The 144179-nt window shown below is 35.2% G+C and overlaps 8 protein-coding genes across 15 annotated transcripts in view; 6 read left to right on the forward strand and 2 right to left on the reverse strand.

Moving 5' to 3' along the window:
- The first annotated feature begins 802 nt into the window (after nt 1-802).
- Nucleotides 803-55870, forward strand: LOC117427195 (potassium voltage-gated channel subfamily H member 7-like). 5 transcript variants are annotated; one of them, XM_034045656.3, is made up of 17 exons: nt 803-1314; nt 2360-2590; nt 20908-21063; nt 27503-27937; nt 29157-29177; nt 29849-29872; nt 30551-30765; nt 36250-36675; nt 39363-39762; nt 40115-40314; nt 43341-43593; nt 47371-47576; nt 48900-48987; nt 50922-51152; nt 52107-52272; nt 53824-54004; nt 54696-55870. In XM_034045656.3, exons 1-17 carry the CDS (start codon nt 1239-1241, stop codon nt 54960-54962), a joined length of 3576 nt encoding a protein of 1191 aa, XP_033901547.1. In that variant the 5' UTR covers nt 803-1238; the 3' UTR covers nt 54963-55870. The 5 variants fall into 5 exon arrangements, with proteins under 5 accessions (XP_033901547.1, XP_033901548.1, XP_058889722.1 ...); XM_034045657.3 differs by having other exon boundaries at nt 43350-43593; XM_059033739.1 differs by lacking the exon at nt 29157-29177.
- Nucleotides 55871-59039: 3169 nt separating this feature from the next.
- On the reverse strand, nt 59040-66833 carry LOC117426968 (grancalcin-like). The gene is made up of 8 exons (XM_034045248.3): nt 66634-66833; nt 65294-65455; nt 64868-64937; nt 64215-64258; nt 63595-63742; nt 62377-62490; nt 61755-61813; nt 59040-59737 (listed from the first exon to the last, which is right to left on the reverse strand). The coding sequence occupies exons 1-8, from the start codon at nt 66655-66657 to the stop codon at nt 59711-59713; spliced, it is 648 nt and encodes a 215-aa protein (XP_033901139.1). The 5' UTR covers nt 66658-66833; the 3' UTR covers nt 59040-59710.
- Nucleotides 66834-71060: 4227 nt separating this feature from the next.
- Nucleotides 71061-95952, forward strand: ifih1 (interferon induced with helicase C domain 1). 3 transcript variants are annotated; one of them, XM_034044415.3, is made up of 16 exons: nt 71061-71748; nt 77034-77208; nt 77843-78028; nt 80392-80484; nt 87459-87688; nt 88003-88213; nt 90352-90569; nt 91196-91312; nt 91440-91563; nt 91878-92099; nt 92625-92881; nt 93074-93223; nt 93376-93537; nt 93667-93857; nt 94690-94783; nt 95320-95952. In XM_034044415.3, exons 1-16 carry the CDS (start codon nt 71308-71310, stop codon nt 95506-95508), a joined length of 3060 nt encoding a protein of 1019 aa, XP_033900306.3. In that variant the 5' UTR covers nt 71061-71307; the 3' UTR covers nt 95509-95952. The 3 variants fall into 3 exon arrangements, with proteins under 3 accessions (XP_033900306.3, XP_033900308.3, XP_033900309.3); XM_034044417.3 differs by lacking the exon at nt 71061-71748 and adding an exon at nt 73200-73913; XM_034044418.3 differs by lacking the exons at nt 71061-71748; nt 80392-80484 and adding an exon at nt 73201-73913.
- A 2636-nt stretch (nt 95953-98588) lies between these two features.
- Nucleotides 98589-117009, forward strand: LOC117426631 (dipeptidyl peptidase 4-like). 2 transcript variants are annotated; one of them, XM_059033741.1, is made up of 26 exons: nt 98589-98672; nt 100290-100374; nt 102439-102534; nt 103777-103871; nt 103962-104036; nt 104176-104228; nt 105017-105086; nt 105246-105366; nt 106456-106610; nt 107664-107761; nt 108636-108771; nt 108912-108956; nt 109414-109518; nt 109897-109967; nt 110455-110508; nt 110910-111034; nt 111465-111509; nt 111861-111959; nt 112245-112314; nt 112739-112933; nt 113408-113462; nt 113629-113728; nt 114197-114261; nt 114722-114794; nt 115373-115446; nt 116330-117009. In XM_059033741.1, exons 2-26 carry the CDS (start codon nt 100362-100364, stop codon nt 116426-116428), a joined length of 2187 nt encoding a protein of 728 aa, XP_058889724.1. In that variant the 5' UTR covers nt 98589-98672; nt 100290-100361; the 3' UTR covers nt 116429-117009. The 2 variants fall into 2 exon arrangements, with proteins under 2 accessions (XP_058889724.1, XP_033900310.3); XM_034044419.3 differs by lacking the exon at nt 98589-98672 and adding an exon at nt 99460-99924.
- Nucleotides 117010-118507: 1498 nt separating this feature from the next.
- LOC117426963 (glucagon-2-like) lies at nt 118508-121369 on the forward strand. Its single transcript, XM_034045238.3, has 6 exons — nt 118508-118690; nt 118902-119005; nt 119391-119552; nt 119973-120089; nt 120610-120756; nt 121115-121369. The coding sequence occupies exons 1-6, from the start codon at nt 118613-118615 to the stop codon at nt 121125-121127; spliced, it is 621 nt and encodes a 206-aa protein (XP_033901129.3). The 5' UTR covers nt 118508-118612; the 3' UTR covers nt 121128-121369.
- Nucleotides 121370-122797: 1428 nt separating this feature from the next.
- Nucleotides 122798-126366, reverse strand: LOC117426962 (pro-glucagon-like). Its single transcript, XM_034045237.2, has 6 exons — nt 126300-126366; nt 125964-126067; nt 125348-125515; nt 124332-124448; nt 123529-123675; nt 122798-123182 (listed from the first exon to the last, which is right to left on the reverse strand). Exons 2-6 carry the CDS (start codon nt 126056-126058, stop codon nt 123176-123178), a joined length of 534 nt encoding a protein of 177 aa, XP_033901128.1. The 5' UTR covers nt 126059-126067; nt 126300-126366; the 3' UTR covers nt 122798-123175.
- Nucleotides 126367-132230: 5864 nt separating this feature from the next.
- Nucleotides 132231-134136, forward strand: LOC117426686 (glucagon-1-like). The gene is made up of 3 exons (XM_059033428.1): nt 132231-132388; nt 133289-133444; nt 133869-134136. The coding sequence occupies exons 1-3, from the start codon at nt 132231-132233 to the stop codon at nt 133876-133878; spliced, it is 324 nt and encodes a 107-aa protein (XP_058889411.1). The 3' UTR covers nt 133879-134136.
- Nucleotides 134137-138719: 4583 nt separating this feature from the next.
- LOC117426684 (adenylate cyclase type 10-like) overlaps nt 138720-144179 on the forward strand; it is a 19368-nt gene continuing 13908 nt past the window's right edge. Inside the window, 12 exon segments of the mRNA XM_059033429.1 lie at nt 138720-138870; nt 139487-139591; nt 139839-139877; nt 140193-140336; nt 140885-141090; nt 141376-141466; nt 141554-141642; nt 142272-142463; nt 142856-142974; nt 143229-143305; nt 143532-143721; nt 144025-144080. Coding sequence (XP_058889412.1) covers nt 138720-138870; nt 139487-139591; nt 139839-139877; nt 140193-140336; nt 140885-141090; nt 141376-141466; nt 141554-141642; nt 142272-142463; nt 142856-142974; nt 143229-143305; nt 143532-143721; nt 144025-144080 — 1459 coding nt within the window.

Genomic DNA, 144179 nt, shown 5'->3' on the forward strand with positions numbered 1-144179 from the left:
GTATTTTGTCAAATAGCATTTTCCATATTTGCCCTTCTCGGCTTTGGCAATGATGCCCTCTTTGTCTTTGTCACGTTTGTCGTTTAAAATGCGGTGTAGTGTAATCTGCAGTAAAGCAAGTCTGCGTTTGTTTTGTTCTGTGCTTTGTGTGGAGCAGATGGGTATCAGAACTGTTGTTTTCATGTGGTCAAAATGTCGTCTGTCTATTCTGTGCATTCCGTCCTCGTTCAACTTTTTTTTTTAAGTGGCCATGACGTGAGCTAAACGTTATTAATAACCGTGCCACTGTTGTGCAAAAAGTAATTTAAGTTTTAGCCACTTGCCCCAAGAATGTATGGTGAATGAATTGTGACTTGTTTTCAGTACCTTGGACAAGTCTCTTAGCAGCACCAAAATGAAATCTCAGGACAATAAAATCAGTTTAAATATCGTACACCGTGCTAAATACCTGGAAGAATACCCTGCAGCAGTTTGCATGAATACCTTATTTTTTTCCAGGCTGATTTTGACTTGGTATTGTTTTTTGTTAATAATAATAATAATAATAATAATAATAATAATAATAATAATAATAATAATAATAATAGTTGAACACGCAGAATAATTGATCCTATAATGGTATCTCCTCTCCTGTGGTAATGGTATGGACTTTTGGAAGTTCGTCCATACAAAATGCTTGAAAACACGGGCAATTAATATAGATAATTTAAATTGCTACTCAACACGGGGACACAGCACCGGGGCTATCCAAGCATATTGTACAATATTACCTTTCTTGTTTCATTTTTCACAAGGTCTAGCTGACACACGCTTGAGTACCCGGAGATGCGCGTTGTGCAGTAAACCCTGAGGTGTGTAACGTCACTCCCCCTTGCAGATCAGCTTCAGTCTTCCATTCCCAATCATCATATTGCTTTAGAGAACAGCAAGATCGCATCCATTTTCAGTTCAATTTGCAATGTTTAGCATAAGAAAGCCAGATCCTACCATGTTCTATTTTTATTATTCAGTGTCGACGATGTTCCTGAAGGACTTGGGATATGCACTCAGCAAAAAGCTTTTGTAAATAAGAAAGAAAAAAAAGGAGTCATCAAAAGTGGGAAGATTTCTTTCACACGAATGAGGATGGTTTGTGACAAAATCAGACATCACCAAGCTACGACTGTAACTTAAGAACGAATATCTATCAAAAAGCTCGTTTACAGTAGAAGTTACGCGATTTCAAGATCTGCTCAATCATGCCGGTTCGAAGAGGTCATGTTGCTCCACAAAACACATTTCTCGGCATTATAATACGAAAATTTGAAGGGCAAAGTAAGTAATTTGAATCAAATGTATTTAATAAATTTCACTTTTATTACTGATCAGCTGTTCACTGTTTTTGATATCCCACAGAAGACTCAACTGATAAGTATCACCACTGTGAGTCTAATTTAAATAGTACAATGGACAAATGTAATTTAATCAATACCAAATAATAATGTACGTATATATGTTAGTTGCTTAAGAGAGATTAATGATTTCAAAACATACATATATTCTGCCTTTCCAAACAAAATGTTAATGACGACGAGTTTTTGAATACATTGTACATTATTTTCAGTGTTTTGTTTTCTGCAACTTGACAGATGCAGCAATGCATCTAAATAAGATATGTCGTAAATGTTATGTTGCCTTGTTTATAATCGGTGGTCAGTTGAACTCAGTTTACAATGTGGATATCAATGGAAATTGCGATTGCGTTGTGTGTTACATACAGTGAAGACAATGTGCAGTCTGGGAAAACTGTAAAAATGCTGAATCTTGTAGGCTATCATTTGCATGTGACCTTTACATTTTAGATCAGCTGGTGTCATATGCTTTCTATAGTATGAAACAAACTCATTTTAATTCACACATAGGGCCACATCTTAGAAATGTAAATAACTATTTTTGAGAGGTTGAAATTAGTGGAAATGTAATACAATTAACATCTACGTTCATGTACATATTTCTATGTTTACTTACAATACAATAGTTTAATTTGAGTGCATTTGTTCAATTAATATTCATATAATGCCATCTTTTAAGCAGTGTTGGGATACTGTACTAGTCTACCTGTTATTTAATGTATAATGTATTAGCAGTGTCATTTCAAACAAATGTAACCCAATATAACATCAATTTAATGTATCCATGCCATATATAGTCCTTAATTAAATCAATAAACACTATAAACATTGAAGTGATATTAAACATTTCTCTATTTAAACAATTGAAATTGTGCATTAAAAACCTATTTTTTTCTTTTTGTATGTTTACAGATGTAGTCTTCATCTGTAGCTTTATGATATTTATAAAATGTCGACTTTACTTACAGATAAAAAATTCATAATTGCCAATGCCAGAGTGCAGAACTGTGCGATCATCTACTGCAATGATGGATTTTGTGAAATGACTGGCTTTTCAAGACCTGATGTCATGCAGAAGCCATGTACCTGTGACTTTCTTCATGGTCCACACACCAAAAGACATGACATTGCCCAAGTTGCCCAGGCACTACTTGGCTCGGATGAAAGAAAAGTGGAAATAACATATCACCGCAAAGATGGTAAGACTTTCTGTTAATGTCTGTACAGTACTACCTTTGGTAGCACTTTAAAACAATGGCTAAAATTCATAATGAATTCCACAGGAATAACACCTGCATATTTGATGCACTTCCTCTGAGTAATTAATTTTGAAGTCAACCCTGTTAATTCATGTGGATTTAATGACCTGTATTCATTCCATGTTTCTTTGTTGATCATACATATAAGGCATGCATTCGGGGATTGTGAGAAATGTTAACTCATGCATGATGCATGCCTTATACAGGTACATATGATCAACATCATTTGTTTTAAAGAAACATGGAATTAATACAAGTAATTAAATCCACATGATAACAAGGCTGAATTCAAAATGAATTACTTTAGAACTTAGGAAGGACATACAATACGCAGGTGTTATTCCTGTGGTATTCAGCTGGAATTCATTATGAATTTGCAATCATTATTTTAAAGTGTTACCAGGTCACTTAACCCATTCCAGTTCAGATGCACACATAGAGCAGCAACTGTGAATACATGCATACTGTGGTTTTATAGAAGTGGAAAGCCTTCCTGAGGAACCTCTCTAAGGATTCCAGTAAGCGTTTACCGCAACTGTCTTTTTTTATTTAAAAAAAAACATCCTTCAAGGTAGACAAGTGAAAAAAAAGGTGTTTTAGTAAGCTGAACCTTCCTCTAAAAATAAAAATAAAATGCTTTACAGAGCTTAATAGTGCAACCTTATTTATATTCAGGAGTCTGGCATTTTGACTGAGAGGAAGCTAATGATTTATAATAACTTGCATATATCAGACTGATTTAAACAGACTGAGAAAAAGGTTATACATATACTCACTTATACTGTAGAGTAGGTGGGGCCCGCAGAGGGGAAAGGCCACAGTACTGAGGAAGTAAAGACAATGCACAAGCAATGACGAGTCTCCTAGGAAATACAATTCTAGGTAAAATAATTAAATGCAGTATTGGAACATCAGAACTCCTGCATTATATAAACAGAAGAACAACAAATCAGAGACAACAAATACACATTGAATTAAATGGCAATGACGTAGTTCTCTGTATGTAAGGCAAGGTGTTCCACCTGTCTAATTGACCTGGGCAAACAAACAGATTGGAGCCAAAGCTATTCACCAACGACCATTCAGAACTCGCCAGCTGTCCTTGTGTGCTGCATCAAAGATGACTCATAGCAATCCTAGAATTGTTAAACACTGTCTAAAACATTTGTGCCATAATAAAAGCTATAACTAACTTAAATACAACCATCTCCCTTGTTTGAATAAGCACCTCAAGTTAGTCCCAGCATTGTCCATCTCATTGCACAGTATCCTCTATAGGTATAGATTACTGAGTACTAGCATTATGCAATAATAATAAAGGCACAATACAAATGATTGTATTACTTTATTAAAGGAGTGCTTAACTTATTTGTACAAGCAATTTCAAAACGGGTCCTCCTGTTCGTTGTTGCAAATTTTTTGGTTCTTCGTGTGTATTTTATAATTCAATTTGATATATCTAGGTGGTTTAAATCGCCAGCTAGATATATCAAATTTTCAAATCGGGATACTGATAATCAGAATTGCTCCTTAAATGGGATACAACTCTGGGAGACGGTTCTTCCCAATGTTATTTATGTCGTTTAATTGGGACGCCACTTTGTTTAATTGGGATACAGTATTTTCAAATGATGAATGGAGATTGCTTTTCAGAGCAAAAGAAGTCACGTAGCACAGTGCAGTGAGTGCAGTGAGTACGTGATCACGCTGTGACTTAAACCACGTTGAACTCTTAAAGAAGGAGGAGGCCCCTGTGGTTTCTCAGACTGCTGTTGCAAAAAAGTTGATTTTGTTTAGGAATAAAAAAGCATTGACTCATATTTTAAATTATGTTTATTTAACATTTAGTCATAATGTGATTTAATTATTTTTCTTTTCATTAAGAATAAAAAAAAAAGTGACCTAAGGTCGTCTCAACTGCCTCCCATTTAATTGGGATAGACGCTTATTCGGGATATTTTTCCTTCTCCCGAGGTGTCCCGATAAAGCGACGCTGACTGTATTCTTAAAATATTTTTGTTAAACATATTGTATTTTTTTTCTTCAGTACATACAAAAGGTTGATCTTATTAGATACATTTTGTGAATTGGAACTATTAAAAAAAACCCTGCAAGATGCCCATTGTTATGAAGGATTTATTATAACAAAAATAGTAGTTTAATATGGTGTCCAGTTCTCCATTAGGCATCCAATTACAACTCCTTTATATTAAGAAAGAATATTTATTGGTATGGTTTAAATAAACAGACACAGAATAATGTGTTAATTTATGAGATTACAACATTGGTATCTATTACGTATTCGTTCATTGCTGGTGTTACATGGGGAAAGTTTTCAACGGCAAGTATCAAATAACCAGCATGCCTGTAAAAAAGAAGCCTCATCAAACAATGGCCTTCTCTGACAGAACATTTAAATGAGAGTTGCATAACAGTGGAGAGAGAGAGAGAGAGAGAGAGAGAGAGAGAGAGAGAGAGAGAGAGAGAGAGAGAGAGAGAGAGAGAGAGAGAGAGAGAGAGAGAGAGAGAGAGAGAGAGAGATTGGTAGACGAGCCAAGACAAATCAGATTCTAACTCTTAGCACCCAGAAATGTTTTTGTATTATTTATTTTTTTCATAAGAGACTTTTCATGTAGAGCACTAGAAAAGCAGGTCTAAGTTCCTGCACTTGAATTATGAATTAGAATTTGATTACATTACATTTTAGTTACATTACACACACAGTTTCAGCAGTGGCATATGAGGGTTTCAATTGCTTAGTCTTATATACTTTGTAAACTAATTGAGCAATTTAGCTAAAAGAGTGTAAGTCATAATCCAAATATAACGGGTCTGAAAGGTTCATGCAATTATTTATTTGTAAACCTTTTAAATATTAATATTTCCATTTTCCCTATCCAGTAAGTACTGAGTAGGATTGTTTCCAAGATTTTTTTTTTCAATTAAACGTTAGATGATATTCAATGAGAAAATTCCATTAAGCTTAACATGAATTAATGCAAAGGGGTGAAAACAAGATGAATATAAATACAGAACTTACCACTTGCAGCAGATAGCACTGAGTGTGTGAGCTAGAATGATGGTATTCATTTCACTTTTTTCAATGTTCATTAAGTTAAGCCCCATAACAGTCAGTTCCGAAAAAATCCATTATTGTGTACATCTTCTCACTTACTCGTATGCATTTTGAAATCTCAGTAAATTCAATTTATTCTCCAAATTCGATTACCTTTGATCTTACACATTTTAGTATCAATACAATGGTGTCAAATAATATTACAACATTTGATACACTTAGTTTGCTTTAAACAACAGCTTCTTTTTGACAGATTAACCTCACCTGGGTAATAAATGTGTTAGGCACCCTGAATTTCACATGCATATTGCACATTACTAATGTGTCTGTCCACAAATTTAAGGTATATATTTACTGTTGCGTCTAGAAGGGGTAATGAAGTAGCCTAATGTGTAGCTATGTATGATTCATTTGAATTTACTTCAGACCTCTACATTTGTATGATTGCATAATTTTATAAACACTTAACATAACTTTAACATGTGTTTGCAAAGGTTACCATTCAACAGTGCTAGTGTCTTTCAAAATGCAAGGTGTAAAAAGGCATCGTGATACCTCAAATAAGTGCATAACCATGAGAATGATGTAAATGTAGCAGTAAATAGTTGGCATGTGTCATGATTGAGTGAAACTCCTAAGAATTGGTATGTTTGCCCATGTTTACAATGCATTATTTATTAATCTATATACATTTAAAATAAGGAATGCACTTTTCATCCATGTGTATTATTGATTTGTTGTAAGTGAGCACCACTGTGACCTGTACCTGATTTCTTCAATCATAATAGTTAGCATTGTTGTTTGGTCATGTTATCATAGTGAGATCCATTAAAGTTGGAGAAAACAGTGTGCTTAATGGGCTTTTCCTTTGCTATGGGCAGCAGTGTGGAGTAGTGGTTAGGGCTCTGGACTCTTGACCGGAGGGTCGTGGGTTCAATACCAGGTGGGGGACACTGCTGCTGTACCCTTGAGCAAGGTACATTACCTAGATTGCTCCAGTAAAAAAACAAAAAAAAAACAACTGTATAAATGGGTAATTGTATGTAAAAATAACGTGATATCTTGTAACAATTGTAAGTCACCCTGGATAAGGGTGTCTGCTAAGAAATAAATAGTAATATGAGTTTTAACAATACATCTGTATAAAATATGTATGCATGTACAGTATGTGTATTTTTTGTTAAACACCTGGCTTTTTGTAAATCCTTAGGAATAAGAAAGATATTTGCTGCATCTTTTTTTATTAGTTTTTAAGCACGTGTGCCTGTCGTAACACTGCTCATTATGGTGTAGTGTAGAAGAATTAAGTGCCTCCCACATATAGAAATGGAAATGCAGAATTCTTCTTTAATGCTAGATTGGTACAGCTCTTTTCACAATACCTTAGAACACCCTGTACTGTGTTAGATTGATATTATCCTCATCTACAGCTCCACTGGCTATCACAGTCTCGCTTAGCTGAATTAGGTTAGCAGGCGGTATTGGCTTTGTGAGAACTCAAAGCTTCTCACAGCTTATTGTAGAGTGAGTTGACATATGATTCATGGAAGTTTCCCAGTCAAATACATTACTTGTGATGTTTTGTGTCCTTGGCTAGAAATGTAATTTATAGATTCATCACAACCACAACCAGTTAGGATTTTAATGTATAATGTATGCTGAGGTTTGTAAAGACAGAATACTTAAACCACATAGGTTGCAATGTGGCTGAAATATAGCCTGTATCTCTAAAATTGATACAAATGAAAAAATGTAATTCCTGATAGTTGCAATACTCATTTATCACCCCTACCACCACCACCACCTGCACCACCATCTTTATTCTTAGAAAGCTGATACCATGTTTGTAACCTATACGTGATTCAGTATAACTTTGAATAATTAGTTAATAAAAGGCTTCAATGCAGCAGGATAAAAGGGCAGAAATATGGCGTTTCTCATGCAAAGTTTCAAACACCACTTCCTTCTATTGATCTGAAAGACAGCTAGCTTCCCAACTGTGCATGGAGTGTTTGTAGGTAGGTGTTTCCTATGAGGGCTGGATGATTGATCTTAAAAGGAGTGTATGCATTTTTTATGATTCCTTCCCTGTTTTCCTTTTATTTTAGAGCTTTAAATCTTTAAAGATTACATTATTTTTAATTGCATATTATTATTATTATTATTATTATTATTATTATTATTTTTTTTTTTTTAATTTAGTCGTTGCCAATTATTATTTTTATTATTTTCTCCCAATTTGGAATGGCCAATTATTTTTAGGCTCAGCTGACCGCTACCACCTCGCGCTGACTCAGGAGGGCGAAGACGAACACACGCTCTCCTCTGAAGCGTGTGCGGTCAGCCGACCACTTTTTTTCACACTGCGGACTCACCATGCAGCCACCCAAGAGCTACAGCGTCTGAGGACAATGCAGCTCTCTGGCAGCTTATAGGCAAGCCCACAGGCGCCCGGCCAGACTACAGGGGTCGCTGGTGCGCGGTGAGCCGAGGACACCCTGGCCGACCTAACCCTCCCTCCCCCCTCAATTGGCCGAGCGCCGCCCCCTGGAAGCTCCCGTCCTCAGTCGGCAAAGGAATAGCCTGGACTCAAACCTGCGACGTCCAGACTATAGGGCACATGCTGCACTCTGCGTGGAGCGCCTTTACTGGATGTGCCACTTGGAAGCCCCGTTTCCATATTATTTTAAAGCAATCTCAGGCATTGTACCACAGGAAAAGCAATATAGTTTGTTTCTGGGGTATTTTAACGACGTGTCCAGTAATGTAATAGCTGTTAACAGCACGCTTGCAGTACCTTCTCGTAAACTGTCAGACCTGATTTATTAACACTTACGGTACCTTATCATTTAGTAAAATGATACCCTCTTGAAACTAAAATACATGCAATAGGATATTATGCATATTACAAATATTCTAAATACTGTCACTGATTAGATCATTAAAATAGGGCCCTTTGTGTACCAATCATCTAAGAGCATGTATCAGTCGATTCATTGAATTTACAGTATGTCTGTAGTATTAGATTAGAATAGACCCCACATGACTTGAATATGTATTGTAGTATCTGAAGTGTTAACAATAAAAACAACAGGCAAAATGTCAGACTCCAGTTATAGATTACTTTTAAAGTGGTTTGCTATAATGTGTAGCCTTAACATTTTCCTTGTAATTGCCTATTATCTAACATAATCAATCAGTTAGAAGTGGGTGCATTTCTTCTAAATAGCCATATTGATTTTGGTCGTGTAACGGACATTGTTACTGTGCTTGCTAAATATAGAACATAACCATTAGCCACTCAGCTGCACCGTAGATGTACAAGCATGTATCGCAAGACAATGGAAACCCCAGTCCTAGTTCTCCAGAAAAAAGAGTTTATCGCTGTCTTTTTCAGGCATCTTTCTTTTGATATTGTTCTTGACCTCCGTAACCTAATAGTTGGTATGTGCAACAGTGGTAAAACTCAAGAATATAATAATGGAAAGTGTATGAACTCTTTTGAATTGTGCACTCCTTCTCTTTTAATATGGATAATCTTACCAGTAGTGCTGTTTTTACATTTCTCTTGAAATAAACCTGGTATCTTCTTATTGAAATAAAGGACCACATGGATAAATGGCATACAATACATACAATGCATATTATTAAATGACAATGACCTACAGTAGAAGTGTTCAGGGACCAGATTTCACTTTTTTTTTCTTTTTTTAATAAAAATCAAGCATACAAGATTTACCCATATTACAATGCTGTATAGTGATTATTGACCAAACTTGTATTTGTTGTATAGATAATATTATTTCAAGCATCTTGCAGGCATAACCAAGTGCAAATTAGCATACAAACTACTTAGGAGTGGTTGCCGTTTTTCTAAATCAGGACTTGTACACCTGGCAGTAAATGTGTCTCTATTGATAAGACACAACATAGATGCTGATTTTTCAATGAAAAAAAATAAAAAAAACCCTGCTCTGGTAAATCTTTCCCTTATTGTCACAAAACAGTATTGATGTACTGAGATTCTTTATTAACATGCTCTTCAGAGCAGTATGTTCCTTGCAGTGAACTTTCCTTATCCACAACTCGTACTGCCTGGTGGTGTGCAGATTTCTACAGTATAGCATAACGTCGCCATAGCAACAGAAACCCAGCAGCAAATATAGAATCATATTCTGCTGTGGTCTAATTCATCAGCACACAGCATGCTTTCCTTTTTTTTGGATTGCAGGTCAGGGCCTGCAGGAATGATGCATTATTTGTTTTTCTTCTCCAAATAAAAGGGGAATTTAACCTACACAAAGTGCTCCAAGCAAAATCGATCTTTTTCATTAAACATTATATACCCTATATTCAATTTTAAATCCCAAAAGGATCAAACATTTGAGGCAACGTTTTAAAAAAACTGCTTCCCTGTGATTTAATTGACTCAAGAAATTGTAATAGTATACGGTTATATTTTAATTATATTTTAATGACATTGAGGGATAATGTGCAGCCTACTCAAACCAAGAAAGCATAAAGAAATGTAACATTGTAAATGTGTACTTGAGAAAATGGAAGCTTGCTGTGCAGGATTTACTGTATGACCCTCTGTAAAAGCCTGCTGTTGTGTATAACATCAGTCTACTCAGCATCTAAGAATGGTTTCATTCAATTTCTCATTCAGTAGAGGAGAGAAGAAATGAAAGGTGATATTAACTTCTGAGGCTGGTGCAGCTTTCTGTTCTAATTTTACCCTGCTGTTTGATACATCCTAATACACAGCTGAATGCATTTCTGCTGCGTAGAATCTGTACTCAAATGCATTCTAGGTCCCATCACCTAAAAATAAATAAATAAATAAAACTGCATAATAGAAATCCCCATATTCTTATAAACATATCGAGACTGAGCATTTAGACTAGATTTACAGTAGTTTAGTTATATATCAGCACAGTGCAAGTCAATCTCAGGTCAGATGTAAATGGAGAGTGGACCCAATACTGATTAGAAATTAAAGCTGCATTAGTGAAGAGAAAGTAGCACAGCCTAGAGAGGATAAAGAAAGAGTGAGGGAGACCACATTATCTCCCTCAAAGGCGACAGTGGGTGTTACATTCACGGGTTTGTGACCTTGTCAGTGCTGTCAGTACCCCTCAGTGTGACACATCTGATTGCCTTGAAAGATGGGACAACAGTCATACACAAGATGGTCAGGCTTTATATTAACCAGGCACCCGTTACACGTAATTAAAGATGTAATCCATGAGGTGATTCTCTCTGTTACACAGTAATACATCTATTAGGTTAGAATTAGGGCTTTGGGCAATGCAATGAAATAGAATGCAACATGGCTGGATCAAAGATCTGTGGCCAGATGCATAAAGACTAGGTTTGAAGTCTGCATGGCTACTTTATTTTTCTGTCATTTCTCCTGCTTTTAACCAGTGCTTTGCCACAGCTCAGCACAACAGCCATTCGTGCAACACCCACACCCACACGGGTGTCCAGAGCTTGTAACTGCGCTGTCCTTTAGTAAGAAAACCCTGGGAGAACATATGAACATGCCTCGCCCTTTATTGCTGGCTTTCACTTCCTTTACATCATCTTGTTCCCCTGGTCTATTTCCAAGTCTTGAACTGGATGACAAATGTTGATGTTTAAAAACATGATTCCTTTGGTCATAATTATCTCAACATATTTTCTTCAGTTTTTATAAACAGTTTGTATTTTTAGATTAAAAGATGATGTTTCCGGAGGAAAGCATGTTTTTTTTTTTTTTTTGGTACTGTAACTGAATGTTTGTTTTATTACATTGCACCAGAAATTAATGTTTATGTTAATTATTATTTATCGACAAGAGGATATAGCATTAGGGTACTAAAAAAGAAAGCTGTATTTCCTCGGTCAGGTACAGCATTTTTGCCCAATAATTACCATGTGACAATATTTGCGTCTGTAAAGACGATCTCCAGGGTGGTACTGTGTTACCAGTGGCATCACCTGGGCTAAGAAGAGCAATTACGCTTCTGCGGTTTAGGAAATATCCTTTGGAAATCTTAAATTAATTCCACAGGGCTTTAGCAGTCAACTTGTGCAGTTTTAGAAAACGCTTTTGATACGCAAACACAATCCAACTGAAACGCCAAAAGCTCGTAGATAAAACTAAATCTATGTTGCTTTCTTCTGATACACAGATGACTCAATGAACCACTGCACAAAATGATTGCTTCAACCTCTCTCTGTGTGCATTATGCCCTTTCTGTGGTCCTCTCTTATATTTAGCTCTCCTTAAATATTCAACTGTAGGTTTCTCATAGAAAAGGGCCTAAGAGATGCTGACCTTGAATACCTACTGTAAGTATCCTTGCTCATCTTAATAAATATTGGCTGGTTTCACAGACCCAGATTAGCACTACTCTTGGTTTACTTTACCTAAATTAACACTGGGTAGTGCAGGCTTAGTACTAATCAGGGTCTGTGAAACCAGCCAAAAGTGTCCCAGAGGTATTATACAGGAGCTGCATTATACTGTATAAACAAGCATTTTCACATCATTCCTGGTATTGCACTGTATTGTAAATGCCCCCATCTTACCCTTTGGAAAACTGATTTGTGATTTATGTTGAAAAATGAACCATACAAAATGTAATACACTCAAAAATACAGTTACATTTATTTATTCATTGGTCTGTATACAGATATTTAAAAGCACATATATACAGTTACAGATTTGATAAAGTTAAAAAAATACACTTTTTTGTGTTTAAGTAGCAGTTCTCACAGTTTGAACTTCACAGTTTTACCTTGCAGTTCTACCATCAAAACGGCCTGTCAAATACAATAAGAGACATCCTACACACAGCAGCTAAGTTACAATATAAGACATTCAAAAATGTGAGCGCATGACCTTTGCAACAATTGTTTAACATTTGCATTATCGGGATCTGAGGATGACTTGCTTAGTTACATTGTTTTAATTATTAATAGTGGAAATAGAATCTAATGAAATTTACATCACCTTGAAACATGAACTGATCTCTATGCAAATATGTACAGCTATTTCTATGTACGGCTATGGCCAAATGTTTTGAATCACCTAGAATTTTAGGATTGAGTATTTCATGTTAGATTTTGAAATGTCACATTTTTCAATATTTGTCAGTTTTTTTGTTAAGTATATGGAAAACTGCAAAGCGGTATGTCATTCAATATGTTAATGTAACATTCAGCAGGTTTCATTCGACTTCATGAAGCTTTTTTTTTTTTATTCTATAGGATGATGTAAAACTTTTGGCCATAGCTGTACACAAGGCCAGCTGTTTTATTTTGTTATCAGGATTACTACTGAAACCACCTGTTACTTGTATTATACAAGAATCTGTCCTTTCTTTTACTACAATGCTGTTACGCCAAGTTTTGAATTTTTAACACCTGTACCCGTACCAAAGGGACAGAAAGTAATGTCCTCCTGTTCAGTTAAAAATGTACTATTATTACAAAACTAGAACCAAACAAACATAAATGCCATTTTAAACAAACTCTAGTTATGTGTTTCTCATTTTATTACACTAACCTGGAATTTTCACCTTTAGTGACAGCTGGAGTAGACCAAATGTTGACGGATTAAACAATTCAGAGCTTTACGAAGCTGTTTTGTGACCACTACTAAGCCTTCTTTTTTATACTGTACAAAAAAAAATAGCTTTGGAACACCCACACTCACTGTCAAAGAGTCGTACTAAAAATGTAGTAATACAAATAATAAACAGATTCATTTGTGATGTCACAAGAACATTTTATTGCTGGGTTATGTGTCACCAAGCACTGTCTCATTTTCAGTAAATGTCAATTTGGACCAAGGTAATCTCAGCCCAGGCTGTAATGTTTGTAGAGAAATTTGCAAACATTTACACACAATTAAATCACAGTGGTGTCTGAAAAATTGACTGATGCCTATAAAAAAGAGAACATGTGAATGTTAGCACTTTTGACACTAATTCTCCAAGGGATAATTTGACATACACGAAAGACCAAGGTAAAGCAGTGTGATTGCTTCTTCTACTTTAAACGATCAAGTCTGATGCTGTTAGCAGGAGATATTTTATCACTACAGCTTACAGACTAAAGTGGTGAATAATTTGCTGAAAGTGAGATAAAGCTGATGTGTGAATCTCAATTGACATTCTAATTATATAATACAAGAAGAGAGCCAATATAACAAACTTCTCACTGCCGTATTTATACTTTTTAGATGACACAGAGGAGAAGGATGTTTAATTATTAATGACACTGTGATTAAGAGCAAAATAAATCAACAACAATTCCAGTCAGTATTTAAAATATGCAAAATCCCAGTGCTTCTTTTGCAGCCTTGCATTGTTCACAATGAAGTCACCGTTTTGCTCTGTTAACTTCTCAACATTTTTCATTGAACAGCGATTTGTCGTTTAAGAAGAAAAACAAAAATGTTTTTTGCCTTTTTGGTTTGTACTGCTGGCTTTAATAGGCCTTTCTGCAATAGGGCTTCTCATTAGCACTGGCACATTTTATTTTTTTCATGTCCTTAATGAGCCACTATACTTTAAATCATGGATGAATCACAAATCCCTTGACACTACAAGAGTTGCCACTAGAGGCCACAAAGACGTAGACTTCCTGGTAGCCCTTGGAACTTCAAATCACAAGCTTGTTAAATAAACTGGATATTCAATTGATATAAACATCTGCAAAATACTGCCACTGTTAACAGAATATTCAGTAATTCAAATCAGACCCTTTGTGTACAAAGGTTTGAAACAAACACCTAAGAGTACAAGGGAGTCTTTTTTCTGTTTATTTGATGTATTTATGTCTATAAGTTGCCAGAAAATTGGCTTATTGTAAGGATTTTGACAATAGCGATATTTAAAACCATCAGCATTTAGCCAAACCAAACCAATCAGACATCATGCAAAAATAGGTCAGCATATGAGCTATATGCAGATACTGTCAGTTTAGGGTGGGTGCCCTTCCACATTTCATTATAGTTACAGCTAAAATATATTGTGGTGAATTGTGTACAAACATTGTGTGACATATGTAAGAACATCCTCTGCTACACCTCACTGCAGGAGATTTTCATCTCTCACTGGGAATAACACATGATCTGAACTGTGCTGAAATCCGAGACCAATCTTGAAACCGCTGCAAGTATTATTGATTAGTTCCTTTCAAACAGACTAGAAATGTTATTTTGTGAGGGACCTCAGGGATTTTACAATGGGCGATTTATTAAATGTGGATTAACAAAAAAAAAAAAAAATTATCTGCTAAAATTGCTTTTTCTTGACTTGAATCTGCTTCCTTCAGTGTGCTTTAATAATAGTTTCTTATTAAGGCTTCACATATTCCCAGGCTTATTACTAAATCTTTAGAACGAACACAGAACCAAATGAGTGCAGATGACAAAAGATCTAATTTAAATGAAAAACTAAAATGTAATCTGATTGAATGCTTTATTAATAATACATTTTGGAAAGAAGCAATTAATTAGCATTATAAATCCTACACACTTTTTATTGACTTTGTTTTATTACTGCGTGTTAATTGGAATCCGAAGTGACATGTAGTCAGACAACAAACAGTGAAGAAGTACAGTACTGACCCTGACCATTGTTATGAACAGAAACATATCATTTCAAATCTACCTTTTCTTACATTTTCATGGAACGTGATCAGAAGTATCAGAGAAACCAAAATCAAAATGAGATCAAACTGTTGACTAAAACATCATACAGAAAAACCTAAAACCCTGTCAGTCACAACATTGATAAAGACGTGAACTTAATGGCCCATTTTTTACAGCATACCGAAGACAAGATACTTAAAGCCTTTTGGTAACAAATCATATAGACTTGAGACACAGCCAGGGTGGAGCACCATTGCCTTTTGTCACTGGATTCCTTGGCTTAGTTCAGGGAGTACCCAAGGAGCAATCATGTCACCTACATGGAAATATGAAACAGCTATTCAGTAATAAAAAACAAACACATGAGGGCATATTCACAAAGAACCGGAAATGTTAAAATTGTGGCATTATTTATTACCACCACCAAAAAAAAAATAAAAAAAATCCATCATTTTAAAAGACACTGTTTTCTTGTTGAATTTTAGGTACAGGTATATGAGAAAAATACTGTAGAGTAGCACTCAACTTGAGCATGACAATGTACAACATATACACTGTTATAAACTGTTAAATATATGTTTTCAGAATAATGGTGTTTAAAATGTAATATTGCATAATTTAACAAAAGCCAAAGAGAACCATGACTGATTAGACCTGGTTAAATTTGAGAAGCTCCTTTAATTATTGATTGCTGAAAGGCATGCCGTAGGGAACAAAGCTAGCTTCATGAGTGTGATTCCTGTGAAACTAATGGTGCCAATGGTCATTTATTTGTAATGAATAGGTGTAACTTGTGTGAGTTTAACTGAGGTTACTGTAATGTAATCACCTAGATGCGTTGAATAAGCAGGCTAGAATTCCTTACAAAAAGGAATCCCCTCAGTTGAGAATGAGTCATTCTAGATGAAGAGCTGTCACACCGAAGGAGTATTAATCAAGGTTTATTGGTAAAATCTATTTTACAGCTTACTGAATAAGCGCGATTAATAGTATATCTCATTTCCTTTGTTGGAGAAATCTCGGCTCTTTGCTTGTATCGCATACATCAGTTTAGAATATGCAGATAATTCAAAGGTAATGATACAGAGGGAAACGTTACTGCTGCTTGCTGGTAAAAAAAAACAAAACAAAGAAAAAAAAAAACATTGTGTGCTGTAGCTCAGTTTGAATCTAATGATCTACAGTCCTTCAAATCCGCCTGACCTGACAATCCACATGCTTTCTCTATTGTATCTACACCTAAAAGAATAAACTGTTCATAAACTTTGAACATAAAGGGATCAATTAATGCTCTGAAGCAATAGCAATATTTGATTGTTTCATTAAAATGTCATATTTCCTTTATTTAAGGACATTTAAATGAAAAGAATCTGTGAAATGTCATGCAGTGTGTATCATTGTGCATTTCAGCTGCATCTGAAATTTAATTAGAACAGTTGGAAGGCTTTGGTAAACCTCAACCAGCCTTTTAAAACCATGCCTTTTAGGAATGCTGTAGGTTAACGTTCATCTCTTATATTTTACCATATGTAAGCAAAGTAATTATTCTGATGAAATCTGACTGCTGCTGTCATGCTCTTGCAGTTTTGCTGCTCATTCCTAGATGCCTGAGAATACATATTCAAAGATGCATTGCAATGTTCTTTATTTTTATGATTTCCATTACACGAGAGTAGATGTTAAAACTTCATGCTGATTTGAACTCGGCTCTCGCCAAGATAAGCACCAACTAAGACGTAGCTTTACAGTAAACTAATGTGATCCATATGTGTCTCCATCCATTTACGTTTCCTTCCATATGATGATGTAGATATCCTTCTGTCTGGTGTTAATGGCTGAAGTGTAATGCTGGCTCCAGGGATCAGCTTATTTTGCCTCCCTGGCGCATCAGCACACACAACGGCTGCGATGCTGGCTCCGGGGATCAACCACAGTGCGGCCTCCCCAGCGCATCAGCATGAAACTAATTAAGATGGTACATGGCTGAGTTTATCAATCAATCAATCTTTATTTTATATAGCGCCTTTCATCGTGGACCACCATCATAAAGCGCTTTACAAGATGCAGTAACAACAAGAAAATGCATGATACTTTAAATACAGAGAAATGCATAATGCATGCTATAAGGTTAAAAAAAAAAAAAAAAGCATAATACATTAAATACAGTGGAAAGTGCATAATACATGATAGCAGCATAATACATGAAATAGTGCATTAAATACAGTGGAACGTGCATAATACATGAAATAGTAGCAGCAACACAACAGCTAATAGCAGATATCAGTCTTAAAGAGCATGGAAAGCAAGAGAGAATAGGTGGGTCTTGAGAGCTGATTTAAAGCGAGCGATGGTGGGAGCATCACGCACCAAAGCTGGGAGAGAGTTCCAAAGAATCAGAGCCATGAAGCTAAATTACCATTCTTCAAGCGTGGTGCTACTACGTCTGTGTCAAATATTTCCAGTAAAGAACTCAGTGTTGATGCGTTTTAATAAAAAGGCCTAGATAAGACTCTTTGACAGATGCTCATTGAGAGGAAATACAATATTGTATCTAACAGGTGTTGGATTGTGTTGAAGGAAATGCAATATGTAGAACTATAAAAGATATATTAATAGAAAGAAACAGACAAAACAACAAATCCTTATTTAATTTTAGAAGTGGTTAAACACATTAACAAGAAGTGAAGCAGCCGTGAAATGCACAGTACATAGCAGATGATAATAAGGTGCAGGGTGAAGCTTATTTGAATGCCATTATCTACAAAAAAAGACCTTACCTATAACATTTTTAAACTGTACCACCCACATTATTTCCCAGAATGCATTGATTTGCAGGTATCATTACGTACTTGCCAGATGTTTTCCATATTAAGGGGCATAACTCTGTTGGAAACACTTATTTATACTGCTTGGTACTGTACATTAATGGCACATCATGACAAACTTAAAAGTGTATCCTACTGAACCTAATACTACAGGATTGAAGTACTGCTGTGCGTAGCAAGATACCAGAACTTTAAATAGATTTATTGCCACTGGGGTGGCAGTAAATAGCCTCTTCCTCTTTTTTTTTTTAAACATTGATAAATCCAACAGTAATGCATTTCAGAGAGGCAGGGAGCCTTGTTGCCTTTTGGGGATTGTGTCTATCCATGTCCTATAAATAGCTCTGCTGTCACACAAGACTTCTAAACATATCTAGTGAGGATAGTTATGCAATCTTTATTATTTTTGGGGGTTTCTACTGTAACTTAGCTTGCAGTCAATTGATAGTTATTGATTCTTGCATATTTTTTTAATTGGTAACCCATGTTAAATGTGTTTTTCTAGTATTGATGAATACCCTGTGATGTATTGCACATCTTTGGAGCATTTCTTTTGCTTTGGCAGCTTGCTCTACTGACTTGCAGAGGTTTAAGCTACCACACTGACTAACTGAAATTTCATTGTAGCGAATATCAGGTTCACAATTGGTTTCTTGAAAAGAAAATCTATTTTCAGTGCTGTAAGTTCTCAGAATGTTAAGAAATTATTTGGGTTAAGATCACTTCACTTTGTGGTGCAGTTCCTCGGTTTGAGATTTGATTATCTATTGAGATTATATATTGATTATATTATTATAATTTGTGCCTGATCGCACTGGATCCCAAATCTGGTGCCTTCTGATGCCTGATTTTTTTGCAAAAAATAATTCTATATAAATAACATCACTTTCCTCGTCCAGAAATTGAATGACAAAACAGTACTGTAACAATATATTTTAGGATGTGATGTCTATGAATGAGAAAATAACTTGTTTTTCACACCCCAAATACCAAAACGCCCCAAGACTAGAACAGTGTTGTCGCTCCTGTTCATCAGATCAGTCAGTCTGCCACTGGTATTGTTCAAACCTTGAAGATTATGTTAAAACATGGTTAGGCAATGGTCGGCATGCTACCGACATATATGGGAGCTGCTGTAAATCAAGGTCAGTACATTAGGTCTATAAACAAAAATGCTATCCCTAATTAATTATAAGTTACAGTACCTTTTTTTTTTTTTTTTTTTTTTTTACAAATTAACCTCTGATTATAATAGATATTTGAAAGTCAAAAATATATATTGATGTTCATGACCTTCCCTTTTATGGCACTGCTATCATTAGTGTGGCTTTTAAAAAGTTCCAAATAGCAAAAAACGATGATGGCTGTGTGCTATTGTTCAATGATAAAGATGCATAAAATGTCAAATACCATATCTTTATCACAGTTGTTTATTTATTTCTTTTTTTATCTGGTACTTTTCAAAAGCTGCTAGCATTTCAAAAGGATAGCGTCACCATAATGAAAAACTAATCCTAGGGTTAATCCCCCAAACAGTTATATTGCTACAGAAGCCAATGAATGTTTACTCTAATAAAATATAACAATGGGTCACTCTTACGTCAATGACTTATGTTAGTTATTATATGTTTTTTTTTTTTTTGTTGGAAAGCCCAGGATAATACTGTTATGGGTCTCGGTCATCCCCATATGAAATAGGTTATAATGTCTCAAAACAGAGATGTTTTTCTTCACTTTCTCACCATGTGGGTCATGCCATGCAGGGTCAGCTCTTCCTTTCCATGCACACAACACTTAGTCTGGAAACTCAATATATGTGTTATCAACTAAGAAAGAAAGAAAGAAAGAAAGAAAGAAAGAAAGAAAGAAAGAAAGAAAGAAAGAAGCATTGATAGCATTATGTTTAACCAAAAAGTTACCACTACCACCCCTGTGCTGACTCGGGAGGGCGAAGACGAACACACACTGTCCTCCGAAGCGTGTGCCGTCAGCCGACCGCTTTTTTTTTCACACTGCAGACTCACCATGCAGCCACCTCAGAGCTACAGCGTCGGAGGACAACGCAGCTCTCGGGCAGCTTACAGGCAAGCCCGCAGGCACCCGGTCAGACTACAGGGGTCGCTGGTGCGCGGAGAGCCGAGGACACCCTGGCCGACCTAACCCTCCCTCCCCCCGGGTGACGCTCGGCCAATTGTGCGCCACCCCCTGGGAGCTCCTGTCCACGGTCGGCTGTGGAATAGCCTGGACTCGAACCGGCGACGTCCAGGCTATAGCGCGCATCCTGCACTCCACGTGGAGCGCCTTTTTAGCCCTGTAAAAAGTTATTTACTTTTTATAGCTTGGGATCATCTATGATGAATCAATGTTTATACTGTATATAGAGTCTATAAGATAATTTGAATATATTGTATTTAATTAATTATCTCCTATTTTGTTTATGCTCTAAAGATGTGTAATACATCCCAGGGTATTCATCAATGAAATCCAATACTAGAAAAACACATTTATCAGGGATTACAAATTAAAACCAGTCAAATGACTGATTATTACATTGTCTGCTCTTTGTCCTATATAGGTCAGTTATTGTGACTGTAAAAATATTTACCTTTAACTAGTTTTCTAAGTTCCTTGCTAGAACAACAGTAAACCAACATGATGTATCCAGGTAAGACCTTTTATTAACCCAGTATTTCTTTCCTTCTAGAATCCATTTTCCTGTGCAACACTCACATAATCCCAGTGAAGAATCAGGAAGGGGTGGTGATGATGTTCATTTTGAATTTCGATTACGTGCTGGATGAGGAAACCGGTGGCTCCTCAGAGAGACTGAACCACACCTCACCTGCCAAACCTGAACACCGTGAGTATGATATCCTCAGCATTTATTCCCTTGCATTGCTCTGCGGATTTTGTAAATACACATCTGCGTGCGCAAAAATGTTTTGCACATGTGCAAAATTGCGACACATGTACGAAAGGGAAATGCCGAGTGCATCTCAAAAGATGTGCATGCACAAATTCCTAAGGGCAACTGTACGCTTCCACAGCAAGATGCTTCAGGGATTATGCAGATAGGTCATTAGCATCTCATTGACCCCTGAGATGCTCCTGATTACATATGCAGAGCAGATGCGCCTGTGCAGAATGATATGTACTAAAGTGAGCATCTAATCGCTCCATTAGTTAACTTTGCAACACTTAGGAATTGGCGTAAATTATGTGACAGGGTTATAAAAAGATGTGCTTGTGTGAGTGTGTTCTCCAGACAGAGAAAGTAGGGCCATGGAAAATTCACGGTATCGCGAATTTCACGGAAAACGTGTATTCGACTGGCTACCGTGAAAAATATGCATTTTATTTTCCTTACAGTATTTTCCATTACTCTTCACCTCCCCTGTTCATTTTATATTTTTATCAGGTAGAAGCAGTGCTACAGTAGCTGTACACGGACCGGCGTCAATGCCGTGCATTTAGTTACTAAGGCAACGGGGTCAAACAAATACCGGCTTCATGATTGGTGAATTCCTCATACTGTACAATGACATTTCTACATACTACTAAAAATGTACAGTGTGTATGAAGAAAAACACAAAAGTTTCAGTTTTGTCATTTCAGGTTTGCAGTTAACGTTCCCGCCATGTTTAATATTTTGGGATTAGAGGCAGCAAAATAGGCTATGGGAAGTACACAATCATTTTAATTAATGTGTCAACATAAATTTTAAAGATTTACAAAACTCGAAACTGTTGCTGAATTTGTTTTTAAAAAATCTATTTTTTCTTCTTGTTACTTTTTTTTGCAGCCAACACAGACAACTTGTTTCCAGGAGAAGTTTGTTACATTTTTAAAGATTGTTGCAATTGCGAATCGAGTTACAATGTTCATTTTTAAAGAGTTGACTCAGTAGCTAGGCTAAATGTTAAAATGTTTCAGCCTTGGTTTTCGGTTGATGTTCCTGATGAACTATAAATGATAACACATTTTAGACAACTTACATCACTAGAATATAATGTAAATAGAAAATGTGAATTCTCTGGTGAGTGTTTTTTTGTGTGTGTGTGTGTGTTTTTTTTAATAAAATGGCGGTTTCGTAACAGTGAAATTATTATTATTTTACTGATATTATCATTCGTGAATTTCTTTAAAAAAATAGCATGAATTTTCTGGGTCCCTTGAGATAAGTATTTCTGTCCTGAGCAATGTGGCAATAACATAAAAATACCTTGTGATCATGGCCTTTAATGAGATATCTTGTTTATACCAAAAATGCATATATCAATAATATAGGAGGCTGTGTGGTCCAGTGGTTAAAGAAAAGGGCTTGTAACCAGGAGGTCCCCGGTTCAAATCCCACCTCAGCTACTGACTCATTGTGTGACCCTGAGCAAGTCACTTAACCTCCTTGTGCTCCGTCTTTCGGGTGAGACGTAGTTGTAAGTGACTCTGCAGCTGATGCATTGTTCACACACCCTAGTCTCTGTAAGTCGCCTTGGATAAAGGTGTTTGCTAAATAAACAAATAATAATACATACATATGTAATTTTGTTTTAAACAAATCAGCCCAGTTATCACTAGTGCTTCTGTTTTGTACAGTTTGTTTAATTTTTCAATAATTGTTTAATAGGATGTTAGTAGTTAAAACACAACCGCACAATATTATAGAGAGACAGATAAAGCAGAAGATCATACTACTATAATCTCTATGGTACAAACAGTTTTATTCAAGGGATGTATAGCTAGAATTTTTATTTTTTTTGCATGTTTTATCATCGTCTGATCTTCATGATATACAGTAATTAAGATGGTTTAACAATGGTAATGAAAATTAATGCATAGTTATAAATTAAATAAGGGTGTTTAAAATATTAAAGGTGCTCCTATCAAAACCTTCATACTTGTTTTAAATGATACGCAGTATGCAATATAATGCATTTGCATTGCAGGGTGTTGAAAGAAAAAAAAAAGATTTTGTTGAAGTGAAGTTACTGTAGCCATGAAAACAATCTGTAGACTGTCATGATCCCATTGCCTGTGTGAAAGGGTTATGACAGCTTTATACTGGCACAGGTTGCGCAATTTTGTGCTGTGTGAATGGGTATTTTAAATGATTTTTTTAACGTCTCTGAGACGGCTCAATAGTGGCATTTGTGTGTGAAAGGGGTATTGGACTTGGTGCTAAAATTTCAAGCCACAGCCACACAATTCCTCCTTCAGCCAAATCCAGAGCCTACACTATTATGATGTGCGACACATTCACGTCATTTGAATACTCCTGCCCATATTCAGATGCACAGGTACAGTTTCCAACATTTCACAGTTAATACATAGCTCGCAACTTTTGAGATAAATTAAATACGCATCTGCATCTACTTGCTCTTGCCTGCTCTTAGTACATAGGCCCCCAAGTGATTATGTTATCAGTAATAGTAAGTTGTGGATCCTCACAGCTGCTTTAAAAAAAGACCTAATTGTTTAGGTTGTTCATCTGGTTTAGAACACTGCTAATGTTACAACAGTTGTTTATTTACTTTCTTAGCTATTTATCAAGGGCGTCAATATCAACAGAAGGTCATCCCAGTTCCCTATTTCAGTTTTAAGGTGCCTTCACATTGACATTTGTTTGATAAAGAGCTAGTGTAGAGTAAAATTTCACTGCCAGATGGAGAGAAGCTTCCATGAGCTTCCCTGTGTAATAGTCACTTTGACTGCATTTCAAAGTGGTATGATCAAAACTGATTGCTTGCCTTTACAACTGAGGTCTTCACAAATATGAGGGGAGCAGCTGAGGACTGCAAAATTATGAAAGGATGTTTAAATGATCACACTATATATCACATGATATCAGCTTTGTAAAAGAATTACCCATTTAGTAACAGAAATGTGGCATTTCCTAGAAAAGCTTTTAGGTGCAACTTAGATTTTTGCTCATAGGGAATATCAAGTTAGTAATTTAATTGAAAAGATTACCGGATGTCTTTCAGAATGGATTTATTTATTTATTTATTTTTCTTGTAAAGCGCCCTGGGATGCTTCGCATGAAGATGTCTGTCTTCGGTCTTTGGCCATCCATTATACAGTAGCTAAAGTAACAAAAGCTATGCTGGATAGCAAAGCATTCACAATTTATGGACATAAGGGGAAAAAAAGATCTAATTATTGTTATATGCAAATTTGATCAGCTGGTATCCTAGCGACAGACAAAAATAGGCATACAGCAGACTCAGAGATCAATCCCCGTGATTATATTCAGTACAACAAACCATGATTTTCCTGGAACAAGACAAGAAACAAAACTACCTACTGTATATCACAGGGGTTCTTTCCCCAATGCATAATAATAAATTCAAAGGTAATTCATTTGTCTCTTTTTACTGAATTTGGTTCCATAGTTAACCCGTCCGTACACTGCAGTCCAAGCATGTTGACAGTACAGTTTGTTATATTAGTATAAGAGTCCTAACCATATAGGGGTTAGAATAACAACACTGTGGTGTTTCAGCACCTAGGGTGCCCCAAAGCAGTACATCAAACAGACCCAAGCTGTTCCACAGAACTAACATCCAAACACTTCAGCCAAATGAAATTGTCACATAATCACGTCTGTCATTAATTTTTTTTTTTGTTTGTTTACTTCACAGATTCTGGTATTTTTTAGATACTGCAGTTGCTCCAAAATGGCAGAAGGACTTTCTTTTACATTTTATTGAGCGATGTCTGTTCATATAAACGTGAGCTGATTAGATTCCGGGGATGATCTGCTCAAAGATGTCTCCATTTTGAACTTTTTGTTTGGCATGTGGAAATGGGATCATAATTCTGTGCCCTGCTGTTGTATCAGCTATGATGTTCTGTAGTTTGGTTTCATGCTAGCTGGTCTTGATAAGGAATTAGCAGGAGTGATGCAGCTGGACAGAAGATTGTAGCATCTGCTGCTACATTTTATTACTGTGGATTTATGCATTTAAGCATATGTGTAGCAGTACCTAGAATAATTTAATTCCAGCATGATGCAAGCTTTAAACCTGAAATCTTGTTAGAAATGTTTATTTGTTTTGAGTTCCTAATTACATATATAGCTTCAGGTGGCCTAGAATTACCTTAAAATGGCATCTTTCAGATATTCTGGTCCGTGTAAAATATGTTGTCCTTCATAAAATAAAGATGCAGTGCATCGATTCTATATCATTCTCGATAGAATGGCTGTCAATGGTTGCTTCAATATTTATTTTTTTGTTCATTGAAGGTAGGAGAGGTTAACAGAGAATAAAAATAATAATGTCATTATTACATTTGCTGATAGCAGACCTTGATTGATGTGAATGATTTTTTATACTTCAGCGTACAATCCCTTTGTTGAAGTTTTCTGTTAAACTGATCATGAAGATTTGTTTTCCTTGGTTTAAAGTGTCAGCTACAGCTATGGCCAAACGTTTTGCATCACCTAGAATATTGAGACATGATCATGTAATAAAAAAAAATGATATCTCAAATGTCTACGGGAAGCCATAATAGTAGTACAGCATGTTACATTTTTCAATTTTATTCAGTTTTTGGTTAAGTATATGGAAAACTACAAAGTGGTAGTTCTATATGTTAACGTAACATTATTTAGCAGGATTTATTAGACTTTATGAAGCAAAATGAGTTAGGGTGATGCAAAACTTTTGGCCAAAGCTGTACATAACTACAGAAATTGCAGACACTCTTCCAGCTGAACTACTACAAGACATCAAAATCAGTAATGCAATATAACACAGTTATATTAGGCCATTGATGCAGAAGGATCTCTGTGTATCTGCCAAAACTGTGACTTAAAGAATGTTTTACTTTATAAAAAGAAAACTACCTCATATTTTTAAAGAAAATTACACACATAAAGCAGTATAATACATACTATAAGACAATTAGGAAAACATTTAAATGTAAGTAAATTAAATATTAATTTGCTGAAATAGTGATAACTTTTTTCAATTTTTTTTTTTTAAATATGAGCTCTTAATGAATATACTGGGGGCTGTTGTCCCCAACCCCATATGAGATCTGCAACTGGCATTTATTATTATTTTTTGTTTACCCAATTTCTTTTTGTGAATTCTGGAACTCAAATTTTCCTATACTATCCATTATGATTTCATCGTTTGAAACAAAAGCATAACAGTATGCAGAAGAAATGACTGCTTGTTACATGAATTCTAAAAACAGAGCAAGAACATGCTGTCATTATGTATTATTAGGTTTCATTTAGTTTGCTGCTGAACTGTGTGTCAGGCCCTGTTTGGAAGATGTGTTGTAACAACTCAGCTAACACACTTTCTCAGTGTGTAGGCTGCAGTTTTAAAATATAAATTGCATTATCCTTGGAAAAAAAATCTGTTACTCTTCAATAACAGTTTTCAGCTGTTTTAAGCTGGTCTAGTTTAACATAATATTTATAAATCCTCTCTAAAAATATGCCTTAAATCCCTTAAAACAGTCCTTATAGGTTTTTTTTTATTTTTTTTTTAATATGACGTTTGCTTTTTAAAAGAAAAAGAAAATGTATTTGGCCTAACAATCTTAAGAAATATATTTTGAAAAGCAAGTCAATGGCATTTATTTAATTTTATTCTATTCAGTTGTGAGTCACAGGTATGAAGAGCCTCTATATACAGTTGTGTTGTGCACCTAATGCATATGGCTTTAGGAGACCAATTATATTCACAATATAGCATTCAATTTCAAAATGATGAAGCAAAACTGGAAAATAGTTCCAAGGATTTTGTGCTTCTCTTGTATTAATCATATATTTAACAATAGAATTTGCTTGTCCTTGACACTTTGTAATGCATAATACTCCTTGGTGATTGATTTAAAAAAGCTGTAGAAACTTAAAGTAGACACACACTTCAGTGGTATTTAATCTGTGTTTAACGGTGATGCACATGTGTTGGCAAGTGATTGTTGTGACATTTGTTTCTACGTGATATGGGAAAGAAACCACTCGGTAGAGGATTTGTATGGATTTGTTGAATGAAGGCTGTTTTATATTTCCTGCGGAGGTCTCATTTACATTCTTCATTATTAATAAAGGACTCAAACGTAATAGAGTTTCAATAGCCAGAATGTATAAATATAAAGTAGTAGGTGTGTTATAAACCAACAGCATTTTAATAGACACATTCACTTATTTCATACAATACTGTTTTGAATTAAAGATTGTATTTACTGTATATGAAATGTATGTTTTGCAAACCAAAATGAAGCTTTCTGGAAGCGTTTTTTTTTTTTACTTTTTTATATGTGTATTCCTTTATTTTCAGGTAAGGGGAGATTCTTCAGATTAAGACTGGCTGGTTTGAGACTCTTGGGTACAAGCAAGGAAAGCCTTCCACAGGAGGACCCAGATGCCGTTTTAGTCGATTCTCCCAAACAAAGTGTTGACTCTGTTGCCATGAAGCACTTTAAATCACCTGCAAAAGAGAGTTGCAGCCCTTCAGATGCTGATGACACAAAAGCACTGATTGGATCTAGTCACTGCCCAGGACTGATTAATGAATCAGGACCTCTTGATCACTCTTCACCCAAACACCAGTGGGACAGGCTCTACCCTGATATGCTGCAATCGAGCAGATGTCTGACCCATGCCAGGTCAGAGGAGAGTATTTGCAGCATGAGACGAGCGTCATCAGTCCATGATGTTGAGGGGTTTAGCACCAACTCAAAGAATGTTTTCAGGGACCGACATGCAAGTGAAGGTATTACCATGAATGACAAATCCGATGCATATTTTTTTAAAGAGTGATCTTCAACCTAGGACCCACACTGAGGTCACGTTCATTTTCCATGTGTAATATTAATATGCACTGCTATAATAGGGTTGTAGGTGGGGATACTATAAGGTGGGAAAGGCAATGTTAATTAACGCAACTACGCCATGCATTATATTGTATAGAGTTAGAATTAACGTTTTCTTTTAGAATGAGTAACACATTTATTGCATAATGGATTGTTGGTTGGTACATTGTATTGTAAATGGCAATACAAAAATAATAATGTCAGAATCTACCAACAATCACATTGGTATAAAATGGTTTGTTTGATTTTTTTTTTTTACAGTAAATGTATTAGTTCTTTTTTAGCTTTGAAAGTCTTGCAAGAAGTGTCTTAAATGCTAGATGACAGAGCTGAAGTTTCATGGGTCAGAGTATCAAACCCTTTCAGCAATGTTTATAGTGCCTAGTGAGAGCAAGACCCTCGTTTTACAATTCTTCAGAACCAGTAAAATAATTACTTAGCAAGTCCTGTATATACACTAATTACATCAATAATATGTCAATGACCATACTGTTCAGTACATCAGAACTCCACCTTTACCAGGAGCTAAAAGAAATATCGTTAGAAAAGTAAGGAAAAACAGTGGTTAAAGTCCAGGGCTTGTAATCAGAAGGTCCCTGGTTCAAATCCCACCTCTGCCACTGACTGACTCCCTGTGATCCTTGTGCTCCATCCTGCAGATGAGATGTTAAATGAGTGTCCTATTATAAGTGACTCTGCATATAGTTCACAGCCTACCTCTGGAAAGCTGCTATATAAAAATTAAGATATTATTATAGAATAAGTAGCTTCAAATGTAAATTCCTTATATTATCGTTATAATATTTGATGTTGAGTGATTCAGGGTTATATTGCTATAATATTGAGTTATTATCAATTGTCTTCCAAATCTGCTTTAAAATAGTGAGGGAAATGTTAAAAACATACAAACATTTTGAAAAAAAAGTCCATGCTACTGTCTTTTAAAAAGGGAAATGAAACAGTGGTCCAGTGGTATTAACAACTATGTATTTATTTTCTTCTGAAACTTTTTTGTATTTATTTATTTATTGTTTAACATGTTCTTGCTTTCGTGATGAAGCCTGTTGTAGTTCTTTATTTTTTTCTTTCTTCTTTTCAACACTTCTGTGGTGCTTTCAGACAATGGTCGCAATATCAAAGGTAACACAATTCATGGTACAAAATCCATGTGTCCAGTTGAAATACTAAAATACTTGTTGCATGAATTTTACTAAGGAAATACTAACATAGGAAAATGTAGATTACAGCAAAAGGGGTAGTTTGTGGAGTAAAGATTATTTATCACAGGTGTTTTTGACAAGCTGGGCATTTAATATTCTGAATAGAGAGCTTGTCTAAAACACGTGTGAATACAATTTAAGTGACACAAAAAACCACAGCTTTTGTTGTCATCTACAGCTTTCCTGTTGAAGTTAAATTGGGATGGCAAATGAATGACTGTAAGCTTGCAGCTGTGATTGTTCTGTGCTAACCATATGAACTGTATTCAAGCTGTATGATAAAACCAGCCTGCTTTTGGGAGATTTGATTTCTGACAAGAAAGCAAATAGAAAGTGGAGAGCTGCCCCCAAAGAATCTATTCATAAAGAATTCAAAACAAAATGATTTAAAGAACAGTATTTAATCAGAAAAAAAAATGCTGACCATGATTTTGTTTCATGAGGAAAGATTTAGCCTAACTTCTTACTAAATCTCAAATCATTAAGATCCAACTATTCCTTCGTTCTGATTGATATTTTATGCACCTCCAAATATCAAATCTTGATCCTTTCTCTTTACGCTTTCCCCTTTCTGTCTCCTGAAAAACATAGTTTCTCGTTCCTGGATGGCAGGGGGTATGGTTTGAATTTTTTTCTATATGTTTTTAAACTTAGCATGCAATTGATTTGAACCATATTTTTAAATGTATTTATTTATTTATTTATTTATTTATTTATTTATTCATTCATTCATTCATTCAATTATAAAACACTATTATTTGTAAAACAAAATCAGACCCAGAATAACAACATGTTTATATTTTAGTTAAAGCACAAATAATCAGGGATTATTGCCACATACATTTTTTTTTAATAATCTTTTTTTTATATATATACTATTATACCTTGCAAAACATATTATAGGTGAGTATCAATATATAAGACGTAATTAATACTGAATTCAAAGCAGTGTTTTTTTCACTTTTGATTTAAACATTTGTATGTGCCGTAACAGACTAGCCACTGACTAAGTATGGAAATTCACAGGGGTATTTAACACAAAAGTTAGAATGAGCTAAATCTGTACATAACAAAACATTCGGTACTGATATACAGTTACAATGGTTAAGTTATTATTGCATTTCCATCTTTCTAATCCCAAAAAGAAAGGACTGCTCAAAGAGCAAAGGAATAGATATTCACAGTAAGGGAGGTCTTTTTTGGTACCCTCACTTAAATGCTGTTAAGAAAAACCAAATGCAGAATAACATTTCAGTTAGAGTCTCTGTGATTTGTATGTGTTTTGAATTTCAGGGCCATTCAACCACATCAAATCAAGTCTGCTGGGTTCCACATCTGATTCAAACCTCACCAAATACAGCACAATCAACAGAATCCCTCAAATTACGTTGAACTTTTCTGATATTAAAAATGAAAAGAAGACTTCTCCTCCTCCGTCTTCTGAGCAAACCATCATCGCACCAAAGGTTAAAGACCGAACGCACAATGTTACAGAAAAAGTTACTCAGGTAAGACATATGTAAGACATTTGTTAAACATTCCCAGTGGTCCCCTAAAGGAATCATAATGGTGTCATTACGGTCTGATAGTAATATTTTGAAAGACTGGTAAGACGTAGTTGTGATTCAATCTGAAGCCTTATTCTCAGAACTTAATGAAAAAAAGCATTCTTCTACCAGAAACTATGGAAACATTTTTAATAATGCGACAGTGGTTTGAAAGAAGACTGTTGTACTGGAGCATTTGTTGGCACAGCAAATTTACAAAATGTCATCTCAAGATGTAGATATTGCAAATCCTTGCATGCTAATTGATAAATCTTAAATAGACTTTCTCTAGGTTGTCTTGTGAGGATTGCATTGTGGTCCATTTCTGTTTTTTTTTTATTACATTTCTGCTATCTAGCTATTTTTTTGGGGCGATAGGGTCTTTTGTTAACATAGAAAGCTAATTAAAAGTGTTCCTCCTTGTGGTACGTTCTGTCATCCATTACTTTTATTTAAACTAAACATGTACAACTAGGGTGAACGTTTAGTCTATATACTGGCGTCCCATTTTATTCAAAGTCATATAAGACAAAAAGTATAAAATGGATAACCTTTGGGTTGGTAATAATTTTCTAATTAACCAGGAGAAATGGAAGATGAACACTTGTCGGAGAAGCAATTTGCCAGATTTCCGCACAAGCATGGCTAGAATACTTTGTGTCTTGGAACATTCGTTATTTCCAATGGAGACGTCAAACATGACATCATATGTCCGTCCTCTGCCCATACAGGCACCTAGGTGTAATGTTCCTTGTCATTTCTTGAGTGAGCCAGGTAGTGACAACACAGGACTACGATGTCCTCAAGCACAGTAATGCATCTCTAACAAAGACATGACTGTGTTCTAATAACATTAGCTTCATCAGACTTCATCGTAAAGAAATAGTTTTGGCTCTTCAAAAGGTCAGAAACATAAATAGCCAACATTAAAGTATCAACACTCTCCACTAATGAATCCAGTGTTTATATTGACTTCACATTTAAAGCAACCACATCTCTTTATTGCCATATTGCAGGAACTCTGACATGCTTAATACAAAATGCAAATGGAACAATGTGAGCACAGAATGCAAATAGTAAAGCCACCTGTCTTTATTTTATTGGATTTTTATTTGAATAACATTTGCAAGAAATCTTTTTTTTTCACAAAGAAGAAACTCTTTGATAAAAAGATTAATTATCAAAGCTCAATGTGGGGGAGAAATACAGTATTGCAGTTCAAATAGTACATTTATTTATTATATAAACATAATACATAAGATATATTATTTAATGTGACATATCTGCTGGTTGTTAATTATTCTGCACTGATTAGAGACCATTCCTACCAATACTAAAGCATGAGTTGCAGTTTGTCCAGAATGTGAGGGAAAGAACATTTACTTTTTTACTCCTTGAAGTATATAGAAAAGGTAAAAACAGAGGATTGAGATTTAAAATAAAAATTCTCAGACTAATGTCTCATATGTAGCTGGTATTATAGTATATTCATGCTGGAATAACTTATCATAGCTAAGTGAAACCTATACCCATAGAAGGTTATTATTACAAGAACTGAACAGTAATGCAGCTTGTTAACTGTGGAAGATGACAACCAATTAAGGTTTTTAGCCATAAAAAATTATGGCAGACAAGGAAACAATATGCCCAATGTATTATTTTAATGAGCTTTCTAAAATAAGAACATTAAGAGCTAAACATAGTACTGTATCAATCGTTAATTTGGTATATTGTGTATAACATTATTTACTTAAAACTAGATTATAGGAGTTTTAAATAGAATTTGATTTTTTAAATCCCATGAAACTAACTCCTATTACAACTGCTCACATATTTATTTCAGATACATTCTATAATTTATTTTATTATTTTTAATTCCTCTGTCACGCAGAGTACCATCAAATAGTAGTATATGCAGATTTATAACTATGATTCGACAGAAGGGTTATGTACAATCAGGACTAAGAACTTTCCCTTTTGATGCATTTGATGCTCTATTGTAATCAAATATGCCACTGCTGATATATAACAGGAAGGTGGACATTGGGGTGGGGGATGAGTCATTACATCATTTTATAATCGAATCAGAACTGATGCACTTTAATGGAAGACTTTGCAGTCACACTTGACAGATTTGTAAACCATTATCTTGCCTCTCTCCAGCCTCATGTAATTATGGACTATAATTTTTGATCGAAGCCAAAGTACAGTACAGTACGAGACGTGTGAGAGGCATAATACTCATGAGAACTGGCGGTGTATCTTAATTGTGTATCTTAATTGTAAATCTTAACTGTAAGGAGATGCATAAAGAATGTAGTCTAGCTAGCCCATCAGCCAGTGATGCAATTGCATGGGAACACATGTTTCCTGCTTTTAACTCTGGTTGCGTGTTGACAGCTATTCAATATTTAGAAATGTTTGAAGCCAAAAAAATTATCAAGAATTTTCTAAATCAGATTTCCTCATAATAAAAGTAAAAGTACAATTAAGCATATCGCTGATAATGTTGAACTCACAAGGCTTTCAATACGTTGAAAAATGTGAATACCGATAATAACCCATTAATGTTTATTCATCATGACATTTTAACATTCAGATTCAAAACTAATAAATATTGAATACACCTATGTCAAAGCCTCCATTGTTGTCATAACCACCTCCGTTTTCACCTTATATTTATGGACTTAGGAACAAGACTCCCAATTGGATAATCATCTTGGTGCTTTATAAATGCCAGGTTCTATAGTTACCTTATAAATCTATATGACACATGAATGAATGTGGAAATGCACAATGATTTTTCACATACTTTTCTTATATCTCTTTTAGTATAATCCTGATAACCAGCAAATCTTTATGAAAGGACAAGATAAACCTTATCTGAGGACCTTTTAAGTAGGGCTTCTTGTGCTATGTTGCCAACATACCATTGAAAATCTCTTGTTCCAAGCTATTCTTCAAACAAGACTTGCGAGGCAGCTGTGATAATCCAATTCTCCATTCCGTGTATATGCCTGACACACTTAGTGGCATAGTGTTAGCAATATAGGGGTAACTCCTAATCCTTGGAATTTAACCATTACAATAGTAAACGCAGATTCAAGTACAGTTGAAGTCCTTAGCAGAAATCCAGAAAAAAATGTGTTGTTTTTAATATTTATTCAAATAGATTGTGCTTGAGTAAAGTAGGGAACTGCATACTGTAAGTCAGCTCATTTTGTCTTTGTAGTAGGCTTGAGGTGGCTGGAAAATTCAGTTGTAAACATCTGTTGTGATGACAGGTGGTGTTTGGCTTGACAAGCTTTGTCCACAGAGACTATCTTGCTGCTTCAGAAACAGATGCCTGGCTTGGTGAGATGAAGGTTATAAGATGCATGAGTTGAACCTTAATGCATAGGTTACTTTTGATTTGCAAGCATTGTAGCTGCCAACATATGCTAGCCTCCTAAATGTACAAGTGATCATGAACTATGGTATAAACATGTGCAGTCTTAGCAATATCCCACAAAGTAACACATATATCCTCTGAAATTAGGAATGATATAGACAGTACAAAGCAGTATCAGCAACACATTTGAGGATATAAAGTAAACAGGTTTCAACTGAAAATGAAAAGGGCATGGCGTTTATTCAAGTCTTTTATTATTTTTAGAATATTCAAGGCCTCTTAAGCACTATCTTGTTTGGTTTTATAACATTAGCATGGAATTAATCAAAGGCTGGAGCCATTAGTGTTTGTTCAGATACAGTGTTCTCTTGTGCCACACTGCTAATGCAAACTGCAGTACAAAGTGCTACTATAGCTGATCACAACGCAGCAAAAGAAGATAGCAACCGTCAGAAATACTATTTGCATATTCCACACTTGTTTTGCATAAAAGTTAATGCATGCAAAAAATTTGCATGTAAAATGGACAGCAAAAGAACATGAATACAATATGAGGCACGCCTTTACTGAACGTTGGTGAAACCATTTCAATTTTGCTTGAAAATGTATAGAAATAAATTATGGTCAATGCCAATTATTCCATGTAATCTAGTTTTTAATGTCACTCAAATATTTTCCGAGTTGAACTAATGCATGATTTCAAATACAAATAAATGATGCCATCCATGTACAGTATTTGATTAATTAGGTTTGGGTTTAATATGAATCAGAGTGGCATCATGAATGAATGTTTACTTCCTATAAATTCAATAGTAAATTAGAAGTATTAGTATTACTGTTATTCATGGAACTTAAAATTAAATGCTTCTGTGACTTCATAACGTAGATATATGTATTTGCTATCCAATGGCAAAATAGATGTTATTTGTGTAGGCCTTAATCTGAGACAGAACAACATGTGTTTACTATTGTGGCTATAAAACATTCTTTACAGAAACCTAATGCAATTAATACAGTACAAATGTTTTCAGCCCTGACCCCAACATTTCCTGAAAGCGGTCACTTTCTTCATATCTTTTTAGACCAAATAGTATTTGAACTGCAGTACCTTGACTGCATTGGGCATTAGATGACCATGTCTACATCATGTATCTTCTCAGTACCTTATAGTACTTTGATATTATCAGAGCAATCTTAACTGAAAATTAAAAATTCTGACCAGCTTTCTGTAGGAGCTATATGTAGCAGTCATGTTTTACATTCCAGCTTCTTTCAACTCTTAAATCAAATTTGTTTTCAGCTTACTAATTCTTAAAACCCAGAACTGTTTCCAGTTTAAGGTAAATCTGCATAAAGTGGAAGGGAAGCGTGGTTGCTCCACACAAACTTCAAGCAAACGGGGTGGGATTGAAAACAGAAAAAAAAAAAAATTAGTTCAGATAGCTTTTCTGTCTTTAAAAATAATGGTTAGGAAGATGGAACATTAACAATTCTATTATTGCTGTGTTATGGAGAGACACTGGCGCCTTGCCGCAATCCAGTATTATCAAACTTCAGGTGTTGTTTGGATGTCCTGATTTTGCAGTTACTGAAGCTGAATATCTGCAAATAGTAAGAGCATGTGTTGGACTGCATTTGATTTATGCTTAACAGAATTTTAAAACTAATTTGTATACAGTGGTATAGGTGGTCTTTTGATTTAAATCAAATAAACAACTTGTCGAAAGAGGTTCCATTTAACAAAACCACAAAGTGACAAATATACAGGAACGTCTTCTGTATTTTCTTTTGAAGTTTATGACTCATCACAATCATAGCTAACAAAGTAATTTCATAAATTATACCTGTCATGCACTTCCAGTCACTATGTAGGTCTCACAGGTTTTGAAAGAAGGAGATAAAAACTGTGTTTTTATTTCTCAATTTGAAAATAACAGGTTCTAATTTATTTCATTATTTTCCTTTGGCTTATATATAAATATTGCGCTTCTTAAACCATAAAAACTGAATTAGTTGATTGTTCTTGTAACAGTTCTTTGTGTTTCTGGTTTTAGGTCCTTTCTTTGGGAGCTGATGTTTTACCGGAGTACAAACTTCAGACACCACGTATCAACAAGTTCACTATACTTCACTATAGTCCCTTTAAGGCAGTCTGGGACTGGCTGATTTTGCTGTTAGTAATATACACTGCCATATTCACACCATACTCTGCAGCCTTTCTTTTAAATGACCGGGAGGAGCAAAAGAGACGAGAGTGTGGCTATTCCTGCAGTCCCTTGAATGTTGTAGACTTGATGGTGGATATTATGTTTATCATTGATATTCTCATCAACTTCCGAACAACGTATGTTAACCTAAATGAAGAGGTGGTGAGTGATCCAGCAAAAATAGCTATTCACTACTTCAAGGGCTGGTTCCTAATTGACATGGTCGCTGCAGTACCCTTTGACCTGCTCATTTTTGGTTCTGGGTCGGACGAGGTAAGCCATTAGGAGTCCAGTGAATTTGTTATTTGAATAATCAATTTCTCTTTTAAAAGAACTATAGGTTCACAATTGAGTGTTTGAGTGTGATTTGTTTTGTTTCATGGTTGGGTCTGATTATAACCACAATTTGGTAACTGTTAGATTTTATTGTGAAGCCAACATGTGTGTCCTAGCATTAAGAGCGCTATATAAGAGTCATTTGTATTTTATTGTATTTGTCCTTCCTGCAGCAAGTAAGAATATCAGCACCTTGGTGATTAAGCCTTAGACAGGATTACAGGGGTTTGACTAACATTGTAATCTGATATCTTGTTGCTGTTTACTCAGTCTAGATATTATTTTTAAACATGGTTTGAACATATAAATATGGCTAGTAAAATTAGTTGTTAGGTAGTTAAAAATCACACAGCATCAAATCAATTATAAACCAAACAGATATTTTTCAATCAAGCTTCCAAAAATATATAGCACCTGTCACAATGTATGTAATCATAAATTGTACTCAAACTTGTGTTATTCACCAGTTATAAGAGAAATAGCCATGTTGAAAGTAGACATTTCCTTCACTGGGGCTACTGCACATAAAGTTATTTTCAATAAATCCATTAGGCAATTAGCCACTAGTAATTTCCTGCAAGCTATACTGCACTTGTGTTAATTATACATACCATTAAGTTACTGCAAATTATAAGGTACCAATATCATAAATAGACTTTGTTCAGTAACAGATGATGATTTGTAAAATATAAAACATTGTGTCTGGAAGTATGCATCAGAAAAGATAAATAGCATTGGTCGTAAAGCAACACTGATATTTGAATCCACTCCCTATATAAATTCACTGCAGCATACCACAGTAAACCTAGTAGTTGAGTAAAGCATATTAAAAGCACTGTTAACCCTGCTAAAGTTCATGTAAGGTAAATCACAGAGACGTGTGGCATAGCCTTGTAAATGCTGAATGGCAAATGCATAGTATAGTCATGGGAAAATATACTCAACAGGAATTCCTAACAGTCTTATTTTATGATGAATATTTGATTTGCAGTGGTACTGAATAATCTATAAACCTGTCTGGTTTCTTATGGTGTGAGACTCATTATAATACTGTAAGACATTTTTGCTTAGTTGAGAATTCACATTAGTTTTGAATTAATAATATATAGTTTTGAGCGATTTTGAATAGGAAGCATTAAGTACTGCTTTTGAGACACATAATAGAAATAATGGGTTCTGACAGACTTGGATAGAGGAAGGCTGATGGTAGGTTCAGTTGTCATGTGCTTCCATAACTAAGACTGCATAAATGACTGATGTTTCATGAGGAGCAGTCATCAAAATTGATGACTACAGCCCATTTGGGAAAATAGACTTTGATTAAGATTTCCAGTCCCAACATCCCTGCAGGTATTAGAGGTGAATACTCTATTAGAAATGGTTACAAATCCATCAAATATCAGGCACAGAAAATCATTGCTGAACTGGCTGCCAGTGATACCTCTGCAGTTTATTAACAGTTTAAAGGCAGATGTTTCTATTTTTTTATCCATGTATTATATAGCTTTAGGAAGAACAAGATGAAAACAAATATAAAGTATATTACAACAAACAGTAAATAATGCAGTGTATTTGTTTTGTAAGACCTTTACTTGGACTAAGCCATTGATGTTAAATGCTCACTTTCCTACACTTTAGACTATGTTGGTACCTTATTGATGCTACTCTAAAGGCCTTAGTTTCTTGCCTGGTGAAGAACCTGAGGTTATCAAGCACCATACTGGCAGCTGTGAAAGAATCCACTCTTGCCAAAGACAAGCAGAGTCATGCGTCTGGCTTGGTGTTCATGCATCCTGCTCAGATGCCAGCTGTGTACGGAAAGGGCAAGGATATGAATGCAATACCACATGCTGGGACACAGAAATAGCTCCTACTATCTGGCAGTGGTTTAAGCTATAAAGTAAACAGATACAAACTTTTGCCAATTACCCTTTAAGAGCAACCAAAGCACTTTCCCCATAGAGCTTGAACTAAACCATTAGTCTGCTGTGTGACAGTTGATGTTAATATTGATCGCTTGAGATCTGCTTTTTCATAATGAAAAAAAAGGTCATTATTACCTTTATATTAAAATTAAAACCACTAGTGCTAAACCATTGATTGAAGCAGGCCCGGCTCTTCCTGGTGTATTTTTGCTTTGCTGTCTAATTTAATAGTATTTAATCTATTTTTTTTTTTAGGTGACGTTTATCTGCTCATTTAAAATGGTCAGAGAAAGTTTTCCATATTTTAAATGATGTTACAGTAATGACAAGGCAATTTAATGTTTGATGTCGTGATTGCGCAACTAGTTCTGACTACCCTATTTGTCTCTTTCAGTTACTGTGATGGGTAGGAGACTAAACAAAAATGTATAGTGTTCTACTTGCAACCTTTACAAGCAACAAACGCTAACTGCGTGGAAACACCTAATTTTCTATACACTTAAGAGAAGTATCACTAAAGTCATAACTGACTTTTTTTTTTAAACATACCTAACATTATCTAATAAATGTTCACATTTCCTGTACCTGCCTGGGAGTCTCAAAATAATAATCAGTTATTAGTTATTATGAGGCTTCTGCTAGACTTCCCAGTGCATTATACAGCAACAGTAATGATCTCATTATATTTCTTCTCCTCAGACAACCACTTTGATCGGACTGTTGAAGACAGCTAGACTGTTACGATTGGTGAGAGTCGCTCGTAAGCTGGACCGATACTCTGAATATGGGGCTGCTGTACTGATGCTGCTAATGTGCATTTTTGCTTTGATTGCACACTGGCTTGCTTGCATTTGGTATGCCATTGGGAATGTGGAAAGGCCGTACCTGATCCATAAAATCGGCTGGCTAGATTCGCTGGGGCAGCAGATTGGGAAGCGATACAATTACAGTGATGCCAGTTCAGGACCCTCTATTAAGGATAAATATGTGACGGCACTTTACTTTACCTTCAGCAGTCTGACAAGTGTTGGATTCGGCAATGTGTCTCCAAATACCAACTCAGAAAAAATCTTCTCCATATGTGTCATGCTGATTGGCTGTGAGTCCAAACTCATTTTACAATTGCTTTGGGGTGGTGTTGTGTTTTTAGAAGTGCAGAAATTCAGTATAGAGTAAACACATACATGCACTAATATGCATTTTAAAGCTAACTAACTGCCTAGTGAGGAACCACTCCTTATCTAAAATGTAACTCTTTATTTCTCGACTGTTGCTCATTTTGTATTTATTTATTATTAAGAGTATAACTTTGTATTTGAATGTATACACTTGTTCTGAAAACTTCTAGTTAAGGACTATAAAGACATAACCTCAAACAGATGGTAGAAAGTGATACAACGAGTATCTGTAAGATGCATGTGTTTAATTGGTGCAATACTTACTTTCCTCAGCACTAATGTATGCCAGTATCTTTGGGAATGTCTCTGCAATTATCCAGCGTCTGTATTCGGGGACAGCAAGGTACCACATGCAGATGCTTCGGGTAAAAGAATTTATCCGATTCCACCAGATTCCCAATCCCCTGCGTCAGCGACTTGAAGAATACTTCCAGCATGCTTGGACCTACACCAATGGCATTGACATGAACATGGTATGTATAATAGTATACCGGTATCTGAGTAAAACAATACAAGTAAAAGAATCACAAGTAATTCTGGTAACGATGCAGTACCAGTAATGCCAGTAAAGTGCATTTGTGTTATGTTCTCTGTTGCTGAATGTAATTATCAGACTATATTTATTTTATGAAATCAGGGCATCAATTGAGAATACTTGTACTGTAATTCCAGTAACACTGATAACAGTAATTGACTGCTTTCTGGAATGACTGTTTGTGAATAACATGTTCAATGAAGATAATAATCATTGAATTGTGAAAAGATTTATGCCTATCTCAAATCTGTGTTCCACATGTCTATATTCACTATGCTTATCGAAGACTTGTCTTTTTCATGTCTGCTTCACAACTTATTTAATGGGATAACTACACCCTCTGGTAAGAGCAGGAGGTATTTGTATACAGATCTGTATGATACATTTGTAAAATAATTCATTATTTGTGGGATTTAGTTGGCTCTTGTAACTATGGTACATGTATTTTAACTACAGTATAAAGATATTTGGGGTATACAGACAGCATGTATACCTAAAAAGTTTGTAAAATACAGTGCTTGAAATCAACTGTTTTCATGGTAGAATAGTCGCCTATTTTATCTCACAATGCATATTATTTCTTACTGCATAATAAATGAGTTCATATGCATATCATTTGAAAAATTATGTTTTTATTCTTTAAAAAGTAGCATTAATAGTGTACAAGCTGTTGTGCTACTGTAATTCTTAAACTTGAATCATGCACACACCTGAAACTTATTAATACAGCTCAGTGGAATTCAAATCATGTGCATATGTCAAAATGTTGCATGTAGTTTTGAATGCTTGCTTACGCATGAAATCTGTCTATTGAAACATGCTACCATTATTTTCATATCATATCTAAAACATAACTACTTATGCTAAAATCTTAGTGATACTCTGTTTGGGAGCTTGAAATAGCTTTTCAGTTGTGACACTTTATAACTGACTGCCCTTGCCAAATGTTGCCAACCTTTCTCCAAATTCACGGAAGCATTGAGATTCGTTTTTTAAACTTTTGCTTCTGTATATGTTTTTTTTTTTTTTTTTTTTTAAAGAAATGAACCTGTTAATGTTTTTTTTTTTTTTTTTAATGTTTAAAAATCACTTTTGTTATTAAACAAACTAATATAGACAGGAATATTTTGAAACATTAACATGTTTTTTCTTTTCTTATCGAAAAGAGCATATGTTATGTGTTGCATTATATGTACATGTATTCATAAAATGACTTCTGTTTATGTATATAACCCTATACTTTACATTATAAGTTATTTTCATACCTGTGATGTATTGTATACCAATAAAAGTCCCCCTTAGTCAAATCACCATTAGTAAATAAACACCCTTAAAATTATGAAATAGAAGAGAACACTTTGAAAATGTAAATAGTTTTCATAGTTTATGACAGTAAAATTAGGAACCTAGATGGCCGGTATTTTCCTTACTTTACCACTTTCCTACAGTATCATTAAAATGAGCTAAACCATTTTTATTTTAAAAAGGAGTGATAGTTCACTTCAAGATTACTCTGATCCCCAGAAGGTAAGTTTTATCAAGTACTTGATCTAGCAAAGGGTTTAATTAACTGTAAATTAATAATAGTTAAGTGGCCAGTGCGCACCTTTAATGTTATATATTGAGAAGGGGGGGTATAGAAAGTGTCTGCAATGTGTATGAATTATGAATAATAATAATAATAATAATAATAATAATAATAATAATAATAATAATAATAATAATAGTTCATATAAAGAAAAAAACTATACAATATAAAACTTTACATTCCAGATATTGAGCACTGTACAGTACCTACCTTGTGAATCACATCACTTATCAGTCCAGACCTTCTCTCAACTTATTTACAAACACAGAATTCACTGTACTTTATATGAAGTGAAGAGAAATGCATTACTGTGAGTGCTGATCCTGTGTAATGGGCAGTGCTGTGTGGTGCACTGCAGTTACCGATTCTGCACCCTATTGATGAGATGAGTTTAAAAAACACACTTCAAACCCACAGAACCCTTGCATAGTAAGGCAGTCACTTGGGTAGTCGTAGGTTTACGTACAGCCTCCTCCTTGGTAAATATAAGGATAAATGTATTAGAGACCAGCTGTACAGCTGCCACTACTTATAATAATATCTAAGACATAGTTTCTAGGTGCTAGTGCCCACTTTTTTTATGTTGTTCAGTTGCTATAAACTGTAAGATGGATATGTTTTTGGAAACCTCTGTCAAATGCTTTGGCTTCATCAGTTAAATTTGTCACTTTTACTTTTAATCAAGAAAGTGTTTATGTCAAGTTCAGTTAAACCATGATGCTCAAAAAGCACACCTCTTTGGCTTGCTGAAATATACTGCTTCTTATCCAGTATATATTAGGCTTTGGTTGGTAAGGAAAAAGTTTTGATTTAAAAAGTAAATAAATAAATAAATAAAATAATGTTAATATTTGAGTGTCCACGACATATAAAAAAGTATTTTTGTCTTTTAAAATAAATTGCTGTCTTAAATCATAATGGGTATAAACATCCCCATGAAACAGTCAATGTCTTTGTTAATTGTACCATATGGAGTGCGTCATCATAACTGGGGTTTCTGTTTTTGCAGTAATTAATTATTTGTTATATCATAGCATGTACAGTCTTAGCATTTTATTTTATCAAGGCAGTGTTTTGTTTTAAGAGTCCCAATTTATTCTGGTGTGTTGTTAATTAGTAAGGAACCCCAAGGAAGGTACAACATGAATGGCAAACAATTACAAAAACAAAGTAATAAATAAATAAATAAATAAATAAATACATTAAGACTCTATCAGCAAATATAATAATTACATTATTCAAATGAGTGAAAGTGTATGGTAGTATTTATCGTATGTTATCTGTATGTCTACCTTACATGTATGTTTTTTTTTCTTTCTGAAATGAATTAAATATAAATTACAAACAACCCTATTTGTAAAATCCTTTCTTGTTAGGTCTTAAAGGGATTTCCGGAGTGTCTGCAGGCTGATATTTGCCTTCACCTCAATCAGAATTTGCTTCAGAGCTGCAAGGCTTTTAGAGGTGCCACCAAAGGCTGTTTGAGAGCTTTGGCCATGAAGTTTAAAACAACCCATTCACCCCCTGGCGACACGCTGGTCCACGGTGGGGATGTTCTGACTGCACTCTATTTCCTGTCTCGAGGCTCAATTGAAATCCTGAAGGATGACATTGTCGTTGCAATACTAGGTTAGTATTTAATGTGTCCCGTACTGTTAAGCTGATTGTCAGTTAAATAGAGAAATACTGTATTTATTTACAATAGTGACTGGTGATTCCTCATTAAGTTCATATTAATGTGACTGAATCAATTAAGCTCTAGTGTCCCTCGATGAAGGCTCTACCATGTGGTAGTTAACCATGAGGGGAGTTATGCATACCGAGCTGAAAGGGGAGAGCGCTAATGAAAGTCATGGTCAGCTACCACACGGTAGAGCCTTCATCGAAACAGCACTATTAAAAAATTATTAGAAAAACATTTTTTCTCATTATTGTCTTTAAACAACACTTTAACCTAGATTTACCTTGAACTTGTAATGATTCCTCGGGTACCCTTTAGCTGAGAAAAGTTTTAGGAAAATAGTCCCGAAAATTTTCATAAATGATTCCATACATAATGAGAGAAAAAAAAGTGTATTAAACAAATAACTTTATACTTAGGAGTTGCTTGTAGTTTATCTGGTCAGTGACAGATATCTGAATGGAGCAATATTACTGACCTGTCAGTCTCGAAATGAAAAGGCCGATACTTGCACAGATTGGTTTTAAATTTGATTTACAGTTGATGCCATGATGTAGCAGCGGTTATAAACTGTCTGATAGAAACCGACTAGAGCTGGAAGCAGATGGTACTGAATCAGGATAAGGTTTGGTGTTTCATTAAAAAAAAAAAAAAAAACTGGATGATTCTTGAAGGATGCAAATTTTATAATTATATTTATAGTTCATGCATGATTATATCTGAATTCTGTCACTTATTGTAAGGGTTGTTTATTGTGTGATATTTAGCCTTTGGCAGGAACATGCACTAAATATAACAACACGTGCTGTAACTAAAATAACATAAACGGGTCATACAATAGAATTGAAAAGCATGGTTCAATGAAAGATGGATTTGGCCCTGAAAGCCCCAAGAAAACAAAGATTAGAAGCATGCTCAATTAAATACAGTTCTTTTCAGTTAAACCACATTGATTTCAATGTTCAAGTGTGAGAAAAGCATTGAATGTGGTCCAGAGCTGCTCCAGCTATTCTCTAAGTGATTCCCGGTTTATTTATTTTTCAATTCTGGCTTTCATGAAAACGCAAGAATAAGTTGTTTGAACCTCAGATAATTTTGATATTTTTCTTTTCCAAAAGTGTCCTTGTTATGTAGAATAAACCAGAAATTGCATACAGCTTATAATGAGCTCTGTGTCATTAATGGGCACAGGTGAAATGCTTCCAGTTGAGCCTGCTGATAATTGCCTTTTCAAATGTAATATTTGCTAATTTGCAAAGTCTGACATTCCCTCAGGTACCCAACATGATACAAGACCGTATTAATGAATTTTTTAGAAAAGTTGTAGCTAAATAATAATATATTCAAATTGCTGTCGAGATACTGAACTGTTTTGTTTTTTTTTCATTGCCTGCATACATCACTTTGTATATTTTCTTTTCATTGCCTGCATACATCACTTTGTCCATGCGACACTGCTAGCTCTATCTTCATATCACACTCCTCATGGACCTGGAGGATGACATTTCCATTTTGCACTTCCACATTGTGTAGAGCCTGGAACCTGCTGAGTTCCACGTAAGAGCTACTGAGCACACTGCTTTGCAACAGCAGAGCCAAGAGAGAGAGAGAGAGAGAGAGAGAGAGAGATTTATTGAATCGCTTTTTCTGTTATTTAACCTAAAGGTCCTGGTGACACACTGTAAATCTGAAGTCAATGGTCATTTCCATCCCTGAGTTATTGACAGTTCCTTAGTATAATTAGGTTATTTTTCAGTGCTGGTGTCTCTCAATGCTGCTAGCATCTAGCAGATGTTCAAGGCTAAGCCTTACTTAAACTGTTCATTTTTTACAGTGTAAACGGTCTTCAGAGAAACTCCTGACATAATAAGGCCACACTGCAGCAACTCTTCAGCAAATCTTCACAACCTTATGTATTCATTCCTAAAACAAACCACACAGAGTTAATTAAAACCTAAAGTAATAAGCCCAAAGTTAATTAAGAAACCAGCATGTTAATTGTGTATGTGAAATAAGGCTTGTGATGCTTTATTTTTTTATTTCGTTGTGCTGTTATTATTAAGTATGAGGGAAGTAAAAAATAAAATAGGTTATATGATGTTAGCTGGCATAGGCCAGCAACCCTGTGTGCCTGCGTACTGCTTTATATGAAGTAGGTATGGCAGGAGGAAGCCTGGGGGGTTTCGCTCTCTTGGACTGCTAATGTTGCACTATTGCAGGGGGTGACGGCTCTGTTTATTTGAACAGCCCATGCTGAAATTGGCAGGCTTGGTTACATTCAAACAAGAATTTTCAGAGAAGGTAATTAACACATGACAGCCATGACATTGTCATTGAAGCCAGGTCACTGTGAGTCAGCAACAGTACTGCATATGAGCTAAAGGAATTTTGTACAAAAGAAAGTTCAAAGAAAAAAGAAGGTATCACTGTTGTAGCACACCTCCTACCAATATATATATATACCATATTACTTCGAATTAACACCACCCTCGATTTTAACGCTGCCCTCGAATTAACGCCTCACTCAGATATCAGCTTTTTAATAGACACCGCCCTCGAATAAACGCAGCTCTCAGTAAAGAAACGTAAAGGTATTTTTTTCTACCCCTGCTCAAAAAATAAAGAAACGCGCAACTCTGCCTATGTACATGACACCCCCGAAGAGACTGCAACCTCAATCCAGCATGTAATACAAACTGATGTACACCCACCTTAGTAAGCAAATGTCATTTTATAGTACAGTCCCGACAGACAACCCAAGATGAACTACTTACAGCACAGCAGTCCTTCACGTCCCTTTTTTCCAGCAGAGTTCAGTGCCAACACAGCAGGGGATAAAACAAGGGCTGCCTGTTTACCTCGTCATCAGCTTGGATGGTGAAAACTTAAACTCAGAGGAACTTAAGCTTTGCCGTCACTCCAAGCGCTGTCCGAAAGCTGGCTGAAGATATCTTGTTGTAGGGGGTTTGGTTGTTTAGTTTTTTATTCAATTGGAATTTTACTCAGTCCTGTACAATTATATAAAAAAAAAACTTGCTTACTATCTATGAAAATATTTAGTTTTGGTTTCTCTTACAGAGAAATTACAAACAAGCAGCTAAATTACAGTGAGAAAAAAAAATAAACAAGTAGGATATATTTTAGTTTTAACAGAAATCAAATCGATATTCACCTAATAGGCTCTCGTTAACTGTCAGTAAATGTACTGTATTCAAGCCCCAAAAACACACAACAGCATAGTGTTGCAGGTCGGAGCCTCTCATGGCGTTGTTTCTAAAATGCCTTAAATCATTTAATAAAATACTGCAGCATTTGTAAAGCATAGTATTATTAATAAAGGCCACCCTCGTATAATCGCTGTCCTCGTTTAAGGGCCGCAGTCATTTTGATCAATTTAAAATAAACGCTGTGGCGGCAAATTGAAGTAATACGGTATATTATTATTATTATTATTTATTTCTTAGCAGACGCCCTTATCCAGGGCGACTTACAATCGTATATATATATATTTAATTACAGAATTATTGTTAACCATTGTCATGGTTACAGAGCAAAAGCTAATACACCAGCTCCTTTTGTGCTTGACCAATAACTTTTTCCTGATCAGTTTAAAATTAACTTTTTGCTTACAATAAACAGAGCATATATCAAATCAATCAAAATAAAGATGGATGCACCACGTGTTTGTGGCATTAATAATTAACCATGAATGTGTTTGTCCTTAGGGAAGAATGACATATTTGGAGAAATGATCCATCTGTATGCAAAACCTGGAAAGTCCAATGCAGATGTCAGAGCTTTAACGTATTGTGATCTGCATAAAATTCAAAGAGAAGATCTCCTGGAGGTCCTGGATATGTATCCAGAGTTTGCGGATTACTTTTTGACTAATTTGGAGCTAACATTTAACCTAAGAGATGATAATTCCAAGGTATGTCTTCCAGAATTTGTTTAAGCTATTGAATGCCTACGGTAAAACACTGATACCTGTAACACTGCAGCAGTGTAATCATAACATACTGTTTTTATATTTTTACCAAGAAACCATTCTGATCTTGAAAGCTTAGCAGGGGCTGACATGCTTAATGCTTGACAGTTTTGCATCACTTAGAATTTTAGGATTGAGACGTAATAAAAATAAAAGATATGAACATAATTTAGATATTTTGTTTGACATCATATAATCAAAGAAACTACAAAATTGATATCGCAAAAGTCTACCGGAAGCCATAATAGTAGGACAGTATTTCATGTTAGATTTTGAAATGTCACATTTTTCAATTGTAAAAGTATAGCTATGCTATGTATGGTTGTGTGGTTTCATAACTATTTCTAAAATACAGCATTTTCTAAGTGCTTTTAAGTATAAAACAAAGCATGAGCAAATTATAAAACTGGTGTGAAATGGTAAGAATAAAGTTATGCCCTATAAAGTATATGTTCATGTACTATAAAACGAAGAACAAAACACAGTTAAAACAGGCATATGAGCTTTCTGGAAACAAAAGGACAACTGTCTCAACCCATTTATTACTACGGCATATGGCTTGTGTGATGTCGGGTAGGGGAATCAGTTAGTGCAGATGGTTTTGCAGAACCTTATACTGTTACAATATAAATATATATTTGTATACTGTGATTATGTGGTAAAAATACATTTCCAGAGTTGCCACAAAAAAGGCTTGCTAGATCTAAATAATACATGGCAGTTATAATGGTGTCCATTTTCCCAAAAAGTGTACATCTACACAGAACATTAACATGTAAATGCCATTTTGTTTAAATTTAGAATCTCCAATTATTTTACCCCCAATTATTATTATTATTTCTCCCTCACCACGGCGATTCCCCACACAGCTCAGGGACCCGAGGCTCAGTGCGCGTCCTCTGATCCCACGGGCCAATCGTCCTCTTTTTACAACCAGGAACTCCAGAGTGGATATCAGCAGGCTACCGGCCTCTGGAGGACAAAGACCAGCAAAGCAAATGTCCGCCACTGGCCTGTAGGGGTCGCCGCAGAGCGGTGAAGAGAAACAGTCTAAACCAGATGCCACTTCCCCAAACCCGGGAGCGCCAAAGCCAATGCAGCGCCCCCACGGAATCCCCAGTGAGGACTGGCTGCCTCGCACAACCAGGATTCGAACTTGAGATCTCTGGTTGTACGACTCACCCTGCACGCCGTGTGGCAGTGCTTTTACAAGGGGAGCCATTTGGGGACCCCCATTTGCATTTTTTTCCTTTTTATTTTATACAGACTGACTATTCACAAAGTAATGATTCAGATGAGGATGACGGTACAGTTCGTAAAAGAAAAAATTCCTTTAAACGCAAAACAGAGAGAGGTAAGTATTTTTTTTTCACTGAATAGCTAATAAAAAGGGTCTATTTTGCATTTGCTATTTTATTGATTTATGTTTGTATTATTAGATATTGTTACTTAATTAAACCTGCTTGCTGATGATAAGTAGCAATGGAAATAGCACCTTTTGGCAGCCTGAGAAATCCCTTAGACAGTATTTCAAAGACAACTTCTGAAGGCTGCATGCTGTTTTTCTAGCTGTAAACAGCTGTTGTTCAATGGAAGGGGTGACTCATTTAGGCATAGTGAAGGGAAAGATAGAAGCCAGGTTATTCTGATACAATGCTGACAAAGAATATAATAAGCACACATAGAGTGCATGGCAGTCATACTACAAGCAGTACTATTAAAGAGTAATACAGAGTAATTTTTTTCAAATGCAGTATTTTACACTCAATAAGAAAAAGTTAGGAGCGCATTCATCAAGCATTAGCATACAAATAAATGCATTGAAGTCATATGTATTCCCTGAATTTAGATAAAGACTTGAATTTCTGCTATGGCACAACATTAGTTAACAAAAGATTGTAGCTACCCTTGAGTCAATTCAGAACCCTGGACAGATCATGTAGGGGATTCCCCAACCACCAAACTCTTGGTTAGGAAGCTGAGATTAAAAGCTAGCTATATGCTAATGTACTACAGAAGGAAAGACAGTAATTTGATAGACTGCTACTGATAATTGTCAGCACGAAGACTCTGTTCACTAAATTTATTAAAATAAATAAAAGGAACAAAGGACTGTAGTCGTATAGCATTACAGGGAGGTTATATTTGGCTTAGCATGTGGCCTTACCTAACACCAGATTTATTACAAGCCATTCAAACTAAGGGTATTCCTTGCCCTTCTCAACTTTCATTATTGCTTAAGCCTTTTGTTCTGGTAACAGTAGTAAGCAGAGCACCGACCAATCGACCAATATATATATATAACATTTTAAAAAGGTAATGTAGGTACACAAAAATGTGAATAATTGATATACTGGCACTGCTTAAAACAGGAGAATAAGGCCTTCTTTTGTGTTGTAAACTCTCTCAAATAAAATTACATTAGAGACACCCCCTTTTTGGAGATGATGGTTTTACCTTGAGATTATTACACTGGTCAGCACATATGTGTGTGCAGGTATAATGCTCTGACGTTCTGGATTCTAACCACTCTGTGAGAAGAGATGAGTTTGAAAAGCTCTCTAACCATGAATGCAGATGAGCCTGCATTGAGGTTAAGCCGCTACTTGTGGTGTGCTTGGTTGCCGGTTCGACCCAGCCTCTGCCCTATTACACATGTATGACATTTCTGTCTTTTGCACAGACCTTTTGTTAAAGAAACAGCATTTTAGTGATGGAAAATGTTTACCTTTGGGGGTGAATTAAACTGAAACTCCCAAATCACAAAAGCTCAGATGATGTAAGCAGCAAGATAAGATTCCCTCTCTACAGCAGACATAAACAAAGAACAAAATGCAACCCAGATTAACATTCACTCATGTATGATTCAGTCTGGCACACACACACACACACACACACACACACAAGCTAAACAGATATGCGTGTAAAGGAGAGTTTGTGTTTTAATTACTGTACCAAAAGCTTTTAGTAATATTAACGAGACACTGCTTTATCAAAATCTTGCTTATGGCATTCTTTAAATGGAAATTGTTTTCCAAACATAATCAGAAACCTAATTTATTTAGCTTTTTTGCTTGAAGCGCTGAAAGATATTACATTCTGACTGAAATGTACAAATTATTCTTGAGTAGTCATGCACAATATGTACTGCAGTGTAATTTTGTGTAGGTAGTCACATCCTGTTTATTTTACAATAAAATGCATGCATACTGATTAGTAAATAAAGTACTGAGATTGAAATCCAATCTGAAGTTTCCCTACACCCTGATGATTATTTCCTTTCTGCAGTGGTGAGCAGTGAAGATAAGGATGGTGACACAACAAAAGAGAACCTGACATATTTCCAATGTTCAAATAAAGATTCAGAAGAGAGGAAAGACAGCTCATTATCTTTTTCAACCACTGTGGAAGAAGAAACAAAGCCATTATGTTCTGGTATCATTGGCTATCCTGCATTCGTTCATCCAGTTGAGATCCAGACCAAAAGCAGACTTGAAAAACTGAGTCATTCTTACAAAGGTAACATCCTGTACCTACATTTATAAAGTTGGTGGAAGAACTGTAGCTTGTAGTTTTGAAGCCAGGCAAATAACAATGATACCCAAATGTTGCTCACTTTGAATATATTATTCAGTTGAATGCTTTTTAAAAGCATGCCTTAATTAATAAACACATAGGGGCGTTTGTGGAGAGTGTTGAAGTCTTAACTAGTGTGTTTTTTATTTTAGTTTTTTCCCAAAAACTGGAGTAAAAAACTGTTGTAAGTGGGTCTGATTCCTGGTAATTGCATCTCCAGTTCCCTCCCTAAAAGTAAAATATCCTGCTTTATACTATATCTCCCCTCTCATATTGCAGCGACTTAATTTTCAGGAATTGTTTGATGCTACGTAAGAGAAACTGCAAACTGGAAAGCTGCACGAGTCTCATAGCTTTTTGGATGCACATACTGCATTCGTTCTAGATTTATTTTACCCCTTATATTTAATTGTACCAAATAAACCTCCAAAGCAGGTATCTACCGGAGTAGAGAGTGATAAACTGTATGTATCTCCCTTTCATCTCATTATTAGTGGGCTATGCAATGTATGCGTGGATGATTCTTGTAACCAAGTGTTTTTATCTGATGACATTTTCCAGGAATGCCCTGGCAATTGATTTAAATTGCACAGTAACCTTAAAATCAATCAGTTGATATTTAACCTGTCCTGTAACAGACTGGGCTTGCTCGTTTTGGTCATTTGACCTTTTATATAAGTGCTGAGATTGTGACCCTTATTGTTGGAGGCTGAAATTGAAAAAATAGCAATATACTGTGTTATACCAGCATACCAGTGAATGATTTATCTTGCTCCGATCTTGTCTTTTGTAACTGTGTTGATTAATAACAATGCCCTCTATACAAATGGTTCTGGGTGTACAAAAAGAAAAGTCTCGGGTTACATGTTCCATTTGGTGTAATCTCCTTTGTTACAGATCCCACAGCTGGAGAATGGGAGAGAAAAAAACCAAAGGAATATCCCGATGAGTCAGCACAATCTGCATTATCTCAAGCTGCAAGAGGTCTCTCAGAAACTGAAAGTGATATTATGTATGGGGAAGTGGAGCACAGATTAGACTTGCTTCAGGAACAGCTACATAGGTAATGGAAAACTCAGTAATAATACAAGCTTCCTGTTAGATTAAGGGGTCATACTGATTTGACTGTATCTTATTTTTGCTTGTCTGGATTCTCTGATCATACTTTTGTAGTTTGGATATTGGGCTAACTGTCAACCACCATTTACAAGTTACAGTAAATGAAATCAGTCATAAGAGAACAAAGCCAATGGCCGAATGTGGAATGTGGAAAAGCAGATTTTAAACAACAAAAAAATGCAATAATACTAAATATGCAAGAAACAAAAAAAAATAAACACTGTTTTATTTGGTTCACGGTAGATTGGTAAAATATTATGGTATTCAAAAAGGTGTTTACAGTATGTCTGGTACTATACAAGAAATGCCTATGAATAACTGTTTCTCAGGTCAAGGATAATTTCCAAAAACAATACCCACACCTACACAAATTAAAGAAAGTGTTCCCTAGCCTGCTTGAATGTCTTCTAACAAAAAATAAAATACACATTTTAAAGCTTTTCAATATGATACATTTAACGGTAGGGTTTCGTTATTGCAAATGCAGTTCAATTGTTGTTCTAAAACCATTGCCATTATTTTAGTCCTACATTTATTTTAGCTCTTTAATCTAGGTTTATTTTATTTAAAAGAAAATGTGAACTAGTCTTGAGGCTGCAGTAACAGTTAAGAATATCTGGATAATGTGCAGTTTAATAATCCAGTTTCAGCCATGTTTACATACTGGAATAATTAGATTTTAAGAACACACGTTTGTTATTTAGGGATTTAGAAACAGTCCCAGCAGTGAGGGACACACAGGCCATCTGTTCTGTTCTTTGTGAGCAGACCGCACAATCTGTTAAATAATGAGAGCAACAGCGCCACCTGCTGTTTTTTTTTTTTTTACTAAATCACAGACATTTAAAAAAAGCATGTGGAATTTGAGTCTGGTACTATACTATATGTTAAAGAAATGTCTCCATTTGCTTGTGTAACACAGGCAGTGTTGTGTGTCACTGCCATTATGGGTTCTGTCCTGTCCCCTGTCGGTGAGATGAGGAGGATGTTAAAAGCTCTATTTTTATTTTATTTCATTTTTTTACTTTGAAATTTTGAGGAGGCACTGAGGAGCCTCCACTGGTGGGCACATATTCACTCTCCAGGTGAAATCACCAGGAAAGTGCAAGACTACCTGAAAGTATGGTTTGCAAACCGAGACATATCTAACTTAATATAATGCATACTTTGAGCAACATAAAAAAAATCAACATAAACTAATGTACCTTTGCTGGGAAAATGTATGGAATTTTTCTCCAGCTCCCTGTATTTCTGTAGAAGTCGGCTAGTTTGGGATCTTTACGGCATTGTAGCACTTGATGCAATTCCCCAAGGAAGGCTTTATCCTGCCAATGCATTTAGTAAAAGCACATAACCCCTGCTGCTTTTTTTAAAGTATTTACTTTTTCTTCTACCTAGTTGCAGGTATCATTTTGTTAGCTACAGTACAACCAATTTGCTGATGAATTTGTGAATCGATCATAACTTTTTTAAATTTATTTTTTTACTTTACCAGGCTGGAATCACAGATGACGACTGACATGCAAACAATTCTTCAGATACTGCAGCGGCAATCCACATTAGGGCCCCCTGCTTACAGCACAGTCACTGCCAGTTCAGAGTATCAGAGACCAGCCATTCGAGTTCAGCCTATTGCAGCAATAAAAACAGACAGGAGCTTCAGCACTTCATCACAGGTAACATAATGTAATATAATAAACCCTGAAAAAATATTCAACATAGCCCACTAAAATCATACAAGTAGACATTTATTTACCAAGCCTAAACCTTCACATGCCAAGCAGAATTTAACTATGAATGTGTATCTCTGTAGCATGCTCAGCTTGTTTTGATTTTGACTCAAGATTCCAATGGTTTTATGAAGCTGTGAAAGTCAACGCTTAGATGTTTGCCAGTATAACCTGTATTATATGACAAGTGGAAACTTTCACAGGGATTCAAAATACTGTCATCCAGCGATAAAGCAATATGGTGCAGACACTGGCAATGACTGATTTAGTTTAGGAACTTAAAACTCTAAAGCAGATGTCATATTCTCAGAAGATAATTTAGCTTCCTTAGTGCAACAGGAACATGACCAAACAACTCAATATCATCAACTAGAGGACAGATGTGCACTTGGATAGAACAGTATCCCTTGCTAGTATTACATCCTCAACTTCAATTTGACTTGTATCCACTAGGAAGATTGTTATAACCTTGTACATTCAATGCACCCGGTAGTTATCTGTTAATTAGCACACTGGGTCCCCTGTTGCCATGCCTGAATATATTATCACTTCAATTATTTAAGCCAAAAAATAACAAATTAATCAAACAACAAAAAACATATTTTGATTCCCTAGTTTCCTTTGTTTGTTTTTTCAGAGTCCCGAATTTTTAGACTTGGAAAAGCCCGCTCTAAAATCCAAAGAATCCCTATCCAGCGGGGTGCACCTGAACACAGCATCAGAAGATAATTTAGCTTCCTTTTTGGAACAGGAACGTGACCGAACAAGTCCATTTCATCAACAGCAGTCCAAATCTTTTCTTCTTCCAAGTAGACATCCTTCCCTGCCAGATTCTTCTCCAAGTACCATAGGAATGTTGGGCCTGCATAGGCAGGTTTCAGATCCTGGTCTTCCTGGGAAATAGTCTCAACCCAAATGACCTGTTCTGCCATTATTGTGGCTGTTCGTATTCTTTACAAATCAAAATCCTCTTATGTTTGACTCAGGGGTCTACAAGGATACTGTCATATGCAAGAATGCTGTAGAGATTCCTAACCATAACCTATAAAGTTGTTGTTCATTTTATATTTTTTATGGAACACTGCCAGCTAAACAAGGCACCTTACATGCTTGTTTCAAAACAGAAATGCATGCAGGGAACTGTTTTATGTTGCATGATGATTTGAATCCAATTACTTGTTTAAAGGAGAATCTGTTTTGATGTTGCATGTTTTCTAGGCAAAGTGCACTGCTTTTTTTTTAAAGTTGTACAGAATATAAATTACTTGAACCAAACTTTGATAAAAGCACACGTCGAAATCAGAGATACTCCAAGTATTTTGCAGTGTGCTTTTTTTTAATCCAGTTCATGTTTTTAACATGGCTGAATAAGAAAAAAACTTACAATTTCGTATCATAAATATTTTAAATATACAGCCACTGATAAGGTTCGCAAGTCACTGATGCAATAACGTTCCTAAAACTCGATTCAAAGGCATCATTCCCATGAAGTTACATTTTATCTGAAACCACTAAAGTGAAAATAATTTTACTTAGAATGACATTGCACTAATGACGACCAGTATACCGCACAATTGATTCCATGACCATTGAAGGTCAATAATATATATTATATAGTATTTAGTTCTGAAATTAGTAACCTGGGTCTGTTAACAGGGAAGGAAGAACATTTTTTTTTTTTTTATGGTATTAATTTTGACCCATGGTTATATACAATTTTTGTCTCCATTTTTTCAGCGATTGATAGTGATAAATGCACATCACGTAGTGGTCTTATGACTTCTGTATTGCTAAGCCAGATGTGCCACTGGGGTCAATCATATATATATATATATATAAAAATATATATATATATATATATATATATATATATATATATATATATATATATATATATATACAGTACTGTGCAAAAGTTTTAGGCAGGTGTGAAAAAATACTGTAAAGTAAGAATGCTTTCAAAAATAGACATGTTATTAGTTTATATTTATCAATTAACAAAATGCAAAGTGAGTGAACAGAAGAAAAATCTACATCAAATCAATATTTGGTGTGACCACCCTTTGCCTTCAAAACAGCATCAATTCTTCTAGGTACACTTGCACACAATTTTTGAAGGAACTCGGCAGGTAGGTTGGCCCAAACATTTTGGAGAACTAACCACAGTTCTTCTGTGGATTTAGGCAGCCTCAGTTGCTTCTCTCTCTTCATGTAATCCCAGACAGACTCGATGATGTTGAGATCAGGGCTCTGTGGGGGCCATACCATCACTTCCAGGACTCCTTGTTCTTCTTTACGCTGAAGATAGTTCTTAATGACTTTCGCTGTATGTTTGGGGTCGTTGTCATGCTGCAGAATAAATTTGGGGCCAATCAGATGCCTCCCTGATGGTATTGCATGATGGATAAGTATCTGCCTGTACTTCTCAGCATTGAGGAGACCATTAATTCTGACCAAATCCCCAACTCCATTTGCAGAAATGCAGCCCCGAACTTGCAAGGAACCTCCACCATGCTTCACTGTTGCCTGCAGACACTCATTCGTGTCTGCAGCCCTTCGGCGAACAAACTGCCTTCTGCTACAGCCAAATATTTCAAATTTTGACTCATCAGTCCAGAGCACCTGCTGCCATTTTTCTGCACCCTAGTTCCTGTGTTTTCGTGCATAGTTGAGTCGCTTGGCCTTGTTTCCACGTCGGAGGTATGGCTTTTTGGCCGCAAGTCTTCCATGAAGGCCACTTCTGACCAGACTTCTCCGGACAGTAGATGGGTGTACCAGGGTCCCACTGTTTTCTGCCAATTCTGAGCTGATGGCACTGCTGGACATCTTCCGATTGCGAAGGGAACTAAGCATGATGTGTCTTTCATCTGCTGCAGTAAGTTTCTTTGGCCGACCACTGCGTCTACGGTCCTCAACGTTGCCCGTTTCTTTGTGCTTCTTCAAAAGAGCTTGGATAGCACATCTGGAAACCCCTGTCTGCCTTGAAATTTCTGCCTGGGAGAGACCTTGCTGATGCAGTATAACTACCTTGTGTCTTGTTGCTGTGCTCAGTCTTGCCATGGTGTATGACTTTTGACAGTAAACTGTCTTCAGCAACCTCACCTTGTTAGCTGAGTTTGGCTGTTCCTCACCCAGTTTTATTCCTCCTACACAGCTGTTTCTGTTTCAGTTAATGAATGTGTTTCAACCTACATATTGAATTGATGATCATTAGCACCTGTTTGGTATAATTGTTTAATCATACACCTGACTATATGCCTACAAAATCTCTGACTTTGTGCAAGTGTACCTAGAAGAATTGATGCTGTTTTGAAGGCAAAGGGTGGTCACACCAAATATGGATTTGATTTAGATTTTTCTTCTGTTCACTCACTTTGCATTTAGTTAATTGATAAATATAATCTATTAACATGTCTATTTTTGAAAGCATTCTTACTTTACAGCATTTTTTCACACCTGCCTAAAACATTTGCACAGTACTGTATATATGTATCTTTTTTTTTAATATCCTTGCAATAAATATTTCTGAAATAACGTTGAGTAAAAATGTGTGTTTTGGGGGGGGGGTTACATTAAGAGGTGGCAGTTTGATAGGAGTGTGTTCAGTATCTCCATATTTCAACATTATTATAAGGACCGATTGTTCCAGTTCACATTTTTAAAACAATCAACTGCTCTTCATAACAAGTGCTTATAAAAACAAACAAAAAAATTCACATCACTCTAACTTAAACCCATCAATCTCAGTTAATGCATGTTTGTGCAGTATTATCCAGCAGGCAAAATGTATAACTAAAATGGGGATTATGAACTAAAGAAACTAAACAACAAAAGAAAACATTATAACAGAAGTAGCATGTTAAAAGTTTAGATTGGTGTGATTTGTACCAGTAAAAAAAAAAAAATGTGTATGTTTAAGAAATCTAGACAAATAATAATAATAATAATAATAAAAATAAATAATCTTACTTCAATTTCCAAAGAAATTCAGATTGTTTCGTTCCTTAGCTTTCCCTTTGGAACACAACTTGAAGTGTATAGTAGAACTGGTAAGTTTGTTTTCATGAAGTTGCATAGGGTATTGTAATATCAAACAACTTCTGTACATCTAGTAATCCCTTTTACAGTATATTTCACTTTGCATGCACTTGTTTTAGGGCTTCCTGTGTGAAAGAATATGCTCTATTTATTCATAGCATTGTTTCTGTGTAACAATTCAACATTTCAGCTTGCATATTTTTCACAAACTGCAAATATTGTGTAAATATAATGTGATAAAATACCTTTTGGAAAAGAAAATGGTTAACAGATTTGATTTAAAAAAAAGCAAAGTATTGGGTTGTTGATTTTAATAGATGTGATTTTTCTAATGTTATATTTGAGACATTAAACAATTGTCATATAACAAAATGTATGGCTGTCTTTGAAGCTGTACATGTAACATGCTGAATTATTTATTTCAAAACATATGTACCGTTTTTAAGCCCTGGCTTATTATATAAAAACAATACAAAGATTACAAAAAAAGAAAAAATAAATAAAATAAAATGGTACAGGTCTGGTACCAGTACCACCACTTTAATAAGTTAGTCTTAATTCCATAAAAAATACATACCATGCTCTAAAAAAGTTAAATAAAAATAGAACACATTACAAATTCATCACGATCAAGAGAGCAGTAATCATTTAGATTTGCCTGTTTTTGCACAAATAGTATTGGGAAAATTTCACTTTTTAATCTCCTAGTGCATTAGACAGTTGTTTCTAAGCATTTATAAAGTCTACCACTATATAATACATTTTATACAATACAACACTTTGCAGTCGATTATTTTAATGTTTATGTTCCTAAAAACATGTGTATATGAACATTTTTGATCAGTTGTAGAAATAAAAAAATACTGTATATAAAAATCAAGGTTTTTTTTTTGTCTAACACCAAAAAAAATACTCTAACACAGACAAGTCAATACACTCAGTAAACAGTGTAATTAGCATTTTATTAAACATTTGTCACTGTTGCACATACGTATTAGCTAGAAATACAGCCAAAATAAGCAACATTAACAGTGTAGCTATTTTATTACATTTGTAGATGGTTCACATACATACATTATATATATATATATATATATATATATATATATATATATATATATATATATATATATATATATATATATATATATATAAATTAACTGTTTGCCACATAAGAAGTTTGCTTTTTAACACTAGTGGTATGGCATCTTCCTCTAACTATCCCAAAAGGATGAATTACACATGATTATTATATCTGTAATCACAAAGGAATCTTAACACAAAACAGTTTTTTTTTCATACTCTGTTTAAACAGGTGTCACATTACAAATTAGCCAGCCTCTTACACGAATCTCAATAAAACATGCCTGATACATTCTGAATTGTGGGTTATGTATAAAATACAAAACAAGAAAATGGTACAAATGCCCTTTACAGTTTTTAGATTTTAAAGAAAAAAAGTATAATTTTCCCTTGCTGATATTTTAAAACACAAACACAGTGTTCAAACTGCACCATGTTCAGGTAGTCCAATGCCCTGGGGTAGCTGGTACACTGAGATTTAAAAATCCTGCTTCAACGGCATGGTCATCAATGATCTGCTTTAACTGGCATTCAGATTGCCATTGTACACATTATAAACTGCATAGAAAAACAAATATGTTAGCAACATTATTAAACTTCATCAAGATACAAATCATAGAATACAGCTGTGTACCATATGTGAAGTCAAGCATTTGGTCTCCTTCATGGATATTGACAGAGGTTCATAAAATGCGATAGGGCTGCTACGATTAAATCGAAAATCTTTTTTTTTTTTTTTTATTGATTCCATTTCTCATTATATACATAAATAACGATTAAATAATTACATTTTTGTAACCAGCATAGTTAATTGCATTATTTAAGTTTATCAACGAAACTACACCGAACGCCCTTCCCTTGCTATTTACAGTATTTCTGACAGACAAGCAGTGGGCGTGCTCTTCTTTTCCTGCTCGTGTTAACTAGCATCTGATTTGCTGGTCCCCATTCTACCAGTGAATCACTTTTAAAAATGCATTGTAAGTAAGCGTGCGCCCTCTGTGTATTCGATGTAAACAAAAAGCGAGCCGCCATGGATCCAGAGGGCAAACAGCTTGTAAATAAATTGTGCACATTGAAGAAAATTGACTGTTTGCACTTCTTTGGAGTTTCAAAATGAACTGTTAAACCTAAGAATAATATTGTTTTTGATGCGTTTTTTACGATGTATTTTTCAAACTGGGATGCATGCTCCGTCTGTGTTTCCTGATTGATGACCACATCTGGTCTTAAGTACAAATCAGTGCCGCCCAAAGCTGATAAAACTAATGTGTATTTGAGGAGATTTTTGGAATCGGGTCCGAACCGGGTATTTGGAGTCTGATTCCTGTTCTCAAACTATTTAGAAAAACGTGTGTGTGTGTGTCAATGTGTGAGCAGGAGGGAGGAGGGGAGGGGGGTTGGCACTAGTGCTACAGTTCTACATCAGCATAAAAAACATTAGAAAGGCCACAACAATCATACAGCAAAAAATAAGTAAAACTAAACTCATCGCAGCTGCGATCAGACAGTAGTCCAAAAAAAAGGACAACAAAACGCAAATATATAGTCTAGCTAAGTGCATGTTTTTTCAGGGTTTTTTTTATTTATGAGTAAGAGCGTGTCCATTATAGTTATCAAATGTATTTGACAGAAATATTAAAAGTCTTTGATAATTAAATGTATGTTTTTTAATAATCAGTTTTATTAAAAACATAATAGTACTCACTATACAGTAACAATGTATGTGGGAGGTACAATCATCAACATTGATTCGAACAATTTAGTTAAATAAATTGACTGCTATTTGGAGGCTTAACTAACAGCCTTACAATGTGAGTTTGACATTTAGGTGGATGGACAGATGGCCAGGTTCCTCTGGATTATAACAGTCTAAATAACTAGAGCTAAAGAATGTTCTAACCAAGTTTAATTACAATTGGCTATGTATAAAACCATTAAATAAACCAAGTTATTTAATGGTTTTTCAAAGTCAGTTTTTATGAAAAAAAAGTGTGACATCTCTGAAACTGTTCTGGACTATTCTGGATGGTTTCATTAACAGTAAGGAACCATAGCTCTTAATTTATTAAAAAAACAAACTTTGAAAAAACATTAACAACTTATGAGTTAAAGCTTTGTAAATAAAGCCCAGTATCCCAGAGTGTATGGTCTGTATCACTGATACCAGAGTTTGAAATCGTAGTGCAGTAGAACAGTTAATTTTTACTAGAAAAATCTTAAGTCACATGACGGCATACATAATGGGTCAGCTGTCAAGTTCATTGACTTTGTAGACATTCTGTCTTTCTTAAATGCAAATATCAAGCAACTTTTTCAAATGATTGATGAGATTCTTCAACAAGTAAAATATTAACTGTTTATGAAATAGAGCCTTTTAATTACCTTGTAAAGTTCATTCAATTAGTAAATGATCTATGGAGTACTGGAAATAACAGAATGTCTACATTTATGGACTCACTGTACTTGAATACAAGCATCTCTATAGCTACAGATTATCTCAGTGATGTGCTAAACATGTCCTAACTAACTGGATTACATTTCTTCCAAATGTAAATTAAAACACATTACTTACATCATCGTAGGGAAAGTTTACAACTCCTTGTTGCATATTATCTCTCCTCTTAAAAGTTTCTGAAGAAAACCAACACACATTTTTTTTTTTTTTAAATGCAAAATGGATTTAACAGGTACAATAAGGTTAGTACTACTTAGATATGGATCCAATAGCCCACTGCACTGCCAAAATGTAACTGATGTTGAAATACTGTATATTGTCAAAACCACTTAGGAATTATAATATTTCAGAACAGATGAAGTACCAAATGCACTGGTTGTGTTTGGTATAAAAGTGGGACAATTCATTTCTCAAAATATGGTTGTCAAAATATGGCCACCTTTCAAATTCAAAGTTTAATCAGACAGAAATGTATGGCAGTTGAGGTTTTACCTTTGACTTAATAGCAAGGGTGTCTTCAAAAGTCATTTACTTAAAAGAACATATATGTATTTCAAATCTGCCTCAAACCAAATGCCAATCTTTCATGGAACGAATAACAGCAATTAGTAAAAAATTCCTTTTGAAAATTAGATTTGTCATCTTTTTTTTTGCATTTTTGGTAGTTTTATTGCATGCATCTTCATTTCATTAAAATAAGTTATTATACAAATTATCTTCTGGAATAGATCAACCATACCTGTAAGAGCTCGTAGCTTTACACAGCAGGCTACATAATCATCAAAAAAAATCCTGCCATTCTTACTGTAGCGCTTTAGAATGCCATTCAGTGTCTGAGCACTAATTCGGTATCCTAGGAAACCAAGAAAAAATGGAATTCTTACAGTAGTGAAGGATCCTAAAAATACATGTGTTGTCTCACAAAAGGTACTAAATTACCAATTCTCAGAATGTGAAATAAAAATACGTTTGTATCGCTACACCGTTGGGATTGCAATTTAATTATTGTTATTTATTTATTTTTAGAAAAAGCAATATACACAAATCTAAAGCAAGCCTGGTAAAATACTAAAAGGTGTTTTTTTCTTTTTTCTTTTTTCCAAAATGTAATTTACTGTATGTTAATGGTTTGCAACTGCACTTCCTTTATGTTTTGCTTCTGTGGTACAATATAGATTTTGCTCTGTGACCATGACTTATTTTTTTATCATACAAATCTTACATATGGTAATGTATCATTATAAATGCATGCATCACACTATGTGAAATGTGTGTATACAGTATAAAACCTCAAATTTAAGAAACCCCACACTAAAATAAGCTACAAAAATAATTTGTACTGGATTTGATTTTCTATTGAAATAGTAGTTTCATATGTATCTATAAATTATCAATATGTGCGTTTAACACATTAGCAATATAAACAGTTCAGAGATTGAAAGGGCAAGTACCTATAGACCCAAAGTAATGTATGACCAATGCAACTATGTTTATTTGCTTGATGAAGGTATGTTTGTGCTGCAAGGGAGGAGTGGCAGCTAGATCAACAGAAACAGTCTAATATGTAACATAAACCTGTCAGAAAATTGGGATAAACTATAGCAAGTTTTATAGAAAATGAAAAATTGTGTATATATGCTGCATCATTCAGTAGGCAACTCATCACTGAATTCATCAATCAAGATGAGGAAGGGCAACCGACTTATGTATGGTAGGACATTCTGGTGTCACTTTTTAAGCAATTACACAACTAGTTGCACGGAGTATCTGTGTTGACAATAGCAGCTTGGTTGCGCAAAGCAGCCGTTTTGGTGTGGAAATAGTTCATCTAAAAAATATTATTATTTAAATTAATCATTAATCCAATTTCTGAACAGATCTAAAGTTCTTTCTTCCTACACTTTATACAGTTTTTTCGGGAACAATTAAAATGTATTAAATGTAAAATTTCACTTACCCATTGATAAAACAGCCTGACTCATTTCATGTGGTTCCACAGTCCCACTTCTGTCCTGGTCAAACATCATGAAGTTCTGCTTCCAGACATTCAAAACCCCAAAAAGCTCTTTAAACTCATTAAATCCCATCTTCGAGGTCATATCTCTCTGAAGGAATTATGTTAAGTGCAGATATGGTACAAAAGATAATTCTGATAAAATCATTTTAAATATAGGTCTCAATAATAAATTCCAAGATATGGAGTTAGCTATGTAAAATTAACATCTACATTATTTTCTTGTAGCTATCTTTATTTTACTTTAACAAATAGCACATGTTCTAAGGTGGATAACTGTGTAATATATTTTTGTTATATTCATTTATTCAATGTACACTGAGGGAGATGTTTAGTATCTTTGGCCATACATTTTTTTTTTTTTTTAAAAGACTGCGTGCAAAGTTGCCCAGAGCCAATTGTGCGGCCCACCTGATATATCACTGTATAATTTTTCTGATCACAAGCATGAGTTTCATTTAAGCAGTACAGTTGTGCACTAATGGTTTACACTTTGCTTTTTCAATAAAATACCTCAGCATTTGGGATTTTTGATGCTTCTTACTCCAGAATTCAAAGGATACATCCAGCATGGCAATCATGATTCTGCAGGTCTCGATACTGAATGCTGCGGGGGAATGCAATGCAAAGGTCAACACTGAAGTGGCTTATTTCTAGTGATACCACTAAATAGGATCAGCTACAATATGAATGGGAAGAAACTCTTGGTTAAAGCATTTATATTATTATTATTATTATTATTATTATTATTATTATTATTATTATTATTATTAGATGCCCTTATCCAGGGTGACTTACAGTTGTTATCAAATATCACAATACAAAGTATCACATTACAGATAAGAGCAGTTAAAAGTACAATAAAATCAGTAGAAAATAAGATCAAATTCAAATAAAAGCAAAAAAGAATACAGTAAATAATTACATTTAAGTGAATTTGACTAACAGCAATTAAACTTAAAGTAAACATATCTGCTTATAAAAGGAGTAAATTCCATTAAGAGCATAGTAAATACAATTAATGGATAAGACAAATAAGAGCAATTACAAAAAACGTGAATATGGATACCTTATATTATTATTCATGTGGCTAAATACTTCTATAATGATAGCCCTCTATCAACCATTTCATAGCAGACATCCCTTTTATTTTAACTGACAAAATGTGGAAGAATGTGCTAAATAAATTAATATAAAAAAGGGGTTTCAAACTTACGACTGTAGGAACCGCTGATGCCAGTCTGTGTTAAGCATCTCTGAAGCTCCTCAGAATCAATTTCACCATCCTGTGAAGGCACACTTTAGAGTCTTATCAAACAAAATCGAAAGTGTAATACCCAAAATAGAAATTTGAGAGCAGTTATTAGCGAACATACAAGTTATGTGTAACGGGCAGTGTTGTGTGATTCACTGCCCTTACGGAATCTGTTCTGTTCCATCTGTAAGATGAGATGAGGTTAAAAGCTCTAAAACCGCAAATGCCGACAAGCCTGGCTCTTTTGCACTGTAGTTAAGATGCTTGCTTGCGGTGTGCAGGATCACCAGTTCATGCCCGGCCTCTGCTCTACTGCATATGGACAGAAGACATGCAGTAACTAGATATTTCTATAGAATGTAATTTATTTAATGCAATCACACTGACCTGTCCTGCTACTGCAGTAAAATAACTCCACATTGGGTCATTTACTGGGGCACCACTAAAACTTCCAGGATATGCCCCATAGGCTTGGTATCCCCCTGGTCCTGCTACCATTTGCATCCCATGTGTTGGAGCTCCTGGCATAGGTGCTCCATAACCACCATGCTGGGGGGAAAAAAATAAATAAACTAAATTACTTTTAGGAAATATCAATAACCAATTCACACAGCAAATGAGCTGTTCAAGTATATGATTTCTTATTTGTTATATATACCTGCACTGCAATAACCAAACTGGATGTTTGGTATTTACAATCAGGCAAATTTAAAATACACAATGTGCTGTTCTTCCACTGTACAATTACTGTACCTCACAACAGTAGGATATAAACCCACCTGCAGATAACTGATTTAAGCTGGTTGAATATATATATATATATATATATATATATATATATATATATATATATATATATATATATGAGGATCTTGTAAAATAAAGCCAAGTTTCTGTTAAATCTACTTTTCGTAAATCTGGTAAATAGGTAAGAAAATAGTACATGTATCATACAAATCAAACTACATATTTTTCAAGAAAATCAGTTGCATTAGTTACTAATTATACACAAATGTCACTCACCCAAGGCAGACAATGAATAAAAAGTAACTAGGGCAATGTCTGAAAACTAAACGCGGAAGACTAGTACATACAGCTTGATCTGCCACAAGGATTTTGAAACACTGTAGCTTTGTTGAAAAGCTACGGCAATAAAGCTATCAAATTGTGGCTTAATAACTAGCCACGTTAATCAGATGCAGTTTTATTATTAGTAGTCGTAGTCGTAGTAGTGTTAGTTTTAGTATTATTAGGCAGCAAAGAAGCTTTGTCAGTCAAAAGTAAATTGTACTGCTGATAACATTTTTTGAGTAGCGCGCAGTCGTGATTTGAACACTGGAGAAGAGAAGAGAACAGCCCCGGTAAAACACAGCAGTTTTTATAGGCCTGTGGCCCCCGGTGTAAAATAATTAACATTAACCGTGGAACAAATATATTTCGACACAAATCAAGAATCATCACTACCGTTACATAGTTACTTTTATGTAGCGCATAATTTATTTTTTTTAAATCACGCATACCAAGCTGTGATTTTGCAACCTGTGGGGAATTCCTAAATAATGTGGGTATATTGAAAACATCAATCTAAAATGTAGTAGCTATCATTTTCAAAGCTGGAATTCGTCTGTATATAAGCATATTCCGCAATTAAGCCCTTACGCCCCTAACTTACAAAATGAAGGCGCGCAGTCTAAAGACAAAACTAAAAGCACAACAATTCATCTTACCCCTCCGTATCCTGGGTAAGACATCTTTATCAATTTAAAACTTCTGGAAAAAAACAAAGTTAATACTGTATTGTGTAAAAATGTGACGCTCCGTCGTTATAGTAATCAAAATGAAGCCAGATAAAAATGTTTCTTGTACTTCCTATACTAGCTCTGCGTCACTACCGGATGTGGTCACAGCTCCTTCTCGTAAATGAAACGGAAGAAGATGTCCAAAAGTGACCAACTGACTAATCATCAAGCAAGTAGTCCATATAAGGTGTTTTCGTTTTATGCTTTTATGAATATTTTTGTAGGCCTACTCTTAAACTTGAAAACGATTTTCAGTTTCAATTCCGTGATGATGAGGTTTGTAAATAGAATCTCAGCATTTGAACAGTGCAATGACGCACTTCTGCAAGGGTACACAACATATCCATCGTTCAATCACTTTGAGGAAGTCTATTTATTGGTTTGCAAGCCATCATGTATGCTATACAGTAGTAAAGATAATTAAATTGATATGTGCATATAAGGTTGTATGGAGATTCTTTTTTTTTTATTTTTATTTCACAATACAGCATGGGGAACATCTCTGAACAATGCAACCCCACCCCCAAAAAAGATATATGAATCCAGATGGAAACAGACTTAGATAACGGTAACATTAACAGGGATATGTATCTGTTTCTCTTATTGTGAACAAATATATTAGCATTGCAAAGAAAATATAACTGTGTTGCAAAGTTAAGTAAAATAAATTCAATTTGTTTAGGTTTCTTACTAGATACCAAGACGATGCATAGTTCACACACCCTAGTGTCTTTAAGTTGCCTTGGATAAAGGTGTCTGCTAAATAAACTAATAATATTAAAAACACTTATAGGGAAAAAAAATTATAAAAGACAACGTAAAGCCTGCTATAGAAGATTTACATTATCACTCAGAACAATATTAAGTTATATAAAGTTATATTGTAAATTCACATTGGTTTTGACTATTTGACAATAACATTTTGTTTAAATTTAATTTAATTATTGATCTGATTTACAGAAAATGTATGAATTATTGAACTATTGAACTTCATGAACGAAAAATTAAAATGACTGAAAGCAGAATAAAAAATATTAATGAACTATTTACATGGAAGGCAGCAGTCTCATGGACAGTATGCAAAGATGCACTCACCCACTTCCTGCAGTGTGGTACACGGTCCCACCCAGGGAGCTTCCAGTTTGAGTGATCGTCCCTTCTTTCGGGGGGGGGGCTGTGAACCCACACCAACTCCCTTGGCTGAAAGTGGCATCCTCTCTCCCGCAGGTCATAGTTTCGCCGCTGTCGGTTCCCAGCAGCCTGAAACTGGTCCCTGGCAAAGGTGTGAGCGCTATCCAGGCGGTCTTGCAAGCCCGGGGCGTACTCCATTCCTGGCAGCTCCTTTTTTCCCTGGTGACTCCTGCACGGCAGTGCGGCAAGCCAGCAGGATTAGTGGCAAGTGGAGGTCCCAGTCCCGTTGGTGCTCACTGGTGGTGATGGCCAGTTGAGTGCCGAGCATGCGGTTAAAACGCTCAACTAAACCATCGCTTTGGGGGTGAAGGGGGGTGGTGTGGGTCTTGCTAATCCCCAGTCGTTTGCAGGCATTGCCGAAGACCTTGCTCTCGAAATTCCGCCCCTTGGGCTGAGTGGAGCTCCTGGGGAACCCCGAACCGGGAGAAGAACCCGTCAATGAGCGCATCTGCCACCGTCTGTGCCTCCTGGTTTGGCAGCGTGTAGGCTTCTGGCCACTTGGTGAAGTAGTCTACGGCTGCCAAAATGAACCGGTTCCTACTGTCGGAGGTGGGGAAAGGGCCCATAACGTCAATGGCCACCCTCTCCATTGGCTCCCCGACCTGGTACTGCTGCAGGAGTGCGTGTGACTGTTCGCTGGGGCCTTTCTTAGCAGCGCAGTCATCGCACCGTCGGCAGTGGGTCTCCACGTCACGGCGGCAGCGTCCCCAGTAGTAACGGTCACGGAGGCACGCCAGTGTCTTGGAGATGCCGAAATGTCCTACCCCTGGCGCACCATGGTTGGCCTGGAGTACGGCTCGCCTGAGCGAGGCAGGCACCACTAGTTGCAGTCAGGGTTCTCCAGTGGACAGAATTTGCCATTGGTCGTGCAGGACGCCCTCTTCAAGCTCCAAGGCAGCCCACTGTGACCAAAGCGCTTTCACCGTCTGCGAGAGCGGGGCTACTTCAGTCCAGTCGGGTCACCGGTCTTCCTCTTTCCATTGTAGGAGCAGACTGAACTCTGAGTCCTGCCTCTGCTGCTCCTGCCACTCAGCAGGAGACAGGGGCTGCACTTCTCACTGTCACCGTGTCCTCTTCCAATGCCCCTCTCTCCTTGGCTTCCTGGCGGTCCAGTAGCCGCACCCCACCTCACTGCACGGTCGCCTGGACAGGGCATCAGTATTCCCGTGCTTCATTCCTGGCCGTATTGTATGTCCAGGTCGTAGGACTGAAGCATCTTGAGCCAGTGGGATACCTATCCCTTGGGTTCCCTGAAGCGCAGCAACTACTGCAGCGCAGTGTGATCAAAACCGGCGACCATAGAGGTAGGGGCAGTAGTGTTTGATGGCTTTTACTACCACCAATAGCTCCTCTGGGTCATGCAGTAATTACGCTCTGCTTTGCTGAGGGCACAGCTGAAGTAGGCCACCACTCTCTCTCCGCCTTCAGGGGTGCTTTGAGACAGCACCGCAGTGACACCCTCGTTGTTGGCGCCTGTTCCAGGGTGAAGGGGGCTGTCACAGGAGCACTGGACAACACATCTAAAGTAGTTCATGTTTGGCAGTGATTAAGCATTTTTGTTACTTTAAAAAAATGTGACCGGAGGTGCTGACTTCCTCAGTTCTCCTGACAGGAACATTTCGTGGTACCTTTGTAAGCACTGCGCTTAGGTAAGTTTAAATGGGCGGAACTCATTTGCATGCCAATTCCAGATTTAGCTGCATTTATATATTTAGCTAAATGTGCTCGCCGAGTGTAAAACAAACATTTAAAAACGGACATTTAGCTAAATGTGCTCGCCGAGTGTAAACACAGATTTAAAAACTGGAGCTTGTTTTCTGATTTATTTCACGTCCTGGATTTAAATGTTGAAACTTTGCTAAATATTTTCAGATTTATCAATTATATCTTAAAGTACACATTTAAACATGTATTTAAATGTTTTTCACAAGATATATAAATCTGAAAAAAGATAGGCATTTTTTGTTTAAATCTGGGAAAAAAATAGATTTAGGCTAAATCTGAGAAAATAGAGACTTACACACTTTGTGCCCCATATTGATTGACCTTTCCCATCTTCAATAAAGCAAAATGATAAGGTGGAGTTTTTACTGGAACTGGATTATAGGAATGTAGGATAGACCACTATTAAGATGGCTGCTCTGTAGTGAATTATCTTTAGATACTTTGTTTATAGTGAACTGAATGTGTAAATGGAAGAAAAAAAAGTTACACAAATGTTCTCAGTTTTGTACAGTACTTAGGAGGAATTATATGCTGTACAGTATATGCTCTTTTGTTGTTTACTATTTCAACTACAGCCTGCCATATAATGATGATATTGTAGAGATCTCGGCAGGCGCATCACACAGGGCGAGGGCGGGCGCGTCGGGACCTCTTGCTCTTAAAGCATGTGCCGATGCCGCTCTACAAAAGAGCCTGCTCTTTGCAAAGAGCGTATATCGGGCTCATGTCTTTGTGTGTGATTACGTGACCTACCAGCCCTGCTGCTGCCTCCTCTCGTGCACGCTACAGTATATTTATATGTCGCAATTTGATTGAAACACCGAAGAGTATATACCTGCAGAACAAAGGCTCCCACTGCGTAGCTCACACAGGGTAGTGCTGCGTGCGCAACTCGGAATTTACTTGACCATAAAACACCACGAACCTTAGGTTATTGTTTTGTGTATTTAAAGTTACACCCAATACCCCACGAACCATTCGTTTACGGTTAGGTTATTGTTTTGTGTTTTTAAAGTTACACCCAATACCCCACGAACCTTTCGTTTAGGGTTAGGTTATTGTTATGAAATGAACTTCGTGTTAGTACCTAAATGTATCACTCTTATCATGTGATCAGGCTGTAGCCTCTAATTTTGACGTCTATTTCAATTTGCGCACGCAGCACTACCCTGTGTGGGAACATTCGTTCTGTAGCAGGAGAGTGCTCACAAAATAGCATTTTTCATAATAATTACGTTTTGTCTTAATTTGCTAATGTTGCTGTTTTCTTCTAAAGGCCTTGGGCAAGTGTGAAATGTACTTTCAAAGTTTGATGCATTTTTTTAACATGGTGAAAACCAGCACAACCCAGCAAAATTTATTACGCCTCCTTTGACTTTCCATAGAAAACATTCTGCCGAGTTCTCTGTATACCACAATACTTTGCGCGCAGTGAGACGGGAGTTTCCATTGAAAATCATTGGAGTCTAGTTTCTTGTTAAATAGAATATCTTTGCTTTTACTTTAGGGGTGTTACGTATGCACCCGGAGAATCGAAAGTGAAACTAAACACTGGGGCACTTAAAACAATCCCCGCAGCAGTCATCTCATGAAGAGGCAGCATTCAGGCGAAAATCAGCTGTATATTAGTTACATGGTTAGGGTTTGGAACCTACTAATTGTGTTGTTTGACAGAAATTAATAAAAATGACTACAGCCGATGAAAACGGACTATGGCTAATCAGGGATTGTTTTATGAATAAATTAAAGCACCTTATACGAGTAGAACCTGTGTTGGATTTTATCACCTTTATCCAACCAGAAGATAAAGAAACAATAAGACGTACAGCTAAAGAAAAGGGTGATATAAGCGCTGCAGAACTTTTGCTTCAAACTATAGTAAACAAGCCTCGTAGTGACGGGTGGCTAAGGGAATTCGTCACTGCTCTCGAATCAGCAGGTTGTAAATATGCAGCAAAATATGTCGACCCTTCAGAACTGCCACCGCCGTCTTTGGAGGCTACGAATGATTACTGTACTCGCCTTATTGAGCTTCTTGCTCCAGACCTTGTAGACAAGATGAATGCAAAAGACGTTGCTTGTCGCTGTTATGCACAAAATATTCTGACTCAGGAAGACAACGAAAAGGTAAGTATATACATATATATATATTATACAATAGTCTAGAATTAGGTCGAATTTGCAAAAAAAAAAAATTTAATTAATTAATAAATAAATAAATAAATAAATAAGTTACATGACTGGCAGGCGTGACAAGATTCATTGACTTTTTGTGAAAGTGTTAAAAATAAAATGTGTGGTGAATGTGTGACCACTTGTCTGATTAACCTTGTTACAGTATTTTTGCAAGGGCTAAAAGGAACATTAAACACTTCACTCCACTTTAAAATATATTTACATATATGCATCTGAAAAATCATGTATTATACTACTGTATATCCAGTAGATGGCACTCTATGCATTGATGCGCAGTTTTAAAAGTGTTTGATGTATAAAATGGGCCTTTCCCTTTGAACTTTAAAATAGGGCCCTGTTTAATTACATTACCTTTTATTCAGTCACTGGCATGCCAAAATAAATGTAAGACTGTGTACAATACAATACAAATAAATACAAAAACAAATATGTTAGTAAAATCAGAAACGTTTTCAAAGTTGTGTGAAACTATTTAGCAACAGAAGTAGATGGATACTGTATCAGTACTGTCCCGCGATTGCGGTTTATTCGGAATTTTACCGAAAAATACAGGATTTTTTTTTTTTTAACTGGACGTCGGTTTTTACTGATTTATACCCGATTTTGACTATTATTTAGTATTTTCTCAGTACTATTTTCTAGGAAATACACAATATTTTGATTAAAATGCCGTTTTATTATGACTGACATAAGCAGACCTACACTGTATCCTAGGATACAGCAGACGTTTAGACGTCAGAGGATCAAATAACGTTCAGGGAGAGTCAGTGGGCGGTCTCTTATTACGTCACGGCTGGAAGTACAGTGACTTTGGTTGCCAAGCGACACACAGTAAATGCCAGCGGGAAGGGAAAACTTTTAATAGAGACCAGAAGACACAAAGCTTAGTAAAAAAAAAAAAAAAAAATGAGCAGCGAAAAATTATATATATATATATAAGGGCAGCAGTGTGGAGTAGTGGTTAGGGCTCTGGACTCTTGACCGGAGGCACGTAGGTGCACGTTGGGGACACTGCTGCGGTACCCTTAAGGCTGTACCTAGATTGCTCCAGTAAACACCCAACTGTATAAATGGGTAACTGTATGTAAAAATAATGTGATATCTTGTAACAATTGTAAGTCGCTCTTGATAAGGGCGTCTGCTAAGAAATAAATAATAAAAATAATAATATAAAACTTAATTTTATATTTCATAATAAATACGTATTGTCTTAATTTGCTAATGTTGCCGTTTGCTTCTAAAGCCCTTGGGCAAGTGTGAAATGTACTTTCAAAGTTTGATGCATTTTTTTTAACATGGTGAAAACCAGCACAACCCAGCAAAATTTCTTACGCCTCCTTTGACTCTCCATAGAAAACATTCTGCCGAGCTCTCTGTATACCACAATGCTTTGCGCGCAGTGAGACGGGAGTTTCCATTGAAAATCATTGGAGTCGAGTATCTTGTTAAATAGAATATCTTTGCTTTTACTTTAGGGGTGTTACGTATGCACCCCGGAGAATCGAAAGTGAAACTAAACACTGGGGCACTTAAAACAATCCCCGCAGCAGTCATCTCATGAAGAGGCAGCATTCAGGCGAAAATCAGCTGTATATTAGTTACATGGTTAGGGTTTGGAACCTACTAATTGTGTTGTTTGACAGAAATTAGTAAAAATGACTACATCCGATGAAAACGGACTATGGCTAATCAGGGATTGTTTTATGAATAAATTAAAGCACCTTATACGAGTAGAACCTGTATTGGATTTTATCACCTTTATCCAACCAGAAGATAAAGAAACAATAAGACGTACAGCTAAAGAAAAGGGTGATATAAGCGCTGCAGAACTTTTGCTTCAAACTATAGTAAACAAGCCTCGTAGTGACGGGTGGCTAAGGGAATTCGTCACTGCTCTCGAATCAGCAGGTTGTAAATATGCAGCAAAATATGTCGACCCTTCAGAACTGCCACCGCCGTCTTTGGAGGCTACGAATGATTACTGTACTCGCCTTATTGAGCTTCTTGCTCCAGACCTTGTAGACAAGATGAATGCAAAAGACGTTGCTTTTCGCTGTTATGCACAAAATATTCTGACTCAGGAAGACAAAGAAAAGGTAAGTATATACATATATATATTATACAATAGTCTAGAATTAGGTCGAATTTGCAACAAAAAAAAGTAATTAATAAATAAATAAGTTAGATACATGACTGGCAGGCGTGACAAGATTCATTGACTTTTTGTGAAAGTGTTAAAAATAAAATGTGTGGTAACCTTGTTACAGTATTTTTGCAAGGGCTAAAAGGAACATTAAACACTTCACTCCACTTTAAAATATATTTACATATATGCATCTGAAAAATCATGTATTATACTACTGTATATCCAGTAGATGGCACTCTATGCATTGATGCGCAGTTTTAAAAGTGTTTGATGTATAAAATGGGCCTTTCCCTTTGAACTTTAAAATAGGGCCCTGTTTAATTACATTACCTTTTATTCAGTCACTGGCATGCCAAAATAAATGTAAGACTGTGTACAATACAATACAAATAAATACATAAATAAATATTATTATTATTATTATTATTATTATTATTATTATTATTATTATTATTATTATTATTTATTTCTTAGCAGACGCCCTTATCCAGGGCGACTTACAATCGTAAGCAAATACATTTCAAGTGTTACAATACAAGTAATACAAAAACAAATATGTTAGTAAAATCAGAAACGTTTTCAAAGTTGTGTGAAACTATTTAGCAACAGAAGTAGATGGATACTGTATCAGTACTGTCCCGCGATTGCGGTTTATTGGGAATTTTGCCGAAAAATACAGGATTTTTTTTTTTTTAACTGGACGTCGGTTTTTAATGATTTATACCCCATTTTTGACTATTATTTAGTATTTTCTCGGTACTATTTTCTAGGAAATACACAATATTTTGATTAAAATGCCGTTTTATTTTGACTGACATAAGCAGACCTACACTGTATCCTTGGATACAGCAGACGTTTAGACGTCAGAGGATCAAATAACGTTCAAACGTGTTTCTCTGCTCCGCCTCCTTGCGCGCCGTTCTGCAGTCACAGCAGACCACTGTTCACACCAAACGCGGCAGGGAAAGTCAGTGGGCGGTCTCTTATTACGTCACGGCTGCATGTACAGTGACTTTGGTTGCCAAGCGACACACAGTAAATGCCAGCGGGAAGGGAAAACTTTTAATACAGACCAGAAGACACAAAGCTTAGTAAAAAAAAAAAAAAAAAAAAGAGCAGCGAAAAATTATATATATATATAAGGGCAGCAGTGTGGAGTAGTGGTTAGGGCTCTGGACTCTTGACCGGAGGCACATAGGTGCACGTTGGGGACACTGCTGCGGTACCCTTAAGGCTGTACCTAGATTGCTCCAGTAAACACCCAACTGTATAAATGGGTAACTGTATGTAAAAAATAATGTGATATCTTGTAACAATTGTAAGTCGCTCTGGATAAGGGCGTCTGCTAAGAAATAAATAATAAAAAATAATAATATAAAACTTAATTTCATATTTCATAATAAATACGTATTGTCTTAATTTGCTAATGTTGCCGTTTTCTTCTAAAGGCCTTGGGCAAGTGTGAAATGTACTTTTCAAAGTTTGATGCATTTTTTTAACATGGTGAAAACCAGCACAACCCAGCAAAATTTCTTACGCCTCCTTTGACTCTCCATAGAAAAAATTCTGCCGAGCTCTCTGTATACCACAATGCTTTGCGCGCAGTGAGACGGGAGTTTCCATTGAAAATCATTGGAGTCGAGTATCTTGTTAAATAGAATATCTTTGCTTTTACTTTAGGGGTGTTACGTATGCACCCCGGAGAATCGAAAGTGAAACTAAACACTGGGGCACTTAAAACAATCCCCGCAGCAGTCATCTCATGAAGAGGCAGCATTCAGGCGAAAATCAGCTGTATATTAGTTACATGGTTAGGGTTTGGAACCTGCTAATTGTGTTGTTTGACAGAAATTAGTAAAAATGACTACATCCGATGAAAACGGACTATGGCTAATCAGGGATTGTTTTATGAATAAATTAAAGCACCTAGAACCGAATATAATCGGCTAATACAGGAGCTCCGGTTTGATGAAGACAGATTTCAAACCTACTTAATGTTGTATTATACAATTGGAATTTCTGAAATAAGAACCACAAGCTTTTCCTCCATTTATTTATTTATTTATTTATTTATTTATTTATTTATTTATTTATTTAATTTCTTCTTCGCAAAGGAGCCTCCTACTTTCCCCTAATTGGCTGCTGGTAGTTTACGTCACAGCGCCGTGCGGCGAAAGTTGAAAATATTTTACCTTTTGCGTGACCGCCTTCTTTGAAAAAAAATTGTTACTGCCGCGGGGCGTCCGGTGTGAACTCCCCTTAACGCAGACAATCTTAATCGTAAATGTTTGACAGAAAATGCTGATGCCTTAGTTGGTAAACTTATATTGAACGCATTGATGGAAATGTCCAGTGTGATTTTTGACGCGTCTCCCGATGGCTTGCAACATCCAGTTCTTTCAATTCTTTTCTTTTTATGGTTTCAAGGCGAATAAACCTGGCTTGTTTTGTGCTGATGTCGTGTTCATACCTTCTGTAGCACAGCAATTGCCCAAACGTTAGCAAAGTACCAACTAACTTGGGAAAATGTGGCTTCGACTTGCACAGATTCTGCTTCAATCATACATGCCAGGGACAGAAACCAGAACTGCTACGCATCATATTCCACATGTAAAGTGTGTATACTGAGTCGTCCCGCCCACCCCCATTTGTACCGATGTTTCAATTAAACTATTTTTTTTTTTACTGATTTTATGCCTATTTTAATATATGTAAAAAACTCAGAAAATTCTCGATTTATTTTTTTAAAGATAAAAACCGAAAACGCTGAACACTGTATGAGGGACGTCACTATATCATGATTTAACGTCATGATTAGATGTGTCTATTAAGCCTACGGTTGTATGTATTGCTGTCACGTTGTAATTTTATATATCAAGCAGCAGAGGGCAATAACACACTACTCTGCCACAATGCTATTTTTAATTTTATTTGTATTTAATAAAGTACTTTCTCATGTATATATCACACACCACACATTATGTATCTAGCACTGTTACTGTTAATGAAATTGTGAGTGTATTGTCTGACTTCGATTAACAGTATGTGTTCATTTTTTCATTTGTTTCAGATTACAGCAGAGGTTACAAATTCAGGAAATACAAGTGGTGCAAGGCTACTTCTAAAAAGGATAGTGCAAACCGAAGCTGGTTGGTTTTCTAACTTTTTGGAAGTACTAAGATTTTGCAAGCATGAAGACCTGGCAGAACAGTTAACTGGAGTAAATATTTTTGAGCCAGAAGAAGGTACTCATTTTGTTTCAGTCATTGTGCATGAATTCCTGCCAACTCCACTTCCCACAACTTTGTAGCTATATGTTTCTGTTCCAAATGTAGGGGGGTGGGGTTATATAAGCCTTTTATTCTAACTTGGCTGTTTGACAGTAAAGTTACAAAATGAGAAACGCACACCCTGAGAGTACCTAAAAGAACTTGGATTATATTACTTGGTAGCTTGGAGCTGGTTTTGTAAAATTAACTGTTTATTTTTAACAGGAGTTAGTTAAAGTCTGGATTAAACACTTTGAAAATATGATTTCCATCAAGTACAACCCTGTCATGCATGAAAAAACCAATGAGTGGATTTGGACACATAATAAATATATTTCTCATTGAAAATGTCCCTTTTTTCCATTGCTTTTATATGGGGGGGGGTGGGGGGAGAATTGCATCCTCATATGTGGCTATCGTGCATCTGTGTCTTCTATATGTCCCCATATAAAGATGAAGAATTAGTTCTTTTATTTTTTTCTGTCCCCTATGAGGTCGCCATGCATGAAAGGGTTAAGGACTATAAAGGTGATTGTTGGTCTGATTTTCTACAGAATGATAGAGCTGGCCAAAAAAGCAAGACATTGACATTGGTGATAATGTATTTTAGGGCAAACAGTGGAAGAAGATGGCAAACCTGGAGTCTTAGTTGCTGATCAAGAGCCTGTTGTAAATGAAGAACAAAGTGAACAAGACAACAGCATTTCTCTTGATAACGAGAAAAGCCTCAACAATAGTCTGGCTGACAATGACAGCAACCCAGAGGAATCAATTGGAGATGAGTCTGGAAATCTAGGTAAGACCAAACAGCAAACCGTGTATAACAATGAGGGACGTATCCCCAGAAACCATTGCACCTCAGTTCCCCCTTTCAGTCCCAAGTTCGATATCAAATGTTACAATCAAATATTTATTTTCCGTATTATATATTTTTGGTAAATAACCATGAAAAAAAGTTCATATAATACAAATCAAAAATAAACAAACACTTGGTAAAACTTTATATGAAGGTACTGATAAGGTAATATTTCACAAACACCAGTTTTACACTGGTGGGCAATAGACTGACTAAGTATGAAGTGACAAAAAACTAAAAGTAAAGTTACCACAAGAGGGAGCATTGGAGCTACAGTAGCTGTTTTAATCCATGAAGTGCCATACACCTTATTCACGCCAGACTCAAAACGAGGCTTGGAATGCAGCTGCTAGCTTCCGGTCGCTGATGTTTCCAACTGCAATGGAGAGAAGTTATGGCGTTGCACTGTTGCGTTCCGTTTTGTGGTTCTGATTTAAGAAATAACCCAGTGCACATTGCCCTTTTTAGATGTTAAAACTCCAAATTCTGTACATGTATTATTTAATGATATATATATATATTATATATCTCAACTTTCATTTCTGTGTGAATGTACATATTTTTCATTAGTCACAAATTTGATTTCATTTCAGTTATACTGTCCGGGAGCCAATTGAGCATTTCCAGTCAGTCCTAATCAATAGATAAGTAAGATGCAGAAGCTTGAGATTAGTATCCATGCATAAAGGGAATGTGTCTTGTGGGATGCAATGCCCAGTTTGTATTTAAAAAATATATATGACACATTGAGTGTACTAAAAGAGTCTTTATTAAGCACAACTGAACAAAATTACAAAAACGTTTAGTAACGAGGGTTAACAAAAAATATGCTTGAGTTACACAATACTTGGTCAGAAAGGAGATCCTTAACGTTACATTAACTCCAAATAAACTGCACAGGAATAACAGAAAGAGGGACGTTTGATTCTTGTTTTTAAAATGTCTTTACTTACCTTCTTGTTATTATACTTACACTTGTTCTACAGACAAAACATTGAATGTGCTAATGGAACAGTGGATTAGTATAAAACTGAACAGAATCTTAATAATGGGATTAATAACTGAACAGAACTAAGCTTGGGGAAACAAACCAAGCCTAGGTTTTCGGATATGGTGTTACCTGAACCCTGTAAGGTGACTCATTCTTTTTCATTGACCGGAACGTCTTAGCCCTAACGCTCCATCCATTCTCCTGCGTCTTAACTGTATTTAGAAAACAATTAACACATGCTTATACCAAACCAATAAACGTGAAACAATACAGAGGCTTGATATCAATATTAATTTAAATAAACGTTCTCTAACTAAAACTGCGAGATCTAAACATATTTTACCAATCTAGTATAGGCTAGTAGTTTATTCACTTTCCAATCACAAATACGCTTGCTAATTTACCTTCTACTTCATGAATATAACCCTCAATCCAGTTGCTGTACCCTTTCTGCTGTATGTTTTTTGGAGTCCTCGCATTATCTTCCCAACTATCAATTTCTTCAACTTTTATTTGAGGAACACATATTAAAGATTTCATCCACACAGTGATATTATCAGAAACTGCAGCGGCCATGACAGTTGCTCGCACACCAAGCCTCGTTTTCAACCAAACATGGCCGCTGCGTGAATAAGGCGTATTGTCCTCATTTGAGGACAAGCTACTTTTGTAATTTTTTTGGAGCATTTTTAACTGGCATCTACTATATTGTTATGATAACTTACTCTAATTTTGTATATGCAACAGTCTAAGTGTAACTGTTAATATTGCAAATATAACCCTTCTGATGCTTTTATGACCCCTCAATACAAAGTAAGAAATTGAAGCCTAAAATGATCAGTTTCTTGGTGTTTTCCTGCCTACAGTGATGATAAAACTCGGTTTTGTAAGTTGAGTTTCATAGCTGGCATGACATTTTGCTGGTCTGATTACGGGCAGGTCTAACTTGACTGTCCTCAAAATAGGACACAGCAGTTTGTAGTCAAAACGAAGGATTTATGTTATTGTTCCTGTGATTTTTAGAATGTATCAGATTACGGAAATGCAGCTTGTTCTGATGTTTTTAAAGAAAATTGTATTTGGTACTTAATGGGTTAAATGAAACCACTAAATCCTTTTATTTATTTATTTATTTATTTATTTATTTATTTGTTTGTTTGTTTGTTTTTTTGTTCACCGGAAAGTTTTTGTTTTTGTATTTAATTTTTTATAATATTATGAATGAAAACTTTACTCAAATTGTAGGAGTTTTTTGTAGCACGAGACTCGGAATAATGGGGTTTAAGCATAGATGATAACACTATCTTTACAGAGTCTGACTTGTATTCAGCTGATGCAGAAGCAAAGGGCAATGAAAGGCTCTCAGAAAATGAAGATGTGTCCCCTGATCAACGTTCACAGGCAGGTGTGTGTTCACAACTGTGTTGTAAAAATAAAATAAAAATGTAATTCATGACATTTGTTTTAGTAAATCATCTCCTTCAGTCCTGTTGGACCTTGAGATCCTGCCTTATCTTGGCGCTGTATGTTCACATATGCTGTCGGAAATTACGTTTTTTTTTGTCCTGTTCTCATGTATACTCAAAGTTTTCTATTCTTCAGTTTGAAAAAAAAGTAATTGAGGACCTAAAAGGTGAACATTTTTTGTATTCTAATTTAAAAGAAACATTGAATGTTTTACAAAGGTAATTTGCCTAATGAGGCCTGTGTAGACCTGAAACTATCAATTAACAGATCCATAGAAACCACTGCCAGATTCAGAATTCAGAAGGGTAGGAGGTAGCACTTTAAAGCTTCAAATCTGTCAATACGTAAGAGGCAGTAAAGGGAGTTTGCAGCTGGAGTATACAAGGAATTTGGGAATGAAAGGTCAAGTGAATTGCAAAATTGAGAAGGGGAGTGGTGTAATTCTTAATCCAGAAAGTTCATTTACATCAGTTCATTGACTTTATAAACTTTGTACGTAATCCCACACCTTTTTAAAGCCATGAATGCACTATTGTTAGAATAACACTTGACGTAAGTTTTGTAGCACAACTACCTGAGGGCAATATCACATTTAACTTTAACACAAGTATTTGACATGTGCTGTCACAAATGTTTATAATAGCTTCACTAGGCTAACTAGTTTAAGTGCTTCACTGAAGTATCTGCAAGAATGGATAAAGAAAATATGTTCTTAGTTTAAAGGTTTAAATATAGTCTTCTACACCAAAACTGATACTCTCTATCGTCATCCCTGACATTTCATATAGACGTGAGGTTGAAATACTGAACTGTTTAATCGGTTCATGTGTGATATTTTACTTTGACCTTTGACATTTTGTGCAGTTAAATGACTAAGCTGCAAATGCAACCCTTTAGTTTAATGAAATCATACTGTGTGTATAATTTTGTCAGTAAAGTTGGTGTAATAAATATTGACTAAGCAGTATAGAATTCTAATATATGCAAATATGTATTGGTAAATAGTTTAAATATCTAAATCTAATACAAAATGTACTAGTTTTATTTTAAAAAAAATGGTAAACTGACTTTTAAAAACAAAAACAAAAAACTTAAATATTTTAACAATTGGTAGTGTTTCAGACTATGAAATATGTTGAGTGTTATAAATGTAAAATATTTTGCTAAAGTAAACAGTGTAGGGTGAAAAAAAAAATGTCAAGGTTTCTTCCCACCCTTCTAATTGGTTCTTGAAATCTGTTCCATATGTGACTGGATAAAATGTGCTGACAAATACTCTGTGTAGCGGTGCCAATGGTCTGAATTGCAAACACATGCAGCTGAAGCATTAGGGAGGGTAGCTTTAAATGTACAACATCTGCATGGAGTACGACAAGCTAAAAAATATTTTCCAATCTTCATTTATTTGTTCCAAAAAGTATTGAGACACACTGGACCAAACTGATTGGGTTTTTAAACTAAACTGGAGTGTGTACCACTTTCTTCTTTTTGTATTTTTTTTCCGAGAATTTAAAGACCAACTTGTACAACTTCTTGTAGTTTGGATTCTCTTGTATCCTTTTCTTTTTTAGGTTTCATATCCTGTTGCCTTTTTTAAAATCTAAAGATTAAAGGAAGAGAGGGGGCAGAGGGGCAGGACTATGGTAATGTGCTTACGTAAAGTGTGCATACATGATTATGATAACTATTGAGGCCACAGTGTGCTTAAACGTCTGAGTTTTCGTAAGCCACCACGTAATTTTGACAGAAAGCAAAAAATAGTAAATTAATCTAAAATGAGAAAATAAATTAGTTTGGATATTTCCAACCTGTACCAAGCTGTTCAGGGTTGAAGAATGTTTATTGTGCCTTCTGTCTTGTTTAGTACAGGAACAGCTTCCTCTGGTATACACTGTAGTAAACAAGTTTTTGGTTAAGCTAAAACAAGCTGAAATCAATATACACACTGCATAAGAGCCTAGATTGTCGGGCTTCTTGCATGTGTGTTGTACATGCAGATTTTCTGACAAATTTTTATTTATGATGCCCTAATCTATAATATTATAATATTTAAGAGATAATGTATAGAAGTCATTTTAAAAAAAAGTTGAAATATTACATACTTTATGACTTTGTTGGTACAGTGACATTGAGTGCTCTTAATCATGACAATCTGAAATGATTTCATTGTGTGGTAACGGTAATACACTCAAACTAAAGATCTACTGTACTGGTACTATTGTAAAATGTGATAAAGAGAGTAAGTAATGCTTTAAGCAATACAGGAAATACACATTTTGGATAGACATTAAAGAGGAGGAAGGCAGTACTGTGTAGTGTATTTAGAGCAATAGTACTTTATCCATCCAAGTGAAAGGCTAACAAAGGTATGTGTAAAATGTTTGTTTTAACACTATTTCCAAACTCTCTGCAGTATGATTTGTGCATTAAACTGACTGATGCTCAGTAACCCAAATGAAACAAGCATGCATTTGAAGTGACACCTGTGAACAATTGCCATTAGCATCTTTTCAAGGTTTATAAACAGGTGATACGTTAGTTTAATTGAAGTGGTTACCATGAATATTGCACGGACTGAAATGAATCTGATAAGGGCAGTCATATATCCTTGTTTACTTAAGAAACCCGGTGGTAAGATGTTACTGGGAGAATCTTATATAAGTGCTTCTCATCAATGGAAACCAGCAGCTGTTTATTTAGCATTGAAGATGCATGTGTCATTTTCAGAAGCTTTTAGTTTAATGTGCTTCTGTATACATAAATGATCTCGGACTCAAAATTGATGTTGCACCATTACAACAGTAATATTTTATAAGATTTCAATATGATCGTAATTTTGTTATCGTATCCGTTGACTATTTTAGTGACATAATTATATGTGGACTGTATGCATCCCTATGATGATCAACCTGTGTGATCAACCATATACAGTATATATATATATATATATATATATATATATATATATATATATATATATATATAATATATAATATATATTGTAACAGAGCAAGGGCTCTGATATATATATATATATATATATATATATATATATATATTTTTTTTTTTTTTTAAAGCTATTGTATTTACAGTAAGACCCAACATATTGTTGAAGCTGACACCCTGGGATCCTTCAAGAAGCTGCTTGATGAGATTCTGGGATCAATAAGCTACTAACAACCAAACAAGCAAGATGGGCTGAATGGCCTCCTCTCATTTGTAAACTTTCTTATGTTCTTATATATAATGTCCAACTTACTTTAAAAAAGCTTAGCATGATTCTCTCTTTTTTGTTTTTTAGAAAACTTAAAATCCATATGAACCAAATTATGATCACACATTTATTCAAATCTCAGTCATTTGGATGTTCTGACCTTGGCATCTCTTGTGCCTTTGTGAAGTGTAGTACATTCACCATCATGCCTGTGACAGGGTAGCCGATGTGGTGACGTCAGGCCAGATGCATGAACAAAAACAAACTCAGTACTGCAGGGCAAAAGATGCTGCAGCGCCGTTTATTTTTCAAAAATAACAAAAAAAGGTTTGAACAAAAATAAACACACAGAGTAAAAATAAATAATCAAACAAGACGCCTTCTCTCGCTCGCGTTCTCCCCACTGCTCTCCACCCCCAACTGAGAGCGCTACAGGTTTATGTACCGTTGCCAAGGGGTTTAACTAGCTAGTAATTATTCTATTACCCCTCGGCCACAATCTGCACGAGTTTATTAATTACATGTGACTGCCGGCTAGTTTAACAACGCACTAGCCGACAGCCACACATTACCACAAGGTTTTAAAAATGTGGCTTCCCATCTATGCTGCCAAACAAAACCTACGGCTCTTCACCGTCACATTTAATAAAACAATACGGCTATGCCATCATATATACAAAGAACTCCCCACAATAATAATACAACAAAACAAATACTAAATAATAAAGTGCACAGGGGTGGAGGGGTACCCCGTTCTAAAAATAAACAAATAATACATTTAAATCAAAATACGAAACAAATACATTTTACACAGGGCTTTGCCCTGCCCCCTTTTCATGTGCAGGGCTCCTATTATAATGCCTTTTTAATGCAAGAAAAACAAGTCCAATGTCTTCCGACACATCATTAGGTTAATTAATGATGTGTAATACGTCTAAAGAATGCCTTAAGTAAACAGTAATGGTATATGACAGCTGTATAAACATCATTTTGCAGGAAGAAGTGACACAACTTCTGGCTAGATTAATTACTATTATTAAGGGTGAACTTTCTTGCCAATGTATTAAATAAAACTGCTGCAGTTTTCTCTTAAAATATTTGTACACATTTACACTTTGAATATGTACATTCCATAGTTGTATTATAAACCCCCACAAGATGGGTATTGAGAGGCCCCCATTACCATATCGGTACATTTGTTACATTTTTAGAAAACCGCTGAACCAATTGCTATGAAACTTGCTGTGGACTCTCATTAGCACAACATGTCTAACTTTTACTTGTAATTTTCTTAAGAAATATATTCTGTATACCAACAGCTGATTGGCAGAGCAATTGATCACCGCTCCACTTAAGGTTTTGGGTCTGGGAGTAACTTGCCCTCTAATTTTAACACAGATAGTAAAATGTATTTTCAGGGGGTAAAGTGCAACATTACCTTGAAGTCATGAGTAATCTCGGTAAATACTGTACAAGCTTTAATGGTAATGGGGTAGACATTAAAAAAGAGCCTTCCATTTTAATTGCAATGTTACTTTGAACTACTGTACAACCATGCATGTGTTCTACAAGTTTCTTTATCGGCTCAGCACATTTTCTTTTCAAGGTATCACACTGACTGCAAATTAATTACGTTACTTATATTAACATAAAAACTCAGTGAACATGTTAAAACTTCAATATAAAGCCATACAGATAAATAAAATAAGGAAATGCATTAATAAGTTATAAAACAGTTTGTTTAATGTTATAGGCACCTTTTTTAACATTTGCCTCTGATGATGGTTCCAGTTTGATTTGTAGCTGGACTGGTGTGTTTATGCTTCAATCTGTGTAGCTTCGAATTTATTATTCGTAATGTTTGGGTTGGTTTTTCTTGTGTACTGTTTCTTTGTAACTGAAGACATTGTATTCCGGTAGATGTAGTTGTCAGTGAAAGTTTTAGGGGAGGTGGGAGGTGAGGCTGACAATCTGTGCAGCAAAATGCACATTTTTACGCATTCAATTTAAATTTAGTGCGTATTTCTGATTTTTACTGCATAAAAACAGCAGGTACTCAGCTTATCTGGACCAGTAGCTGCGATCATCTTGTCTGATTTGGTGATACTATTGAACATTCAGTGGGTGGTACAAACACCTGCATTGTATTGTTTATATCCTTGGTGTGGATAATAGAAGTTATTAAAATTACTATCTCTCTCTCTCTTTTTTTTTTTTTAGTTTTACAATAAACAGGTAATTGATTACCTTATTTTTTGCCTGTAAACCACTATGCACAGGCTATTCTTTGTGTATTTCATAAAGCAAAATGGGCCCTGTGCCAAAGAAAATTGACATTATGGCTGCACAGTCACTAATATTTCCCACATAAGGGAACTGCTTCCAAAGGTGAAGGTTGTGGACTTGAAAATTGACAGTTAAGGATGTTATGTAGATTAACTTGCTTTCATCAGAGTTGTAGAGCTTTTTATCACGTGCACATATCAAAAGAGCAACATGTACAGTATGAGTAGGTATTAATCAGCTGTAATATGGTCACAGTGTGTAACAGCTACTTTACAACTTCAAGTGTCTAGTTTCCTTCAAGCAACACTGGTCTGTATCTGAATCATTGAAAGACATGTTTATATGTTTTAATCATATTTATAAATGCATTCCAAAAGTGTGTGGTGTTATTTTTTTTGTGGTTTATTTGTTTTGTTTTTAAGGGGCTGCAGTTACAGCTATGACTGCAAACTTAGGAAAGGGCCCCTGCAGAATTTATAAGTTATGTGTTAACCATGGCTAATGGTGGAATTTTCCATCCCCCGCACCCCCCCCCCCCCCCCCCCCCCCCCCCCCCTCCTGCCCAAATGAGGCCCTCATTTTAACCGTTTTGCTATAATGTGGCCGTTTCTCCCCATGACAGATTTAAACCTGCAAGACCTTTGCTACTATACAAAGAACATAATTAAACATGTTTTAGTTTAATCTGATTTTATAATGAGAAAGACCATACCGATGAAAGATATTAGAAGTTGGTAGTTGTTCAACCCTCATTGTTAAAACCTGTTCTTGGTCCTGATTGTTAAAATATAGATCTACAGTGTTAGACCTATTTAAGTATTTAGAATAAATTGATTTTAAAATTTGTTCAGCTTATGCAGTATGTAGGCACACTAGCAAATATACCATTGTAATAAAAAACTAAGCTTCCTGACAATCTGGACATAAAATACTTTGCTAATTTGCTGCAAACTTAGAATCACTAGGGAAATTTGAATTAAATATTTTTTATTTATGCTTCCCTATTTCTGGTTAATGGTGGATGGAAAAAATCCCATCATTTCCTGCCGGAAAACTTTGTGCAGAACAAATTGTAATAAAGGCATATTTTCAGTTGTGTTATGCCAAGTCAAACAAATTAAACTGCTGTGAAATTGCCATATAGGAAACAACTTGTGATTTTATATTTCTTCATTTAGAGAAAAAGCATACAAGTATATGCTCTTTAGACTTTACAGTATTATATCCATACTTATGTTACTGTAACATATTCACATTACCTCAAGTATCATTAAGGAATTGTCATATAAAAAATACTGTAAAATACATTGTTTAGTTAATAAATTTGTATTTTTATTTTAGTTGATGAGCATAGACACCAGGTAGAATGGACAGTCCTGGTAATATTCTCCTTGTCACTTTTCTTATTTCAGACGCTACCGATGAAGGAGGTGCTAAAAGTACAGGCTTCTCGGAACTTGATATACGTCTCAGGCATTACCAGATGGAGGTGGCATTGCCAGCCTTGGAAGGAAAAAACATAATTATCTGCCTTCCAACAGGCAGTGGGAAAACCAGAGTGGCGGTGTACATTACCGGAGAACATCTGGTTAAAATGAAAGCAAACGAAACGCCTGGGAAAGTTGTAGTACTGGTTAACAAGGTAATAATATTATTATGAATAAAAACAAAGATTATTTACCAGAGTTAAAAAATAAAGCTCCCTCAGTTTATAACTGTAAGGATGATTTACTCAAAATACTGTACCAATTATTTCTATTTTATGGCATACTGAATCAAATTTTCTGTTGTGTCGCCGTAGACCAAGGAAATAATGTGGGTACCGTATATTCTTTATTTCATTAGTTGATTCTTCACCTTTTTATATTGTAATACTGTCTGATGTCTGCCCTTTTTAAGCACTGTACTTCCATGATAGTTCAGCATCACAGAGAAATATTTTCTTTTACAATGTAGGTACCACTTGTGGAGCAGCATTATCGCACAGAGTTTGGGAAATTCCTAAAACATTTGTACAAAGTTGAAAAGGTCAGTGGAGATTCTCAACTTAAAATCTCCTTCTCGGATGTTGTGAAAAAGACCGACATTCTCATCTGTACAGCCCAGATCCTTGAAAATTCCCTTTCAAAGGCAAACAAAGAAGATGAAGAGGGAGTTTTATTGTCGGGTATGTGTGTGACGTTGCTTAACATTAATCAAAAGTTACCTTAAAAGTTCAACCTCATTTGACCTTTGCCTCATGGAATGGTGGCCATTTAGACATATTTTGGCAAATTGATGTAAACATTAAAAGATACTTTTTTGACTATTAATAAAAAAATTGCATTCCTGCTTAAACTCATAAGGTTGTATTCTAATCTAAAAGTGGCAGATCTTAAACACAGCAATTGTGATTTATTTTTTTTCAATTTTATTTATTTTTTTTGGTACGATTCTGATATGCCATATCAGTAATATACCAATTCCAGTACCTTTTATTTTGTATTAATATGATTGTAAACCAGGATTTCTCTGCACTTGAATATGTATTTAAGCTTTAAACTGAACATGTCACACAAACATTTTGAAAAATTTGTGCTTTTTGCTTCAAGTGAATTTAGCATAACACTGGCAAATCAAATGGCATGAGACATGTTTACTGAACGTAAAAATATACATGCACAGATGAGTGGAGGGGTCTCAAATATAAAAAATGGATGTGTCAAGTTTAATATCACTACTCTCTCAAACGCATATAAACAATAAAAAACAAAAGCATTTGTACAGAGCAGAACAGGAATCAACAAAGTATTGAAGTATTGTCTGCTTTACTGCATCATTGAGAAGGATGGCAAAGCAGAGAATAATAATCTGTGACAAACGCAGATTACAGATAATGGTATTTAATCAATAATCGGCACTGATGCCAATTCTGATCTGATTTATTAATTCATCCCTAAATACCATCACCTAAAATGTATCATTCTACATTTCTTTTGTGTGTAGTGATGCTTTTAGATCCTTGAAATAATCAGTGTGAAGTTTTCTCATACTGATATCATACGCATAGTCTTTAGACAATGTAGTCTTTGTGTCTGGGCACTGCTTGTATCTTAGTTTTATGTAATCTACTATTTCAGGTAATATTAATAACTCTTACAACACACTGTACTGTGCTATATTACTCTTCCGTTATGGAATATTGAAGCAATGTATTTTACATTAAGTCTGATCTGTTGGAGTAATGTATTTTTTTTTGTTTTTTTTTTGTTTTTTTAAAAAGCAAGCTAGCCTGTGTCTTGTGAATTGAAAATCACAAACATTATGAGTAGAAAAAACATTTAACAGATTATTACCTGCATGGCGACATATTTTAAATGGAGACCAAACATCATAGGAATCCCTAATGTTTAGTTTGGGCCAAATCTCAAAGACTACAGTTTCAGCAGTTCTGCTGTCAAACGTAATCCTGTATGTGTGTTGGTTGATATTGATGGCACTACCTAAGTTCCCATGTGTGCAGCATATGCTGTTTGTTTTAAAGTCTGGTTGTTTTTTTCATTTTCAAAACCTCACGGCTGCTCGGATCGTCGGTCTGCTGCTGCGATAATTCACAGGAGAGATTCTGTCATTGTGGCAAAACAGAAGATTTAACTTTCCCTGAAAATTGTATTAGCCTCGGGGGTCGTATTTGTACATCCTTTCATCAACTTCTGTTATTAAGCGGGTGTTTTATCTTGCATTGTTCATAATTCTGACAGCGAAAATGTTCCTTCGTAATATAATTGTCTTAAGGGACATGCACGTTTTTAAAACATTTCAAAGTAGTCTATTTTCTGTAGACAAGAAAAATGGAATTCTAAGAAGCAAAAAAGATTAGAATTTGTTGGACGAACATACAAAGAATTGCTGCTTGATCTGGATGTTCCTGTTCCTGTACTCTGTTGCCATGTCCATCTCCTTCAGAGAAATTGTTTCAGAACCACTTAAAATCAGTGAAAATGTTAACATGTTGTAGTCTTTAAAAAATGTTGTGGTTTGCATTGCAAAAAATGCCCAAGAGCCCTAAATTAAAAGCAGAGAACTAAACATTAAATGCTGAAATAAAAACTGAAATGCTATTTGTGGGAACAGTTACTAGGATTATTGACGTCTGGCTATTGGACATTCCTGGAATTAACCTGCTAATAAATGTAATCTCTTAATCAATGAAAAAATAAATACATTGATTGCCCACTCTATAAAATAAATATTGACTAAAGCCCTGAAGAGGGATTAATTTTAGTTGCATTAAATATTATTTAATTTCACCTGTTTTGTGTACAGATTTCTCCCTGATGATCATAGATGAATGCCACCACACTCAGAAAGCTGGTGTATATAATAGTATCATGACTCGATACATTAACCAAAAAATGAAGAACATGAGACTGAGAAAAGAGAACAAGAAGGAAATGCCTCTTCCTCAGATCCTGGGTCTGACAGCATCTCCAGGTGTGGGAGGAGCAAGGAAGCAGTCGAAAGCCGAGGAACACATCTTGAAAGTAAGAAGCTTGTAAAAAGAATGATCTCGTCCTGACCTCTGGCCAATGAAAGGATGTGATTTGCTGCACAAGAGTTCTTTCTTTTTTTTTTTTTTTTAATTTTTAAATGTAGGGTGTCTTGTTATAAGAAATGTTATCTTGTGCAGTTTGAGTGACAAGAAGCGAAGCGGAGTGGTTATAAATAGTAAAAAAAAAAAAAAATGAAGATTGCACCCATGAACTACTATTAAGTGGTTTTTTTTGTTTGTTTTTTTAATATATATATACTTTAAAACTGTTTGTATACACAAACATTTGTGATAATGATATAAATGTTAGGTTATCGCCACGCTAGTTTTATAGTAGCTCATTAATGTAGAGTCGTTGCTATAGAGTTGTGAAATACAGAAGACACCATCGCCACTGATGAGAACCATTTAAATTCCCACAGGCCACTGAGGTCTTGGCTTCCTAATTAAAGTTGCCCATTATACATAGCTGGGTTTCTATGATCTTGTTACTGGTTTAACCTGTGACTGTCAAATTATCAAGAATAATGAAAGTTATTACGGGTCATGTTTGTGAATTTTATGTGATGACATGAGATTGTAAAAAATAAACAATCACTTTTTTTTTTTTTTACATAGATCTGTGCAAATCTAGATGCTTACAAAATAATGACTGTGCAAAAAAATGCTGAAGAGCTTGGAGAAAAAGTGAAAGAGCCTTACAAAACCTTTGCAATCGCTGAAGAAAGGAGAGAAGTAAGTTTAAATGACTTTTTGAAATTGTAAAGATAGATCAAACATCAAGTTTAAAGTGTATGTTATTCCTTTTGTTTTTGAAAAATACATTTCTTTCCACTTATTTATTAACCGATTTCATTTATAGGATCCCTTTGGAGATGTAATTAAAAGAATTATGCAAGAAATTCACAAACACTGTACCATGCATCCTTCCTCAGACCCAGGCACACAAAACTATGAGCAGTGGGCTGTTCAAAAAGAGAAAACAGGTTTGTTTTGTGCACTTATACATATATACAGTATAAACAAGAAACTTCTCAAAACGGACTCATCTATTTTTTTTTTTTAAACAAATATATTGACTAACACAATTTCCATTGTAAAAAACAGGACGATTATATTGCTTATTTATGTAACCTCATACCAAGTTAATATAAAAATATTAACTTTTTGTGTGACATTTAAAAATGATATATTTTTTTGTGAAAATGATTCTGTGAATTTTGGACATACTAGTACACTCATTTTGTAAGGTAAGAAAAGTTGAGAGCCCTTTTGTAACATTGTGTCATTATTCTTTAAGCTGCAAAAGAAGAAAACCAAAGAGACCGTGTTTGTGCTGAACACCTGCGTAAATACAATGACACGCTGCAGCTGAACGATACCATTCGAATGGCTGATGCCTTTGACTATGTGAAGAACTTCTACAAAGAGGTAGAGAGGAAGAAATTTCAGCCTGATGAGGAAACTGGAGCAGAAAGAGAAATTAGTGAAACCGATAGAGTTCTTTTTGAATTGTTTCGTGGTAAGAATCTAATTTTAACATAATGTACAGTGTAACCTTTGTCTATTAAAGTGCAGGTAGTTAACCAAATAATTTCATAAATGTTACATGTAGTGTACTTTCATTCACTGTATATGCCTCAGATGTGTAGTTTTGAAAGAAACACATGTTATAGTTAACATTTTTAATTTTATTGTAAACATTATATCTGGTACTACACAGAGTGAAGAAATCTTCATTTGCAAGCCATGCTTTCAGATCATATTGCACTTCCTGGATCACTTCACCTAAATGATTAAATTACTTCATTTTCTATGGGAGGAATCATTTTGGTTATTCTGAAATATGTGACTAGAAAAGCTTGGGGGTTGGGCAAGAAACTTAGATCACACATCACAGTTAAAGTCCATTCCAGTAAGGGAAACATATTACAGTCTCAAGAAATGTGTCCCTTGTCTACAATTAATGGTAAATATTTTAAAATCGTTGCAGCTAAAACATGGTCATTTTGTATTCTTTTTTTTTTTTTTTTTTTTTTACAATCAGACAACCAGAAGGAGCTTGAAGAATTGTCTAGGAAGCCTGAGTATGAGAATGAGAAACTGGCACAACTGAGGAAAACTATACTTGAACAGTTTACTAGAAAAGGAGAAGCAAGAGGGATTATCTTCACTAAAACTCGCCAGAGCGCAATTGCTCTACATCAGTGGATTAAAGATAATGACAAGTTTGATGAGGTTGGAGTCAAGGCTAATTACCTTATCGGTGCAGGGCATAACAGCATAGTCAAGCCAATGACTCCAGTAAGTATAACTTTAATTCAGCTGAAACCAAATTAAACCTTTTTCCCTGGTCTTTTTAAAGGACTGAGGATGTGCAGTACAAAGGGTATCCCAATACTTACTGTAAAGCGTTGATATTGTGTTTCTTTCATCATTTGCACTTGTATAAACTTTACCTAATTGTATTTAACATTTCTTAAACACTATCTACAGGCCGAGCAAAGAGACGTTATTGAAAAATTCCGTACTGGAGAGATCAACTTGATTGTTGCAACTACAGTAGCTGAAGAGGGACTGGATATAAAGCAGTGTAACATTGTGATTCGCTATGGTCTGGTCACCAATGAAATTGCAATGGTACAGGTAGGTGACTAAGAGAGAGTTTGTATGGATAATCTTATAAGAGGATTGATGAGTGCCGGAACAGATCCGGAGTGCAGTAGACTTTAGTGAGCTAACCCATCTGATTTTAGGCAGTTGATAAAAGTGAAATTGTGTTGATGTATCCTTTTTAGGCCAGAGGACGAGCCAGAGCAGATGAAAGCACCTATGCTTTGGTGGCACAGGAGGGAACAGGTGTTGTTGAACGTGAGAGCGTCAATAGTTTTCGAGAAACTATGATGAACAAAGCCATTGCGAAAGTGCAAAAGTTACCACAAGCCGAGTACATGAAAAAGGTACAGACAACTGCATTAAATTTTATTAGTAGTCTATTTTTAAAAAGAAATCGCCAGATAGGTTTCTATTAAGATGTGACATTGAAGGATGGATCCTTTTCTACTCAATTTCTTTCCTTTTGTTTTTAGATTCTGGGGTTTCAGATGCAGAGTATAGTGGAAAAGAAGGTGCAAGCTAAGAAAAAACAACAAAAAGTGCTTCATGAAGACCCGTCAAAACTGAAATTCCTTTGCAAAGGCTGCAACCGACTTGTCTGTTCTGGGGAAAATATTGAGGTCATTGAAGACAGTCACCATGTCAATGTTACAGAAGCATTTAAGTAAGTTTAATGTTAACTACAGTATCTACTTCCATGCCGTTTTAACACAATTGGCTGTGTCAGAATTGTTCAAAACAAACTCATTTTCAGCTGATTTTATTTGTCAGCTTGTGTAAATCATAGTATTTTATTAAGAATGCTAGACATTCACAATACAAATTCTTGCCTAGTTGGCAGTTTTTTTTGGAATGCCTAAAATTATATCTGGAATACAGTCGGAATTCTCTGTAAAACACTATTTGTAATAGCCCCAAGACAAGGCCCTGATGAGACCTAAAATATCATGATAGTTTAGCCTCTTTTTTTAACCTTTTTTTTTTTCTATTTAACCCATGAACAATAAAAACAGTAAGTGAAACAAGAATGTGTACATTTTATATATAGATAGATAGTATTGTCAAACCGTTATTATGCTGTTCCTAAACAGTTTTTTGTTTTTGGCAACAGAATCTTCATTTTAGTAGTTCTAGTTTAGTTAGTATTGCGGTACATGACATGACTTTAATCTGAAATTGGCATACCTGCATAAGATGTTGTAGGTTAACTGTTCTATACTTACTGTTTTAAAATAACATCTCCTGAACTAAAATGTAAGTTCAGATAGTACAATATCTTGTATCAGGTATAAGATGGAAATTACCTCACATTAAGAATAGCTACACTATTCAATGATGATATTAAATATATATTCTAGGGTGCTGTGAGAAACGGATCGTCACATCACTAGTGGGCACTACCTCTCATGGGGTATATATTAGCTTGTATCAAACAGCACCTTATAGAAGAAAAATGTGTATATATATGAAACCAATGTGGTTGATTTGCTTTTCAGAGAGCTGTTTGTTGTCAGTGAAAATAAATCTTTGCAGAAGAGACTCCTGGATTACCAAGTTAATGGTGACATTGAATGCAAACACTGTACTCAGGTATTGTTTCTGTGTTTTAGTATTGGTATTAATATCGAGAGCCAGATAAGCTGCCTTTGTTTTTTGTTTCCAGATTGACGGGTGTTACTGGTCACGTATATTAATACTGATCTCCTTTCTATGTTGTAAAATAGGTGGAGAATATTATTATTTATTTATTTATTTATTTATTTATTTACTTACTTATTTATTTATTTATAAATGCAGAACCTTAGACAGCTATTGTCTGAAATGTTGTTATAGATGTTAGCAGGTATAGCACCAAAGCCATAAAAGTGTTGATGGTTACTTTGTGGCATTGGGAAAGCTAAACAAAGATAAAACTAGTGTATGTATGTGGGGGGAAAAACAAATATCAATTGTAATTGAAATCTGATTTCAGTTTTACTGTAACTTTAATAAAAACTGACAGGATGCATTTGGCTTTAGATTACTGGTAATCCAAATTACTGATAAAATTATTTTTTTGTTTTGCTTGAAATGTGTATTAATGAGAATTTACTGTATTAAAGTAAAAATGTTTCTTTTCGTTTAAGAAATGGGGTACAATGATGTTGCATCGAGGAGTGGAGTGCCCTTGTTTGGGAATAAGGCATTTTGTTGTGGTCCACAGCGACAAGGACACGAAAACCTACAACAAATGGAATGAACTGAAAACCAAGTTTACATCTTTTGACTATGTTGAGCATGTTTCACTGGCAGACAGTGGTTCTGATGATGATTGATTTGTGATATATCAGTTCACTATTCTAAACTCAAAGGGTACTTTGTACTTGCTTTTTAAAACAGGTGTTTTATCTTTATTTTAATTATACTGGAACCTGGAATTTTAGTTACTCATGTATGTGTTTCATGTTTGTTTGTTTGTTTTTGCTGTAAAACAGTATGGATGTTCTGATATGTAAATGCACTGTATAACATGGTGAATTGGTCTTCCCTTCACAAAAATAATGAGAATTATTTAGTCATGTATGAAAAAATGTACTTGCATTGGGATTTAGCTTTGTGAATGATATTTACTGAGAAACTGACCCCATCTCATGCTTTTTTCAATATACTGTACTAGAGCTGCTTCAATGTTGTAGTTGTATTCTGTATGGCTATATACAAGTGAATTGTGTGTGGCTCCATCTGATATCTAAACTGATTAAAATCTACTAAACCCTCAACATGAGAAGTAAGAAATTATTCTGATATATTGAGTAAATGTGTACTGTTCGTATGCTGTCACACTTATTTCCACAATTCAGAGGATCAGAACTAATTTATTTACTGTTGAAACATTTTAAGATCTAAAAATATTTTTCTGCTTGGTCAGGCTATGTGATGGCTTGGTGTATGGTTATTATTATTTATTTCTTAGCGGAAGCCCTTATCCAGGGTGACTTACAATTGTTACAAGATATCACACTACTCTACACTGCTGCCCGAAATCATATTATATTGTAGTTACTATATATGTCGCTATATAGTTTTTTTTTCTTTCTGCATATATAAAATAAAATCCAAACTGAAGGGATGTATGCATCAGCAATATCTGTGTTTCTAGAAGTTTAGCTGGCTGATGCAAGGATTTTGTTGAATGTTAATTTGAACAGCATATTCAGTAGACGAGGAATAAACAGATATTTTCATATAATTAAACAAAAGATTGTCTTTGTTCCAAAAATCCACAAGAATTCAAGGACAATAGCAGATGATTTGGCTGCTTGTTGGAGCTTGGTTTTTCGTTTTTTAGTGGCCCCTAGGGGAACTAAGTAGCACCACAGCGGCATTGTTTTTTCCCCAAAACTGTTTATTTGATCAAATTTGTTTGGTTACTTGCCCTCTTTTTAGTATTTTTTAGTCTAAAGTTGTCTGTCAACTGTTTTTCCATTTGTTACCCATAGTTCCAGGTAATTAACACCATGAACTCAGAAATTGTTAGTGAGGAAACTGACATATGATATCTCCTACATATTTGGCTTGAACTGACGCTACTTTGGCCCTAGGGGAAAGTTCTTACATGGGTCACGGAAACCAACATATGCAAAATCTGTGGTCTTTATAACCAGCCATTTTGTATTTGAATCCTCATTCTAACTATTTAGATTAAAAATTAACCTAAACATCCTCATTGGCACAATCTGAATTTTAACATTTTTGTCTGTCCTATGTTAAAACCAATTAAAAATTCAAATGTGAATTTTATTTTATAGCACCATTTTTAAAAGCTTTTTGCCATGGTTTTAGCAATAGTGTACACAATTCTATTTTGTGAGTCATCGTGTAGAGAGATTGTATGATATGTCCAATTTTGATAAAACATGCAAAGGACCTTTTTTAGTTATCAAGTTTTCTCTGACAAGTGTTGTTTAAGGTTTTAGGCACAGCAGCAAAGCTAGTTTTTTACATAGACATTTTGCATTGTTAATTCAATATCGTATATATTTTTTCCTATAAAACTTAAGTCAGTCAATGTAAAAATTTTAACTATACATTATTTGTTTAGCAGACAACTTACAGACTGGGGTGTGTGACCTGTGCATTAGCTGCAGAGTCACTTACAACAACATCTCACCCGAAAGACACAGCACATAGAAGTTAAATGACTTACTCAAGGTCACACAGTGAGTCAGTAAGTGAGCTGAGATTTGAACTGGCGACTTTCTGGTTATAATCCCTTTTCTTTAACCACTGGACCACACAGCCTCCTTACAACAATGTGCTGTTCTGTTATACATAAAATCAAATTACCGTAATGATGTTTAGTAGTTATAGTACAGTATTCTTTTAAAGAAAAGTTTTACTTCATGTCTATTTTTCTGAAATGATTGTAAAACTACAAAATTAAAGTAGAAAAAGAAACCGGACCAAGTTTTATTACTTGTTGGATTTTGACTTCTCACCGGTATCCTGGTCTGACAAAACAACATCTGCGAAATAATGCACTTTATGGCTGGTGATTTAGCAGTTTGGTGTTGATAAGATTTTATAAGTCACACGGTCAATATAGTTGATGGTATGTTGAGTACAATTGCGCCAGGCACATAAAAACCTGTCCAAGATTTATGAAGAAAAAAAAAAAAAAACAGTTTCAATGTGTTTTAGTGGTAACAGCAGTTATGTGAGGTAATCTTTTGGCCCGCTCAAGCATTTTTCCTGAGTATAGCCAGGAGCAATTGAAATATCCCAAATAATTATGTATTGTGTCAGATGTGTTCTCTGTATGTCCTACATGTATTTTTTCTAGCATATATGCATGCATCTAAAGTGGATTAGCAGATTGCATCTATAACAAAACAGCATATTGTTGATTACTCAGATAGAAACCCTAAATCTGCAAAACAGCAGTATTTTAAGTGTAAACTCTTCTAAACTGGACCTCTTTATGTTAACTTGTTGTGGAATACTGTATACCAAGCAGATAGTTCAGTCAAATTATGTATTAATTTATTCCACAACTCCAGGCAAATAAGGAAAAGCATTCCAGTAGTAACCAGTGGGAAGCATGATGATCATATTGCAGTCAGATGGATTTAGTTAGTCTATGGTGAAGAATTCTGGTTTAGTTATGGTTTCATACAGCCACCCATGAAAAAACAAGGATCAGCAAGACATAAAGACATATTATTATTATTATTATACTTGAAATATCTGCATCAACCAAGCATAATCCTTTATTTTATTTATTATTGCATTGTGCCTCACCCGCAATTAAGTATTTTAACACATATTGGCTATTTGGTTACTTGGTAATTGGGAGTTCCGGTTTCAGGTGTTCAAAGGTATTTAATAACAGACCATGCATTTCAGACCATGCAAAATTAAAAGGCGCTGTAATACATATTGATCTTTTGTCTCTGTCGATCACCGATGATCCTGCCAGTAATGTTTTGTGAATATTCAGGTAGGGTCTGAATTCAGTTCAAAACCTTTTACTCACTCTGTAATCGGAAAGTTGATGGCTTTATATATTTAAGCTGCTGCAACACATTATTTGTCATTATTTTCTTTTAAATTCTGTGCACTGTGAATTTTTGTTTGTGGATGATCCATCATATTTGTCTCTATAGTCGAATTTAAATGTTAGCAATCAGCTTTTCCTCATAACTTGTTAGACATAACATACCGATGTAAGTGTAGATGTTTAAAATGCCTTACTATGGAATAACTGGTATATGTATTAATTGTATTATTAACACGTAAAGTGATACTTTTACTCATCATTAGTAGTAGTCGTAGTAGTAGCAGGCTTACCTTTGTTCAAATAGCATAACTGAACATAAATTACTACAGAACATTGTGCAGAATAAAATTGCTACCGCCAAAAAATCTCAATGCCTTGCCTTGCTTAGTTATACAGCCTACTATTTCACTGCACTGTAACGCACACACGGTCCAAACGTTTTAGCCCATGATCACTAGTTAATTTTTACAAGCTATAGACACCCCTTATATATTTTTTTAAATAACATGTGACACTACAGTAAACCACATCGCAACCACTTCGTATTTCGTACCGTCTAGTAGTAGAAGTACAAGTTGTATGTAATTCACTTTTTAAATAATTTACTCGATCGAGTTTTAATAATTGACACCAAGTTATTTTCTTGCAAAAACGCGTTGAAACTCAAACAATTATTATTGGTGATGGCCCGCATGTTTTTAATGACAGTACTGTTTTAGGTAAACAGTGAGGTGAATGCAAATGCGGTTGATCGCAACCGTTGTGCCTCATTCTTACAGTAACTAACTCCATCCCCGCAAATCGACTAGCCTACAGATTTGACTGCATCTGTGCGGCTGGTGGTAGTTCCTCTAAACGCTTCTTTAAATACGCCCAGATTTATGTGGTCCCATACAGAAGTCGTAAATTATTGCACTTTAGAGGACTTTAAACTTTATGATCCCCTTTTCACTGATAGTTTGAATAATATTTAACGAACGGTAATACAATTTAAAAATAGACTGTTTAAAACTTTTGGTATACCGCCTGAATGACTCCCTGAGCAAAGTGTAGACGTCTGTCCCTCCACCACCACAAGTCAGCGATCCTGGGATTCATCAGACCCAGAAGTGGGTCGTTCCAGCAGTGAAAAATACGGATCAAGGTCCGGCAAAAAAATAAATAAAAAAATAAGAAAAAACCAAACATGAAGGTAAATAACATTACTGCTGTTTTCTCTTGCTGTTATAACTGAACTAAATGGATGGGTTAAATTACTGTACACTACGCTCTAAGTTGCGTGCTAAACGGTTAACCCTGCACATGTTTGTAATATTCATAATGTGGTCTTGAAAGTTTCGTTTATAAAATAGTGGGTTTGTTATAAGAAGGTTCTGTTTCTGTATTGTGTTTAATAATAGCCCTATTTAATGACTAAATCGTTGATTAAACATTAAATTTTGATTAAACATTAAACATTCTTGCATTTTATTTTATGATTTTCTATGATCCAGTAACGGTATCTCAGTATAAGTGTGCACTTTTGTAAATCTCCCCCTTTTTGCTCTACTCTTCTAGACAATTTGGAAGGTGTTGCTGGGGCTGGCTGTGAGTGCTGTCGTCATCAGTTTGATAGCTGTCCCCTCGGTTATGCTAACAGACAGTAAGTTCTGTATTTAGTTCACTGGTTAACATTTAGTAATACATGTTTTCATTTTCTTGAATAATTTGCAAACATGGAATCGATAATATAATTGCTTTATTATACATGTTAATTTGTGTTTTGCACAATGTGAAGGAGAATTGCATGTTTTCATTACTGAGCTGAGAATAAAATAACAATGCAGTAAATGCACTTCAAGCACTGTGGCACCTCCTTTTCACCCCCTAGATGAAAATATAAAAAAAAAAAAAAAAAAAAAAAAATCCAGCATGTTCTCTCTTTCCCCATGTTTTCTGCATTAGGATCTTGAATTTTTATGGGTGAAATTGAATCCTTTACGTTTTATTGGAGTGGCAAGTGCCTCCTGCTACCCCAAATGGTGATTATCAAGAAACTTTGAAGATTATAACCTGGACTCTCAAGATACACCGCCCCTCTTGCTATAACAGTCTGGTTTATACTCCTACAGTAAAGATGCCTTTTTTTCAGTGAAAAACTGGATCAATTTTCAATGGCCATGGACGTTTGTTTGATTAAATGTATTTAAGTAACAGTAGCTGTGTAAGGTATTGGTGTATCATCGTCTAATCAGGTGTCTTCAAGCATCTGTCTGTAATTTAAAAACTAGCTTTTAAACGAGGTGGAAGCGATCAGTGTTTTGGACAGTCATCAGAAGCTGAAAACGTTTTAGAACACTCTTGTCCCAATGTGTTTCAGGCAGGAAGAAAAACATTTGTTAGTAGCTTAATATGGAATATGGCTTAATATGGAATATGGCTTTGCTGTTTAATAAGGTGGAATGCATTGGCAGTCGGTTGTAGAACAGCAAACAGCAATAGGAATAACATTACTCAGGAATGGAGGGAATACTGAGATTACTAAACCAGAATATTAGACATGTGACCCTCTTTAACCCTTTCAATTGAGGGAATTCTTTTACAGTCTTGTCAAGCAGCTTTGACTGAAAGGATGATTGCTGCTTTTCATGTCAATAAGAACCACAGTAATAAATTATTTGTATTTATTTATTTATTTTATATTTAACTCCACCCTTACATTACGTTTAAGAGGGTAAAAATGACTAAAGCCATAATACATTCTGTCAAATCTTGAAAATGTTCTAAAATGCAGGTCAACTGCACAACCCTTAATGATTTCAATACAAATGGCACAGTCAATTCAATGCAGAAGGTTCCAGACCCAAATATGGCTTTGCTGCCTGCTACAGGATATATATTGTAGTGTAGTGACCAAAACCCAGACTGGTTAAACTGGGTGTGTTCATTCCTCATGTTCAGTGCTAATGGTCAGTTTATCTAACTTTCATTTCTTCCTACATATCTGTGATAAAAATAAACACAAAGATTTATGTTCTGAGTATGTGTAGTTTCAAGATTATTTCAGCAACTGTACGGCCCTTCATCTGATAGCTATAAACGTGTGTAAATTCCTCAGGGTTTACAACACTTTGCTTTCAACAGACAAATGTCAGTACTTGTCAAAATGTTTTAGTTGGCAAATATTTATTAAGCAACTCTTATAATTGAAACGGTTGTAGCAGCACACTATCAATAGATATTTTAAATCCAGATGTGGTTGTTGAATTAAAGGGTTGATTAATAAGAACTTTAAACTTGCCTTTGATACTTCGGAATACCCAATACCCCACAGAGTGAAACACTTTTATACTTACCTCTATGATACAAAAAATTAGGACTGTACACAAAATGCTAGCCTTTTAAAGAGATTAGGATTCTGACTTTATATCACTTTTGTTTAAATGTAAACCCCCTCTAATACTAAACGGTAAATCCCCTTTTAGTTGTGTTTCACTAATTAAGTTAATTACTGTTAAATCATAAATAGTTGCAAATGGTGAAATGCACTCCATACTACAAAATACATTGTTTTACTGTTCAACATACATTCATACAATTTGATACTGGATATTAAGGAGTCTGCAGTATTATTATTATTATTATTATTATTATTATTATTATTATTATTATTATTATTATTATTATCTGAAGATTTAGATTTAAGCATAACCTGTTTTGTTTTTAGAAAACAAAGAAATTAACCCTCGCAAGAACTTCACACTGGCAGAGTATTTCAATGACACCATCAGGTACAGGACCTATTCCCTGCGATGGATATCAGGTAACAAAATGATTGAACTTATTATGTTTTTGTTTTTTTCAGTGTCTAAGAACATGCATAGGGACAGATAAAACATATTGGTTGACATTTAAACAAATTATGTGAATTTCCAGTAATATTATTAAGTGTTGTGCACTTCCATTTGTGATATAGGTATCAAATGTGTGTTTCATAGTAAGCATACTTCATGATAACTGGTACTACCCTAGGTTAAAGCAATGTATGTTTTCATGCCTTGCTTACAGTATTGCATTGCCTTGGTTATTTCACCAGGAGGGATTTCCTGAGAGTAAGGCACAAAAACTGATAACTTCTTTTTGGCCTAGTGCAGTAATATTTATCTTGTTTTAAAATGGAAATACAAGTTTGCCATAACTTGTGTTTCTTTCAAAGTTGTCAATTTGAGACAATTTTAGCAAATGGATGTGCAAAACAGGTAAGATTTATGGAATGATTTTGTTAGCTGCAATCCCTTTAATATTTTGCAATGGTGATAAAGTGGTACTGTAGGTTGTTCTAGGTTGTAGTTTGGTAAAACATGTTTGCTCAACATACAGTAGGCTTACTAAAACACTTACTGACATATCACATTATCACATCATGTAGAGCACGGTACAGATCAATCCATAACATTATGTTCATTGTTTTTTTTAAACCCCTACCAAACAGAGGGGATACCTGTACGTGCACCATTTTCTTTCATATGGAGTACCGTAGTGGTCATATTCACCTACTCAGGCCTCTAGTCTATTTATTTGTTCTTGGATTTACTGACATTAAAACCTTCTAAGAAAAGTTTTATTTGAAAAGACAGATTTATATACTGATCTTCTTACATCGTTGCTTACATTTCTGGGGCGTGATTTCTCAGCATGTGTCCTGTACGTTATTACAGCTATTAATCATAGTGGTCACAATAGATGTGGGGTCCATCTTTGTGATTTAATTGACAGTGTTCATTTATTTTACACCACTTCTCCTGGATCTTTCTGGATTCAGTGTGTTACAAAACACTTTGGGGTTCTATTCACAAAGCTTCAGTTAATTATTTCACTTATATGAAGTCTGTTTTGATTAAATTCAGTTATCCTAAAATCCCTTGCTACACTTGCTATAAACACAGCTGAACTGTCATCCATTTTGTTCAAAATTGCACTTGAATACTATAATTGGTTCAAGTAAACAACTTTCCGTTGATGTGAAAGGAATTCAAATATTTTCTGTTTTTACATATCCCAATAGAAAATGAATATCTGCATAAAAATAAAGAGGGAAATGTTCTGCTTCACAATGTCGAGACCAGTGATAGCAAAACATTGGTGTCCAATGACACATTTGTGAGTACCCATTTAATATAATATGTCCTTACATGCCATACATTCATTTAAAATAAATATTTGTATTAAGTTTGTTTCTTCTGTTTTTAGGTTCGTGTAGAAGCCAACAATTATTTTGTGTCTGTTGATCGGAAATTTGTGTGCTTGGAGAGCAATTACTCAAAGGTAAAATTCAATATAAATCATTGGTCTTCATTTGGCAATGCCTTACATTGTTCAATATACATTTAAGTGTTTGGTAGTAAGTTGAATTTAAGTCATCTGTTGTGCAAAAATAACAGTTGGTCTGTAACTTGCTTCACAGCTATGGAGACATTCATATACGGCTTCACATAGTATTTATGATCTGGACAAAAAGTAAGTTTCTACATCCTCTTTATTACTTGAATAAACTGCCCATGAGATGTTTTTGAAAACATTACAAGATAACATGACTCAAAGGTTGTACCTTAAAGAATTGATGAATACGAATTGATGAGTTGTAGTTCCTGGGGAGAGGAGAAGAGGTATCAAACCAGATACACCCATTGAGTAATTAGGTATTAGGCCCAAGTCTCATTCAGAATCATTATAGGATCTGGATATACTTTACAAATTGGTATTACACATATGGTTGCATAGTTATTGTGGAACTACATGGTTAGTTAGAAAATACACATTTTATGTAATATATATACACATGTGGTTGTGTATTTACAATGTCTTACCGTGTAGCCACGTGTCATGTTTTACCAAGGATCTTCTTTGTTTTTTATGTTTAATTAAACTTTTCTTTACTATTCTTTTGGTATTCGATTTTGGCATTGTTGTGGTGAACATACCTCCCAACCTCCCTGCACAATGTGAGACAGCAACAGGGTCTGCTGAGTAATGCAGGAGCAAGCTCATTTGTTTCCATTACTGTAGACCCCTAAGCTTTTGGATTTTGAGAGGGTAACTGTGGGGAAAAAGCAACATACTTTTTGACAGTGTTTGGAAGTAATATTAAGATCACTGCACTGGTCAACTTTAAAGGCAAAGCTTGCAATGAAGGAGAGTATTTGGAGAGTATGGGATGATGCGTTCTGACTTTATATTTGTTCCCCTGGGCATCAGAATATATGTCCCTTGCCATTAGACACAAAATAATATATATATTTTTTTAGGGACTTTGTGGAAGCCAATCTACCACAAGAAATCCAATACATAGAGTGGTCTCCCGTCGGGCACAAACTGGCAAGTGAAACCAGCCCATTTTAAAATTGTTACGTACATATATTACTGCATCTGTCTTAACATAGAGTGGCTAAGTATTTCAGTAAATGTTTATTTACATTTCAATCAAATAAGTTCATTAACATTTTTTTTTATATATATTTTTAAATCTCTTAACAGGCATACGTTTGGAAAAACAATGTTTATTTAAAATCTGTCCCGAGTGCACAACCTGTTAAAGTAACAAACGACGGAGAAGAAAATAACATTTTCAATGGCATTCCTGATTGGGTGTATGAGGGTAGGTAAATACTGATTTATGAGATGAAAAATGAAAAGGTTTGTAACTTCCTTTTATGCTAATATTTAAAAAGATAAATAGACTTATGGTCGTATTTTGTAAAAATGGTTGCAATGCTGAAACTCTGATGTAAAGTCCCATGCGTTTGCCTCCCACTGCCTCGTCATCCATTAATGGATGTTTTGTTCTTCCCACCATCACTATACCATTTAAATTGAAAATAGGGTTGATGTTCCTTTACTGCAAAAGCATTTTCTGTGCTGTTTTCTTTTTACTTCAGTTAAACTGGATTTCTTTCCCTGTAAATAATTGTAAACATTCTGTACTGTAAGCCAAGCTACTGTTCAGGATGACAGGTGGCATGGAACAAGAGGGGCCATTATTATCAGCCCATAATGAACATGTTCACTTGTGTCTGACACATACCTCAGTTGCTTACAGTTTATATGAATGTGTTTAGTTATACAGTATTTGACAGAATTAGATTGCAATATTATTTCCAACATTGGCTATAATTTTACAGAGCTGACAAATATGATAAGCCTAAAAATATATACAGTATATATATATATATATATATATATATATATATATATATATATATATATATATATATATATATATTATATATACAGTATATAAAAGGTACTATTAATTGTACTATTAATTGTCTTCATTTACTTAGATTTTTACTTAGGGTAGCCGCAGTGTCTTTGGGGGTTCTGTATCATAACAACACCGACTAGTATGTGATAAAGCGAACTGTCCAACATGCTGTCCTCTTACCTGACCAATGCTGTCTGTTCTTGATGTAATGGTAGTAATCGGTCAAAAATAACCTGGCTGAAGCAGGTAAATGTTAAACGCAACTGCTGGTTGGCATGATTTGCAACAACTTCACACTCCATAATCAAACGCAGAGCACTCCAAACATAACTACATGTATAACAGCAACATATCTGTGATAAAAAAAAAATAATGTAAGAGTATATGACATTAACCATTTAACTTCTTTACCCAAGCTGTGGATTTGCATTTCCTTTTCAAAATAAAGTATGTTTAATTCTGCTTAAAATTATATTTCTACAGAGGAAATGTTCTCATCAAACAATGCCATGTGGTGGTCTCCAACCGGAACATTTCTAGCTTATGCACAGTTTAATGATACAGAGGTGCACAATATTGAGTACTCATTTTACGGAGAAGAACAGTACCCAAATACAGTGCATATTCCGTATCCCAAGGTATGATACATTACTAAAATCCTTAAAATGTCTGTACAGGGGGGCTCCTAAGTGGCTCATCCGGTAAAGGCGCTCCGCATGGAGTCCAGGATGCACCCGAAATAGCCTGGAGGTCACCGGTTCAAGTCCAGGCTATTCCACTGCTGACCGTGGACGGGAGCTCCCAGGGGGCGGCGCAAAATTGGCCGAGCACCACCCAGGGGGGAGGGACTAGGTCAGCAGGGTGTCCTCGGCTCACCGCGCACCAGCGACCCCGTAGACTGGCCGGGCGCCTGCGGGCTTGCCTGTAAGCTGCCCAGAGCTGCATTGTCCTCCGACGCTGTAACTGTGGGTTGGCTGCATGGCGGGCCTTCAGAGTGAAAAAAAAAGCGGTTGGCTGACGGCACGCGCTTCGGAGGACAGTGTGTGTTCATCTTCGCCACTCCCGAGTCAACGCAGGGGAAGTAGCGGTGAGCTAAGCTTAAAATACAATTGGATATGTCAAATTGGGAGAATAGCGGGGTAAAATTAATTGGCAACTACTAGATTAAAAAAATTAATAAATAAATAAATAAATAAAATGTCTATACATATAATAACAGTTTATAATGTATTGAAATTGCTGTGTACAGCACATCAGACTAGTTCAGTGCAATGAATTGCTATCGTCGGTACATATTGCTTTTTTACTAGCTTAGGGGTATCCCAAGGTCTTAATACTGTGTAAAAGAGTGATCTTTATAAGTGTAAACTGGTGAGATAGCACCTACAGGGACACAAATGTCCAGTTGACATGTTCTATCTTTCAGTAAAAAACTAATCAGGGAGAACAGAAGTTTAATGTCAAAATAAATCTAGCAAGGTGATATTGTACAGAAAAAAAAAATCACACCTGTGTAATTTAATTGTAGACTGGATTCAAGGTCATTTAAAGTGTTTTCATTGTAGACTTGTCAGAAATTGGTACAAATTCAACCATATTGAACAAGTTGATGAATATCAGATTGTGTTGAAGTTAGAAATTGAATGCTAACTCTTGCTTTTTAATGTTATGGTGTGTCTTCTTATATTTAGGCTGGTTCTACCATTCCTACAGCAAAGTTATTTGTCGTAGACACGACTAACACTTCACAAATCACAGAAGTCAACGTACCACCTACAATAGGTTCAAGGTACAGTACAGTACATTAACATTCCTTTGTCAAGAAATACTAAAATAAACGAAATTAAATGACAAACATTTCGACCAGAAGTCTTTTTTAATATCTTCGAACCATTTGTCATTTTAGTTTCTTATACGCAGTGTCTTCAAAGGACGTCTAATCAAAGTGTTTGTCATTTAATTTGAGTTGCTTTAAGTACTTCTTAATTCAGCACTGCCAAGTGTTTATTACTTATGGAAGATGTACCCGTTATCAGCGTATAGACAAATAAATAAAGAGATGAGTGAATGAAGCTTAAACTCAAAAAGACCTACCGTAAGATTACATTTAATTTTGATTGTATAGTACCAAATAAACTATGAAAACTGCGTGCAGTTATGTAATGATAGCACTGCTAAACATCAGTTATCTTTATCACAGTGGTTCTTGGCATAGGTATTTGGTACTTGTTTTAAAAAAGCTGCTATAAGGATAGCGGTGCCACAGTTCAAATTTTGCAGCTGCTTCTTTTTGGTATGAAATTATTTCTTGTGCTGAAGCTCCGTTTCTATCCAATGGTCTAGCTGCAAATGGGCCAAGATACCAGGAAGAAACAGATTCCCTTTTTAAAACAAAGTATAGTACTTGAAAGAATCTGTATTATGTGCATTTTTCAAGAATACAAACTGAAAAATACAAGAAAAGAACCAAAAGACCTTTAACACAAGAGGTACCAGTGATAATGCTGCTGGTAAGAATGTGGGCTTGAAAGGGTTGGCCAGCACTCCTTTAAAGAGTATATGATTTATTTGATTTAAAGATGGTTGTTTGCTGGCACTGCACCTGTACACTACAGTATGTATATTTAACGCATCTTTTTAACATATTTGTTGTATTTTTGTAGGGACCACTATTTATGTACTGTCACATGGGTAACTGATGAACGCATTGCAGTACAATGGTCAACAAGGGAGCAGAACTATTCTATCTTAGCAATCTGTGATTACGAAGCCAACCAAAACAAATGGAACTGCCCAGAGGTATGTTGCTAATGCGCTACTCTTGACACAAATTATAATTTACCAAAATAATTAAAATAAATAAATAAAATAAAAAGAGAATTAATGAAACACAAAACACAAACCAATGCTACATAAATTAATGTATTTTGTATTTTTAGACTCAACAACATATTGAAGAAAGTAAAACTGGCTGGATTGGTCATGTAAGTGGAATAATTGATTAAATACAATCAACACTCTAAAATCCTATTTTTTTAATACTCTTTGCTTCTGAATGACATAGGTGTAAAGACATATTCATGCACTGTATATTGTAAAAATGACCTTTGCATGATATGTTTTACTTTTATGTCATTGTAGTAGTTATGTTACTGAAAACACATTTGTATTATAGATTCACATTGAAATGCAACAATGGGTGAAAATACAGCGGCGCACAACGCATCATTGCGAATTAGCTACTGAAGCTTGCATAAAATGTCTCTTATGGTGCTTTGCCATAATGTGGTATAAAGGACATTTATTTCATGTATCAACTTCTGAGAGCGTGTGCGCCCGCCCCTGTTCACCCATCCCTTCTTGAGAGGGGTAAAAGCACTTCTAATAATAAACCTGCATTACTGATGTCATTTTGATACCAGATGTATTTTCCTCTTTCAGTTTCAGCCATTAGAGCCATTCTTTGCAGCAGACAACATAAGTTTCTACAAGATATTCAGCAACGAAGAAGGATATAAACACATTCATCTTGTGAACGGGACACCAGTAAGTGCCTTTCATTTTTATACTTTTGGAGAGAGTTCACAATATTGGATAATCCCGACCATATGAAGGTTGACAAGAAAAGAAAATGATTTTAACTGTGTAAAACTTGCAAGAAATGAATGATCAAATATTATTGTATTACATGTATGACACTTATTAAAATGTATTATTACTTTATAACACAACATGTGTCATTAAAATGTTACTGTAATAAACTGATGTTCCTTATGTATAGTAATTAAAAACATTAATAACACGATAGATGTTTTATAAGTGGATCTAGAAAGTTGTGGCCACAATGTTGGCAAACCCATAAACAATATAAATCAGTCTAAGAAGGCAGGCAAACATGTAAAACATGACTTTCTTTGATTCTAGCTACAGCGTACTGCCATTACATCTGGACAGTGGGAAGTCATATACATATCAAAACTAACTGAAGATGCACTGTAAGTATTTTATTTAAAAAGGAGAATGCTGGTTTTGCATGGTACCTACTACTTTCACAATGCACTGCAGACTGAAATTTGAACACAAATCACACATGGCAGTCTTTACTCCACTGCCTGCCAAGACCACAGCCTAATGCCCTAGGGTAACCACCATGTTCCAGTTTAAAAGTTTATTATAGCCAGTAATATTGCCCAAGCGGAAATTTCCAATGCATGGAGCCTTTGTGCAGTATCATGATTTACATTAAGGGACCAGGCTGCAATCATAGAATTGTTTTTCAAAACATCGTCAGAGATCAAAGTACGTTTTAGGTAATTACATAGGACTAACAATTAGCTTAAATGAAAGGTCAAATTCTACCATGTTGTAAAAAAGCTAATCTCTTATGGAGCCATCAGGGCCATTCACACAGGTTACATCAGGTGCAATGCAGGGTCAAAGTCATTCTCTAAAGATATTTTTTAAAAATGACTCTTTTTACAGATACTATGTCAGCAATGAATATGAACAATTTCCAGGAGGCAGAAACCTATACAAGTAAGTTTTTTTTTTTTTTGTTTTTTTTTTTTAAACACTTTAACATTTAAATTCAGGTACTTGTGTTTTTTTTTTTTGTTTTTTTTTTTACACTTAAAATCATTAAAACTGGGACAAAATATGTCTTAGGTCAAATACTGCACATATATAAAGAAAAAATAACACCAAACTGTGCACCAAAAGCTTTTGTACTTCATTTAAAAGTGTATTTTGAAAATTGAAGTAAAAGACAGTTGCATTAAAAAAATAGATATGTAAATACTACTACTGCTACTGCAACTACTACTACTAGTAATAATAATAATAATAATAATAATAATAATAATAATAATAATAATAATAATAATAATTGTATTGTTCCTGAACTGGTGTTTTATTCTGTTTTCTGCTATGGTTATTAGGTTTGATATTGGAAGCAGTCCCTCCTCCATACAATGCATTACATGCACTGTAAACAAAGACAGATGTCAGTATAACTCGGCTTACTTCAGCAAAAATGCAAAATATTATCGCATGGATTGTTATGGTGAGTTAACTGTAAAACAAGAGATTCAGAATGATATTGTACATCAGATGCAGTACAACTGTGGTAATGTTAGAAGCTAAATATGAATGAATATCAAACTTGATATGAATAATATACTGATATTAATTACTAATTTTAACTAGATAACCGCATCACTTTAGAGTATAGCTATGTAACATGCAATGTAACAGCTTTTATGTATTTTGAACACTTCAAATATCAAAATTGTAAATAATGATTTATGTCTATCTGAAGAAGGTGGAAGCTGAAAACGTTGTAGCTGTTATTCACATGGTGAATTTTCAGTTTATCAGTTACTTTTTTTCTTCATTATGTATAGACATTATGTATATAATTTCATGTATATCTGGTCCATAAAATACACTTGTAAAGCTATGAGTCACACCTAATTTCATCTCATTTTTAACAGGACCTGGATTACCTATTTTTAAACTTTATGATAATACCAATAAAGGTATGGTATCTTTTAATGTTCATTTTTACTAAAGTAGCCTTTTGAATATGTTGGTCAAGAGGTACAAAGCTTTTGCTCCATTGTCAAGTTCTGCTAACTCAGTTTGATGTTGTTAATGCAGTATACACAATTAACGATCAGTATTATATACAGGTGGAGCTCTAGCAACTGACTCAGAGTTCTATTCACTCACAGTGGATAAGAATGAAGATTAACTTTAATTGGAAAAAATGGTGCAAACTTTGTCCTGGAGCAAAACATGTATGAATATGACCTGCTATGTTTTAAAATGACATGCATTATAAGTACTGTAAATATTATAACATACTGTAATTTTGATCACATTTTTAGAGATTATGATTCTTGAAGACAACAGTGCTTTGCAAAGCATTCTTGAGGAGTTCCACATGCCAAGAATAGAGCGTGGAGCTATTAAGATGGGCAAATTCAGTAAGTATGATTTGTATAGTGTTTCAGAACCAGACTGGCATTTACAAACTGTATTGCATCCATAACGTTAAACACTTGTACGTACAATCATAAGAAATATAAAATACTAAAAATAACAATTCATTATTGTCTTGTATTGTAGTTTAGTTCCTGCTGGAATTTACAGCTATACCATTGTTCTCAAAGAACAAACTAAAATGCTATGCCTTTAAAATAGTCACAATTACTGGTTGAAACTTCCTGATAGTGGTAAATTTAATAGAAAATATATGTTTCCCTCTGCAGAGCTTTGGTATCAATTGACATACCCACCTCTATTTGACACATCTAAGAAATATCCTTTACTAATTGATGTGTGAGTACATGTTTATCTCTTACTTGTTAAAATACTTCATCAGCAGAGAATGACCTGGGGGGAGTGATGATAATGTCCAGGTAGTCAACATGGCAGAAATGCATTTTTAGGGGTAAAAGGGAAAGAAAATACACCAGCCAGCCTTTCTGCATTGGTAGTATATAACAATTGTCCATCCAGAAGTTTATTAACTCACCCACTACCTGATCCAAATAAGATTCTTTTATGTATTAATTTATTATACATAATAATTTAGGTTTATTTTTTATGCTACAGAGTTTTGCCTCAAAAGCAGACCAATCCGGGCACTTCGTATGTATTCTAGTTAACTTATGGTTGCGGGTCAGTGATCTTGAAAATAAACTTGCTGCAGATAATAGCATGCACATTTATATACTGTATTCATAAACTGTATATATTTCAGGTATGCTGGACCATGCAGTCAGAAAGTAGACAATCGCTTCAGACTGAGCTGGGCTACATACCTCGCAAGTACTGAGCAGATTGTTGTTGCCAGTTTTGACGGAAGGGGAAGTGGTTACCAAGGTGATGAGATCATGCATGCAATATACCGAAAACTTGGGACACTAGAAGTAGAAGATCAGATAACAGCAGCAAGGTCAGTGAACCCCAAACACCCCTAATGAGTGTATGGTGCTTACTTAATTCAAATAATGATTTATTATTAATGTGATCAATAGGTATAGGGTATGCTACGCGATGTTTTCTTAGCAATTATTATCTTACATGGGAGTAGCTGGGGCTTTTCATCTATAGCATCTATTGTATTTTTCATCTTTGAGATATTATCTGCATATTCCAATTGAATGAAGTCATCTCAAACAGAGCAAAAGGGGAACCAGTAAAATGAGAAGTAAGAGCATGGGTTATAAATCCTTGGTTACCACTGTTGTAAGGATCTTATGTTTTAAAATGCAGCGATGAAACTAAATAAGAAAGCTTCTGTCACAGATTTAGAGTCGTGAAATACTAGACGCAACAGGAATATGTATTTGCAAGTCAAGGTAAATACTGTAGGTACTACTTTTTAAATCATAGGAAGTACCTAACAAAAATATCTGTTCTTGTTTAGAGAGTTTATAAATATGGGCTTTATTGACAAAGAAAGGATGGCCATTTGGGGATGGGTAAGTTGGCTCCTCTTTGTTGTGCTAATTTAAATAGAACATTGATATGTACTGTCATAGCAGATGCAGCAAAGTCAATATTTAAGATTAATATAAAAAAGAATGGTTCATCGGCTGGAGTTCAGATCAAGACTACTTCACTGTATTAATACCTGTTTTCTTCTAGTCATATGGTGGATATGTCACATCTATGGTTCTTGGTTCTGGAAGTGGTGTGTTCAAGTGTGGCATGGCAGTAGCCCCTGTTTCTAAATGGGAATATTATGGTAGGCAAATTGTTTATTGAAACAATAATATACAGTACAGCTATGGCCAAAGGTTTTGTATCACCTTATATAATTAACTAATTTTGCTTTATAGTCAAATGAACCCTGCTGAAATAATAGTCTGTTAACATATTGAATCACATGTCGCTTTGTAGTTTTCCATATACTTACTGAAAAACTGACAAAAATTGAGAAATGTGACATTTCGAAATCTAAGATGAAATACTGTACTACTATTATGGCTTCCGGTAAACTTGGCAATTTTTTTTCTTCTTTTTTTTTATTATGTCTCAATCCCAAAACATTTGGCCATATGCTACTTTGATTAATACTTTGAAACTCATAATGTTTCAAAGCCCCATTCTACTTAAAAAGAATATGTTTATTGATACATTATCACTATACTTCTTCAATTAAAAAGCATTTACTTTCACAAATATGATGTATCTATTTTAACTACATTTTCAGATTCTATGTATACTGAGCGTTATATGGGCATGCCTGTTTCGTCTGACAATCTTCAACACTATCTTGTAAGTTTTTTTTTATTTTCATTGTTGTTTTTGCATTGATTTTTTTTTAGAGAGATTAATTGGCTTTTTAGAAATGGCTCAACTCAAAACAGAACACCTGTTTCCTACCTAACTGCTAATGTAACTGTTGAAGTGCCGAGGAAATCGTGATGAAACTTGTGTGTAAGCTGTAAAATGTCTGTTTTATGAAAATCCTGAAATGTAGTGTTTAGTAATGAATTAATTATTTTCTACTTCAGTATTGATGCTGCAAATCATACAGTTAGCTTTCCCTGCTCATCTACACTTTTAGTGAATTATACATCATGGCATAATTCACATAACGTTCTGAAGGGAACACAAACAAACAGTGAGTGACTCTCTAAACATTGATTAAAAAAAACTGTTTTGACAAAAGAATGCCAATGAATAATGTCGTCTGCTTTTGATTGTAGCTTTTTTTGACTTGTTATTTCTGTAGAATTCCACTGTAACAAGCAGAGCAAAGAATTTCAAATCTGTTGATTATCTTCTTGTCCATGGAACTGCAGATGGTGAGTGTCAGTCTATACAAGTCAAATGTATATACGGTAATATTTCAGAGAAACCTTTTGTACTGCGCAAGCTAAAACACATCTTGAATGTCTTGTACAATATACCTCTTTGTATCAGACTGGTTTTGTGTATGACATTTTTACTAACAGTATCAATATTATAATAATATGAGAAATGTCACCGATTCTGTTGATCTATACAGTTGCAGATCTTAATACCGCCATCATTTCAATCCTTAAAATACTAACCTTTTCTACTGACAGATAAAGTATATACTAAACTGAACTGTTGTATTATATAAACAATGGTGTAAAACCATGACTTTTACTACTTATGTCGGATGTCATGAGCAGACGCATCAATAACAAGCAGGCCTTTGGACAACTTTGTTATCCTTCCACTGCTTACTGCCTTTATTCTAGAAATGCTTACATCAGTACGAGCATACTGTGTGCATATATATATATATATATATATATATATATATATATATATATATTACATACCATAGTTATTTCCAGTTGTCTCAAGAATTGTGTTTATCGTTTTACATATTTGTTCTCATATTATCTTTTAGATAATGTGCATTTCCAGCAAGCTGCACAGATTTCGAAGGCACTTGTTGATGAACAAGTGGATTTCCAAGCAATGGTATTCTTTTAAATTCTTTCTAAACTGAAATCATAGTGACAACATTTTACCAGTGCAACACGTAACTGTGTCAGGGATGTTGGTATCTAAGGGGTGCTGATGAATATGATACTCCAGCTCATCCCTCATCTGAGGGTAAATCACAAGCATGTGATGATGTTTACTTACAATGCCCTGCATGGGCATTGACTAGTACCAGGACATGCCAACAGACGATGCCCTAATCAATATTCAGCCACTGGCAGCTTGGAAAGCTACAGTGCCACAATGCAGTGAAGACAGGGGGGCCTAGTGTCTGCCTCCATATTCTAAACCATCCATCCATCCTAAACTCGAGACAGTGCATATTTTTTCCAATCATAAAAAAGTTCCTTGAAGTCATTCTTTGTGCCATTCAAGGCAAAGTGGCATGTTGTAGAATAGTTTTATTATTTATTTCTTAGCAGACACCTTTAACGGGGGGATTTACAATTGTTACAAGATATCACATTATTTTTACATACAATTACCCATTTATACAGTTGGGTTTTTACTGGAGCAATCTAGGTAAAGTACCTTGCTCAAGGGTACAGCAGCAGTGTCCCCCACTGGGGATTGAACCCACAACCCTTCGGTCAAGATTCCAGAGCCCTAACCACTACTCTACACTGCTGCCCTTTATACAGCACTATAAAGCTACATGTATGAATGTTCTTATTTTTTTAATTCTCTCTCAACTGCTCTGCTGAATATGAGTTGCCATATGTTGGATATGAGTTTACTTTCACTAAAATAATGGCTTCTATTGTTTGTAGTAACTGACTAAGGCAAAATAGAAAAAAACAAAAGTCCTGTAATAAAATGGCATGCCCTTAATGTGTTTTATTTTTCTATTGTGTTTCAGTGGTATACAGACAAGGACCATGGGCTTGGAGGTTCAGCCAATAAACACGTCTACACACATATGAGCCATTTCCTCAAGCAATGTTTTTCTTTACACTAGTTCCTGCATACCTAATTAGGATGTATTTCTATTGTTATTATCATTCCTGTATTTCAGAAACATTTGAACATTTAACGAATACAAAATGTGTATTTGTGTTTTTTTATTACAGAATACAACCAGTAGATTTTTTAAATTTTGCTAGATAAATGCGCCAGTATTGGCAGCCCTAAATTGGCTTTTTGTAAGGTTTAGGGTCGATTTTAAGGTCGTGCTTATTGCTTACAAAGCATTCAATGGTTTGACTCCTTCATATTTAAATGATATTTTAATCCCATATATACCTAGATGACCACTGTGATCCCAGGACACAGGATTTATTTACTGTCCCTAGGTATCAGAAAAGAACACAGGTGGTAGAGCATCAACTGCAGCAGTTTTTAAAACACAACTGAAGACACACTTCTGTAATCTATCATTCACAATTTAATATTAAGTAATGTTTTTACCCTGTATTGTACTGCATTTTAATTGATTTTTGCATTAATGTTTTAACGTTTGCTATTGCTTGTATAGTATCAATAATTACTGTTATGTTGTACCTGTGAAGTGCCTATATCAAATAAAGATTGATTGATTAATTGATTGATTGAAACTACAATTTGATCAAATGTGCTTACAAGACCTGTACACCAGTAAAACTATGTGGATGTTTTGTATATAATGTTTTCCAATGAATGTGATGTGATGTGTTTTATTGTAACAGCCTGTGTCAAATGAAAGCAATTATTATTATTATTATTATTATTATTATTATTATTATTATTATTATTATTATTATTATTATTATTATCCACAATTTTAGACACTAAATCGTAATATTTAGTGACATAAAAAGGAAACTTTGTAATACAATTTGAAATACGTTTAAACAGTACATATTTGTCAATGTGTGGCAGGTTATGTAATTCACACTGCCCATCAAAGCTAGAGGCAAACTCAGGATTAAGAATTGTCATCTCAAGGTTATTGAAAACCAGGTTGATTTTGTTTGACTACATGATGAAACAACAATAAAGCTGTACAAAGTATACCTGAATTTAAAAAGATGTACAGTACTCACTATAACAATAAAATAAATAAACTCAGGTCATCATAAAGATATGGATTGATATCCTTTTTATTTAAGCTGTGCGTTATTCAAGAGCAGGGTTACCTATCCTGGAGGGCCATTCTATACCAGGTTTATCATGAGAACTACCTGCTTTAGGACCTTCCTGGAGGTCACATTGGTAAAAACGAAGCCTGGATTAAATGGAAATATGGCTGCATCGTAGTCAGTATTAAGTAAAGCAATGTAATGGACTTGTACTTAAATCCGACCCAGGTTAGGAAAGGTAAAGGTTGCCCAATCTTGTTCTCAAGACCATTGATTAAAGTCACCTCTTTGCCAATCAACTCTTTGCCACTATCCTTTTCCCTGGATTCATGATTGTCCCCCTTGGTCACTTTTATTGGAATTGATTTAAAATAACCAATTAAGTGTAAAAACTAGAAACTGTTTCTTTTTACGCAGATTCAATGATAACTTTTCCATCATAAAAAGCCAGGAAATTAATGATAGTTGGAGTTCTAAAAAACAATAATAGCATTACTCACAAAATCAGTGATTTAACACACTGGGCTGAAACCAATGAGGGACAATGAATTCACTTTCCACAAATCTTTCATGTCAGACACAGTGATCCCTAGGTGAAAAAAAGAATACATTGTCTGTATGATCTGGACTGTATGATCCTGTATGTATGTATGTATGAGCCAGACATTTTCCGTCCTTAATTTTTTTTAATTCAGTATATTGAATTTCTGTAGCTCATACTACATCTAAAACTTTTATTTAAACAAAAAAATAATGTCTTATACGTTTAAATATTTCTTCATTTTGACCAATATAAACTTAATTGAGCAGCAAAAGTCAGTTTACAATCCACATTTAATAAAGTTAAATATTCAAAATGTTAAATTGTGAATAACAGGCCATTCATTCATTAGTACCATATACAAATATTAGAGTATCATTCAGAAGGGATTTATTTGACAGCATCCTGTGTGCTGTTTGATTTCTAGTGACAGCTTTTCTCGAAGAAAGTATGAATGTATTGAGCTCAGTGTATTGAAGTGTAATAAGTGAATATGAGGTTGACAGAGTAGGTTGTTGGCGCACTCCTATATAAAGCTGAGCAGATGCAGGTACATCCACGAAGTTCCAGAGGGCCAGAAGAGAAACAAGTCTTTCTTCTTTTCGTTCACATTGAAATACAGGTAAGAAATAATCATTTATTAACACTTTTTTATGAATTAGTTCATAAAGGTGTTGGTAAAAGGTGTGATACTGTAATGTTATTGTAGTATAAAGTTGTTTTACATACTGTATCGCTTTAATGGTGTAAATCTTATTTAGATTCATTCAGTGCTAGGTTTGAGAGTGATATTTACTTGCTTGTAAGATTTGTATTTTTGTACACTTTGACAGGAAAACACAATGAAAGGAATTCACTCTCTGGCTGGACTGCTGCTGTTGATTATTGTTCAAGGTAGCTGGCACATCCCTCTCCAAGAAACAGGAGATACCTCTAGGTAATGCCTGTTGAACACTGTCTTGCTTGAAAAAAGAAAATTCAATTGAATTACAGTTTTAAATTTTTTTCTTCCATAGTTATGTAGCTCGACTGCTATTTGACTGATTTTAAACAACTACCTGCTTCAACAAAATAACTGAAATATATAGACTGCTAGCATTTTCAATGACCAAACTCAACAGTAATTATGTAATGGACTATTTTGCTGAAATGTACACTTGGAATGGAGAGAGAATTTTTAGCCTTGCTTAATCCAAATGTTAAAAAAGGGAATTAAATAGTCATCAAGTTCAAACAACAGCAAACACATACTTGAATAATAAGTAAAGTATTATGCAAGTGTTTTGCAAATATCAATAAAGGAAAAAAAAACAAAACTCTAGGTTATTGAAAATGACAGAAGCTGAACCAATTGATGAGCCCGAAGAGCTTTTAAATGTGAAGCGTCACTCACAAGGCACATTCACCAATGAGTACAATAAATATTTGGAAACGAAACATGCTCAAGAGTTTGTTCAGTGGTTAATAGGGTCTAAAAGGAGAGGGTAAGTGATTACATTCAAAATGTTTAACATAAAGACTGTTGAACTAATAGAAAATAAAATATTTCCAAATGCACTGATGCAGTGCTTTGTCAAACTCTAATACATATACTACATTTACATATACTAAATGTGACCCTCTTACGTTCTCTGTGAGCAAATAGTCAAGAAAACTGATATCTGAATGCAACTATTTGCACAACATAAACACGTTTATGAACTATTCTGAGACTGCAACTCCCCTGTTCTGTGAGGATTACTTTCCTAATTGCCCTGCATTACAATATCTTTTAGCATAATAATGTATAAAGGCAAGGACTGTAAATATAAGATCATGGGGTCTATTTTAAAAATCTAAACAGAAGCAGATCTTACAACTGTGGCCATTGGTTGTGCTGTAGATTGAAGCATGTTTTCTTCCAGAGGAATGACAAGACGCCATGCTGATGGGACCTACACCAGTGATATCAGCTCCTTCCTGCAGGACCAGGCTGCCAAGGAATTTGTTTCTTGGCTGAAGAAAGGAAGGGGCAAAAGAGAGTAAGATTTGTTTTTCAGTAAACAGGATATTATGAAGGAACAGGCATGAAACAGTTTTAAACCCTGCGGAATTAAAGGCAAGAATTCCACATCTATCTGTCTGTTGTTATGTCATGCCTTGTTAGTCAGATGCTACAATCAGGAAACGTGTAAACTACAGAAAAGATTTACATTTACACAATGTATTTCATAAGAAAACTGCTATAAAACACTGATTCAGTTTTTTCCCTATAGTTAATATTACTTCAAGCCATCTGTGTAATTCCATGTCATCTCGTCTTATCAAAGTCTTGACAAAAAGATGTTATCTTAAGGTATTAAAGCATGCCGAGCAGCATCCATGGTCACGAGTCAGAGTAAGAACCAGTTAGGTCTTATTAGAGTTGTGGCCCATCAGAAACTTCAAATATGGGCACTTGGAGCTTCTGTTATTAACTATATTGTATATATTTGTATTCATATGTTGTATATACAGTATATATATATATCCTTATTGAAATTCAATATTGTAAATGTTTAGTTATCTACAGGAAAGCATTGTGGCTGATGATTTATGTAGAAGACACGCGGATGGAACCTACTCCAGTGAAATTAAAACAGTTCTAGACAGCATTGCTGCTAAAGAGTTCCTAAACTGGGTCATGAACTCTAAACCTTCAGAGGCAAGGTAGAAATATTTACTTCATTTATTTAATATCATTTTAAAGGTCCTTTTGATAGATAAGATACTGGAAATTGTTTAATCATTTACATATTATGTTCTGAGTTGTCTTCTTTTTTTATTGAATCAATTAATTCACTTTTCTGTGAGGTAGTCATACTCATTTTACAAAAATACCCTACTTTACTTAACATGCATTTGAATCGTATGAAACAAGAAGCACGGAATTAACAGGCTTACGATTATGCCTCTGGGTGTTTAACAACATGAGAACTAGACATTGTAGAACTGATAATAAAACCTTATAACCTAAACTGTGAGATTTGTTTTGTGACTTCTTCTGATTTTTGTTTTCTTTTTTTAGTGAGTATCCGTGAAGAAATACCTTTGCTCAGGAAAAATGTTTCATACAACAATGATTACCACAACTGGAAAACCTTCAAATCACCCTGGAACCAATACTGCTTTGCATGCAATTAAATAAGTAAATGTATTATTATGTCAAGATTCTACAAATAAATACGCCTCCAGGAAATACTCTTTACATCTTGAAAAAAGAAGCACATCTCCTCAACTCAGCTGCTGTGTATGAAAAGCAAATAGTGCTCCCGGTTAAGAGTATTTAATGCTATGCTTAAATAAACTTTTTCATGATATTCAAAATATTTGCAATCTTTTGTGCTCTATTTTACTGATCTAAAAAGCAGTGGATAAAATATTTTTTATTTAACTCTGTATTCACTGGAAGGCAGGAACAGATTGGTTTGTGCTTGTGTACTGGTTGTTTCATGTTTTTGGCCAGATGTCTCCCTCTGGCTCGCTAAGAACCACCCTCGAGGAGGTGAGGCTGGTGCTGCTGGGCCTCAGAGGGAAGGATTGAAGACCTTGAACTAAGGTTTAAATAGCAGGTTGGTTGAAGATAGGAGGAGTGCTTGCTCCTGCCCCCTGAACCACCACCATTGTTACAATTAATCCTGCTGGTGTTTTCCCCTAGATCATAAATTCATCCACTAACATTAACAGTATTAAACAATAAAAATATGAGGTATACATAAATTCATTTTAGTTATTAAAAGAATGCCAACCAGTGCTTTAAAATTATTTTCTTAATTCTAAGCTTCATTTGCATTATTTGTGGTCCCCCTTTTTTGATAATCTTTTGGTTTCTCAATTGTTTTAAATATTTAAATATTTAAATATTTAAAAAATGAAAAACACTACAGCTACTATAAACATCTGCATCCAGTACCTTAGTTATTGCTTACATAGTCTGATGCACCAGTTGCATAAGGGGCAGAATTTACAGTTTCTCATCTACAGTGGCAATTTCTAATACCACCTGACTTCATAAATTGTGCACATACAGTATGAGGGAATTAAACAGGTAAGAAATTAAATATTCTGAAAATGTAATTAAGTATCTCTAAAACGACAAGGAAATGTGCAATGCCAAGTCAGAGTGTTTGTGTTGATTTAAATAATTGCATCTTTTAAAAGTATATACTGTAATATAGATTTTTCCTTGGATGTTGCCATCATAACCCAAAATAAACCTGCCCAATAGAGAATGCCCCATGAATAAAACAAAATCTAAATAACACAGGTAGACAGAAAACTGATTCAATGTCTTTTTGCAACAAATGTCTCATTTCTGTTTCAATAGCATTGTGAAGAGAAATTATTTGTTGACTGACTAATGGTGAATCAGCCTTTATTCCCATGGTCTGACTTTCAGTCCAGACTTATCCTGCCTTTGGGAGCCACTGTCTATCCATCATGTAAGCTATCACATAGCACCATCTGTGCATGTTTGAAGAGTAACATTTCTTCTAGTTTGTGAATATTATTTGTACTCATATATTGCATAGTGCACACATATGTTGTTAAAAAAACAACAACAAATAATGCAAATAAAACCAAGTTTATTAGGGCAATAACTACCAAGGATTTGGACAATACCTAATGCTTATATGTGTAAAATAACTGAAGAATATAATAGAAGAAAAAAGAGATTTTAAATATCATGAACATGTTTATTTATGCCAAGTATTTCATGCTTTTTGAAACAAGTGTATAAGGAATGCAATTATTTAAATTTGCTCTGCAAATTTTAGCGAATGCACATACTGTATATACAAACCAATTTTATAGAAAAATAACTTCATAAATAGAAAGAAGGTAGACAGTATTGCTTTTCACCTTTGATACACTGCAGCGTTAATGAGGTGTAGTTACAGTGTATACATTGAGATCTTATTTGTTTCCTTTTACAATCTTGACAGTGTTGCATTTTAGTTATTGCACAGCATTCATAAGTGGCATGGCTTAAGTGAGATCAAGATGTCAATTGTAAAACACAGATTTTGAACAATTTTCAGTTTTGAAGCATTTTCCAGATCAGTGGTATTTCCTCATTCACTGATACTCAATCACTTGGGGAAAAAAAGAAAAAGAAAAAAGAGTAAGTCACACAACAAATTTGACAAATTTAGGTTGTAATGTTTAATTGTGTGGTCTACATAACACACAGCCTAGTTACAGTAACATACAGGGGTATTTTACATCTTAATGAAGAAAAAAAAATACTTGAGAAACTGAATTATACTACTCATTGTATTCCAATGTTGTAATATCAGCACTTACTGTTGAGACTTGAGTAAAATGCTTTTAGGTTTATGCTGCGAGATACCTGTATTGCAGCTAGAGTATTCACTGGTTCATTGACATATTCACAGGGTGACAATCGTTTTTCTGTTAAGTTCTAATTCATATCTCTACCTTGCCTCTGAAGTCTTAGAGTTCATAACCCAGTTTAGGAACTCTTTTGCAGCAATGCTGTCTAGAACCGTCGTCATGTCATGCGTGAAGCTTCCATCTCCATGTCTTTTACGCAATTCTTCAGCCACACTGCTTTCCAGTGAAACACTGCAAATTTACAGTACAATATATATATATATATATATATATATATATATATATATATATATATATATATATATATATATATATATATATATTGAAAATAAATACAATCTAACTACATCATTTAATTTATCACAGGTCCCCATTTTTTAACATATTTGATTGTTGTTATTATAGAAAGTGTTCATACGTTCTTATTCTGAATAGGTACAATAGATACAAATCAGAGACAGAAATCAACAACCTCAGTGTTATGCCTTCCATTTAAGGTGAGATGAAAGATCAACAAAGGAATTATGCTTCTTTCTAAGTAAAAACTGTAAGTACTCAAAACCTTTTTTTTTTATTTGAGGAAATAACATAAACGTAAAACTATTATGTTTGTCTAGAGTATTAGCCCCTATTCACAAAGCTTTCTGTTTTATGAATAATATTCACAAAACTGTTGTTGGCTTCCTTCAAACAGTCAATATCAAATTATTTAAAGCTTGAACAGGATCCATTGTGTGCTTTTATAATTTTGTTATATCATTCTGGTTTTGCAGTAGCAGTTTAATTAGCAGACATACCATATATAATAAATAGACATGTGACTATATCCTTTGATTATGCAGAGATTTACTATATTTAAACAGTTTGTTGAAAACATCAAATCTTACTCTCTTCTGCCCTGCCCTTTCTTCAGCCAAGAAACAAAGTCCCTGGCTGCCTGGTCCTGCAGGAAGGAGCTGACATCACTGGTGTAGGTCCCATCAGCATGCCGTTTTGTGATTTCTCTGGAAAGAAAACAGGTTTTGATACTGAGAAGGCCTACAATCACAAATCTCAGAAAAGGGAGCAGTTAAATAAAGGTTTACTCAATAATAAGAAGTTAAACAAGTGACTCTTTATTGTGTAAATGTTTTTTATCTTTCTTTTTGAAATTCTTTAGTTAGTTTGTATGTTTTTGCAGTCAAAAGTTCATAAATAATTGTAACCTGTCATTACTTTGCTAGAGTTACTTATTGTACCTCTAGTGACCTTGGAAGTACTTCCAACATGGACAACATTTTCACATTGCATTTATATTACTGTGACTGCTACAATCCAATTACATATTTCACTTTAATATATAAAATTACAAGTTATTACAAATTACAATAAGTTATATATATATATATGATGCGCCAGGGAGGCAAAATAAGCTGATCCCTGGAGCCAGCATTACACTTCAGCCATTAACACCAGACAGAAGGATATCTACATCATCATATGGAAGGAAACGTAAATGGATGGAGACGCATATGGATCACATTAGTTTACTGTAAAGCTACGTCTTAGTTGGTGCTTATCTTGGCGAGAGCCGAGTTCAAATCAGCATGAAGTTTTAACATCTACTCTCGTGTAATGGAAATCATTATATATATATATATAGTCTTAATGTATATTATTATCTTTCTTAAAAACAAAGCACTAAATTAGCAAATGACAAAAGCATCTGTGGTACCTTGTGTTGTGTATGTTAATATTTTCAGACCAGTTAATAGGGTTTAGTTTTGTGAATTGTATATAGTATATGTATATAGGTTCAGGTTTTTAGATATTAAATAAGCCACTTTTTCAGTACAATTGTAATTTTAGCTTTAAATGTCTTGATAGAAAGTGACAGATAAATATACAGATTTGAATCACGTACCCACTCCTTTTCGATTTACCATTCTTTAACCACTCCACAAACTCCTGAGCAAGTTTTTCTTCCAAATATTTGCTGTAATCATTGGTGAACATGCCTTGTGAGTGACGTTTGACGTGTGAAAGCTCTCTGACTTCATCAGATAGTTCAGCTTCTCTAATTTTCAAAAACCTAGAAAATCAACGAATACATATACATTTATTTTCTAATTTCTAAATATATATACAGAAATGCAAAATATACTGTTAAGCTGTTATTGAAAATCCCAGAACTGAATATTTTAAATTTAAAACAACTGTTTAGCCAGCTGCAACTTCACAATAAGTAATATAAATAAAATATATATTAAATAGGGCAATTGTATTTTGTTAATTTAAATTATAACAAAAAACAGCAAAATAATTATCCTAATATCATATTTCATAATTCAATGGAAAATAGATTTACTTTTCTTTACAATGTTGAATCAGGAATATGAAGCAAACTACATGCAAAATAATACATAACTGTATAGCATATAAATAAGAAAAGACTAAGCTAAAATGTAAAAATACAACATATATCTTCAATGCATTCATATTTCATATAAGTTATCAAGGCAGTGTTCATCAGGCTTTACCTGGGCTTATCCTCCCTTTCCTGAAGAGGGTTCTGCCAGCTACCTTGAACAATAAACCACAGCAGCAGTCCAGCCAGAGAGTGAATTCCTTTCATTGTATTTTCCTATAAAAAAAACAAACAAAAAAAACATATAACAGGCTTATGGTCATATATATAATATATATATATATATATATATATATATATATATATATATATATATATATATATATATCTATCTATATATATATATATATATATATATATATATATATATATATATATTAAGAACCCAATTGCAGCATGTAATGATCATTGATAAAGCAGTTTAAATGAGGAATATAACTTTTCTTACCTGTATTGTAATATAAATTAACAGTAGGAGTTTTGCCGACGCTTAATTTCTTCTGGCTCCCTGAAAATGTTTCGTGAACCTTCCTGCATCTGCTTGCTTTTATATAGTAGTGCGCTACTCAAGTGGATACACATTGGGGATTTTTACACTTACTCATCAAACCACTTAGTTCTACTTTGAGATCTATGTTTACTTAGAGAAATGAAGCATTCAGGCAGATGATATCTTGTCAAATAAAGAAAAAAAGGTGAGTGCTTATTTCTGATTGGTTTTGCAATATAACACATTAAAATCTTCCGTAATGAAACTCTAATATTTGCATATGATTTTGAGAGAAACTACAAACAGGAGTTTTTTTCTGAACAAAAACGAAGCATCCCTGGTAGCATAATCGAAGCAGTTTCTCATATCCGATCAAATGCTTTGTAAACATGAAGTAATATGGAAAAGTGAAAAAGATCTGTAATGAGAGGTCCTACTGGATACCACCTGTAATTTATTGAGAGAATAGTTGAATGGAGCATTTAAAAGAAGCTATCTATAAGCAAGTGGTTAGTATTAATAATATGGTCAGAGGTTAAAAGAATATGGCACTGTAACGGTAATGTTAACAGGACTACCTCTAATGAAACTGTATTGAGAGAATCAAACACCAACCATAAAGACCCAATGCATAGGTTAAAGTAATGTCACAGTTGAAAAGTTTTTTTTTTTTTTTTTTTAATTGACACACAGGTAATGGAATATCAAAGAATACAGATGTGTATCAAACAGTAAGACAGAAACTCAACATGTGCTGACTCTAGGCAGCTGTAAATTCAGAGGTTACAAGACCTCAATATGACAGCCATATTAGATCCTCCATACATCCCCAGATTTTGACACGCTCAAAAACTTAGGAGCTCCCGAGTGGCGCATCCAGTAAAGGCGCTCCACTTGGAGTGCAGGATGCGCTCTATAGACTGGACGTTGCGAGTTCGAGTCCAGGCTATTCCTTTGCCGACCGAGGACAGGAGCTTCAATTGGCCATGCGCCGCCCGGGGGGAGGGAGGGTTAGGTCGGCCAGGGTGTCCTCGGCTCACTGCGCACCAGCGACCCCTGTAGTCTGGCCAGGCGCCTGCGGGCTTGCCTGTAAGCTGCCTGAGAGCTGCGTTGTCCTCCGACACTGTAGCTCTTGGGTGGCTGCATGGCGAGTCTTCAGTGCGAAAAAAAGCGGTCGGCTGACGGCACACGCTTCGGAGGACAGCGTGTGTTCATCTTCACCCTCCCGAGTCAGCGCAGGGGTGGTAGCGGTAAGCTGAGCCTAAAAATAATTGGCCATTTCCAAATTGGGGAGAAAATAATAAAAATAATTGGCAACGACTAAAATTTTAAAAAAATAAAAAAAAAACTTGGATAAGCAGTATTAACTTGGATAAGCAGTACTATGTGATATATGTATGTGCCTTGACTGCATCCCAGTAGCTGGGGACATGCCTCTCTGGTAGGGAATAATACAACTGGGTGCTGAACAGAAAATTATTATGCCAGCTGCCCCTTTACATCAATTAAACAGTTAACCCATAATCATATGTGTTATAGACCAATAATGAAACACTAGCCTAAACCTTTTTTTCAGCAATAGAAATGATCAAGATTTACATCGTTCAATCCCCTTCTCATCCCATGAATTAGAAAATCATTAATCACAGAATTAGGTGAGAAATGGCAATAAAAAGGCACCAATTCAGCTCCAGGAACAATCCTCCCAGCATATCTGCAACAGAGAGTACATACAAGGCTTTCCGGGATACTTTCTGAAGGTAGCATATTCAGTATGTGAAGGGGTGTGTCCAAATAATTCAAACTGCCTTACAAATATTTATTAGTTGTCAAAAAGTGTATATTTTAAAGAAACAGAAAGAAGTGTAGACACTTCTATTTCCAAATGTAACCAGTAGGTGGCATGCATGTTCAATCCCCTAATACAGGGCTCGATGGAAATGCCTCATACAAGTTTACTCCAGTTTTGCTTGGTATAGCTAAGCATACTGTAGGAAATGCAGGGTGAATCACAGGCAGGCAAGCATGGTAAATGACGGATAAGCACTGTCATACATAATAAAAGTAATTGTGGTCATTTGTGTCCAACTATGACGTGGATACATACAGTAGCCTGTGGCACTCTAATGACCTGGGATATGACACACTACCTGAAAGTAAGCTATGCAAATAGCTTTTGTTTTAATGAAAATACAAGCTAGCAATAACATCTGCTCCATAACATCAGATTTTCATAGTGAATGTATGGCAAGCACTCGACAGGTAAGATACATGGTGTTTCTCTATTATGGCTCATTCTACTTCAAGGAAGAATATTCAAAATCTCTGCTCAAAAATATTATATTTGGTATTCGTTGAAATACAGTAAAGGGCCATTCTAGTATGAAACTGGAGTTTCATTTTAAAATGTACTTGAATAATTAATTCCCAAGTATGACTGTTCCTACATGTCTAAATAGACAGTCGGAAAAGGATGTGAGCAGACAACTAGTTAGAGCGGAGAGATGTTACGGTATTTACTTTAACAATAACATAATGTACTTGTGCATTAAGATGTCTTTGAAGTTTATTCCAAGTGTTGTAGGAAGAATTATTTGGATGAAATAGTGTATAGGCATTTTAAAAAATCTCAGAAAATTATCTAGCAGCATGACTTCTGGATAGGGCATTCATATTTCATATTAGTTAATATTAAAATGCATCTATAATATATTAAAATAATAAAAAAAAATTTTTTTTACAAATTTTGTAAGACACAATTGGGCCAACATTTTTTAAGGTATCAGAAAATATTATTAAAAGTAGGACCTGTTCCTGTCCTCAAGTATCTTGCAATTAAACAGCCTAAAGTGTGATAGTTATGATAACTGGCAGTAAAGGCACTAGCGCATAGGTGCTTCTTTAACACGACTGAAATTAACCAGTATCAAACAGCATTTACTTTATTCTAATCTCAGCAATGTTAATAAATATGAGTTTCGGCCAGGAAGGTTTTCTTTGGGTTTTTTTTTTTTTAATTTTGTAGTCACCAATTAATTTTTAAATGCCCAATTGTATTTAGGCTCAGCCCACCGCTACCATACCTGCGCTGACTTGGGAGCGGCGAAGACAAACACACGCTGTCCTCCAAAGCGTGTGCCGTCAGTCGACAGCTTCTTTTCACTCTGTAGGCCCGCCATGCAGCCAGCCCAGAGCTACAGCGTTGGAGGACAACGCAGCTCTGGGCAGCTTACAGGCAAGCCCACAGGCGTCCGGCCAGACTACAGGAGTTGCTGGTGCACGGTGAGCTGAGGACACCATGGCCGACCTAAGCCCCCCTCCCCCCCCCGGGCACAGCTCGGCTCGGCTCGGCCAATTGTGCGGGGCCCCCTGGCAGCTCCTGTCCACGGTATGCAGTGGAATAGTCTGGACTCGAACCGGCGACCTCCAGGCTATAGGGCGCATCCTGCACTCCACACGGAGCGCCTTTACCGGATGCAGCACTTGGGAGCCCGCCAGGAAGATTTTAATGTGCTTTATTGCAAAATAATCAGAACCAAACATACCTTTTTTTTTATTTGTCAGGAAAGCATCTTCTATTTGGTTTCAATATTTAAGCAACAGCCTTTCTCTTTTAAATATTGCTACTTTGAACAAATACAAATCACAAAGGAAGTAAAATAAATGTGTTTAACTGAGTGTACTGAAAAAGTCTAATGGGTAGCCATGAGTGGTTAGACTATCAGAGGGCACTCCTATATAAAGATGAGCAGATGCAAGTGCATGAATCAACTCCAGAAGTCTGAAAAATTTAAGCAACAGAAGTCTTCCTTCTTTTACAGGTAAGCAAAACTGAAAACTTTATTCTTTATTAATGCCGCTTTGTTAAAGTATTGTTACTATAATAGGAAACCTAAGCAAAATACATTTAAAGTGTATATATATATATATATATATATATATATATATATATATATATATATATATATATATATATATATATATATAATGTTGATGATGAGAAGACTAGATACTTAGTCTTGTAAGTCGAAAAGATGCTATACGAACAGCCACACTAATACATTACCTTTATGGTGGATGTTTTGATTTTGTCTTTCACAGGAAAACACAATGAAAGGAATTCACTCTCTGGCTGGACTGCTGCTGTTGATTATTGTTCAAGGTAGCTGGCACATCCCTCTTCAAGAAACAGGAGATACGTCTAGGTAATGCCTGTTGAACACTGTCTTGCTTGAAAAAAGAAAATTCATTCAATTGAATCACAGTTTTACATTTTTTCTTCCATAGTCATGTAGCTCGCCTTCTATTTGACAGATTTTAAACAACTACCTGCTTCAACAAAATAAATGAAATATATAGGCTAGCATTTTCAATGACCAAACTCAACAGTAATTATGTATTTGGCTATTTTGCTGACATGTACACTTGGATCGGAGAGAGAATTTTTAGTCTTGCTTAATCCAAATGTTAAAAATTAAAAAATGTGAACTTAAAAACAATGCTGTCTATCAGTCAGTCTTCAGGAAAGGGAAGATAAAGCTTGATAAAGCTTGATGAACACTGTCTTGCTAGCTGAAATGAATTCACAAGTAATGAATTACCTTTCACAATTCATCAAAAAAATGTTAATAAGTTCCATACAAAGAAATATATTATGCATCAGCAAAAGAAATGCAAAAAAAAGATCTTTTGCAGTAGAACACAACAATGTAATGAAGCAGATATATAAAAAAGATCTGTATTTTGACATTTTGTAGAAAATCCTTAATGAAAATGCTTTTGTAGTGAGGTTTCAGCGCCTGCATCTTTAAAAAAAACATATTTATTTTTGTATGAATTAAATATTACAGTTCTAGCATTTACAATGACCAAACTCAACAGAAATATTACTTCACTGTACTGCAAATTGGAACTTAAATATAATATAGTCACTAAGCTTCAACAACTACAAATACAAATACTAACCCGACAAAAAATTAAAATTTTTCATATATCATACAATACACATTTTCTAGGTTATTGATAATTACAGAAACTGAAACAACTGATGAAGCCAGTAAGCTATCACATGTCAAATGTCACCCACAAGACATAAATGATTTTTTATCAGAAGTTACACTAGCCCAGATGTGCTATGTCAAACTTAAAAAAATAGAAAAATGGATTTCATATCTTAGGTCCTGCTCTACCACATGTGTTTTCATGACTTATAGCGAGTGTTACAGTATGTGAACAGGACACACAGTAGAAAGATACAACAGAGCTGCAACAAGAATACATTCCGGAGCATCATTATTCTACTATAAATAAACAGAACAAAAAACTTTTCTGAACATATTAGCAAACAAAACACTAATAGGTACGTACCATGCTCTAAATTCCTTGACATGGGTACAGTAGCATATACAGAATCTGCATTTATAACATCATACAACTATATCACCAGTACTATGAAGCTACATACCTGCTTTACTATACAGATTATTCTGTTTGTTTTATGTACAATAAAACTATACATGTTAATAGACAATATAGCAGTGGGTCCCCAGTGTTTCATGCAGTAAAGGCACTAGCGCATAGGTGCAGGGTGAGCCGTGCATCAGGATTGAGTGTTGAGTTGCCTGTCTTGACTAGGGGCCCACAGGGAGTGCTGCATTTATCTTCTGCACTCCCTTGGGTTGGGTAGGAACATCATTTGGGGCTACTTCACCTCATCATGCTTCATAGACCTCTACAGGAAAGGCAGAGATTCAAATGTTTTTACTTTAATCAGTCATCAAGTTTCGACAACAAGAAATAAACATAAATGAGAATAATTCTTACATCTACCATGCACGTGTTTTGATGAAGAAATGAATAAAGAAAAAAAAACACTTCCTTCCTGACAGAATGACAGAAGAGGAACCAACTGATGAATCTAGAGAGCTTATAAATGTGAAACGTCACTCACAAGGGATGTTCACCAATGACTACAGTAAATACTTGGAAGAAAAAGCTGCACAGGACTTTGTGGAGTGGTTAAAGCACAGCAAATCTAAGAGGAGTGGGTAAGTGTTGAAAATCACTTTTTATCAGTTAATCAAGATTGAAAAGAAACATAGGATGCAAAGAACACAGACAGCAAAGCACAGTGCTCCCTGAGTATCTCACAATTTGATCATTTGTTCCAGTTAATTCACAGTACTCTATGTTGATACTAAATGGTGTAGTTGTTATACTTTACATTAAAAGTGTGTTTTAATAATATTAGAGGAGGCTGTGTGGTTTGGTGGTTAAAGAATAAGGCTTGTACCCAGGAGGTTCCCGGTTCAAATCCCAGCTCAGCCACGACTCACTGTGTGATCTTGACCAAGTCACTTAACCTCCTTGTGCTCCGTCTTTTGGGTGAGACGTTGTTGTAAGTGACTCTGCAGCTGATGCATAGTTCACACACCCTATTCTCTGTAAGTCACCTTGGATAAAGGCGTCTGCTAAATAAACAAATAATAATAATATTGCGAGATACTGAAAGCGTATCTTAGATAGGGAAATAATGCAGAAGCACTTTATAAAATGTCTAATGGATGGATATTAATTGTGCTATATACATGTTCTACCATTAAAACCTGGAACAAGAAAACTAGGTGACATTTTCCTCTTTGAAAAATAAAACTATGCCTCCTTTATTAACTATTAACTGAAACCATCAGGGCAAGTTCATACTATGTTGAGTTACAAAATATCACAAGTAGGTGACTTAAGCATAAACTGACACAGTGGGGCAGCATCTAAAGAAATGTGTCAGGCCAGACACAGTCAAAAGATCACATCTTAAGCCACCATACACTGGTAGTAGCCTGAACTGGTTGGCTAGTCTGTGCTGCAACAACAAACATTAATGAGAATGATTCTTAAATCTACCATGCAAGTGATGAAGACATTTAACAAAAACAACCCTTCCCTTACAGAATGACAGAAGAACTAAGCGATGAACCCGGAGAGCTGACAAACGTGAAACGTCACTCTCAAGGGATGTTCACCAATGACTATAGTAAATACTTGGAGGAAAAACGTGCTAAAGAGTTTGTAGAATGGTTGAAGAATGGTGAATCTAAAAGGAGTGGGTAAGTGATAAAAATCAAGATTACCGAGAAAAACAGGATGTAAAGAACACAGACAACATGAAGAGCAGTTATGTAATAAATCATTCTAATGAATTAAAGGTATATTGTTAATATATGTTACAACAAAACTAGTCACAATTCTTTTGAATATTTGAAGACAAAACATCAATGATAGGTTGTTTAAATGGATGCTTCACCAATGACATGACTACAGGTCTAAACAGCATTGCTGCTCAAGACTTCCTAAACTTGAACTATAGACTTTCAGAAGTGAGTCAGACTGTGGTAAATGCACATATTAGAAAACCATATTGCGGCTTCAGAGTCAGACTACCACATTGTTAAAGCATCAATCCTAATAGACATTTATCTACTTAGTAAGATTTGTTGTGTGATTTATTCTGATTTTTTTTTTCTTTTTCAGTACACCATAGTGAGTCAGTGAATGAAGATATGCCACTGTTCAGGAAAATATTTCATACAACTGGAAAACCTTAAAAATGTGTGATTAATGACATCCTCATTCTATAGCAGTTACTTGTATACATTTAAATGAATAAACACAATCAGTAGATATTCAGATTATGTAAATTAATATATGAAATACTCAAAATCTATTGTGCTTTTTTGTATTTCCTTTACATAAAACAATCCAACTGATAATAAAACAAATGCTCAGTTATTAAAATATATCAACCTCTGGTGCTCAGACAAAATGGTATTGTTTCATAAATACGAACTTCACTCATAATACCTATTTACTATTTGCTGCAGAGTTATCCACAATGATGAATGAAGTAAAACACTGTATAAGAAACAGTAACTAAAAGTGCCCCCAATTAAACACTGGAAATGCATGGAATACTATGGGTGTCAAAAAAATATTACGGTGATGCCTGCAACTGTAAATAAGCCTGCGGTGCATTATGAAGGGCTATCTTATTATACCATTACTCATAAAGTCTACTTGCTTTGGGATATCACCATTTTTGTAAGAGTTTTTCCTAAATGTATCCACATTGACTTAATTACATTACCCATACAAATCTTTGATAAAGATCAACTGCACATGATAATAGGTTAGTAGGCTATAGGACCATGCAATCAGATCCAGTGAAGTCTTGAACTTCTTTAACGTACATTTACCTGATGAAAGTTTGATGTTTTCTGAAAAGTACAATGATGTTACCATAATAGAAAAGAACAACCAGCAATGCAGGGGTGGAGTAGTCCGACAGTAAATTGTTTCTTATTATCCGCAGGGTACTTATGTCTTACATTTTTCTATCTGTATGTCACACTTACATTTGTGCATATCACTTCAAAACCACTTATTAAATTGTGATGAAACTTGGCATAAGTTACTGTGAGCAGCAGATTGTGGGGATATATGGAGGTGGCCCTCTGTCTGTACATTCATTTATCTATCTATATGTCACACTTACACTTACATAATTAGGGTTACACCACATACTGTTATCAGTCATTTGAACATACTTTACTATGATGCTAACACCTAATTTGCTTACCTAGGTTTTGACTACCACTTACAGTGACTGGGCAATTTTTTTAAGTTTTGAAAAAAAAAAACGCAAATTTGAGCAAAAAAAACATTGAGAATCTGATCCAAAGTGTTTTAAGAGTCATGCCCATCATCTGTCATCTTTTCTCTCTCTGTCTGTCTCTCTCTCACTCTCTCTCTCTCTGAATAGATAATTTCACGGGGCAGGAGCCAGGGCTGCGAGAGGAAGAGAATGTTTTTGCAGCTTAGGATTGGAGGCTTGGCCTCTAGAATAGGGGAGAGAGAAAATGACGGGCCAGACTCCAACTGAGACAGCCTTCCCTATGGAGTCGAGGCTAGCCCTATCGGCCTCCAGGCCCCTGAATATACAGTCCTCTGACTTCTCAGAGTCGTTATAGGCGGAGCCTCGTGACTGGGTCCCAGTTACCGACCGGGTTCGACATATATATATATATATATATATATATATGTCGCTACACAATTGTGCCTACCTTAACCGCGCGGTCACACACTCCTGGTCAGCGTGTAGCGTGCACCAGGGGGACACAAGGGCCAAACCCGCAGTGGGCGAGCTGAAGCAGACAACAAAAACCATAGTAGAATAGACAGTATAGGGGAGAGCACACTGTTTGTTTACAAGGCCCGACTCACCGAGGGATGCGGCAAGGCCTAGCCCCATGGAGGAGAGCACGGCTGGAAGAGTCACTCAACAGCGGGGATACAGCAAGGCCTTCCCCCGTGGAGGAACTGTGTACTCTCAGAAAGAAATAGACAACCACTCGCGGGTGACTGCACAGGCAGTCGTACACACACGACAGACAGATAACAAACAGCGGCATACCACGCAAGCGAGGAGGCCGCTGAAAGACAGAAAGGCAAAAGGCTCGGTCTTTTCAAAGTCGTTGATTCTGGGAAAGCGGCGAACCAGCTTTCCAGCTTTCAGCATGAATGAAAGAGAAATACAATCGACTCGAGGAGCTCTTTTCTATCAATACAATCAGCTCAACCGTCTTGAGAAGAAAAGTGAAATGGCTTCCTCGGGATGACAGTTTTATTCCCTCGGTAAGCGGGACCGAGTGCATCATCCCAGGAAGGGTCCTATCGGCAGCTCTGGTATAGAGAGCTCAGCGATACCTACCCAATGGGCAGGCATATCCCATAAGTAATGTCATTGGCGGTCGTCTTCGAATTGAAACAGAACAATGCCTGATTCATGTTGTGCTGTTGGGTGCACCAACAGAAGAGGACAGAAATATGGATTATCCTTCTACAGGATTCCTCCTGATCCAAATAGGAGGGCAAAATGGATTTCAGCAATTAAAAGGGAAACAAAAAACGAAAAAGACAGGACCCATTACACACATTTGTGTAGTGTTAATATCAGTAATATATTGGTAATTAGTTCTGATATTACTTTATTATTATTAATCGTAGTAGTAATATTAAGTTTAACACGCTTACTTGTACTTTTGGATTGCTATGGAAGATGAGGAACAGCCGGGAACTTTCGCGGTCACGCGCTTAACAACGGCGACAAAGGGGAAAACAATCGGCCATTCCCCATAGAGTTCCTATGTAAAATTATTTCTGTGTTTCTTAAATATGCCGAAATCTTGCTGTATTGTGCAGTGCCACAACAACGCAAAAAAAAAAGACACATGCCTAAGCTTTTACTTAATACCATCTGAGGCAACAGAACCAGGGAGAAGGCAGCTTTGGCTGCAATCAATAAGAAGTCAGACGTCGGCCTCAGAATATGCATACATTTGCAGCACCCACTTCATCTCTGGTATATAGTTTTATGATTATTTGTATAGTTACTTTTAAACTATAAACTGATCATTTCCTTGTGATTAAGGTTGGTTAAAGAGAATATTTAGGTAAACATAGTAGGTGTGAAGCAGAACTGCTCATTTGACAGTAGGCAAGCAGCACACTGCTATGGCGGGGCGGGGCGGGGCGGCGGCGAGACGAGTCACACACACACACACAAATTCTGGAAGGGGCCGCGGAGCTAGCGCCTCAACTCTGATAACCAACACTAAGCTAGATAAATAGTTTGTATATTACATTTTTTAGTCCTAACCAAACACAATTTAGCCTCGTATCTTTTTTTAGCTGAAGCATCAAGACTTTCTTCATAATCATATGCCATATCTATCGTTAAAAACTAAATCCATAACGCTACATTAATTACCTTACTGAACTTCAATATACAATCACAAACCAGCCGTTTATGACTTGTTTAAAAGCACAATGAAAACGGCATTTATCTACATGTAACTGTAGGCTACTTTCAAAGTAAACAGAAGTGTTTATGTACGTAGGCCTACCATAACCACATTGTTAATGCGTGCTCAGTTTTGCACAGCATAGTAGTACACTTTACAGTAACTTAGCTGTCACAAGTTGATTTTAATTACAGGAACACGTTCTACAGATTTCAGTTACTGACGCTCCATAGTTTTTTTATTTTTATTTATCCTTATATTAAATAAATATGATACTGTAGGTAGCTTATACCAAAAAACAAAAATCCTATACATCTATTATAGTATGAAAGTCCAGTTAACAAAATATATGTTAAACGCTTATATAGTACTGTATATAATTCATATTAGTTTTAATTACTGTATTTTCTTTAGAATCGCGACCCAAACAGTAATCTTTCATACCTTAGCCTTAATTAAAAATAATTTCTTCCTCTCATGCCACACGATTGGGTTGCTCACCCAGCCAAATGTGATGTATCTGCAGCTGTCAGTACTTTTGTACGCTGATCTTGAGGCTGTGTAGGTTGAGGGAGTACCAGATACAGGCAGATGTCGCCGAAATCGAGGTCGGGGAGTTTTTGGCTGTGTTTTATTGCAGTAAACAGCACATGAGGTGCACAGTAAGGGTCACATATACCAAATTTGACATTTCTCGCTGTATCTTATTAACTCCTTATTTTGGAGGTGACAAGTGTGTTCCTTATTAGTGTGTAGTGTGGAATTCATGTAATTTGTATTTGCCGCCATTGCTGTTTTCCCTGCCAGGATGGCGCTGGGGTCACGTCACTGCAACCCCTCAATTGGTTCAGTTACACGCAGTTATCTAACAGTCCGTTGTGTTAGCCCTCATCTAATTTCTATTGAAACTACTCATTTGTATTTCCTAGAAAGTTAAACGTCGTGGTCGCTAGGTTCTCACTGCCAGGTATTTTTCAAGTTTCTTCTAGTACAACGTACACAGTTCTTGTTCTAGAAGAGTCAGGCTCCATGTTAACAGAAACGTTGGATTGGAACCGTACTGCTCACAAATAAAGCCTGCTCCCCCAAGCGGCAATTAAAGTCACAAAAATGGCGAATTAGCTCCCCACTAGAGCTTTTAAAATTGCTAGTATACAGTACAGTAGCTAATTTATTTGCCAAAATCCAGGTACACTCACGGAGCTGGCAGATGATGCGCTCGCGGTGCCGAGAGAAATAACTCACTGGGGTGTTTTAAAATACCACACTGCCTCAAAAAATATAAATAAATAATTGGCAAGTTAGCGTTCAAATAACACAAATATAATACAACCAGGGCGGAAGTCGATATTACTACAAGTCATATCCCTTTTATTTGACATTTTGAGTAAACCGTTTTAATTAGAATGTTCGTTGAAACGAATGATTTGAACATTAAAATCAACGGTATTATGGCAAATATATTATTTTCATTGCAACAACACCGGCGAAAAATGTAACCCAATTCTCCCTCGATTGTAAAATGGGAAGACTTAAGTCTACGGTACTTGTGCCTTATAAAATCAATAGCATAGCTGCCCATGTACCCGATCTAGTTGTATATGCAGATCTCTCTCGGGAAATACCATACGTTGAAAACTTTCACGGGGTCCTTCTATTCGTCGATATTTCAGGTATTTTTTATTTTTATTTTTTTACGTGTATAATAATCTAGTCTACTGTTGTCCATATCTGTTAAATTACACTGTATTGCTTTTCTAACGCAGTGCATGTTGTTTCGGGAGCTTTGAAAAATTAATAAATCGTGTACATTTCATAAAAAACTGAATTTTAGAAATTGAGAATATCTGTGAAAACGAATTGGAAACGGGCTGGTTCTGTTAGCTAACTTGTCACAAAAAGTAAGAAGTAGGCTAGGCCGAGTGTGACTTTTACTTACAATTCTAATGTAAGCTTTTTATTTGTAATGAATTGTGTCCAATGTTCCCACTCTTTCCATATGGGGGGGGGGGGGGGGGGGGGGGGAGCCAGCTTGGATGTTACAGCACAGCACGCTATACTAAACTATATATTAAGAAATGCTAAATAGTTTAATGAGCCAGCTACCTCAAGCATAATGGTACCCATGCAGCAAACATCTCCTGCACTGCTTTTTCTTAGAAAAAAAAGATAACATTTTTGGGTACCATTACACTTTAAGGGATGACTTGCTCATGATCAAGAACACAATGAAGAAGAAAAATAATTAATAAACTGAAAACTATATATTTTTCTTTCATGATAATTTAGGTTTCACAGCCCTGACTGAAAAATTCAGTGTAAGCAGCAAAAAAGGCTATGGAGCAGATCAGCTAACCAGGACACTTAACAAATACATTGGTGATATAGTACATTGTAGGTATCTTTCTAAATGCTACTCAACTAAACTCAACTATTGGTTCATTCACTTTATTTCTCATGTTTGACAGGTGATTCTGTTTTCTTTTATATAATGTACCTGTCTCTATCTTTCACACAAGCAGTTTTCATTTTGAACAGAAATTACAATATTGTTATTTGAAAAAATAAATCTATTAGGCAGTTCGCCCTTTTTACTTAGATGTATAAGTTTAGTTAAAGTAAGTTGTATTTATTTTTTTAGATATTCTAACATCTGGAGGAGACATCTTGAACTACGCAGGTAAGGACACACCAAAGTACAGCATCGATATTATGAAAGAACTATCAATTCTAAGTGTACAATTAGTTGCAGCTTGTGAGACATCAATTCTTAGACCCATAAATTATTAGAACCTAAAATTAAAAGCAATTTCTACGATTATGGAAAAATGTGGTACAATTAGGAGGAATATCAGGGAACATTTTGCTCCATCCTAGACGGATTATACTTATTTAATTTTCAGATTATAATTTTTTTTTATGTGACCATTTTTTTTTGGTTTTCATTACATGCATTACACATTATAATAATGGTATCTTTTTTCTTTTGTTTTAGGAGATGCTATTTTGGCCCTTTGGAGAGTGGAGAGGATCCAATTGAGCAATATGATCTCTTTAGCTGTGAAATGTAGTCTCAATATTCAGAATAATTGCGGCAACCGAGAAACTGAAGTGGGAGTCAAACTTAGGGTGAAAATAGGTTGGTTAATGAAAACTACATATTTTTGTGTTAGAGCATGTTGCCACCTGCTGACGAAGCTGGTAAAAAATAAAAAGCAGCTTAAAAACAAAAATATATTTACCAGATCAATAAAACATAATATTACAATAAAAAATATATATTTTATATCTCACAAAACACTTCAGATACAGTACAGACATATTCATATGGTTGAAACCTAGAAGCTAAATTTACCGTGCCATCGACCTTCGACCTTGTGTGCCTTCCATAGGTTAATATGGTACATGTTGTCCAAATGACTTGTAAGTGCTTTGAGGTATGGGTTTTCTCACTGAGATATAAAGGCTATATTTTGATATTACATTTGCCCTAAATCTGATTAAATGTTGTATGGACATTTGTTGCAAGAAGTTCTGCAAAATACATCTGGTTTATGACACAAAATAAAAATAAAATATACTGTAGAGTGCTATGTGGTGCAGTGGGTTGAACTAAACTGTGCCATGAGGGATGGACTTTATGTGCCATGGGGGACCTTCATAGTATTTATATCATTCTTTGTTTAGGCATATCTGCAGGGAAAATATCCAAAGTGGTAATGGGAGGTAAAGATTCAAAGTATTTTGTTGTAATTGGCCGTGCTGTGGACGAAGTTCGTCTTGCTGAAGGCTTGGCTGTTGCTCATTCAATTATACTCTCACCTAATGCTTGGGAAATGTGTGACAGAGATACTATAGCAACTGACCCCATAGAAAATGAAAGAGCTGTTAAGGTAAGAAGTTGTTTCTTTATGTTTTCAAGTAACCCTTTTAGCCGCAATAATAAAAATGCTTTAGCAGATGTAAAATTACATTTTGCAAGTGAGTGTATGGGATATGGCTTATGAAAAGTAGGCAATCACTTTGAAAACTTTAACTATAGCATTTGTATTCAGCTCAATAAAATACAAATGTGATATAAAAATGTACATTTAAAGAACCCTTACATGGTTTAACCTATGATACATATTAGTGTGAGTAATATTGCTCTTACCATTTTTGAAAATTATTTTAAACAGGTAAGGTATTTGAAGAGAGAATCATTCTTTTCAGTTGAGACATATTTGGAGTCACTTGGAACGCCTTTACAACATGAACCTAGTAAAAATGGTAATTTTAGAAATCCATTAAAACAAAATATACATATATGTTTTTCCCCATTTTGTGCCCTTTTTAATCAAATTATTATATTTTTAGTTTCTGTGAGGAAGACTTCAAGATTGCTGCCAGATTCAGAACTTGAGAAAAATCTACGACAATTTGTTATGCAAACTATTTTGCAAAAGGTATGAAAACTAAAATAAACCCATTTTGTCTTAATTCTACTGTAGAACCTTGTTATTCAGATCTTTTACTGTTAGAGAAAATGTGGTATTTCTTATATCTAGAAGGAGCAAAGTGTTGCAGGGTAACAGATTAAAGGTTACACACCGGTACTTGATGTGTGAGTTTACACTTGATTCTGAATTTTATTGAGGCCAAAGCGGTGCTTTATAAACTTTAAAAATAAAGTCTCCAGACTGGAATAAATTAAACAGAAACATGACAAGAACACCACATTAGTCAAGATAACTCTAGGTTTCCATGCCCATACCAACTTGCCCTTAAGCTGTATTGATTAATTTTGTATTTCATAAATATTTTAAACATTGCAATTCTAATTGGTTTTTTTTTTGTTGTTGTTGTTTTTTTTTTGATTTTTTTAAAGGTCTATTTAGTAAAGTTAACCTTAAAAAAAAAACATCACCTGTCTTTTTGTGCTTCCTAATTTTAATGACGGCATAATTTGACTAAACCTTTTTTTTCTTTATGCTAATCTTCATAAAGAACTATAACTATGTATAAATATATCTTTAAAGAAAACAGTATCTGATGTAGCAGACCAAGCTTATGATTGTTTTGCTTGTCCTGTAAGATTGATGATGACCAGCCTCTGGAGTACTTGTCAGAAATGAGACCAGTGACTATTGTATTTGTTAACCTCCAATTCAAGATGGGTACAACTGAAACAGAGCTGTGCTTGATAATGCAGAATGCTGCACTTGGAATAGGCCAGTTGATAAGGAAACACCAAGGAAGAATCAATAAAGTATTCATGTTTGACAAAGTAGGTAGTGTGCATGGTCATTAAGTGGCAGTAGCAATGTATCTAGTTACTGTTATTGAAATAAGTTCATATTATTATGAAAATAGCTCTATTTAAACTTAAACTATCCTTAATTTAAGATGTTTTTTTAAATGTCTTAACAGTGCTGTGGCTGTTATGTCATTATATAACTTGGAGTTATTGTTCTCATCGTGCTATTTTTGAGCAGGCAAAAAGCATGGTCAAAAAGGGATATTATTTTACATTGATCTGATCAAATATATTTCTTCTCAGTATTGCTCCAACATGTGTTTTCTAAGGTATTGGTTTTAGTTTTCTCTTCAACCAGATATACAGTAAATGTAATATAGTACATGTCTGAAGTATCTTTCATGTTTTGTGTTGTTTTTTAGGGTTGCACATTCCTGTGTGTTTTTGGCCTCCCTGGGGACAAGCGAGAGGACGAATGTGCACATGCCTTGCTGTGTGCATATACTATCCATGAATATTGCTCTAAGGAACTTAAAGTAAGGTAATGTAAAAAAAAAAGCTAGATCTCTACTTGATCCTGAGTATGACAAAGACATCCACAGTCAGAGGCAGAAGTATGAAAATAAAAATGGAAGGAGACATAAGCTGTAAAATGTTACCGTGTTTTAATGTAAAATGATGGTGCACTTGGATATCCTGCATACATATTTAAAACAAAGAAAAATACATACACATACACACTAGCAGATGTAGATAATATTAAAAACTTGTTCCACATGGGTTGGGGTTTTACAGTACCGCTTCTGTTGGTGTTACAAGTGGCCCGGTGTTCTGTGGAGTTGTTGGACATCCTATGCGTCATGAGTATACAGGTACTGTATTTTAGTTCTTAGACTTTCTACTTTATTTTATTTAATGGCTTAAAGAGTGTGTATAAGCACATTTGCCTAGAGTAAGGTCCCCTGTATTACAATTTTGTTAATGTCACATACCCAAGAAACCTATTCATTAAGTTAATTCCCACAAAAATGTAATAAAGAGAGGGATCCAAACCCAATGACATTTAATAAGATTTCAAAACTCCTTTTCTCCACTCAGTTATTGGCCGAAAGGTGAACATGGCAGCCCGCTTAATGATGTACTATCCTGGAGTGGTTTCTTGTGACAAAGAAACATGTGTCCATTCAAAGCTGCCGTCATTCTACTTTAATGAATTACCAAAAAGACCAATGAAAGGTGTGCAGAATCCAGGAACAATTTATCAGTACCTAGCAAGGAAACATCAAAAGTAAGTCACACATCATGGACTCAAACCAATAAAATACAATAAAATTGAATCGCTGCATTCAGGGTCACATTTTTATAAACATTGTATGTAATGTCAGTTATATAATGTATAAAACAATTTTAAAGGACAGTTAATAAAGATAGAGATCTGAGTACATTTATTTTGTGAACCTTTAAATTCATATGTAAAGCATTTTAGATGGTCAACCAGTGGTAGAATACTGTGTAGATGTAATATGACCTATTTTAATCTCACAGTAGTTTCATAACAGTGTGACGGCAACTTTTCTATGTTTCTTTTCAGAACTGTTGGAAAAGCACAGATGTCAATGGAAAGAGTGGAAGGTTATCACCTTTTAGGTATGTTGGAATGTAGCTATTAATTTATCAGGTTCTCAATTATTTATTTAAACCTGCTAACGATCAATTAAAAAAAAATGGTTGAATCAAAACCTGGAT

This window comes from Acipenser ruthenus, chromosome 11 (assembly GCF_902713425.1).
Source record: "Acipenser ruthenus chromosome 11, fAciRut3.2 maternal haplotype, whole genome shotgun sequence".
NCBI classification, from domain to species: domain Eukaryota; kingdom Metazoa; phylum Chordata; class Actinopteri; order Acipenseriformes; family Acipenseridae; genus Acipenser; species Acipenser ruthenus.

What these genes read in the sequence shown, in the direction of transcription:
- LOC117427195 (XM_034045656.3), top strand. Translation starts at nt 1,239, where the DNA reads ATGCCGGTTCGAAGAGGTCATGTTGCTCCACAAAACACATTTCTCGGC. An exon ending in TCGTTCCTGGATGGCAGGGG is followed by an intron (nt 29,873 to 30,550) that starts GTATGGTTTGAA and finishes TTTGAATTTCAG; the next exon opens with GGCCATTCAACCACATCAAA. An exon ending in ATGTGTCATGCTGATTGGCT is followed by an intron (nt 39,763 to 40,114) that starts GTGAGTCCAAAC and finishes TACTTTCCTCAG; the next exon opens with CACTAATGTATGCCAGTATC.
- LOC117426968 (XM_034045248.3), bottom strand. Translation starts at nt 66,657, where the DNA reads ATGTCTTACCCAGGATACGGAGGG. An exon ending in TCAGGCTGTTTTATCAATGG is followed by an intron (nt 62,491 to 63,594) that starts GTAAGTGAAATT and finishes TTGGTTTCCTAG; the next exon opens with GATACCGAATTAGTGCTCAG. An exon ending in AAAGCTACGAGCTCTTACAG is followed by an intron (nt 61,814 to 62,376) that starts GTATGGTTGATC and finishes GGTTTTCTTCAG; the next exon opens with AAACTTTTAAGAGGAGAGAT.
- ifih1 (XM_034044415.3), top strand. Translation starts at nt 71,308, where the DNA reads ATGACTACAGCCGATGAAAACGGACTATGGCTAATCAGGGATTGTTTT. An exon ending in TAGTCAAGCCAATGACTCCA is followed by an intron (nt 92,882 to 93,073) that starts GTAAGTATAACT and finishes CACTATCTACAG; the next exon opens with GCCGAGCAAAGAGACGTTAT. An exon ending in ATGAAATTGCAATGGTACAG is followed by an intron (nt 93,224 to 93,375) that starts GTAGGTGACTAA and finishes TATCCTTTTTAG; the next exon opens with GCCAGAGGACGAGCCAGAGC.
- LOC117426631 (XM_034044419.3), top strand. An exon ending in ATCTTGTGAACGGGACACCA is followed by an intron (nt 109,519 to 109,896) that starts GTAAGTGCCTTT and finishes CTTTGATTCTAG; the next exon opens with CTACAGCGTACTGCCATTAC. An exon ending in ACAATCTTCAACACTATCTT is followed by an intron (nt 114,262 to 114,721) that starts GTAAGTTTTTTT and finishes TTATTTCTGTAG; the next exon opens with AATTCCACTGTAACAAGCAG.
- LOC117426963 (XM_034045238.3), top strand. Translation starts at nt 118,613, where the DNA reads ATGCAGGTACATCCACGAAGTTCCAGAGGGCCAGAAGAGAAACAAGTC. An exon ending in ATAGGGTCTAAAAGGAGAGG is followed by an intron (nt 119,553 to 119,972) that starts GTAAGTGATTAC and finishes GTTTTCTTCCAG; the next exon opens with AGGAATGACAAGACGCCATG. An exon ending in AAAGGAAGGGGCAAAAGAGA is followed by an intron (nt 120,090 to 120,609) that starts GTAAGATTTGTT and finishes GTAAATGTTTAG; the next exon opens with TTATCTACAGGAAAGCATTG.
- LOC117426962 (XM_034045237.2), bottom strand. Translation starts at nt 126,058, where the DNA reads ATGAAAGGAATTCACTCTCTGGCTGGACTGCTGCTGTGGTTTATTGTT. An exon ending in GAAAGGGAGGATAAGCCCAG is followed by an intron (nt 125,516 to 125,963) that starts GTAAAGCCTGAT and finishes TTGATTTTCTAG; the next exon opens with GTTTTTGAAAATTAGAGAAG. An exon ending in GGTAAATCGAAAAGGAGTGG is followed by an intron (nt 124,449 to 125,347) that starts GTACGTGATTCA and finishes TTTTCTTTCCAG; the next exon opens with AGAAATCACAAAACGGCATG.
- LOC117426686 (XM_059033428.1), top strand. Translation starts at nt 132,231, where the DNA reads ATGACAGAAGAGGAACCAACTGATGAATCTAGAGAGCTTATAAATGTG. An exon ending in AGCAAATCTAAGAGGAGTGG is followed by an intron (nt 132,389 to 133,288) that starts GTAAGTGTTGAA and finishes CTTCCCTTACAG; the next exon opens with AATGACAGAAGAACTAAGCG.